Source organism: Nelumbo lutea, chromosome 1 (genome assembly GCF_056320005.1).
Source record: "Nelumbo lutea isolate HS-2025 chromosome 1, American lotus-T2T, whole genome shotgun sequence".
In the NCBI taxonomy this organism is placed as follows: Eukaryota; Viridiplantae; Streptophyta; class Magnoliopsida; order Proteales; family Nelumbonaceae; genus Nelumbo; species Nelumbo lutea.
Genome location: NC_142684.1, coordinates 29,582,593 through 29,726,771, shown reverse-complemented (window position 1 = coordinate 29,726,771; position 144,179 = coordinate 29,582,593). Strand labels below are relative to the sequence as shown.

The following is a 144,179-nucleotide window of genomic DNA, read 5'->3' as shown; positions in this document are numbered from 1 at the left end:
TCAGACCTAATTATCTAAAAAACCGATTGGTTCACTTTTAGGTCTAAAATTACAGACTCCATTGGGTCCGGTTTGATTCCGTGTCCTTAGTATTTCTTATCGAGTTGGTTTTGGTCCTACCTAGACCCAATCCATTGACAGTCCTATATTACATGGATTAATTGCCAAACATTGTCTCTAATAAGGCTTAGTTTGAAAAGAGTTCAAATACAAATATGTAGAATGCAAATACAGGTTTAGAAATACAAAATACAAGGTTTTTTCACTGTACATATATGTATTTGTATTCTTCCCATGCACATGGTACATACAGTGCAAATGCAAATGCTGTTATTTTCATGAACTTTGCATGTTTGTATTTGCACGGAACATATTTGTGTAACACTCTTTCCAAACGGATCTTAAGGCTGTGTTTGGTTGCAGTGCAATTTTATTTGCACTAATATAAATGCATGGGAATGCAAATGTAAAAATTGTAAATTCTTTTTTAATTTTGTTTTATATTTTGCTTTATGTCTTAATTTACTTTATTTGTACTACAATCAAACAAAATAAGCTAAAATTTAAAACAAAAATAGGTCAGAATTTAGACCCAAATCATTTGAACTGCCATGGTTTTGCATCAGTGCAAATTTATTTACATTTCAGTCAAACACAGCTTAATACTTTGAAAAGAGTACAAATACAAAAAATGTAATTAGAAGGTTTTATACTATAAAATTTGTATTTTACTCATCCCAAACTGAGCCTAAAGAACAAGCCTTTAGGTTGTCTTTGGTTTGAAAGAAAAGGTAGGGAAACCCATACAAGGTGTGTACAGATTTCCCTACCTTTTGCTTTCTTTTCCTTACCTTTTTCCTTTTAACCAAACACTGCCTTAAGGTGTCTTCTTCTTCAGACATATGTTTCTTTAACCCCACGTTTCCATCTCTATGTTTTACTTACATAGTGCAGGCTCCATAGAGCAGAGGTTTGGCCCAAAAGAAAAAAGAGAGTTTTATTTCATTTTATTTTATTTTTGAGGGATGGTGAGGGGAGTGGTTTGGGGAATTCCAGTTTGTTACTGAAAGCCATCCATGGGCTCTAATCTGTCTACATTATTATATAGAAAAAGGAAAGGGTGGGAGGAGAGGGGGTCCTTTCACTCATCGCTTGACCCAGTTTCTCTATCATCTTGCTTGTAGTTAGCACATATATGCTTTCTTTAATTAAGGTCCATTTGGTTTATAGTCAAGATCAAAATCCAAATGAGAATGATCCATTCCTCCTATCTGTTTAACTAGAATCAAAATCGGAATCAGTTAGAATAGATTCTCATTTTCAAAAGAGGGGGAAGGAATAGACATTCCATCAGAAATGGGAATTGAGAATTCTGATTCTAGGCCCTAATTCCCGTAAATCAAATTAATCGCATATTATTTCTCATAAATTCATGGGGAGATATTCCCAATGTGCGAATGCCTGTAATGAATAACCCACCACATTCCATTCTAAAGCCAAACAACCGATTGGTATTTGGTAGAATATAATATTGAATGGAATTGCTCTTTTACCCCACTCCCACACGTATATTGTGAATAGCCAAGGATTTTCTTTTTCCCAATTTCCCCCAATTAGTTATTAACTACATTACTTTCTACGTGTATTTCCTAAAACAAAGCAACTGACGTGAGCACCTCAGCGTTTTGAAATAAAAGGTCACTGACGGACGCGTTGTGTTGAATTTATTAATTACAACAAAACCAATAATTAATGCTGCCCGCTGACTTTGTAGCAACGTAAGATCCATAAAAACTATGTTAGGACTTAGGATACGTGCAAGTAAAGATAAGAAATGTACAAGGCACTGAAGGCAGTAATATCTTATCAAATTTAACTGATTTATAATAGAAAAATATGAGAGATTGATTAATTTTATTTATTATTAATTAATTAGATAATAATCAAAATTTTCTATTAATTAACTAATTATTCAAAGTTATTGTTAATATTTTAAATTTTAATAATTATATTTTTCATTTAATATTGATTTACAAAAATAATAATTATTGTTAATTTAATATGAACAAGTATTTTTTTAATAAATTTAATTTTATTAATCATTTGTAGTAATTTTAATAACTGTTATTAATTTAATCATTTCTAAATTAAATTTTGATTGACTTTAAATAAATAAAATAATTACAAAAGCTAATATTTTTATTAATTCCACTAATAATTAGCAATTATATAGGAATGGCAACAGGGCGAGGCACCACATCCCTATCATCGCCCCGTAGTCAAGACACTCTACAACACCCCGTCCCATCCCTAGTGTCAAGTCGGTTCAGGGCAAGGCACCCACTCTTCATTAAGGATGGAGGGTCCTCGAATTTCCCCGCCTCATCCCCAGTGTTAGGCGGGTTTAAGGCAAGGCACCCACTTCCCGTCCCTAGTATTAAGTATCAATCACATGGTAGATTTCTAAAAGTACACTAAATTGTCTTAAATTCTAAAATAAATATAATTTTTGTTTTTGACAATTTTGGAAAACTTGTTATATTTGTGTAATTCTGAAAATTTATTTAAATTTATTTTTAAATCGTTATTAAATAACTTATTATCTTTCTAAATAGTCTACTTACAAAATTACATATATTTATCTTATATTTTCTAATATAAATTAATCAATAATTTCCTTTTTCTAATATTATACTAATTTATCTTATTAAGTTGTGTAATTATTGGATCAAATTACAATTTTCCTTTTACATACTCATTTATCTTTAATAATTTTCCAATGCATATTTACATTGATAATACGATGCAAACGCCGAACCGGCGTATTTATGCACCCTGGTTTACATTTGCGAGCGTTTGTCTGAAACATAAAAAAGTAGTGATTATCAGAGTAAAAATGCATTTTCTAACACTTTTGTACTCTAAAAAGAGAGCATTACTATACCTATTTTTTGGATACAATTTTGTGTTCATTTGATGATTAACTTTTTTACCAAAGTTGAGGCATTGGAGCATAAGATAGTTGAAGCATTTAATGATGAGCCCACACCTTTGCACCGATTTCAAACAAATAGGATGAATGCAAAAATGGTGCAAAATGTGAATCGTGTTTGCATTCATGAACCGAAAAATGCGTAAATATGTAGTGTACATATTTGTATTTGCATTGCAAACAAATGCAGCCAAAAGTACATCAATAAAGAAAAAGTAAATTTGCATTCAAGTAGACTTTTGATTAAAAAAATGCATATGTTTTATTGGAATTCGTGTTTGCATCCATTACAGCTAAATGTCTATTTGGTAAGAAAGTAGGCTTTGCACCGATTTCAAACAAATAGGATGAATGCAAAAACGGTGCAAACTGTGAACCGTGTTTGCATTCATGAATTGAAAAATGCGTAAATATGTAGTGTACATATTTACGTTTGCATTGCAAACAAACGCAGCCAAAAGTATATCAATAAAGAGGAAGTAAATTTGTATTCAATTAGGCTTTTGATTAAAAAAAATGCATATGTTTTATTGGAATTCGTGTTTGCATCCATTACAGCTAAATGTCTATTTGGTAAGAAAGTAAATTTGTCAGTGCAAAACTAACCCAATTTTACAATTTATATGAACCGTTTTACGCTCTGCATATTTGCATTCACACTTATTTGCACCATTTCCAAACACAGCCTTATAAAGACCATTTTACACTCTACATATTTGCACTCACACTTATTTGCATCATTTCTAAATGCAGCCTATATTTTTTCTCAGATATCATCCAAAGTATGAATTACGGTAAATGTGGATCAATCAACCAAAAAGAGAAGTGGTTTCATTTTCATCAGGTTTGATTTTTTTCTTATTTTTTACACCGTACTGCCCTTTCTCTTATGTGAAACCATGGTTCTAAGATATTCATTCTTAGGTTAACGTCTTATTTCGAAATCTTTATTTTTTTCTCAGATTTCTTTCTCGGGTTTTATTATTAGGTTTGATTATTCTAAGATCATTCTCAGGTAAAATTTAACTGGGGTTGTTTTGGTTATTTTCAATTTTTTTGTTTTTCAGTACTTCAATACATCGTAATGTTGATTAGGGTGTATTTTTGGGAATTCAAGATATTCAAGGGTCACATTTAAAAGTTCAGGATACCTATTTCCCAAAGTACTTATCTATATCCTAAACTTTTCATTTTTGAATTCTTTCTTTATTTTAAAGAGATATAAAATGGATTTGAATCAAATCTGATATTCAATATTGATCAGATTCAAATGTTGCTATAGCTAGACTCAACGCCAGCAGATGATCATTATGTGTTAGTATTGACAGAACATTTTGGGCCAGGCCAAGCCTTATGCAAGTCTAGCCTAGTACTAACTAGGCCCATGTCATGTTCAAATAAAGTAGGGTTAGGCGGTTAGCAAACCCTATGCCCAATAAGGCTGTGTTTGGTTCGAAGGAATAAGGAGGGAAAGGTAAGAAAATTTTTATAAAGCTTGTATAGGTTTTCTTGCCTTTCCCTACCTTTTCCTTGGAACCAAGCATAACCTAAGTACAAAACTTGAGGAGGCCAGCAAATCAAGAATAAAGAAAAAAAAGGTACAAAATGTGTGTGAAAACAAACACATAGAGCCAACCATATATAGCAACCTATCTTCTAAGGTAGATAAATCAAAATTATGCAAACTTAGCATATAATGGACATTGACCGAGTTCTCCACCGACCCATTACTGTAAGAGATAGAGAGAGGATTGATAGAAACCACAGCTAAGAAAATGTTCCTTTCTGAAGACATGGAGACACAATAAGTGAGACCTTACGACCTATAATTCAAAGTCTTGACAGGCAGAACTGTCAAGGAAACAAGCTGCATGGGCGCACGGGAACCTCGAATTAATACTTTGTAAAAGGCTTTTCCTTTGGATTTGTATTAAAAATAGTACACATTGTTCCAACTCACTTAAGCGATTGATTTTCCTAGTAATTAAATTAAGCATTGGGATTTAAACCCACTTAATTAATTTTTTTGCTACACCTACTATGCAGATAATTGCTTCATGGGGAGCAGTGCTGCAGCCAAACTCTTGAAATTTGCTTCCACTAACATAAATTAATTAAATAATAGTTACTGTGGGCCTGTGCTTTTTCTTGGGTTATAGCAGGAGTGAATTGTGCCAATTCAAGGAGGAAAAGATTGGACCCCTATAATTCAGAGTTGGTTTGAGTGGATTAGATTGTTGAAAACTACTTCCCATTTGCAATTTGCTTTTTGTTTTGGTAGGCATAGAGACGACCTGTTAGATACACGATATCTAAGCAAAAGATTTGATTAACCCTTGATTCTCTTGGATCCAAAAGAATTAATCATGTAGCCTTGCAAAGCAAGCAAAAACCTATGTTGTCAATGTAATTCATGGGGTAGAGAAAATAATCCGAGTTTGTGGAGTGAATCATTTTTATTATATTGGGTTTTCTCTCAAATAGCTAGTGGTTTTGGAGTATAGGTGATTAATTATTCACAAAAACTTTATGAAGTGTTTTTTGGACTGTCAACAAGTAAAAAATGACCACAAAATTATTAAAGGTCCATTTGATTCACCGTTGGAATCGGAATTAGAATGATCTGTTCTCATAGTCTGTTTGATTTAGACAGGAAGGAGAATGGGATTTCATTTCCAAGGAAGGAACATAGAATGGCTATTTCCTCATGTGAGGGAATGTCATTCTAGCATCAATAGGAATGGGATTCCAATTCCACTCAACCAAACAGTTGGAACAGGAATAGCCCATTCTAATTCCAATTCCATATCCCTGTTCCCACAAACCAAACGGGACTCAATTATTATCAAGAAAATCAGTCATGTCTTCTTAATTTCCTGTAATTTGCAACTGGAAGTAATCATCAACTTATATGGTTCACACTTGGTGGATATTTTGGAAAAGAGCATATGGAGCTTTTATAGCTTTTATTGGGAAAGCCATGTGAGTTGTTGTTATATTGTTTTTTAATGAGATAATGAAGGAGCAAAAAATGTCAATTTATAGTAGTTGTTACCTGCACTAGAATTTACTTGCAGAAGGTTTATTGCTTCTAGCCTATGGAATTTCTATCTTTTTGCTGTCTTTCCCCCTGATCAAGCCTACATTGGATGACCTCCGATGCAAGTCAAGCTACCCTAAAAATGAGAGATTGCGAATTTGCAATCAATCAACATCTGTTGAACAAGGGGATGATAACTACTGCCATGTGGATTTTCAGGTCTTTGCTCCCTTGGGTAGACTTAAAAATATCATTTCATCACTTTTGATTAATCAAAGTATATGCTTCTTTCTTTCTTTCTATTTTGTTTACTCTTGGCCTGACCATTTGTTTGAATGGTGATTTGGCCAAACTTTATTTCATTACCACCGATATACCTGTCTTGTTCATGGGCCTGGCCGGGTCAGGTATGGGTTAGGCTTTGTTTATGTATCAACAGAATATATTCAGGCCAAAGTTCGAGATCGTTTCGATCATCGGGCTTATGTCTTGAGCCCAAACCCTACCCTTATGTAAAGTCCAAAGCCCGAGCCTGAGTCCAAGTTCGGCCAGAAATTTGAAAACAGAAAATTTTTCCTTTTTTTATTCAATAAAAAGTGTTTTATTTATATTAAAAACCTTCAAAACTCAAAAATAATCAACATCTCACTATTACTTGAAAAAAAGAGAATAAGAACAAAAATATATATTGTATATATTTTCTATTAAATAAAGTATATTTTTTATATATAGTATATAGTATCATGTCGGGCTCGGGCTCGGGCTCAGGCCGAGTTTTTTTGAGAAAAATCGAGCCTGGCCCATAAAATATCGAGCCCAATGCTTTAGCCCGAACCTAAGCCTGTGGACCTATAATTATGACCAAACCCGACTTATAACGGATTGGGCCAGACCATCAGGCTACCCGGCCCATGAACAGGTCTAACCACCCATTAGGTATACCCAAAATTGTATTTTCTCACATGTGTTTTTCTTTATTTACAACTCTACCATTAAAATAAAAGTTTGATTTCAATAACTACCGGAGTAGCTTGTAGAGGGTCCCACTCATGTTTGTGTTCATAATAGCTTTTCCCTCCTTAAACCAATAATGCATTGCATTAGTGCACATTAAATAAACTTCAAACTTCATGAATAACCTTTGTCCTTCACTTTAACCAAGCCCTTTATTTAAAATAATTAGATATGTGATCTCAGTATATGGGTTAATTCTTGTTTATTTAGTCATTTTATTCTACATACCAACTACAAAGAATTTCAATTTAATAGTTTTCAGAGGATTTTTACATTGAAGATAAATAAAAAAACTTTATTCAAAAGGAGAATGCATGGAGCCTGAAGTACTGAAAAGATGGGAGAAGTCTATATAGGCTAATTTAGAAAAGCTTCAAATGAAGTTTTTCATGTATTCTATGTTTTATTCTTGTGTGAAAAAACACGGAAAAACGTATTTTTATCAAACTAGCTTCGAACTACTCAGATCTTCAATACAAAAACTCAATGTATCTTTTAACTATTAAAACTACCAGAACATCTTCTCAAAAAAATGCGCTAAACAGGCCCTAAATTATAGTCTTCTGTCTATTCACACTTCAACATACCCTTAACATGCTATACAATTTTGGTTTAAACTATTAAAATTTAACAACTGAAGTCTGAAACTGATTAAAAGATGTAGAAAGATACATACATGGTCATGCATGAAATCACGTAGAAGAGTAACGATATAGCTGTCTATTTCAAAGATCCTGTATCAATTGCCTAGTTTGGATTAATTGGCCACGTGGAATATCTACCTTGTGCATGTGAAAAAAAAAGCACTTATTTTCTGGAATGAAAGGATGTGATTCCTTACCAGCATTCCTTGTGTCATATCATTTTGTTTTTATGTTAATTCAATTATTCTTTTGTTTTATTTGATCTTATATTTATTTAATTTGGGTTGTTGAAGGCTGAGGGCGGCTTAAGTCAATCTAGTAGGTGAAGACCAGATTTTGAGCAAATTAAGACTTCCAAATTACAATCAATAAATCCAAATAAACCCAATGGGAACATAAGTGGAGAAGTGTAGAATTGCTTGTGCAGGAAAGAAATTCAGGCCCATGATGGGAAAGAAGAAAGGCTCCATACCGTCTTGTATTAAGGCCCCGTTTGTTTTCTGGTATTTAACGGATAGTAAATTGGTCAATTAGTAAATTGACTATGATTCTTGTATTCATTTATCGCTATATTGGATCTTAGGGTAATCAAAGATTCCAGAGAGTATCGGTTATTTTGCATGGTTTCTGGTGCCGAACCAGTCAGGAGTCCGGTTACCGGTTCAAACGGTCTGACCGTTCGACCTGAACGACCGGCCCGTTCTGACAAAAAAAATTAAAAAATTAAAAAAATTGAAAAACGGTTAAAACGGTTTGAACGGTTCAAATGATTAACCGGATAGTTCAGTGGTTTTCTGATCAAAATCAACGATTTTGGAGAAAAACTGAACCGGTCAGGTGATTGGTTCCCGGTTTTTCCGGTCCAACCATCTGGTCCGGTCCGGTTTTGAAAACCATGTATTTTGGTAATTAAAACCTTCATGTTAGGTGGATGGGCAATTTACCCGCACGCCAATAATGTTCCTCCCTCTTGCCTCTCTAGATCTTTATCCAAATAACTTGTATCTAGGGGTGCTCACGGTTAAATTAACTGAACCGTGGGAATTTTTCTTGGACCGAATCGGTACTATCAATTTTTGGAAAAGTAGTAACCGAAACCAGTCGGTTAACCGATTGACCGGTTTAGTTAACTGTCGGTTTGGTTCATCAATTTTTTTATTTTTTATTTTTTATAATATATGTTACAAAAATATATAAATAAAAATTATAAATATATATAAAATATTATATTTTAATTAATAAATAATATATCATATATTATAAATATATATATATATATATATTTATACATAATGCATATTTATTAATTTATAATATATAAAAATTTTAAAAATATATATAAAAAATATATACAAATATATGTATACCGATCGGTTCGATTAATCGCCAATTTTCTATATTGGTTAACCAAAATTGAACCAGTACCTTCAATTTTTTTAAAAATACCGAACCGAAACCGAACTGATTGATTTAATTTATCTATTTTTCAACTTCAGTTTTGATAGATTTTTTCAATCCATTCGGTTTTTCGGTTTTTTCGCTCACCCGTACTTATATCGCACAAAAACGCTGGAACTAAATTAGGTAAACATTTGTCTGGATAGACAAGCATACTTACCCGGGTAAATAAAAATAAATACTGGGGCCTAATTAGCATACGTATTATTATCTCAGCTGTGTAAACATAATAATTACTAAGGGATGCGAAAACAAACAGTGCCAATGCTGCAGTACTGTGACAGATGATATTATGCATTGGGTCAAGACCCACTTTATTGTCAACCAGCTTCATCTACTAACTAAACGTCTAAACCTTTATAACCACAAATCTGACCCCTCTCTCCATCCCAACAAGAAAGCAGCTCAAATCTCAATCTCACTAGCTTTTGGTCTTGAAAATATTCCAGACAAAGCCTCATTTGGTGGTACCCCGGTAGGCCCTTTATCCACGAATTCTCGCTTTCTAGGTGCCTCAAGTCTCAAGAGCTAGACACGTCTAGTGGAAACACAATACAAGCATTAATATTGGTGGTGTTGGATTGTCCCACATGGAACAAAGTCTTCATGGTGAAGCAAGCTGAGATAGAACCAGGTGGGATTGTCTTTCTCACCCAAATGTCTTTTCCTTTTCCACTTACGTGGACGTTCATTCAAGTTAATAGTGGAACAGCCTCCATAGGTCGACAGCCGCTGTACTGCATTAATTTCCAATGGTGGTCGATCGAAATGGCCACCACCCAGCTTCCTTGTTATATCCCTCCCTCGCTAGATATCTAATTCAATTTGTTGATTCAAAAAGCAAAAAGGGTTTCCTGGAAATGTAGTAGAAATTTATTTACATAGGGATCGATCGATTTGCTAGATCCGTGTATTTATACAACTCATCCTCCTTTTTTTTTAGCTACGTGATGATCTGAAAGATTAACTAATATGTAGACTAGACACCCCAGATTGACCATGATTTCTCTTCCTAGTTCCTCCTCTAATTTTCACTGTTAAAATTTGAATTTTCTTCTCTAACGACGTCTGATAGGTGACCCTTTGGATTCTTCATGCTTACTTTGTTTGATTACAAGGTTCTTCTCTTCCAGTTCTAACTTTTAACTACTGAATTAAATTTTGAACCTTTTTATTACTTAGTCATAACTTTTTAGTTATTGGAGGATATGACAAGTTAACTTGGACTGTCCATCTGCAACCCAACCCTCTGGGCTTTCCAGATCCCTTCCTGGCTTATTCCATGGTCGCCTGGTCTTACCACTGTCGATTGGAATCTTCTCTTCTTCTTCTTCTTCTCCTAACTTCTTGTACTGTTAAATGTCGAATATTTCTGCTTTTATGCCTTGCCACCTAATGGATTCTCCTCAACTCGTCTTAACTTAGGCCATTTATTCGATAGATGAGCTTCTGGGTTGACGATGTGCATGTTAATTCATAGAATACAACTGATATGGGTTATTACAACTTATTAAGCTCTTTCCTTCCTGCTAGCTAAGTGCCTGTCTGGGGGGTGCAGAAATTTTGGTTAAGTTGCTTTCATTGAGCTGCCTTGGAGAAGCCACAAAAAGTGAAAGCCTTCTTTTTCTCTTTTTGAAGACGAACTATTCTGAGCTTTCTGGTTCTAGGGTCGACGGTTTTAGCCACCGGTTTTCTGTTGAAGGCTTGACCATCCAGTTTGACATTAGGACAGTCTATTCTGATAAAAATTAATAATTAAAATAAAAATATTCAAAAACTGTGGAACAGGTTGACAGACTGATCCAATGGTTTTTTGCCAAAAACTAAATTTGAGGTAAAATGAAACCGGTTGTCTGAATAATTTACAGGCCAAACGGTCCAACCATCCAAATCAACCACAATTCAAAAATATTGCCAAACATTGATCATATGCTATCCGGGTGGGCCCGACTTCATAAAGCAAAGCGAAAGCGAAAGCTCTCCCAAGCTGGTACTTATTAACGTTTGGATAAGCTTTTGCTTTTTTGAGCTTTGGGCTGTATAAAATAAAATTGAGACAAAAAAAGTATTTTTGGGCGTTTATACCAAAGCACAAAACGTCATTTTAATTTGGGCTCTAGCAGAAGCCACAAATACCAGAAGCTTATCCAAATGCACGATGAATTATTGAAGCTTGAACCTTCTTCTAATGGCGTGAAGATATGAAATTATAACATAGGCCGTCTGAGGACATAGAGCTTATAATGCACCATGTCAGCCATGAAGACGTGAGAGAATATAACATAGACCCTCTCCACCTTTTGGGCTCTTCCTCTCCCCAGTCCCGACTCTGAAACTCACATGAAGACGTGGAGAATATAACTTAGAAAATACCTCCTCTATATTGACCATGTGCACGCTTAACTATAAGGTCTCATTCCATGGTGGTCTATGTCCTACCACCTATTAGTCCTCTTCCCATAACTTCTAAATTTTGAAGTTTGAATTTTTGCATAAGCAAACAATTGAGCCGAAAAGAATAAAAGGCTTTGTTGTAACATGAAATTAGGCTTATTAGGCTGAAGTTGCCACGTGGACAAAAGAATAAAGCTGCAAATACAATAGAATCTTACTAGGATATGTATCCACTTGTACAGATGTTCCTTCACTAAACGACATGTAGCAGATATTTTTCCGAGTAAAGCCGGCCGGAGACCGCAGTTGCAACGTGTCAAGCCATAATTGGATTAATAGAGTCTATCCATTGCTTCTTCCTTGTCATGCATGTATTTGAAAGATCATCTCATTCCCACTTGTCCTCACATATGCAACCACTAGCACCCATATGTAGTGGGATTAACATAAGGAAAATAAAATTAATTTTAATATTAGGATCCATTTGCTTTCATAGTCTGAATCAGAATTGGAATCGAAATCAAAGTCTTAAAATCGAAATTGAAATAAACTGGAATGGGATTTCACCTTAAAGGGAAGGGAGGAAACGCATTCCCTCAACCATTCTAGCAGGAATGAAAATGGGTTCCAATTCTATCCAACCAAACAGTTGGAACCAGAATGGTTCATTCCAATTCCCGATTCTAGGCCCCTATTCCCACAAACCAAATGGGCCCTTAGGTTTTGATAATGGGGTACCAAATGGAAAATTACAAGGTGCATTTAGTCAGTCTTCATGATCTCTAACAAAGAGAGGAATGTCTCTAAGTAGCAGACATTGATATCACTGAACACATATGTGCTTGATAAGCTTTAGACCATAACTCATTCACAGTTAGTGAAAAGTAAGACAACAAACAAATACAACTTTATCACTTTCTAATTCATGTCCCCAACAAAATCATAATAAGATCATAATGAAAAGAATGTGAAGCAAAAATGAATTGAAATTTCAATAATTCTAAACAGAATCCATTCCCTTGTGCCTGGAACTATTTGTGCCGCAGATTCACCACCACATTCAAAGTTTCAAACCACACACACAAAAGGGTGCATGTATCATGATCCACTTGGAAACATTTTTGTTTAATTTCCTCCATTATTAGTATTGTCATTTGAATTTAATTTCCACAGATTTGATTCATGGATTCAAGATCAAATGTATCAAAATCATGGAGATACGCGCACAATATGCAGTCATCATATTGGCAATTTCGTTTTTGTTTGTATTGTGGATGAAAATTCAACTGCATGTGACAGAGCAAAGAACACTTTGTTTCTACATCAAGCATTACTTTAAATCAACTATTTTTAATTAGAAAAGGCTATTCTAGTAGAATGAAAAGGATATCATAGAATTGATTTTAGAGTTTGGAGAATTTTAAAGACTGGCCGGTTCAAATTAGTTGCATCATCTACACAGAAATGAAAAGGACATCGATGCAATTATACAAGGAAAAAATGCATCTGATTTAAGCTCTGGAAGGATATGAATGTACCTTCCATGGAATGAATCATTGTCATCTAGATATGCTTACTCATATAGGTTAGGTTTCCCTAATCTTCCTTGTCTTTTCTTGAGAGAGAGAGAGAGAGAATTGAATAAAAATGATCAGAATTAATTTGATATTGGGAGGTTGCAAAAGCAGTCATTACTTGGTGTAATAGTAAATTCTCGGCTGGGTTGTAAAGTGTGAAAACACAGGTTTGAGACTGAGAGCGGCCACTTTGTTCAAAAATAAATGTCAAATGTCAGAAATTGCCGGGACCAATATTGGATACCTAATTTGCCTTATTGGGAGGTTGAAAATCTAGAGAGGAATAAAACAGCAAACAATTCTGCATAAAAAAAGTTGCATTTTAGATTGACTGTAGAAGGATAAGTGTACCCCATTTCATGACCAGACATCAAACTATAGCAAATGACTTTGTGAATAACAACAAAACATCTTCATTGCTCAAGTCCAAGGCCTTAATTAAGATTCCTCACTTACTACTAAAGTTATATAGCCTCAATCAGTTCTTTTTGGTAGGCAAACAGCATCAATCAATTGGGAACTGGTAAAAGAAGCTTTAGTAGAAAACTAGAAATGCAGGGAGAGCACAATCCAGATGCTTTCAACTGTACACATCCATATATACCAAGGAAAATTGCATACATCTAGTCAATTAAACAGTGTGGTAATGTTTAAAGTGCTAAACTTTTATTGAGGTTCAAAGAAGAAAACCTGAGTCACCAAAAGGAAATATTGTATGAACATCCAAGTTTTCAAAATTATATTGATGCAAGACACTAAAGTTTACAACCATCTGCATCATAGAATGCTAGGGCCCGTTTGGTTCACGGGAACGTATAGGGGTCTAGAATTGGAAACAGAATGGATCGTTCAGATTCCAACTGTTTGGTTGGGTGGAATTGGAATCACATTCCTATGGCATTCCCCATTTGAGGAATGGTCATTCCCTCCCCCTCCCTTGAGAATGAAATTCCATTACAACCTATTTCAATTCTGATTCCAATTCCTGTCTGAAACAAACAGACTATATATAGGAATAGATCATTCCAATTCCAATTTCAATTCCAAGAGGTTTTGAGTCTGATTCCAATTCTGGTTCTGAGTGTAAAACCAAACAGATCCTAAAGCCTAACCATATCTGATCATCTATTCCATATGCTTGAAACACAATTGTTCATGTCAGCTTATTCTTTTATATTTACAGGTCAGGGAGGAAAATAGAAAGAGTTCATATTAATTATATACTCAATTCACATGTTTTCTTTTATAGGAACATTTATATATTGACAATGATCTAGCTAGGCTTTATCTTAGCCTTGGTAATGAAAACAAGTACCCCTTCTAATTAGGTAATGTTTGAATTATTAAAATCGATAGAAGCCTTTCTCAAGAGAAGAAAAGGAGAGACAAAAGCTCTTAGGATTCAAATCTGTTTGAGTTGAATTAGAATATGAGCTAAAGTTAGCTTCTTCAAGTCATTTGGTAAATACTCTCTCAAGCTTTGGCTAATATTTGAAGTGATTATTATATTAAATTAAATGGGTTTTTTTTTCTCAAATTCACTGATAATTTTGCTTTCAAATGATTCTCATTAACTATATATTTAGTTTTAACTTATCTTGACATTTGACAAAATAGTGATTGACTATTTACAAAATGGAGACACAAGGGCAAAATGGTCACAAAACTCATAAGCTCCTGTTACACAGTTGAAATCTTAATAATTGTTTTTTAACACTTTTCTAAGATAAATTGTATTTGAATTCATGTATTATCACTATCATCATCATTGCCAGTTCTGCTCCTGTGGTTATTCTTAGAAGATTATGATATCACATAAAGAAACAGGAAAATAACTGTTGCATTATAAAAGCATCATCAATGTGGACAAAAATCAATCATATTGAAAGATGATGGATTATCAGTAATATAATCCACAAAAAAATGTGGTAACATGCAATGTTTGTGAAAATTCTCTGAATTCTTTTAAATGTTTGAAGGAAGAAATATTACCGCAAATTTGTTTTCTGGTTATTATTTTTAAGGACTTTTGTATGGAAAATAGATGTTTTGATATTCAGGAGCAAGGTTCAAGTTATTGACCCGATAATCGGTTTTTCTGACCGTTGATCGGGTTCAAGATATAATATAGTTGTAGGTAGATTTCAAACGGAATAAAAAATAAAAAATAAAAAATAAAATAGATTTGCTAATAAAAATGGCCGGGACAGAGTACGATAAATTTGGACAGCGCAAAAGTATATATATATATATATATATAATGGGTTTTCATATAATAAAATAGATTTGCTAATAAAAATGGCCGGGACAGAGTAGGATAAATTTGGACAGCGCAAAAGTATATATATATATATAATGGGTTTTCATATAATAATGTTTCTAAAAAGCAACTCTTAGCAAATGCTCCCCAATATTTTTGTTTTCCACAGTCGAAAGCTCGAAAAGCAAAAACTTATCCAAATGGAGCCTTAACCTCTCCAAGCAATCAGAAACATGAAAAAAAAAGAGCCCTCTTTGTCAACCGGGTTGATATTATCTACTTCCAGGAATGACTTTTGAGTCGCTTTCACAAATTCTTTATCTGCCCCCCGTAACTGAGCAAGGGAACATGACCGGTTCGGTTCTGTCTGAACCGATGTAATTGATCATATCTACCTATACCTCTACTGTCTGCATTCACATACCTGTGTGATTGCCAATGTTTTCTTGCATCCAAAAACTTAACCATTTCTTCTATTGTGTCATCAATTACATACATTTATTTCAACCACTTGCATCCAGAAACGTAGACCATTTCTGACCTTCCTTTTGCCTTAAGAGTAGATCTGTCCATGGCCGGGTTTTGTGTCCAACTTTATACTGTCTTAGGCTCAGGTTTCGGATTGGGCCTATTAGAGTTTTAACAAAAGTCAAGTTCGATCTCGGCTCTTGAACAGGTTTACTATCCAGTCCAAATATATATAAGTACATGTTTGGATAGAATTATTCCTTTTCCCACTCTTGTCATTGATGGATTCCCTATTCAAACTGATGCTTCTTTTATTTTCTTTCTTTCATTTTACATTTTACAAGCATGAATAATTTTCATCGTTCACTATGGCTGTATTTTGTTTTTTCTTGAAGCTTAAAGGCACATTCATTCAATTTTCAACAAGATAATATCTTGAAATCGAGTATCGACCTTACAAACATGGTTTTCAAAATCGAAAATTTGTCAAAAACTATTGATTTTGGTCAACAAACTGCTGATCTGAATAATTAACCGTTGGAATCATCCGAACGGTTTTAACTGTTTTTTTTATCAGAATGGCCGACCATTCAACCCAGTAACCAGATCCCTGACCGGTTCGGTCTCCGGATCGCTTTTAAAAAACCATGCTTACAAATGAAAGAGGTGATACCCAATCTTTAGAAACATAATACTGATTAACATATGTAGCAAGTTTGTGGGATAATCGATTACAACCTTGAGATACAAAGAGCACTAAAACTTGAAAAAAACAAGATCTGCACTCCACTCCTTAATTATATGGTGTAATCTCCAAGGAGGGTCTACCGTCTATGTGGGAATTGAGCAGATCCACAATAATTTAAACATCACTCTCAAGATGTAAAGCTTGTAAACCCAATCTTCGAGCCATCCAATAATTATTCGATAATGGTTAACAGGAAATAAAAAAGAAATAGAAAGTTGAGAGAAAATTCTTAAAAGATTTTTACTCAAGTTTTAATTTTTTCTTATTTTTCGATAAACCAAACAAGGCATTAGTGGAAAAGTAGAAGAAGATGAAATCATCACTAATCTCTTTTTGTTTTACTTTGCCATAGTCTGCGTTTGGCCCAAAAATGAAGGGAGTAACCGAGTAAGCCACAGTTAGCCACATAGGCCATTATCAAGCATGCAGCCTACACCATTTAAAATTTGTGTTTTTCAGCTAAATTTTTGCTCCCTTCTCTTTCACATAGCAAAGTTAATATATTCTTCCAAACAAACCCTAAAGGACTGATATGTACCACAAGAGTTGAGTTGATGGCATCTCTGTGGCAGGGGGCTGATGAGCCTGGAGGTGCAGAAAAGATGGCAGCAACCCTGGGGTGTTGGCTGGCTCTTCACTGGAATGCAGATTGTCTTTTCAGTGACTCTGCACTTTATACAGTCTCTTAACTAATCATTCCGAGTAAGACCTTCATCTCCTCTTAACCCCCAATAATCACTCTCTATCTCTCTCTCACCATCCACAATTTCCAACGGCTAAATCAATCAATCAATCAATCGATCAAAATAAAGAACTTAACACGTGTCACATGTAGAATGAATCTATATCACTGCACAAGGGCCCCACCCAGTATCTAAATCTAAAGTATCTATTAATCCAATTCGTCACTTTGAGTGGGACCCATAAAATTATCGGTCCCACGCCTTTGCATGCCCAACCCGTACCCATTAGTCAGACCCCAGATTATCTTTGTCCAAACCATTAAAATTTTGAATTCTTGATGCATGGGGTGTGAGAGGGAGAGAGGGAGAGAGAGAGAGAGAGAGAGGATTCAAAGGCAGTACCCAGTAGGCCAGTACAGTAATTTGGTCCAAGACAAGGAGCAGCAACACTCACTGAGCCAAAAGAGAAAAAGAAAGGGCGGGAAACTGTCGGTTGGTCTGAAACATACTAAATAAAATCATTTTCAGAGGACAATCTTTTCCTCCTGATTTAACCTTATTTACCATTAGCCCCATCCCGTTTCGTAACGGCTGAATTTACTGAACTTAAATGCTCATCGCTTTGTCTTTAGTTGAAATATTTCAGAATATGACAATTCTATCCCTTTAAGACAACCCCATAACGCCATAAGCAACTCAGTTCAATTGGATAATCACAGCCGTCGAAACCGGCAGGCTTTGATAAGCCAATTAAATTGATAGTTCAAACTTCAAAGGCTTAGCATTGATCCAATAGAAGAATGGGTTATTGAATAAAAAACCAATTCTATCCCTTCAAGCCTAGCACAGTAACTCTTGAATTGATCTTAATGTTAAATATTTCCGTAGAGCATTGATTTAAATAAAAACCAATCACGTGAAATTACAGTGTGAGCGCAATCAACCTTGGTAGAAATGGAAAACCCAAATCCAAATCCACAGAAAAAAGGAAATGCACCTGCACCCCATGATTTGGGAATCCACCCAAGTGAGGGATTGCAATATGTGATATGTCTGCCTAAGTGCCTAGTGCCTAGGGATTTGAATTTAAAAATTAAAACCAATTTGGGTTCAACCTGTCAGTATGGGAAGCACGCCCCTGATATTCCACAATTTCTAAATTCTCCACCCCAAATCCATGGATTTCGGCATGGTCAGATCTGGTCAACATTTTTTTAATGTGGCCCAAAAAATCTTGCAAATGATGAAGAGCGCCTAACAGCAGCAGTAGTAGGAGGCACATGCACAAAGCTGTAGTCTGTAGGTCACAGAGACTAACAGCTCAGTCCACGCACTCCTTTTCAGTTTTCAGTGTTTATTAAAATCACCCATTTGGATGTCATTTTAAACATTCTTAATTTCTTAATCCTCTGCCTCTCTTTCCCTACTTGGACTGGTTAGCTGGTTGATCGGTTAACTGTTTGGGTTTTTTAGGTTAATCAAAAACTGAACTGATCTTTCAATTTTTCGAAAATATATTTTTTGGTTAAATTTAGTTTTCGGTTTTTCAGTTTTTTATAAGCACCCTAATGACATCTCAGAAAAGTGTTTCGTTTTTTCGCTTTACAATGTGTCATGTCATCATTCAACAAATATTATACATTAGGGTTCGACTGATCAACTGGAATCGTAAACATGATAGCCTATCAAAATTTATGAGTGGATTTTGATTGGTCACAAAATTCTTCCTATATCATATCTTTTCCTTATACACTATTTTGAGGTGTTTTGCTCCATTGCAGCCACATCAGCATTTGAATCTGCTTTTGGCCGTTTTCTCAAAAAAATAGCAGCAAAGGTAATGAAAAAAATGCATCATTAAAAAAATTAGGCCAATAACATTTTTGACATGTTTTGCCTCTCCAAACATTGCAGCTAATGTGGTTCCGACATGTGGCAATGGAACCAAATACATCCCAAACATTGTCGCCTCTTTGTTTGGCACCGGTGCGATTCATAAGCGGTTCGTTTTTCAAAGAATCACCTAACGGTCGAAAAACGTTTTATGACTATTTTATGTTTTAAGCCACATCAGCACGAAAAAACGTTTTTCCCATAAACTCATTTGGCAGCATGGCGTTTCTCTTTAGCGGTTTCTTATCTCTGACATGATCCCTTGCAATGCGTGGGCATATGATGCACAATATTATTTCAATCCAACAGCATAGATTTAAGGCACAGAAAATTAGAAAAAAAAAGGGCATAACATAATACATATAAATAGCAATTTTAAAAGAAAGTTGTATGCAAATAAAACATAGATTTAATTAAATATGATTCAAAGCATAGAAAATTAGAAACAACCTAGATTTAAAATAATGTTCTCTTGGTAATGACAAATGGGTTCATTTATAAGTTGACTCTTTTCCTTGTCACTGACAATAAAAACTAACCCATTAAGAAAAACAAAAGGCAAAGGAACTCTGTCCCGTACACTCCAAGTGGCTTTCCTTCCAACTAAGAATTGATGTTGGACTAATAATTTATAATTAAATTTTTAGGTCAATTAGTAGGACCCCAACTAATGAAGTAGGATTACCATGGTTACAGAAGAACGATGCCAAAACAGAGAATTGGGGCAATTCCAGGAACAGATATTTCATGGAGCCCACAGGGTGCTCAAAATAGGTTTAGTAACATCTATCCTTAGATTTAAGTAGTGGCCACGAGCCGAGCTTTTCATGAGCTATTTGAGCTCGGCTCGTGAAAAGCTTGGCTTGGCTAGGTTTCAACTGAGTTTTGAGCCAAGCTCGAGCCTAATAGAGTTCAGCTTGTAAGGCTCGTGAGCCGAATTGATATATATATATATATATACTACAATTCTTAATTTTTTAATACCAAATAAAAATATTTTTATATATAATTTTTTAGTTTTATAAAACATTTTCTCAAATCGAACTCGAGCTTATGAATTTTTTACTCAAGCCGAGCTCGAGCTCAAGGTTCTAGCTCGAACCAAGCTTGAGCCTTGTACTACCTTAGTGAGCCAAGCTCAAGCCTTATACTATTCGTCTCAACTCAACTCGAATCCACCCCTAGTGATTGTAAAAGAGATTTTTAGAGAACTCCACAAATATTCAACTATCCTCCATATGCGGCTTTACTAGAAACTTAGAACTAAATACTATATCTAGACCATGGTAATAAGACTTGATAGAGAATGCACCAAATTTAGAACATACCCAATATCTAGAATCTTAAGTAAGAATATAAACTAAATGAGATTACAGCAGAACCAATAGTTCTAACACCTAGGATAGTTTCCAATCATTAAAATTTCACTTGAATTCCAAAGAACAACCAATAGAACCTTCTTCCACCACATACACCAAAATACTCCTGTAGGGTCACTTGGCCTAACTTGTTAGCACACGGACACGTGGATCAACTTGATGATTGGACAATGACTCAGCATTCCTTACCACCTTAGTAGACTAGGTCAACTCGGGTACCTCAGCCAAGACCGAGGTCTGAGCAGCTTGTGATGGCTTGACTTGCCAAGGTGACATGTAGGCAATTCCTAGAAGCTAACCAACTATTTCCGACCTCTCTAGGAACACGTTGCACGTTCGCAAGCCTTATCCTTATCCTGCTCGGATTGGACGGACTCAATAAGTCTTATCAGTTCACACAAAATCTACCTCCGAGTATAAAACGGACTCCTGGTAACACAGGTCGGGGATCTCGAAGGTGTTTCATAAGACCTACGGCAACTTGCCTATATAAGGGCTTCAACCCTAGTGCTACAAGGTACGCACAATTATTGCTCACTAGTTCTCTTACTTACAAGTTATCATCTTGCTGGGTAAACCACCCCGAGTCCTTTGAAGCATACTAAGCAACAAGATCGTACACCATTAAAACCCCACATGTACAATTTTGAAAACAAGGGACATATAAAGGCTTCACTTGTTCAAACACCCAAATGAGCGATTGAAATCATGGTGGCTTCCATTTTAATGAAATAGTGGAAAGTAAAAGGGATCTGTTTGTGATAAGCTTGAAATGTTAATTCGAAGGAGTTGGGAGTGGATGTAAAGCAAATGGCCTTAATAGAAATAAAATGGATTATTATTGAGAGAAATATTAGGGAAAACTTTTCCACTTTCTAAGGACAGTAGGTAGAAACGGTGAACCAAGAACAGGGGTTCATTTATCTATTGTAAATGGTAAGTTTAACACAAGTTAGAAAACACTTTAACAGGGGTTCATTTGTTCGTCATTTACCTTGCAACAACCCTGTTCGACGAAGGCAAGAGTAAGAAGAAATCCTGTCCAATGACTATCTGCAATGGGATGCATTAGAGGTTAGGAAAAAATAAACCAGTGTCGATGATGAGAAGAAGAAAATGGTGTTTGAACAGCGGCCTCACCAGAATGAATGCCGATGCAAAGGAGCCCTCAACGGTGGCAAGAAATGTGGAAGAGGAAGCTGAACAACAAAAATAAGGGTTTTTTACTGTGGGTGTGCCTTCCATTATAATGGGTGTTCGAAGCACTGAATCAATTATTTATCTGACGTGGCAAGTTGCCACATTGGATTAAACCTGGAAGCACGTTGGATTGCGTTTCTGAATCGGTGGGCTAATTCAAGAAACGTCAAAAAAGTGTTTCCCCTGCAAAAGTGAAATTGGGAATTGCGAGGCAAAAGTGTTTTTTGACCGTTTCTTAGAAAAACAAGGTGCCAAACACGATTTTCACACCAATTCTGTTTGTTTGCTAATGTGTCATTGCTGCCACCTCAGCAAAAACGAATCGCTAGAAAATCGCATCGGTGCCAAACACCTTGCCATTAGGGTTGCAAAACAGATCAAATCGAATCGGTTGCAAGTATATCTAAATTTCACTTATTTATATTCAAATTTGAATTGAATTATATCATAGGATATCTAGCAATTCAAGTCAAATTTGGATTATAATTGGATAGTAGATAGTCTAAATAAATTAGATTAAAAATGATAAAAACATTATACATTATTAATAAATGAACTAAAAATTACTTCAATATTATTTTTATGAACAAAATTAATTTAAATTTACTTCTTTAAAACTTGAACCTATGACAATTTATTAAAAATACAACACTCAAACTGAATTTAATGGTAGTTAGATATAATATAAGTTTTAAGTATTATATAAACATATATATTTAAATTAAATCGAATCGAATATCGAATAGGGGTGGACTTTAATTGGAACTAGCGGGGACCCATGTGATAAACGAGATTTATCAAGAGAAAGATAAATAATAAAAAGGGTCATACACTAAAATATCCCTTACAGTTTCATAGATTTACTAAAATCTACCTTATAGTTAGCATTTTACTAAAACACCACTTCTAATTTGCAATGGATTTAATCAATCTTCCATTAGATGACACTGTTGACCTAATGTTCATTTAAAAAAAATTAAGCAAAAGAAAATAAAAATACCATTTTACCCTTAATCACACATGAGCAACCACTCTATTGGCTACATTTGTTCAATTTTGTTTTTTATACAAAAAAATTGTTAGGAGTATTTTTGGAATAAAAAATCATGGGAAGGGCAAAACAAAAACTCCTTAATGAAATCGTGATCCTAAGGCCCCAATCTCGATTCTGAAATTAACCCCCATCCCCATTCCCTGACGGGGATGGGTTCCTCGTGGGGACCCGAATCCCCAAAATATTTTTAGATAATAGTATTTTTTTAAATAAATTTATTTAAAATAAATAAAATTTTTAAATTATAAATAATGTTTTAAATATATTTTGATATATATAATATAAATAATATAATAGTATATCTAATATAAATAACATTTAATACACACACATAGATGTATATATATATAAATAACATTAAATACACACACACACACACATATATATATATATATATAATCGAGATCGGGGTGGGGAAAATTGTCATCCCTAAAAGTGTGTTCTAATTGACCCTAATAGAAACACATAAGAGTATACAATTGTTTTATACTTTCAACTTTTTAAATAATTAATAATTATTCATATTTTATATACTACTTTTAATAAAATTTTAATAATACAAAAATAACAATAATTAATTTCAATTAGGTTTATTTATCAAACTGATGAAACCAACCAACCCATTTAACTCGACCCGAGTTGGTCGGTTTTCTAGTATTCTAGCTTCGCTTTGGTTAAAAAATTTGCCTATTTGATCAATTTGGACCAGCTTCACTTTGGCCATTTGTAAACCGACCAAAATCAAATGACTAACCATAGATATATGTTAATATTTTATATTTTAAATATAATTTTTTATGTGAAAAAGTAGGAATTTTCCCATATTTCTTAGTCTAAAATGTTTTATATCATAAATCTAATTTTTAAATTTATTATTTAATAAGCACACAAAAATTTTTAAAATTAAATTAAATTTTTAAGTTTAAATCTTTTGAACAAATTGACCAAACCAAAAAATCAACCCAAACCAATACAACTTGAGTGGGTCAATTTTCACAAAAGTTTAGTCGGTTTCAGCTGACCAACTCCTTGACCTGACTAGGTCAATTTTGTTGGCCAAATAGCCTACGACTGCACCAAACCAACTCATGAACACTCATAATTTCAGCTAAATTAATAGTCTTATATCTAATAAATAACAATAGTTTAATCTCCCATAATTATTGAAAATTTATAGAAAAAATACACAACTATTGAAAATATATTGATAATGAAAACTAAAATAATTACAAAAATTACAAAAATACAATAAGTACTAAAAATATATTAACTTAGTTAATAACAAGTATAATCTCAAATAACAGTTTAATCTATACTAAATATTAATCAATAACTTATAACAAAAACACAATAAGTACAATAAATTAATTTTAAACATTTCAATAATAGTACTATAATCTCCAAAAATTATTGAAAGTTTACTATTAAATAACTTAACAAAATAAATTTATACATACTTACACAATTTATTTATTTTAACTATTTAAAATCTAGTTATGTTAAATATTTTTTATTTAAAATGTTTAGTTATTTAAATACTTAAATAATATGTAAAATATTTAAATATTTAAAATATTAATTAATTATTGAATTTAATTTTCCATAAAATCATAATTTATACTATGATTACATAATTTCATTATTAAATTTGTAATATAATAAATTATTATTAATTTAAATATTATGTTATAATTATTTTTCTACTTTGAAGAATTTTTTTTTAACTTATTACATAATTTCGTTATTTTAACTATTTAAAATCTAGTTATGATAAATATTTATTATTTAAATATTTAAATAATATATTAAATATTTAAAATTTTTTGTTATTTGAATTTTATTTATTTAAAAATATTATATATTACTAAATATTTAAAAAAACATTTAAATTGATAATCCAGAAAAAACATAATTTAAATTGTTAGTACATAATTTTGTGATATATTTTATAAAAATATAAAATTATTTTTTGTGTTTTTGATAAATATTTTAGTTATTTTATAATTTTTTTAGAATATTTAAATAATTCTTAAATTTTTTATTCCATAGTTTCTTTAGATAGATATAGATAAAAAGTATGGGAGAGGATAAATAGGAATTAGAGATAATTTAGGAGATAAACTCTCTACTAAATTAGAGATAAAATTGGAGATAAATAGGAATTAGAGATAATTTAAAAGATAAATAGAAATTAGAGATAATTTAGAAGATAAATAAGAATTAGAGATTGATGAATCAATTTTTTGTGCTAAGTACCTCGTCATTTGGTTTGCTTCCAAGTGGCCGATGACTCAGAGGCCGAAGTGGAGAATTTTGCTGGGTGAGGACCTGGATGCCGAGCTGACCAAGCCGAGCTGGGAGTGGACTAGGTGCCGAGCTGAACAGGCCGAGCTGGGAGGCAAGCTAGGTGCCGAGCTGACTGGTGATGAGCTGGATTGATTGTTGAGCTTCGTAATTCTTTAGAGACCTGCAAGGAATCAATGTCAGAGGACCCGGGGTGGCTAACCCGGCGAGGTCGCTCCGATGCTTAAGTCAATACTCTCATAGTAGACTGCGCGCTAAAAAATCATAAAGTATGAGAGCTAGAATATGCTTACTTGCCCCCCCCATGTCATTGGGGTTGGTGCCTTTATATAGGCATTGTTTGGCGTGGGCTTCACACGCACCGTATCCGAGATTTCCACGAGGTCGTCTAAGTGGTTCGAGATTCCCGGAGGCAACTGCCATGCACGTTGACCACCCTCTGGAACGTTCGATACGTGGGCCAGCTTCCAAGGATCGTGGGAGTGTTGGGATATGTGTGCCAAATTTGTCGACGAGCACATCTCGCAGGTCGCCACCTGGACCTCAGTTAAGCCGACACGCCCTCGAGGGAGGTCGCTCCTTGCGCCGAGGTCACTTCGGCCAGTAACAAGGTGCTTCTAGCCGACCTGAGTTGTGGTCGAGGTCGCTAGTTCGGCATAAAGGCTAGCCGCTAGGTCGACGTCAGTGCCAGGTCACCAGGTCGACGCCTGTGCCAAGTTGCCAGGTCGACTCCTGTGCTAGGTCGCCAGTTCGGCGCCTGTGCTAAGTCGCCAGTTCGGCGCCTGTGCCAGGTCGCTAGGTCGGGACACCATCATCTTGGCTAAGTTGTTACCTAAGTGGTCCTGGGTGTCACTTAGTTGTTCCGAGATGCCACGTGTCACGATGTCATTGGAGGGCTAAATCCGCCCTCATCAATTGCCCCCACTCCCGAGCTGAAAGTAACTTGGCGGAAGGAGGAGATTGCTCCTTTTGGCCTGGAATGACTAATTCAATGAGCTTGTAAGCGTCGATCCAATTTGCTTCTCAAGTCGGAAGAGTCCAAGTATTTGTACTGTAGGTCAACCCTGAACGAGGCCGACACGCCCTCGAGGGAGGTCGCTCCTTGCGCCGAGGTCACTTTGGTCAATGATGAGGTGCTGTAGGTCAACCCTGAACGAGGTGCTTCTAGCCGACCTAAGTTGTGGTCGAGGTCGCTAGTTCGGCATAAAGGTTGGTCGCCAGGTCGGCATTAGTGCCAGATTGCTAGTTCGGCGCCTGTGCCAAGTCGCCAGGTCGAGACACCATTATCTTGGTTAAGTTGTTGCCTAAGTGGTTCTAAGTGTCACCCAGTTGCTCCAAGATGCCATGTGTCACGATGTCATTGGAGGGCCAAATCTGCCCTCATCTGATATAATTTTAGAAATAGGAGATAATGGATGAGGTAGTTTAAGAGTAATTTTATGAGAAGAAATTATTTAGGTTATTGGGAAAGTGCATCTTGGTTGTTTAAAAATGACATAGAATTAAAAAATTAAAAATTAAAAAAAAATAGATAAATAGTTTTTATGAAAGGAGAGACATGGGATACCGTTCGCATGTTCGTAGCCCTAATTACCATTTTTTCAGAAAACGCAATGTAAACAAAAAATGCAAAATGTTGACGTGTTAATTTATCGAAACGCAACGATGTCAGAGAAACGCGCTTTTCAAGCAATCGATGCTACGGCCACCTCCCCCGAAGCCTACAGCATCTACGGCTCTAGACCTCTAGTCCCAGACTCCCAGAAAAGCCCACAAAACCCGAATGACTAGACTGGTCGAGCCGGACGCATCTATGAACTACGTACGGTTCATCCGTGTATAGATGTTTACAGGTGCAAGTATTGGAATAGATCTGGACCGTTAGTTAAAGTAAAGGGAAGGGTCCCACGCGCTGACATGAAGTGATTGGGCTATCTAGGGGATGCCCAGGAGCACGTGCAACGTGTACGTACGGCCTTTGTCTCCACACTCCAACAACTCACTCGTAATCTCTTCGCGATATACTCCCCGTCCCCAGGACTAATCACCACCTTTTAAATTTTCACTTATTATTGTAAAAAAATTTAAATTTTCAATTATTACTGTAAAAAAATTAATTAAAAGAAAAAAAAAAGAAAAAGAAAGAAAGAGAGGTACGGAGGGTATTTGTTAGAGAAAGAGAGAGGTGTGGCAGAGCGGAGATTTTGACCTCTTTTGTGAGCAGCGCGAAGCCCGATGCCTCTCTTCGCACTGTCTGGGGTTAGAGTTCCTTAAATGACCGAACTGCCCTTCTTATCTCTTACGCTGAAGAGTGAAGAGACTGTTCTCAAACATCTGATTTAATAGTGCCACGTGGATGGTAGACGTTGCATCATTGGATCAGATCGTGGTCAACGTTCTCTGTTGACATACCACTTTCTCTCTCTCGTTCTCTCTATCTCCACATCTCTCTCTCAAGTTCCTCTCCATTAAGGCACTAAACCAATTTTGCTTTGCCGTATTGGTTCTCTTTTTTTTTTCTTCTGTTCTTAAAAAGAAGCAAATGACTTTTGTATAAATAGAGCAGGGAAAATTAAATAGAGCAAAGAAAGGTTAACAGAAGCTCACACCAACACATCTTGTGCTTTTCTCTTCTTTTCATGGCTTCTTCCCTCACTGCCCCCCTTCCCCACTGGCCCAGTCCCACTGCAAAAGAAACAAAGACCCCAATGGAGAGAGAGAGAGAGAGGATGGGTGAGTGGGTCTGGTAATCTTTCATCACAAGGTTTCTTCCTTGGGAACTCACGAGAAAAAGAGATACAGAAATCACAAGAGCAAAATAATAGAAAATTTCAAAAATCTTAAAATTGCTTTATCTATCCTTTAGCTGTACTGTACACTTCTTATTCTCCGATCACCATTTTAAATCTCTCACTCGGAAGCGTTTTTTTCTCTATTTTCCCGTATCATCTCCCGAAATCTTCACATTTCCTGGTTACCCCAAAAAAAAAAACGAAAAAAGAGAACCCAATAAAACAAAAATAAGAATCCAATCCTCCCGCCTGTTTCAAACATATACAGATCCTCCCGACCCGAACAGTTCATGTACATGGCTGATCTCCAAAATTCAGCCATGAAGGGAACTCCCCAATTATCCGCATATCATCGCCACCAGCAGCGCCACCAATCAGTCCCAGAAATGCTTTGGGCCAATTACAAGCCACCACCTGGGACCATCTGAACCCTGGTTGAAGCTCCGAGGGATATGACCTGCAATTTGATTGCTGATCGATGGATCATGTTGTTCCCCCCCCCCCCCCCCGTGTTACTCTGTTGTTGCCCTCTTCTTCTCAGCTACCTGTCCTCTATGAATATTCTGCGTATAAAATCTCGGAACCTCTTTGAATAGAGCTTTGGATCAACTGCGGATATGGAGGTTGGGTCGACCTGCAAGGACTTGTATGCATGCTCTAGCTTCTTGCTGATATCGTAATCCTGGAGAATGTCAATGATCCCAAAGTAGAGGACTACTTCATAGATCTCACCAGTACCTCGCAAGGGGGTCAAATTGCCGCCCCCACTTGGGTTAAACTGCTCAAAATCACTCCTTCTAACCACCTGCTCTGCTCTTGCCGGCATATTTGCACCTAACCGAACCAGCAGCTTCCTGCCGGAACAAAACGCCCTCAACATCAAAATAGAAACCCAACTTCGAAACCATTATGCATGATCATCTCCAAGAGAAATTATATAATTCAAAGCAAGGTTTAATCTTTTCCTACATAGCAGTTATTATGCTGATCTCTTGTTTCCTTTTGTTTCCAATTTGGGATGGATGGACAAGCATACAATTGTATATTCAGTAATTTTAAGTTATTTAGAATTATTAGGTTAAAAACCACTCAGTTTGAATCACTATTTGCTAAAACTTGAAAGATACAGACATTAAGGATGAAACCAAATTAATGATTAATTCTTTAGCAAGAGATTGAGATTAAGCCAACTGAAAATCAAACTAAACTTTGTTCTTATCCATGAAGGAAAGATCACCCTGTACATACCCCACCCACAACTGTTGCATGAAAACCAACCCCAGTTTCACCAAGACAATCCAAACCACTTTAAATTATTCCCAACACCATCAAACTCAAATGGGAAAATGATTGAAGAATCTAAACCTAAGGTAGGAAACTCCAACCACAAGATGTGGTAATGGCCGGCAGTCTTTGTGATGAGAAATATTCTTGGATGATAGAAACAGCGAAGTGAAGGACCATTTGTTTTGATAAATAGCAAAAAAACAAGATCAAGTTTAAACAAAAAGGCTTGCTTTCATAATTTCAAAAAGGTGACTTGTAATTTACGCCCAGAATGGACGAACAAAAATTTAGGAAGAACAAAGACAATCAACTGAAAAAAAAAAGCATACCGGCCAGCCAGAATCCGGCTCATATCTTGTGGTGCTGCTTCAAAAAACTGACATCCATTCAAACCCTTTTGGTCTTGACATGAATCCATCTTGCCTGAAATCAGCAGAATCACATCCATTTTAAGCCATGTTTTTAACTCAGGCATATCTACCACCATCAAATATCTAAAAGAATCCAATAAAAAAGGTAAAAAATTGGTTTTATCCTTACAGGAAGTCATAGTTAATGGAGAGAGCAATGTCTTTTCATCAGAGTATTCGTCACAAAAGTGAAGACCAACCAAAAGACTATAATCCATTATCCTCTCAGCTTCCAAGAACTCACAATCTCTATCAATTTGACTGAATAAAACCAGTGAACCAATGTCATCTCAAGCACCATATAATCAGATCAATGAAATAATGAATAAAGAAAAAAAGAACTTGTATTCAATCCACTTACAAATAATAAATGAGACATATTCTTACTAACCTAATGAGCTCATCAAACCAAGACCGTTGTAGGCGAAAGACAAAATTGAGATCAAGATCCTTAAGGGTGGTTGTCTCATCGATTTCCCCCTCAGGCTTGTCAGTAGTTCGGCCATGGGAAGACCCTTTGAGATCAAACCGCCTATGGATGCGATACTCGGAGCAAAATAAATTTCCCATCACAATGAAACGAGTCTGATTTCCAACCAACAAAGTGCAGTATTAGAGAAATGAATTATGAGTTCAAGAAACTGCTTAGCTAAACCAAACCCATTTAATTCTAATCTTCCAAGCATACCTTCTGGCCGCCCACAGGTTTTACACAATGCACACCAAAGAACTTAGTGACCAGGGAGTTCTCATACCGACAAACATGTTGGTAATAGCTGGGAAGCATTCGAAGAAGCACCTGAATATGGATTACCAAATTGCAGTTATAGCCATTGACCCAGTATCGAATACTAGTAGATAGAATATGGAAAGTCAGAAGACAGAAGAAATTACAACCAATCATCTCGCCCTTAATTCTGCAATTGGAAAGATTTTTTTGCTTCTAAGATTTAACGGATTAATAGGTCAGAGAAGGTAGGTAACTGACCTTGACCTCAGATTTCTTCACGGTCTTAATCATGAACCGATCATCCTGTGTAAGATAAAAGAAGCTTCCACTCTTCCCTGGGGAAGAGAGCTCTCTCAGCGCATCATTTCCACAAATGGCTAGCATGTAATCGGCGGGGTCGATCTGGAACAACTCTCTCAGATGTCTGAACACCGAATCAAACACAATCAACACCATGAGAGACGGAAATTTAACAGAGACGAAAGACTCCGATGCTTGAAACCAGAAGACTACATCCTATTAGATTCAAATTCATCATGAATATTCAAACAGAAAGCAAAAGTTCAATTGGGTATCTTCTAAAAAAATAATTGGTACCTGAACACCATGGGGCAGTAATCCTTCCACCTGAACTCCACGGACTGGTGAGGGGGCGTAACCTTTGATCCTTCCGGTGGAAACCTCGTCCAGAACTTCTCCCTGGGATCGAAATCACCAGGCCTAAGGTTCCTGAGTATCGACGCAGGCTTCCCCACGGAATACCTAAAAAGATGACACGACCGTGATTCAAGAATCGTACCAACAGCAATGGGAACAAAATGAGAAACACTGACCAATCCATTCAACAAGCTACCTGATACCCAGTTGGAGATTAAGCATCAAATCATAGTTCTTATGCCCCTTCGATATCGTCTGCCCGGGTTTCTTAACCTCGCCGGTGAAACAACACGGACTCCTCCGCCGCAAGGCAGCCACTCCCTGATCCAAATTCGTTCCGTCTCGATAAAACATCGAGGCTTCCACATTATCGATGATATCACAAGTGATATCACCAGCTTCCCCATCTGATTCCCAAATGCAAATCCGAGGAAAATTCCTCTCGGCCAAGCTCCCCCTTGCACCATCGACCGAAGACCTCTTCCTAGTTGCCAACAGAAAGTTTTCTTCAATCAATGGACTCCTCTGATTACAACTCTGATCCTTAACGCTGCCGGGATAGAACGTACCATTGAGTTGCTGGTTTTTGAGATCCTTACCCCAACTACCCACATAGCAGCTCCCGTCCGGCCACGTGAAAACCCCATTTCCCTTCGGAACGCCGTTATCCCACTGGACATCGTACCGATTCCCATTAGGCCAAATCAAAACCCCTCTTCCGGACATCACACCGTTCTTCCATTCTCCGACGTATTCATTCCCGTTCTTCCACACGTACTTCCCATGCCCCTCCTGTTGATTTTTCCTCCACGAACCCTCGTAGAAATCACCATTCGCGTACCTTTTCTCACCAAACCCATGCTTCCGATCAGCATTCCATGATCCCCGGTACGTATCTCCGTCAGAGCCGATGAAGGTACCAAACCCGTCCATTCTCCCACCCTTAAATTCGCCTTCGTAGGTGGCTCCAGATGGCCATGAGAACTTTCCCTTCCCGGAAGCCTTTCCCCTCCGCCACTCCCCTTCGTACATACACCCATCCGTCCAGAGATACTTCCCGGTGCCGTGAGGCACGTTCCCGGCAAAACTCCCCGTGTAGAGATCTCCATTCGGCAGCACCTTCTCTATGGTGGCGCTTGTGGTGGCGCCAGCGCCACTGGTGGGTACGGCGAAGGCAGCAGATGCGATTGTAGTAGTCGGAGCTACCCTCCTCGTACCCGCCTGAGATCGACTTCGGCCGACGACGAACGGCGCTGGAACCACCACGGCAGAAGCCGTGGCTGCCACCTCGGGCTCCTCTTTACTATATTCCTCAGATTTCTTCTTCTTGTTGCCGCTGTTGGTGTTCTTATTGTTGATTCCTTCATTAACCAATGAAGTCTCTTGCATTTTCGATTTCGCCACTCAAACTCGCCGGAAACTCGCCGGAACCTGCAGCTTCACCAGCATTTTCCCGGCGACTTCTCTCTCTAGATTCTTTATCTATTTTTACTTCGTTCCTCTCTCTCTCTCTACTCAAGTCTTTTGCCTCGAGCAGCAGCTGAGAATCCTACAATCTACATACAGAATCAGAGAAGATAGCCAAAGGAACGAGAGAGATACCCAAGAACCCAAAAAGAAAGAGAGAGAGAGAGAGAGAGAGAGAGATTTATACCAGAATGACTATAATGCTCTTAACTTTCGAAACAATTCCTCAACAGCATATATGATTTCATGATGACGTGACGAAATAGCCTACGGACTGGGAAGCTATAAAAATAATAAAAATGTAATTTAGGAAAAAGAAATTACCCCTGCAAAACCACAAAAATTAAATTACAAAAGTGCCATTGTCAGAGGTAAAGCTGCGTTTGGATAGACGGTGGACCCGTGACATGTTGGAAGGTTTGACGATTCTGTCTCTTTCTCTCTCTCTGGAATCTATATTTCCTTATGTTGGTAAAGTTATGTTTGGGAACTTTATTAGTTTAATCGATTTTTTAGGGCTTAAAATGGAAGTATAAAATGGAATCCTTATTTAATATATGGAATTATTCTCTTGATTTTAGGTTAATTGTGGGTAAGTGTTTCTTATTCTTGTTTGGTGTCTTCATTTTTTGTCAAATAATCCATTATTTTGGCAGATAAGATTTATACCATTATTCTATAGAATTTAATATCATCTATTTAGACCATTTATTTAGACCATTAAGTTCACAATGAGATGCTGACAATATACTAAAATAGAAGCCCTTGTCAATCAATTTTCATAAAAAAAAAAATTAGGTGAAATGTTGAGATCAATCATTCATCCTTAATGAATCATTGTTGTGTTTGGTTTGGTGAAATGTTGAATTTCAAACCGGTTCAACCGCCCTCTAACTATCATAGGTTAAAAGTATCGACGCGTATCATATAATATATATTGATTTTTTAGGATCACTATGCTAAATATAGAGAATTAGAACACTTTGATAAATTTGATCAATAATAAACATGTTAACATATTCATGCATAAATATATTTTAGTAAAAATTAAAAAAAAAAAAAAAAACCAGTCGGTTGACAGGTTTAGTGCTCAATCTTGTATCGAATGTATCAATACTTTTGAACCATCTTTACTGAGGGTTGTGTGATGATAGTTAAGTGGCCAAATCGAATGACTTATTGCTTTGTCTTTTAGTGAATGCCATTAGTAATAAGTCATTCAATTCAGCCACTTCAGTACATGGCATATAAGGGCTTTTTTTTCACAATAGCTGAAGTGGCTAAATTGAATGGCTAATTTCTCCATCTTTAAAGAGCTCGCTTTCAATCATTAAAGAGCTCCTTAAAAATTTATTCACTAAATACAAAATAATAAGTCAATTCAATTCAGCAGCTTCAGTGCATATAATATACTTAAAAAATTTTTTAGGTGGGTATTTACTATTTAGTGGTCCATGGGCTTTCCGTTCAACTATTTTCTTATGAAATCAAGGGCTATTATTTAATTAAATTAATTAACTGGACCAGCTAATTAATTCAAATTATTTATTTATTATTTAAGCCTTTTAAGCGGAACGAGTCGACTTCTTCTGGTTGAATTTGTTTAAGTTTTGAAACATACGGGGGCGATCCAAACCGTCGCTTTTACAGTTGGGCCGGAGGAGACTGAGTTGGCACGTTTAATGGGCCCACGGGCTGGAGTTTTAACTGTCGTGGGGCCCATGTTCGTATGTCCCTATCGAAATGCTGCGCAGTTCTTTCGTTCTCCTTCTGTTTTGTTCCTCCGATGGCCACGTGTCGGTCCGAATCGATGCCGAAGATTCGCGGTAAAGATCGGCTCGTCAAGTCACGCGCTTGCTGGGCCCACCGCCCCATGTGGTATCACTCCAACCCGGTACACTACACTCGTATTTCCAACACGGAATTCGCTCCTTTAATCACGTAAATACCCTCCACAGTGTTGTTAAATATCAGAAGTTGTATAAAGCCTGGCGCTGCTTGGCACGCTCCAAAAGTGTTGGGCTGAGGGGCAGATTTGTCATTTTATGGGTGGTGTCATTTTCGACTTTTCCCGGGTGCAACGAGCCGCGAGGAGTCTCCACGTCACATTTTTATGATCCTAGAGAGACGTTTTTCATAGGGTCTGTTTGGATTATTAAATTACAATGTAATCAAGGAGAATGTTCCTTGACACTTGCAAGTTACAAGCTTGAGTTTGTTCTGGCCTTCTTTCTTGAAGGGACCACTATTATTTGGGATCACAAGATTCCTGACCCGACCCGTTTCTGTATTTTGCTCGGATTCTTCTATAGCTTCTCAATCAAATGTATTGACCCATCACAAACCTGAATTAGATCAAGGGGACCACTGTATTTCGATATTATGAATCCTAACACGACTTGTTTTGGTGGATTGCCGACCCGGATCCATATCAATAATTCTTAACCACATATTGGTTGACCAATTACAAACCTGACCAACCAACCCAGGTAGCTAGCGAGGAATCTGGGTAACATGATCCATTTTTTACGATTTCGGGTTTTTTAGTCAATGGGTAGGGTGTTCGCGGCTTGGTTAACCAAATCGTACGGTTATTTTTTGAACCGAATCGACTTAATCAGTTTTTTAAATATCCGAATCAAAATCGAACTTATGCAATTGGTTAATCGGTGAGCTGGTTAACCGTGGTTCAATTTTTCAATTTTTTTACGCACTGAAAATAAAAAAAAAAGGGGAAAAACCTTCCCTCTTGCAGTCTTGCAAGAGATCGTTGGTCGGTCGGAGGCCATCTGTCAGTCTGAGCTTTTTTACATTGGGGAAGACGAAGAGAGATGAGAGACTAAGAGAGTGAGAACTGAAAGAGAGTGACTGAGAGAGATGAGAGACTGAATGAGAAGAGAAAATGACTGAGAGAGAGTAACTAAGAGACTGTTACCCATCGATCGATCGAAGGTCGTCCATTGCTGTCGGTTTGGGCTTTTTCCCGTTGGGAAGATGAAGAGAGATGAAAGGTTGAGAGAGTGAGAATTGAGAACTAAGAGAGAAAGGGATTAGGTTTAGGTTAATTCGAAGAGAGAAGAAAGAAGGGGTATAAGGGTATTCAATTTTAAAAAAATATAAAAATAAAAGTATAATATATACCAATCGGTTCAATTAACTACGAGTTTTTTTAAAAGATTAATCGAAATCAAACCGATCAATTCGATTAACCGATTTTTCGATTCAATTTTGATCGGTTCAGTTTTTCATTTTTTTTTCTCACCTCTAGGTACAGCCAAATCCTAATCAAATTCCACATTTTATAATTAGGGTTGTTAAATGGATTGGGTCGAACAGAAGCGAATTAACCAAATTGTTTAGGGTTTGGGTCTGCAATATATCTCCCAATTATGATTAGATGATGATGTGCATCAGCACATTACAAATATACCCCAGTTAAATACCTATTATTTTCTTTTATCATTAAAAAACCTATTTTTCTTAAGATATATTTATAATATTGTGATGGCATAATGTGTTAAAAGTAAGTTTATTGTCAAATTATAGGTGTAGTTGTCAATTCTTATCGGGTCAGACCCAATAGTCCCCTTTACATAACTAACCTAGATCAGATCCGACCCGTATAACATGGTGATGGGTGTTAGGGATGTTCAACTCAAATTGGTTGGTTTTTAATTATTTTCTGTCAGCTTTGGTTTATGCTAATCCGAGAGATCAAGTCGGTTTCAGTTTGGTCTGTATAAATCGATCAAAATCCATTCGATCTGATTATATATATACATATATATATTTTTTTAATTTTTTTAATATAAAAAATAGAAAAAATCTCATATTTGATCATTTAAAATATTTTTTTTGTTTTGAAATTTTATTTTTTCAACAATATCATTGCAATCATTAATTTTGTTGTTCTAAATTTTTTATCAGATCAAACCCTGTTTTTTAATTTAACAAATTAGTTCTGAGATATTTTTTGAATTCACTTATCAAATCGATCCGTATTGGTAATTCTTCAACCCGATTAAGTCGGTTCAGTTGGATGAGAGTACCGACTAAAAACTGTGAATCGGTGTATGAATCCATAGATGTATGAGTAGATAAAATTGTAACATGGAACCTGGATCTTGTATCCTAATACCATGACATATGAAATGTCAGAGCTGTAGGGATGGGCAAATGAGCTTCAGAATATAGCTCTCACCTCTCACCATCTTACGGTCCCCCCTCCTTCATTTGGATTCGATGAGTACAAGCTTGTCTTTAGAGATTCTTACAGGAGCCAGTGGGTCCTACAACAACCCGATCATAATTGGTTCTTGATGGTTCAACCCACATGGTTCAAAACACCCAACCCAACCCATTTTGATTAAACCCAATTTAAGCCCAACCAAGAACACTTGGCCCACATGCCATTACAGCCATGCTAACCACAAAACAATAAAGACACCCCAACCATCAAATCAGCATCCCTTGGCTTTTTTGTTTCTTAGCAGGCTGGTTCTTCCCAAATGGCTTGAAGCCGGGCTGGTTCACATGGTTTGATATCCGGTTGGCTCGATATTTTCACCCCTTGCTTAAAACCTAAAAGGAGTTTGTGTTCCATTTAATGGTTTCTTTAACACAAATTACTTATGGCCAAATTCTTTAATACAACTTGAATATGTGGGTTACTTAACCCAGCCCTTAGAAGGAAGGTAGTCGTGTACTTGAGGACAAAGAGAAGTTCTTAATTAAACAAAACATGGTTAATTCTATTATTAATAGCTCTTGCTTTTTTAGGCTCTAGCCAAAGGTAGCTTTTTGGCTCCTTGGCTTAAGGCCCTGTTTGGGAGCGTTTCTGCATTTAAGAGGAGCTGCTACAGAGAAGCCGCTCAGGTTGAGTAGGTGTGGTCCGGATAAGCTACTTAAAGTATATTCACGTTAGAGTTGTTAAAACAGCATTTCAAAAGTTGCTTTTCGGCTTTCTGGATTTTTATCAAACATATCAGAAGCCACTGCCGGAAAAGCCTCCCAAACGGGCACCGAGTACAAGTATGACTCAAACAAGAACTTGGGGCTTTGAACAAAAGCCACTACAAGGACCAAGGTCCAACATTCTGTTACATTATAACAATACCCATTTAGGATTTAAGACCCGGGTCCTATCCGGATCCACTCAAATATAGACAAAACCATTTTTTTTCTATTTCTGCAAATTTGTCTTTGCAGGTAGAGAGTTGTAGCTCCCCATTTGGGCAATTGATTACAAACCACATATATATTGCCCTAACTTAGATGCGACAAGACATGGGCCTGATATTGGGGTCCATAAATGGGCAAACATGGAACCGACCCCCTTGCACTCTCACAGCAAGAAAGATATATTCTAACCCTAAAAAGCTTCAAGCAAGAAGAAAAATTATATTTTCATATGGAATGGGCTTTTGTTGGTTAGATTGATGATCATGCTGCTGCTAACATCAGTTTCTATCAATATCAAAGAAGAAGAAAAAATAATAATAATGGAATTTGGATCTACTTGGTCCTTCACTAAAACATGGTTACTGCTTCTACGAAAAAAAAAAAAACCATGGTTACTGCATCCACAAAGCTTGACAAATCAAGTATTCATTATAATATTTTATACATGAATTAGGCCAATAAACTTACTAAATCCAGCTAGGTATGACTCATGTTTGCACATTATTATTAGATGTGGCAACCCAAGATGGATTCACATTCACTTGATTTCCTGGTACCATCTTTTGTTGATCTTTGTCCAAGTTCTTCTACTATTATGATGAATTAATTAAGCTAGCTTTTAGCTTGTACTTTAATTATCATCAATTATCTTTTGAAACAAGAGTAGAAATCAGCAACTTCGGAACATATCATACACCTCTGTGTCTTCTTCTTCAATTCATCATCTGTATTATCACCTCTTGCCTTAACCACAAAGGTTGAGCCTTGGGATTTTCTTATTTAGCTTGATGTCATTTTGACTTAATTACAAGATAATTTGTCCCAAAATTAATAATGAACCACCCATTTATGATTTTCCTATTAATCTAATCTAGATACCTTATCTTGTTATAATAACCACTTCCTTCCAAAAATAAAACTAATCAATATACCTTTTGGTTAACCCCCACTCATCATTCTTCAAAACAAACAAACAAATAAATAAATAAATAAATAGATTCTAACTCATCTATAATCTATATCAGTGCATGGGCTTTCATTTGGTTTGGATAAGTGGCCAATGTTAATTCTGATTAGACTTTAGCAATCAGAAACTCAGAATGGATGGTAGGTTTCCCTAGCCTATATACAATAGAAATTAAAGCATTGTACTTTATATGCATATGCATTAATTGGACATCCATCCAAAGGTGATTTAATTTCTCTATTGTAGATATATGGGTCCTCCAAAAGGGTTATTTATATGACGCTAGACATGCTTTAACAAAAGAAAACTTGATACTTGCTATAAGTACTATCTCTCACCATTTGAGGGTTTATCTTTCCTCCCAGTTTATATACTTATTGCCCCAAAACTTTTGAGATTTTATTTTCAACTTTGTTCCACCTTCTCCTCACTATCTTTATTCTAAAGATAGAGAAAAGACATGCAACTATGTCAAATGAAGGGGAAAAAAAAAAAGAAAGAAAAAACAAAGGCTAAACAACACTCTTCTCCAAGGTTTTTTAAGTAGTACTATTGTTCGAATCTCATCTTTCACAAGTTGATTTTTATTTCCCAAAGCATGTTCTTTTTATTTCAATTGTATTGTCCATATGGAGCTCACATCTGCGCCCCCACATGCGTAGCGCTTGTGAGGCACGCTCTATAGGGTGCAGATGTGAATTCTGTCCTATGTACAAATCTCGTTTTTTCTCTTGTCTTCAGAAATACTTTTAGACTGTTTTTGAGATCTTAATTTTCGATCGTTTTATTTAGAAATAATTATAAAATTATATGTGTAATCAGTAAGTGCAACAATGAATCGTTTAGAGTGTAAGATTAGTAAGCACAGCTTTAGTAATTTTTTGCATATAGTTCTTGTAAAATTTACCTTGGATTCCTAATAAAAAAAATTCTTAGGTACCAGGTCCATCCTTATTCTATGATATTTAGAAATTTATTTCTATATGTAGAATCACATCTACAAATCCAAGCTATCCATCTTGCTATAGTAACATAATTCCCCTTCCATCCATAAAATCTAATCCTAAGAATACATAAAATTTTAAGAAAAATTAAGGCCCAAAGAAAAATTATAGAATATGTAGCATTAATAAATGGGAAAATTCCCGATAGGTACCCTGTACTTTAAGCCAAGTGCCAATTTAGTACCCGAACTTTAAAATGCGACAATCTAATACCCAAACTTTCATTTTGCAACAATCTAGTACCTATCTTCAATTATGTATATCACGTGACCTCATGTGCAATTTAAGAATTTTGAAAATGTCAAAATTACCCTTAATAGTTCATACGCACCTCCCTCGGTTCCAACAACAGTAAAGACCCATCTTCATTCTCGGCTAGGGAAGAGCGCCTGGAAACACCCGAACCAGATCGGTGACATCTCCGCCTCCGACGTAGACGGGATCTTCCCCTTACTCTTTTATCCACCTGAGGTTTTTCTCTCTCCTCTTGAGCCCCAAGACCAGAACCGTCGCCACCCGCCTTTAGCTGCCCTGAACCTTTCGACTCTTCTTCCACTTCAATCCAATGGAGCCCTAAAGAATGCCTCAAGACTAGCGACTCTAGACCTTCTACCACGAAGCTAATGGCGAATATTTTCTTGAGAACTTCCACTGTTAGAGCCTTAGGTAATTCATGCAGTGCTCCCGCCCAAATCAATAGCTTCATGGCCTCGAGGTCCCTCTAGTAGAGGTTCTCCTCTACTACTCTGACGAAACCCGCAATAGCATTTCCAAACTCCCTGAGCGTTTCCAAGCACCAGGCATGAAGCGGGAGTCCAAATGCTCTTACCCTCCACCTCCGAGTTCCTTTACACCTGCAATTCCTCCCAAGGATTGGCAACCACCAAAACAGAGACAACTTTTTTCCTCGTATTGGGTATGGGCTCTGTTCACAGACGAGTGTTTACCACCCTGGCATGGATGTTACCATGGCTGAGCTGGTAGGGAGAATGAACTGGAGAAAGCAAGAGAGAATGGAGACCGTTGGAGAGTGGAAAGCCAAGGTCTACAAACAATGGTGGTGAACAGTGTTGGTAAATGGGGTCACTGTAACTTTAGAGGAGAATCTCCGAGGCGCGTCTGAAGACATTGTCTTTAGAATGTTATTTGTCCCCACTCAGTTTCACTGAGTTTGCTGTTGGGTTACAGGCAAATCCGTTCCCAGGATATAATAGAGCCTTGGGCGAGAATCTGCAACCAGCAAAGTTGAAGAATCTCCGAAGAAACCTTTTGTGAGACTGTAATAGACCAGACAGAGAGAGAGAGAAAGTGGATTTTGAAAATGTGTGTTTTTGAAGTTTGATTAATGCTCCTTAAATAGTTTATGAAGATGTATGAAGAAAAGGTAGGTGTTGGTTCAAAGAAGTCACATTGAACAGTCACAATTTCAAACATTGTGACTGTTTAAAAAGTAGTTAACAGTATTGTTAACTTTGAATTGTGCCTCTTAATCATACCCGATCGAATCGTGACCATTGATCTCATCGACGATGACCAACGGTCAGCATCACACCAAAACCAATGTCGCCCTTTGCGAGCCACGCGGGTGCGCACAATGTGCATCTCTAAAGAGCCTCATTACGCCGCACACACGCGCGCGCAAGTGTTGCGCAGTATCAAATCCCCATACTCTCCTCTACTATTTCTAAGGAGTGTAAATCAATTCCTATTAAAATACTGAAAACAAAACTTATAATTTTCCAATGTGGGACAAGTTAAAAATTGAGTTTTGTAAGAGAAAAGCTAATTTTTCAATCAAGTGTGTAGGTGCAATTTCTCATATAATTGACCAATCACACCCATTGGATTTAATCTCTTATGAGATTAAAATCCAACAATCCCCCACATTGATCGATCAATTACATAGTTCTCTCTTAATCTAAACTACTATGACTGTTTATCAATTTAAACATTTTGTTAGTATAGATATATCATAGCCTTGTCAAAGTTATTGGTAGTAAGACCTAAAACCAATTACTCTCAAGACAAATCAGACACACCCATACACACAAAAATGTCTACTCTCTGCAAGAGTTTCAAGTTTTGCTCAGCACTGTTATGGCCATGTGCTTCTTTCCTGGTTTCATGAGCAATCTTGAGAGCAAATCCAAACTCTCATGAGAAGCGGCACCACTTCTATGTTCACATAGGTGAACTTCCATTATGTGTTATGTTATTTAACACATTTCAAAACTTCATTAAGAGTTTAATTCAACCTCTCATCATAACAGACAACACTGTTTATGTTGTGATGGGAAATTCCTCAATGTCAGTGCTAACAGTCACATTGTTGTAACTTGTTGTTACCCATTAAACCCAATACTGATGGTTTTTTCAGTTCAAGTCGGGTTACCATTACAGGTGACTAAGTAAAGGGTTTTAATCTCATCTCTTTGGTTGTCATTCTTACCAAATCTCTAGCCAAGCCATTGGTAAAAGGATTAGCTAAGTTTTTACTTGACCTCACATATGTTATAGTGATGACTCCATCTTGAATCAGTTGCCTAACAAATTCATGTCTCAGACTTATATGTTTAGACTTACCATTGTAGGTACCACTGTAGGCTCTTGATAAAGTTGTCTCATTATCACAGTAAATGGAAATTGGATGCATAGGATTAGGCCAAAGTTTTATATCCAATAATAAATTCCTAATCCACTCAGTCTCTTCTCTAGCAGCTACTAAGACTATAAATTTGGATTCCATGGTCAAGTGAAATATACAACTTTGTCTCTTGGATGCCTAAGAGATCACACCCCCACCAAGGATGAAAATTCATCAAGAGGTGGACTTGTTATCTCCATTACCGGTAATCCAACTTGCATCAGTGTACCCTTCTAGTATAGTTGGATAATCATAGTAAAACAAGCCAAGTTCCAAGGTTTTCTTGAGATACCCAAGAACTCTCCAAATTGCCTTCCAGTGCTTTGCACCGGGATTACTTGTAAACCGACTGAGTTTACTTACTGAAAATGCAATATCAAGTCTAGTGCAAAGCATAGCATACATCAAGCTTCTTACTGCACTAGCATATTCAAGTTATGCAATTTCTCTACTAGTATTTTTTACTAGCTTTATACTAAAATCATATGGCGTGCTATATTCTTTAAACCCTAAATGCTTAAATTTCTCAAGTACTTTCTCAATATAATGTGATTGGCTTAATGCATAACCCCTACTATGATTTTTAACTTTTATTCCCAAGATGGTATCTACTTCTCTTAAATCTTTCATATTGAAGACAAAGGATAAGTAGTTTTTAGTTTCATTTATGCCAAACATATTTGTACCCACAATAAGCATATCATCAACATAAAGACATACAATTACTCCATAATTTTCAGTGAATTTGGAGTAGATGCATCTATCAACACTATTATGTTTAAAACCAAAAGATAGAATGCAAGAATCAAATTTCTCATGCCACTGTTTAGGTGTTTGTTTTAATCCATATAGTGATTTAATCAGTTTACAGACTTTCTTCACATTTCTAGGAAGAACAAATCTTTTTGGTTGTTCCATATAAATCTCTTCATTTAAATCATCATTTAAGAAAACAACTTTAACATCCATTTGATAAACAGATAAATGATAAATGGATGCCAATTCTATAAGTGTTCTAATAGAAGTTGTTCTAGTTACTGGTGCATAGGTGTCAAAGTAATCAATCCCTTCCTTTTGACTAAATCATTTGACTACCAATCTAGCCTTAAAAGTTTGTACAGTTCCATCAGTGTTGTATTTTCTTCTAAACACCCATTTACATTTTATTGGTTTTGATCATGGAGGCAGGTATACCAGTACCCATGTGTTATTTGACATTATTAAATCTATTTCATCATTTATAGCTTCCTTCCAAAAGACAACATTTCTAAAGGTCATGGCCTTACTATAGGTTTTTGGATCATTTTCGATGTTCGGGACAATGGGTATCTTATTTAAAATCTTCTCTCTATCAGTCTCAACCAAAAATACAATTGACTGAGTAGAGATAAAATCTGAACCTAAGTGTTTCTTTGTTCTTTGTCTTTGACTTCTTCTAGGTCCTATTGTAGGTGTTACAGTTGTGTCATTTCTTCTTTCAGTCTCATTATTATCAATAAGTATTGAGATTTGAGTTTCTCTTTCAGGTTATTTGTCATTTTCTATAGATTCATAACACAGTTTATTTTCAAAGAATCCAGTATCTCTAATTTCAATTATTATGTTAGACTCTAAGTCTAGAAGCTTATAGGCCTTGCTATGTTCTGCATATCCAACAAACATACTTCTCTTATTTCTGAATCCAAACTTTGTTCTTTTAGGATCTAGAACTCTATAATATGCTAAACACTCCCACACTTTTAGATATGCTAAATTAGGCTTTCTTATTGTCCATAATTCATATGGGCATTTGTTATTAACTCTAGAAACAATTCTATTATGTAAATGGTAGGTTGTTAGGTGTGCTTCTCCCCACAGGTTTAAGGGTGCATTAATTTTTAACAACATGCAGTTTATCATTTCTGTAAATGTTCTATTTTTCCTTTCAGCCAAGCCATTCTATTGAGGGGTATAGGGAGCAGACCATTGATGTATTATTCCAAATTCTTTACAGAAAGAATTAAACTCATTTTTAAAGTATTCAGCACCCCTATCACTTCTAAGAATTTTAATTTTCTTTTCTAGTTGATTTTCAACTTCAGTCTTGTACAGTTTAAACATGTTAAAGGTTTCATCTTTAGTTCTCATAAGGTAAACATAGGTGTACCTAGAAAAGTTATCTATAAATGTTATGAAGTATATCTTACCTCCTCTAGTTAATACACCATTGAATTCACAGATGTCAGAATGAATTAGTTATAGAAGTTGAGAATTTCTCTCAACACTAAGGAAATGTTTCTTAGCCATTTTAGATTTTACACATATCTCACATTTTTCAGTTGATTCATTACTGTAAGCAATTATGCCAAGTTTTCTCATGTTCTTTATGGATTTAAAATTCAAGTGTACTAATCTATTATGCCATAAAGAGAAAGAATCAACAATATAAGCAGAAATTTTTCCTTCATTAATACTTAATTTGAACATACCATTACAACCATATCCCTTTCTAACAAACATCCCAATCTTGGATATGATTAGTTTTTCGGATTCAAAAACAACTTTGAATCCCCTCTTACAGACAAGATTTACTGAGACCAAGTTCTTTCTAATGTTAGGAACATGGAAAACATTCAGGAGAATCAGTGTATTTCCGGAGGTGAAGTTCAACTCTATGTTGCCTCTTCTAGCAACTTTGGCACATGTTTGGTTTCCCATCTGTACCTCTTGGCCATCAGTCACTTCTTCATATGTCTTGAACAAGGACTTGTCCTTGCAAACATGCACTGTGGCGCATGAATCAAACCACCATCCAGAAGATGATTTTGCCATGTTGACTTCCGTAATCATGGCCACTAGATTGTCTTCTACCATGTTTGCAGACTTGGTTCTACCTTTCCGATGTCGGCAGACTGAGGCATAATGCCCCTTCTTTCCACAAACATAGCAAAATCCTTTCTTATTGTTGCTCTACTTGAAATTCCCATCCTTCTTCTTTACTTGTAATGCAGGGTTAGTCTTCTTCAATCCATTTTCCACAAAATTGACCTTAGAGTTCAGCATACCAGCTAGGGTCTTATCCCTACTATCTCTAATCTGAGACTCTTATTCAATATGAAGGTATTGCTGAATTTTCTCCAAGGTAAGTTCTTCAGCCTTGTGCAAAAGCTTCTTCCTGTAATCCTTCCAAGAGGGTGGAAGTTTGGCAATGATTGCTCCCACTTGGAAAGATTCAGGAAGGATGATGTTAAGGGATCGAATTTTGTTGACTATCACCTGTAGTTCATGAACTTGCTCCAGTATGGGTTTATGGTCGTTCATGGTGAAGTCAAAGTATTCTGCAATAAGATACTTATTCGTACCTACTCTTTGCACTTTGTATTTGAATTCTAGGGCCTTATAGATTTCTTTTGAAGATGTAAGTTCCTTGTAGAAGTTGTAAAGTCGGTCTGATAAGGCATTCAGTATGTGTCCTCACCGCAAAAGTGAGTCCTCTTCTCATTTTGCTTTTTCCTTCTTTAGTTTTTCTAAGTCTTTGTTAGTGGGTTCAGGAAGTGATTGCAGATTTGGGTCCAACAGATAGTATAATTTTAGTGTGGTCAGAAAGAAGATCATCTTGTCTTGCCATTGGCTGAAGTTTGTTCCATCAAACTAGTCTAGTCGAACAAGATCTTGGTTCATCATCTTGATCGAAGTCATGCTTGCTTCCGCCTCCATTGCAGAATAACGTTTTAAAATTGTTGGAAAATGGGGTCACTGTAACTTTGGAGGAGAAGCTCTGAGGCGCGTCTGAAGACACTGTCTTTAGAACGTTATTTGCCCCCACTCAGTTTCATTGAGTTTGCTGTTGGGTTATAGGAAAATCCGTTCCCAGGATACAACAGAGCCTTGGGCGAGTATTTGCAACCTGAAAGTTGAAGAACCTCCGAAGAAATCTCCTATGAGACTATAGCAGACCGGATTGAGAGAAAGAGTGAGAGAGAGAGAGAGAGAGAGAGAGAGAGAGAGAGAGAGAGAGAGAGAGAGAGAAAGTGGATTTCAAAAATGTGTGTTTTTGAAGTCTGATTCATGTTCCTTAAATAGTTTATGAAGAGGTATGAAGAAAAGGTAGGTGTTGGTTCAGAGAAGTCACCTTGAACAGTCACAATTTCAAACATTGTGACTGTTTAAAAAGTAGTTAACAGTTAATGACTGTTAACTTTGAATTGTACCTCTTGATCACACTCAATCGAATCGTGACCATCGATCTCATCGATGGTGATCAATGGTCAGCATCGCACCAAAACCAAAACCGCCATTTGTGAGCCATGTGGGTGCATGCATTGTGTAGATTGTTCCTTATCAAGAGCAATGCCTTTTTGTCAAGTCAAAATGTGGTCTAATAAGGCTAATAAAAATGTGTAGTTAAACCCAAAGAGTTAAAATTAATAAGGCCAAGTTGAGCTTAGAAACCATGCCTTTCAGTGAGATATTTAGATGGGCTCAAAATTTGATGAAAATTTAAAGTTATGTTATAAAATAATATTAAAATTTGATTTTTATCACTTTAGTACTTTTTTCATGATCTCTTCTTAGTTGACCTTGACTTTTTCTTTCATTTTTCAAGAAATCTTCCAAAACTTGAAGAAAAAGTTAGAAATTCTTTTTTTTCATGAATTCTTCCAAGATTTGACACTGTGTTTTATTTTATTTTATATATATTTCTATGAAAAACTGGAATAATCCTAGATATTGTTCTAACGAAGTTTAACCCTTTGAATGAATCCATCGAGAAGTACAACTACTTTGAATTTATCAAATGGTAAAGTTGTTGAAAACTGATCTAATTTTCTTTTTTGAATCCTGTCAAGTCAAACCCTTTGAATGAATCCATTGAGAAGTACAACTACTTTGAATAGAGTTGTTGAAAGCTGATCTAATTTTCTTTTTTGAAGCCTGTCAAGGCAAAATTGATTAATTTCTTAATGAAATATCGTTCTGGATATTTACAATCAGGAAGAAATTCTGGAGACCTAGCTAGACCATGTATAACGATGATAATCTATGAACAAAAGTAATTGAGCATTGAGAGAATCAAGTCAATAGTGTTGAAGATAATGTGCTCACGTCCAATTTAGATCAATCCAAGCTACTCAGGTAACTAGTTGGATTAGTTCTATTGTACAGCCTAACTAGATAACTTGTATATCCACTGATCAACCAGAGTAAAACTCTGAGTTCAGTTTTGTTGTAACTTATCTTCTTATTTATCATTTTAAATGCAGCAACCAAATCACCCAATATCTGTGATCGGTTTTTTTCTTAACTCCTCTTGTCTTTCAAGGTATCAGAGCCTCGTCAGTCTGAAACCATGTCCACTCAATTCGGTGCAGTTGTGTCAACCAATGCTCATCCATCTTTGTCGCCCTTTACACTTGCTGTTTTTGGAAACAACAATTTACCAAACACCATCTTGGTAAAGATGGATGGTCGTAACTATCTACTCTGGAAATTTCAAATACTTCTAGCATTGGTCGGAGTAGAACAAATGGGGCATGTAGATGGTTCTCTCACATGTCCCTCTCGGTACCTTTCGGATAACACTACACCCAATCCAGCTCATTCGTCGTGGGTCAAACAAGACCAAATCTTGCTTAGCTGGCTCCTTGCTACTCTTACCGAACCAGTGATCGCACAGCTGGTTGGATGCTCTACAAGTCGAGATGCTCGATACGTGTTGGAGAACTTATATACATCCAAATCAAAGGCTCGAATTACCCAACTTCGGAACCAACTTCTACTTGTCAAAAAGGATGGTGATTCCATGCACGCTTACCTTCAAAAAATCAAAAACGTCACTGACAGTTTGGCAGCTACTAGATCACCTCTTTCAGACTCGGATATTACTCACCATGTTTTAAATGAGCTTGGGGCTAAATACGATGCCTTTGTCACATCCATTCAAACTAGATCTGATGATCTCGGCTTTGATGAACTCCAGGCTCTTCTGATCAATTAGGAGATTCGAATTGAATCTCGTATGTAGTCTCTATCTTTCATTTCCCTCTACTAATTACTCATCCAAGAATTCCAGCCCAAAGCCTCGATAGTTTGAGAAAGATTCAAAGGATTCCAACAACACTGGTGATGAAGGAAGATTTGGCCCGACCTCACAGTTATGCGACATGTGGCAAAAGCAACAGCTCGACACAAAAGCAAGCCTAAGGCGCAAGCACCAAGGGGAGAAACCAGTGGTCCGAACTCCCTACTAGGGGCCCAAACTCACCTTTGCCCCAAACCAGAAAGTAATCCGAACTGGCCTGCCTTGTAATAGCTCATGATGCACCTCACCGAACTGGCCTGCCTTGTAATAGTTCGGGATGCACCTCGCCAAACTGACCTGCTCTATACATACCTTCGAACTCAAGACTTCGCCTCGCTCACCACTCCACCACATCACCTTCAGGGCACCAAAACCAAACAAACCGTACTATGCCTAACACTGAGGAAGTCTTTACCCGAGGGCGCCGCACCTGACTGACTTGGGATCTGACGCCTGACGACCGCACTCTAAATGGCCACCTGCCACCGCCTCCTGACACTGCCATCTCCAATTGGAGAGACGGTTAGGCAGTGACAGTTCCGTCCCAACAGAAAGGATGACGGCCGAATTGACAGACGCAAGGGTAATCATACCCGACCTGACAAGGGCCTCGGAGCAAGTGCGCGAAGTGATTATAAAAGCCCCTTGCCCCCAACAAACAAGGTATGTGAATTTTGCGCTATTTGGTCTACACTTTGCCTTTGAGAGATTACTGACTTGAGCTTCGGAGCTATCCCACCGGGTTCCCCCCAGAGTTCTCCCATCTTTCCCGTTTCAGGCTCCCCGACGCTCCAGCCCAGAGGCGAGTTCGTTGACAGCTAAGACCGGCCGGATTGTGCTCCATCAATTGGCGCCGTCAATGGGAAAGCTTCCAAAAGCCTCCCTCTAAATCTCTTTTACCTACCCTTCTTTCAAAAACTCCAACACCGAAATGGCCTCCTCCAGCAGTGTCGGACGTGGAACCGAAACAGCCACTACCGGAGAACAACTTCATGTTCCGGTGGTGTGCATTGGGCAGTTCACCATCCCCCTTTCAGTGGATGGGATCCCAAGTCTGAATGTGCCACAGGCGGTGGCACCTCTGGACACTCCCTCACTAAACATTCCCCTTCCACCCCCCATCGAAACAAACTTCGCAGAACCAACTGCTGTCCCACTAGAAGCCCGCCAAAACCAGCTAGATGACCTTATGCAATGCATGCGGGCAATGCATGCCCAAATGCAGCAATTCCAACAGCACCAACTCCAGCAACACCAGGTGTTGCACCACCTCTCCCAACACCATTATCAACAATAGTTCCCTCAGCTACCCTTGAACCAACCACTGCTTCCACCCAAGCACCCCGTTTCAAAGCCGGTCAAGGCCTCCCCTCAAAGTGGACGACCTCGCCAAGGAGAGGCTTCCCGACCACAGAACCCCCCTAATAGTTAGGCCTCATCCCCGGGCCGAAAGCAAAGAAATATCACCCTTGCCTCGCAGCCCGCAGGTGGGCCAAGAACCTCGCCAACAAAGTCACCTCGGCCCTCCAAGCCCGAGTTCCCACTCACGGAGAACCGCTTCAGCGCCTTACCAGCAGGCCAGCATTCCGGGCCCATCGAGTTCGACAACACAGAGGCAAGCAGCGCCAGCACCAGGCCAACTCAAAGAAGGCGTCGGCGAAATCGCTGAACTGCTACCCGCGTGCTACCCGAGCTCAGAGGCAATGAAGAAACGAGCTCAGGCGAGGTAAAAACCGTCCCCATTCTCTCAATTCCTTCCCCCCTTTCAGCAGAACTTTTGGTAGTCCCCTTGCCTAAAGATTTCAAACTCCCTTCTCTGGACAAGTATGATGGGTCCTTTGACCCCAACGACCACGTCGACGCGTTTCAGTTGCAAATGCATCTCATTAGGGCAAGCGAGTCGTGCATGTGTGTGGCCTTCACCACCACCTTCAGAGGGGTGGTCCGCACCTGGTACCGGAACCTAGCTTCCGGGTCAATAAGAAGCTGGCCCTAGTTCGTGCAGATCTTCACTGCGCACTTTGTTACTAGCAAAAGGTGTCCCAAAACCGAGGAAAGTATCTTTGGGGTAATCCAAAGAGAGGGAGAACCCATCCGGAGCTACATCAAACGGTTCAATGAGGCATGTTTGTAGATCCCTCGGTTAGACCCCACAGTACAGCTCGCTGCGGCAAAAAGAGGGGTGACGCACAAAGAGTTCAAGTGGCACATGGTGGCCAGCCAGCCAGCAACCGTGGCTGACTTCCTCAAGCTCGTGGACAAGTTTATGAGAACAAAGGAAGAGATAAACCAGAGAAACGAAGGCGGGGTTGAAAAAAGAAAAAGAGAAGGCGAGCCCTCCAACCCTAGTGACAGAAGAGGCCAGAACCAAGAGGCGAAGCCAAGCCATCCGTCCCGAGCTCCCTTAGCAGTTCAGACGGATTACACGCCATTAAACGGAAGGCAGACCGAGATCCTGATGACGATCAAGGATGCTCCTTACGTAAAGTGGCCACCTCGCCTGAAGAGCATCCCCAACGAGAGGAACAAAAATTTATATTGTAGTTTTCATAAAGATCATGGTCATAGCACCGAGCAATATAATAATCTCCACGACGAGATAGAAGGACTCATCCGTCGCAGGTACTTAAGAATTTTTGTACATTATGACAATAGTAATAAAGCAGGTTGGCAAGGGGAACATGGGAAGGATGTCCCCAAGCCGAGCAACAGACTGACCGAAGCCTTGCAGTGACCTCCCCCAAAAGAAAGGCCAGTCCGGGGTACCATCCACGTGATAGTGGGCGGTTTGGTGGTGGTAGGATGCACTTCGGCGGCAGCAAGGATGTCAGTTCGCGAAGTAGCCTGAGAGGAGCAAAACCCTCCCAAGAGTCCGAAGAAGGAAGAACCGATCTTTTTTACAGAAGACGACGCGCGAGGTGTCCACTACCCCCACGACGACGCGCTCGTCATAAAGCTAAGGATCAGTGACTTTGAAGTCTGGCGTGTACTGGTGGACTCAGGCAGTTCAGCGGACATCCTATTCAAATTGGCATTCGACCAATTGTAGTTGCATAAAAGCGATTTGAAACCCACTCACACTCCTCTGGTAGGCTTCAGCGGAGAGGAAGTCAGGCCCATGGGAAAAATAACAGTACTTGTGGAAGTCGGCACATGGCTTTGCACGGTAAGACTCAACCACGATTTCCTGGTGGTCGCGACCCCCTCCCCATACAACGCCATAATAGGGCGACCAATTACGCATATTCTGCGTGTGGTGGTCTCCACCTATTACCTGGCAATGAAGTTCCCCACGGACTTCGGTGTGGGGGTAGCACGGGGTGACCAACTTGAGTCCCGCAAGTGCTATGTTGCTGCCCTAAAGGGAAAAACCAAGGCAGCCGACGATCTCGAACTAGATCGACCTGCGGAGTAGGGTGAGGAACGAGCTTCGCCCACTGAGGAAACAGTCACAGTCCCGGCCTCGGCTATAGATTCGACGCGAACACTACAGATCGGTGCCTCCGTCAACGAGCCTTTGCGAACTGAACTGGTGAGTTTCTTACTCCAAAATTTAGATATTTTTGCATGGTCCGCGACAGATATGCCCGGTATTGACCTTGGCCTTATAACTCACAAGCTTAACACTGACCCTGTAGTCAGACCCATTAGACAGAAGAAACGCAACTTAGCCCCGGAGCGCTAGAGGGCGGTCGACGAAGAAGTCGAAAAGCTCCTCACAGCGGACTTCATAAGGGAAGTTCATTACCCGAGCTGGGTAGCCAACCCAGTGTTGGTGAAAAAAGCGCATGTGCGCTGACTACACCGACCTGAACCGAGCTTGCCCAAAGGACTGCATCCCCCTGCCCCGAATTGACCGCCTGGTGGACGCGACCTTGAGGCACGAGCTGCTAAGCTTCCTGGATGCCTACTCAGGCTACAACCAGATCAAGATGGACCAGTCCGACCAAGAAAAAACCAGCTTCATTACCGAGTTCGGCCTGTACTGTTACAAGGTCATGCCCTTCGGGCTAAAGAATGCTGGTGCGACCTTTCAAAGACTTGTAAATAAACTTTTTCGCCTTTGATTGGCATGAAAATTGAATGTTATGTAGACGACATGGTCATCAAAACACAGTTTTTACGAGAATTAATAAAAGACTTGGATTATGTCTTCCAAATCCTGCGTCAATATAACATGAGACTAAACCCAAACAAGTGTGTCTTCGATGTCACCTTGTGTAAGTTTCTAGGATACATTGTCAACCGGCGCGGTATTGAGGCCAACCCGGACAACATAAAGGCCATCCTTGATATGAGACCACCTCAGAAAGTAAAAGAAGTTCAAAGGCTAAACGGCCGCATAGCCGCTCTGAGTCGCTTCATGTCCAAGTCGATAGACCATTGCCTACCTTTCTTCAAGGCAATCAAAGGCAAAGGGTTCGAATGGACCCGAGATTGCCAGCTCGCGTTCAACGAGCTAAAAGCTTACCTCGCCACCGTACCAACCTTAGCCAGACCCGAGGAGGGCGAGGTCTTAGAACTGTACCTCTCGACGAGCGACAAAGTGGTCAATTCGGTATTAGTAAAACAAGTAGATCGGGTCCAGCGGCCCGTCTATTATGTTAGTAAAATTCTGTAGGGAGCAGAAACAAGGTACCCGCAGATAGAAAAAATTGCCTACGCACTGGTGATATCAGCTCGGAAACTCCGCCCATACTTCCAAGCTCACACCGTCGTCGTCTTAACCGACAAATCCCTAAGACAAGTCTTGCTGAAGCTCGAGGTCTCCGACAGGCTGACGAAGTGGGCCATCGAACTCAGCGAGTATGATCTCCAGTACAAACCACAGACTGCAATTAAGGCCCAAGCTTTGGCAGATTTTATCGCCAAGTGAACTTTCAGCCACGAAGCCCTATAGGTTGAACCTGAGGTCCCCAGTTTGGGTGAACCCAGAGCTCCCGAGCCAATAGAGTCTGAACCCCGTGAAGTAGCAGCCACTGTAGCATCTCTCCTGGTTAGGCGAAAAACACGAACTGGGATGAGGAGCCCTGGATCCTTCACGTGGATGGTTCCTCGAACAAGCAAGGCAGCGGGGCTGGAATAGTCTTATGTGGCCCGGGCGGCACAAAATTAGAATACGCACTACGCTTCGAGTTCGCGGCATCCAACAACAAGGCAGAGTACGAAGCACTGATAGTCGGGCTGAACCTAGCGCAAAAGGTAAAGGCAAAGCACTTAGTCATCTGCAACGATTCTCAGCTCATGGTCAACCAAGTTATGGGCGAGTATGAAGCATGCGAGCTCTCCATGATCGCATATTTGGCGAAAGTAAAAGAGGCCTTGTTCAACTTTCAGTCACACTTCATCAGGCAAATCCCGAGGTCGGAGAACATTGAGGCCGACGCTCTGTCCCGGTTAGCCAGCACAAGTCACAACAACATGAGAACCGTGTACATAGAGGATTTACCTCGGCCTAGTATTCTCGGGGGGGGGGGGGGGGTAGAGGAGGTCGCTCCCATCCTTGAAGCAGAGCCGAGCTGGATCGACCCACTCGTGAGCTTCTTGATAGACGGAACCCTCCCTGTAGAACGCAATGCGGCAAAGAGGGTGCAACGCCAGGCAACCAAATACGTCATAATAGACGAACGGTTATACTGACGGTCCTACACACTCCCCTACTTGCGTTGCCTGTGACCTGTCGAAGCCGAGTTCGTACTCCGCGACACTCATGAAGGTCTGTGCGGCGGACACTTGGGGGGCAAAGCACTCGCCCAAAAAGCACTTCGACAAGGATATTACTGACCAACGATGAGGGCAGAAGCTGTCGAGCTCGTCAGAAAATGCGACAAGTGTCAGAAGCACGCCAATATCCACCATCAGTCTGCTTCTGACCTCAAATACCTCGCCAGCCCGTGGCCCTTTGCACAATGGGGCATCGACCTCCTGGGGCCATTCCCGCCAGCAACAAGTGGAAGAAAATTCATAGTTGTTGTAGTAGATTACTTCACGAAGTGGATAGAAGCCAAACCTCTAGCAACTGTTATGGCCCGAAACATACATAACTTATTTTGGAAGAGTATAGTATGTCATTTCGGGTTACCTCGGGTACTAATTTCCGACAACGGCAAGCTGTTCGAGGATATCAAGTTCCAAGCATGGTGCCAGGACATGGGGATTCGGCAAAACTTCACATCAGTCGTGCACCCGCAGGCAAATGGTCAGACGGAAGTAATGAATAGAGCTATCCTGCACAGACTAAAAGCACGTCTAGATCGAGCTAAGGGATTGTGGGCTGAAGAGCTACCAAGTGTCTTATGGACTCACCGAACTACAGAAAAAACCGCCACGGGAGAAACCCCCTTCAACCTCACCTATGGCATTGAAGCAGTGATCCCGGTGGAAATCAAAGTACCAACATTGCGACTAGAAACATATGATGATCGAACAAACGGAGAGGAGTTACGTACCAACCTTGACCTACTTGACGAGGTAAGGGACCTCGCGCACATCCGGACAACGGCCTACCAGCAGTAGGTAGCTTGCTACTACAATGCTAGAGTAAAGCAACGAAGCTTCCGAGTCGGCGACCTGGTCCTTCGTAAGATTATGGTGCCCGAACCCGGCGTGGGCAAACTTGGACCAAACTGGGAAGGGCCCTACAAAGTAAAGAGAGTGCTCAGGGGGGCATACGAGCTCGAAACCTTAGAAGGCAAACAAGTACCTCGAGCATGGAACATCGTGAATTTAAGGTGATACTACCTATAAACCGCCAAGCGAAGTGGACGAAATTGCTATAAGGTCCTATGGGCCACAATGCAGAGCCAAGAGGAACCTCGTCATAAACAAGCAAAGAAAAGTCGGGCATATTATCAGCTCGACAAAAAATCAGTTCGCTTCAAAAGCCTTAGCGGCAAAACAGGTCGCAGAAGTATAATAACCCGGACGAGAAACAGTGGCATATTTTCAGTTCGACAAAGAATCAGTTCGAGAAAAGGAACACTTGGGCAAAAAGATTATCTATTCCGTTGCAAGAAACATGAGTACGTTGGCCATCAGAAGGCACTTCAAAAAAAAATCTCTTTACATGCCCGGAGCTACTTCTTTGCCATCAAAAGGCACTTCAACAGCACCCGAAGGCCCTGTCTCTCCTTTAGAATCTGGCTCACCATCGGCAGCATTGGCCATCTCCTGAGTTATACGCGAAGTGGATATGGCACTAACATCGAGGTCAAGGTACGTGTTCCAGATCATCCACCGACTCAGCTTGAACCCCCTTCTGTAAGAATCCACCATCAAATTGTTAAAACGCGGAGAGGCAATATAGTCTTCAACAGCCTTCTTCTTGGCGTCTTCAATGCCTTGGGAAAAAATCTACGTTTTCTCCCTGATGTCCTCCTGAAGATATTCGACTTGATGCTGCAAGTTCAACTTCAAATCCGCCATGTGTTTGACGACTACCCCCATGGCCTCGGCATCACGCTGAGACATCGCCTGCCTGGCCATGGCGACGCGAGCAGCTTCTTCGGCAGCATAAGCGGTCGCCTCAGCGGCTCGGGTATTCGCCTTGGCGGCACGAAAAGCCTCTTCAGCAGCATGGGCGGTAGCCTCAGCAGCTCACGCCTGTCAAGAGCTCCTCTCCACTTGGGCTACTAAGGCGTGAATTGAATAATTCACCTACCAAAAGAAACAAGTGAGCAACAACAGCAAAAGTGATAGAAAATGAAGGCAGACGAAATCTGACTTACCACCATAGCGTGTGTTACGGCGCGGCAGGCGACCTGATTCAAAGGAAGATCGGTCCACGTCGTGATCTCCTCGGGGAAAGTAGCCTCCCTACTCTTCTGAAGAGCATAGTTCGGCGTCAACACGCTCCTGAACTCCCCTTGAGCTCCCAAGCCCGAGGGCCCAGCTCGCGTATAAGCGGACCCTGAGTGAGCAGGAGCATTGGAGTATGCAGGAGCACCCGTATGAGTGGTCTCAGCGTAAGGCGCCCTGGTAGTTTCATACATCGGCGGAGTCACCTTGGGCTCCCTCGGCAGATCCTCCGGCGTGTGGCCTGGAACTTGAGGCTCCTCATCCGGGGGCAGCTCGGTACGAGTTCGCTTGGCGTCCCGCTTCCTCCTCTTCATGCCCTGGAACAGGCGCCCCCCACGAGTTCTCTCTGCATCCATTACAACTGTAGAAACGAGTTTGACATCAGAAAAAATGAAGGAAAAAAGCAAGCAAGAAATCGCAGAACTAGAAACCTACCCGAACTCAGGCCGACCGTAATAAGCTTGGCCTCCGTCAAGTACTCATGACACATTAAACCTTGTCGTGCCCATTACCGGAGGCCCTTCACCGTCTCTTTGTCGAGAGTGACACCAGAATCAGGAGCGGCCTCACCCCACTGGGTCTGAAAGGGCCATCCTTGTGCACTTCGCATGCCAAAGTAGTCCCGCTTCCATGCCGGGACCTTATTAGGAAGATCGTGCAGAAGCTTAAAGCCCGGGCGAGGATAAAGGTAATACGCCCGTCTTCCCCTAGGAAGAGAACCCGCTTGTCTCTTAAGCATCAAGATGGAGGAGAATATCTCCAAGTCTAAAGGGAAATTCTGTTGCAGAAAAGGGAGACTGTCCACACTAGGTTTCGAATAGAGTTCGGGTGAAGCTGGCCAATGGTAACGCCAAAGTGGTTTATGACTTCGACTAAAAGGGGGTGGAAAGACAGTCGCAGCCCCGCGGCGAGCTGCTCTCGAAAAATCACGATCTCGTCAGGATCGTGTTCCCAAGGAAAACTACCCGAGGGAATGAAATATGTATACCCCCAAGCAAATTGTAAGACATGAGTATAGATTGAAGCCCCTTGAGCATCATGGTTGAGGGACCAAACCTATCTAGCATCCGACCTCGGCGAGAGGTAGACGCCAAACTTCCCGAAGCAGCTCGGCCTACGGGTTCATAGTCATCATCAAGTTCCACCTCGGGATCACTAAGGCAGTCGGGGGATACGGCTCGGTTTGTAGAACCTACATCAGTCCTACTTGAAGAGTCGTCTAAGCTATCAAAGCCAGACATCGAGGAAAATAGGTGGATTCAGGAAGGTACTCACCGGAAGAAAGTTTTGAAGTCTCCGGAGATAGGAACAAGCCAAAAACCTTGGAGGCTAAGTAACCAGCCTAGACACGATCTGAAAAAACTTGGACGCGAGCTCAATAGGCAAACCGCAGAAGTGACAAATCGACGGGGGTCCCCCACTATTTATAGCTACAGTAACCAAGAACCGACCGTGCAGATCAAAGACGACCTGATGGCCCACATTCGCGTTGACCGCACATCCCCTGAGGTTGAGACGTGATTGGCACACGTCTTTCCGAAAAGAGCGAAACGTCAGCGCACGTCTTTTAAAACCAACGTCGTGTCGGTGCACGTCTTTCTGAAACTGACCGCGCCGCACGTCTCCCTGCAACTGACAAAAACTACCAGCGCACATCCCTTCAGAAAGGCAGTGGCGCGCTTTTTTCAAATTTAAATGACCCGTTGTCATGTCCCAGCGGCACGAATTTTTGAAATTTAAATGCACGCTGTCACGACCGTCAACATTTATGAGCGGTAGGCACGTTTCCCGCCTTCTTAGAACCAAAGAACCATGGCAAAAGCAACTCGTGCAGTCAAGATTCGAAGAACGGGACAAATCCACCTACCACCTCGCAAAACTCCCTGCACCAGGGCAAGACCCTTGGCGCGAGGAGTGGGGGGCAATTGATGAAAGAAGATTTGGCTCGACCTCATAGTTATGCGACACGTGGCAAAAGCAACAGCTCATCACAAAAGCAAGCCTAAGGCGCAAGCACCAAGGGGAGAAACCAGTAGTCCGAACTCCCTACTAGGGGCCCGAACTCACCTTTGCCCCAAACCAGAAAGTAATCCGAACTGGCCTGCCTTGTAACAGCTCGGGATGCACCTCACCGAATTGGCCTGCCTTGTAACAGTTCGGGATGCACCTCGCCGAACTGACCTGCCCTATACATACCTCCGAACTCAAGACTTTGCCTCGCTCACCACTCCACCACATCACATTCAAGGCACCAAAACCAAACAAACCATACTATGCCTGACACTGAGGAAGTCTTTACCTGAGGGCGCCGCACCTGACTGACTTAGGATCTGACGCCTGACGGCCGCACTCTAAATGGCCACCTGCCACCGCCTCCTAACACCGTCATCTCCAGTTGGAGAGACGGTTAGGCAGTGATGGTTTCGTCCCAACAGAAAGGATGACGGCCGAATTGACAGACGCAAGGGTAATCATACCCGACCTGACAAGGGCCTCGGAGCAAGTGCGCGAAGTGATTATAAAAGCCCCCTGCCCCCAACAAACAAGGTATGTGAACTTTGCGCTATCTGGTCTACACTTCACCTTTGAGAGATTACTGACTTGAGCTTCGGAGCTATCCCACCGGGTTCCCCCCGGAGTTCTCCCATCTTTCCCGTTTCAGGCTCCCCGACGCTCCAGCCCAGAGGCGAGTTTGTTGACAGCTAAGACCGGTCGGATTGCGCTCCATCAATTGGCGCCGTCTATGGGAAAGCTTCCAAAAGCCTCCCTCTAAATCTCTTTTACCTACCCTTCTTTCAAAAACTCCAACACCGAAATGGCCTCCTCCAGCAGTGTCAGACATGGAATCGAAACAGCCACTACCGGAGAACAACTTCATGTTCCGACGGTGTGCATTGGGCAGTTCACCATCCCCCTTTCAGTGGATGGGATCCCAAGTCTGAATGTGCCACAGGCGGTGGCACCTCTGGACCTCCCTCACTAAACATTCCCCTTCCACCCCCCATCGAAACAAACTTCGCAGAACAAACTCCTAATTAGGTCACTGTTGGCAATGGTGAAGGTTTGGCAATATCTCATACTGGTTCTGGTACTATATCATCTGCCTCTTATTCTTTACTTTTGAAAAGCATCTTACATGTGCCTAATATACAAAAGAACCTACTCTCTGTGGCTCAGTTTGCTTTTGATAATGATGTTTATTCTAAATTTCACCCTCACACTTGTGTTGTTAAGGATCGACGATCAGGAACACCTCTACTTCAAGGGACAACTAAACATGGTCTTTACAGTCTACCTTTGTAGATGAATAAAGCTAATGAATCAAATAAAACTGTATTTCTCAGTGTTTGGACTTCAATAGATACTTGGCACTCTCGTCTCAGGCATCCATCATCAGCAGTAGTTAAGCATGTTGTGAGTCATTTTAAGCTTCCAGTATCTAGCATGTCTTCTTCCTTCTACCCAGCATGTTCACAAGGGAAAAGTCATCGATTGCATCTTCCACAAACCAATTCAGTGTACTCAAGGCCTTTAGAATTAATTGTTTCCGATCTATGGGGACCTTCTCCCATCACCTCCATATGGGGCTTCAAATATTATATATCATTTATGGACTTCTATAGTCGATATTCATGGATTTTCCCTCTTTTTCAAAAATCAGATGCTCTTAGTGTATTTATTAAATTCAAACAACATGTTGAATGCTTGCTTGGCCATCCCATCTGGCTGTTTCAGTTTGATGGGGGAGGTGAATTTTGTAGCTTTCATTCCTATTTGGAAAAGGAAGGCATATCCCATCACTTCTCCTGTCCCCATGTGCAATCACAAAATGGCAAAATTGAACACAAGCACAGACAAATTCTTGAAACAGGCCTTACCTTGTTGAATCATGCTTCTGCTTCGTGCACTCATTGGGTTGATGTTTTTGAGATTGCGGTGTATCTACTCAATCGACTGCCCACTCTTGCTCTTCCTAGCAAAACTCCCTATGAAACTCTTTTTGGTAAGACTTCATATTACAAATTTCTAAAAACCTTTGGCTGTTTATGTTTTCCATATATTCGCCCTTATATGACTCCCAAGCTGGACTATCAATCAAAGCCATGTGTTTTTATGGGCTAGAGCCCTTTTCATCGTGGCTATGGATGTTTGGATCTTGCAATTGGGTGCTACTTCATCACTGTGCATGCCCAATTTAATGAAACTTCCTTTCCTTTCAACAACTCAAGTTCTTTGTCAAGCCCATCCACTTCAAATTCTGAGAGGCCCACAACACCCTTAGTGTCGCTGGTTTTACTGCCTTCATCATCAAATGGGCCTATTGCTTCTAATAATGTGCCCATGCTTCTCCCAAATTTGTCATCTAGTGAACAACCCACTAATTCCGACAATGGGCCTATACTCAACTTGGATTCGCCCTCCTCCATGGGCCCATGCATATCACCTGCTATGTCTCTACAACCTTTGCAAGTACAAAATATTCATCCTATGACTACACGAGCCAAGGCTGGCATTTTTCGCCCCTCCAAGAAATACTCGTTGGTCTCTACTCGGTATCCTTTATCTGAGGTGGAATCCACATGCTTCTCATTTGCTAATCGCCATGCCCATTGGAGAGTTGCTATGCAGGATGAGCTCGATGCACTACTACAGAATGGTACATGGGATTTGGTCCAACCCAAGCCCAATGCTAATGTTGTGGGTTGTAAGTGGTTTATCGTATCAAACGAAAATCTAATGGCACTATGCACCGCTACAAGGCACAACTGGTTGCCAAGGGGTACAATCAGCATGAAGGCCTAGACTATAGTGAAACGTTCAGCCTAGTTATTAAGCCCACAACCCTTAGGGTTATTCTTAGTCTTGCTATTTCTCAGTACTGCCCCTACACCCGCTAGACATACAAAATGCCTTTTTACATGGAGAATTATCTAAAGAGGTTTTTATGCAACAACCACCCGACTTTATTGATCATGATCATCCAAATTATGTGTGTTGCTTATGCCAGTCCCTCTATGGGCTCAAATAGGCCCCTCGAGCCTGGTATTCGAAGCTCAGTTCATTTCTCACTGATGAGAGATTTGTCATGTCTAAATCTGATGCATCACTATTCATCTCTGCTCAACATTGAAAATTAAATTCTACTAAGTGACAAGTTGATTTACCAATTCTTGGCTTCGTAGGCTGTATTTGTTTTACAAAGTAATGAAGAAACAAAAAAGTTGAGAGAAAGTTTATATAATTATAGGAAAATTCTATGATGCCCGAGTGACATGAAACTAGTAAGGCTTTGGCTAATCAAAATCCTCTATGAATTTTGATGAAAACCCACTTGATTGTCTACTATTTTTATGATATGATGCGAGTTGATTGGTTATGGTGGTTTTTGATATATTCCAATACCTTTCCCTTGTTAACGATTTCTGAGAAAATATGTCCATGCATTTGCAGATCCTTAATTTTCTTAGAAAATGGCGATGTATCTTGTTTGGCAGTGTTGCTATTAAGTACCAAATAGATACAGCAATACTAAATAGCATTTTTCTTTTTGTTTGGTAAGACGTTTCTTGCTCCAAAGTTTTTCCAAAAAAATGGTTGCCTTGCCACATCATCACACCGCGTTGCATCAAATAGGATGTTTTTATCGGAAGCAGGTTCCACAATTTTACAAGTAGTAACTAGTAAGGCATTTTCCCATTGTTTTCTCAAAAAATGCCGAACCGAATAACAGTTTCCATTGTTAAAAATCAATACGCTCATTTGGTGCCAACATGGCACTGTTTTTTCTTTTTTCTTTTTTGAAACATCCCCTAAAAGTTTTTTATTTTTATTTTTATTTTTATTTTTTGGCACCGTGTCTTTTCGTCATCACATAGAACCCTTATTTATATGACATTTCTATATATACATATGCATATGCAACTGATTAATATCCAAATCCAAAATAATGATATTTGGTAGGGCTTCCGTTTATTCATAAATAGTATTAGTTCATCACCATCTAGTCATTTGTCCCAAAATGTTATTTGGTAAGTCTATTGTTTTATCATTTCTCCTCCCGATATCAAGGTGTTTATTTACTATTTCGCTTATGTGGTGTTTAATGGCATCTAACCGTCAATCAATAATAGAAAAACGTTTATCAACCACTAGGGTGTTTACGGGTCGGGTTGGGTCGGTTTTTTGGGATTTTTCCAACCGACCCGAGCTGGTCGGGTTAGCTAAGGTGGGAATCAAAACCAACCCACTGATAGGCCAAACCGATCTAGCCGGTTTGAGTCAGGTTGGGTCGGTTTGAGTCGGTTTCGGTTTTGCTCTTGTACAATGCCAAATAAAATCTGAATTAGTTGATAATTTGATATTCAAGAGTCCAAGATAAATCTAAATTTAATTCAAACAAAGAATAAAATCAATAAATTCTTCATGTAAAAACAAGTGTCAATAATAGGCCTTTTAGAGTAAAAAACTAGGTAAATCTAGGTAGTTAAATCAATAAAATAAAAATTTAGAAACTTTCTAAATTCTAATCTAGGTAAAAAACTAAAAAAAGACACTTAATTGAATTCTAATTGTAATTGCCTAATGTGCCTTTTAGAGTTCTAGTTCTAGGAAAAGTCTAAAAGTAGAAGACTATTAATAATTAGGAAACTACTCAAACTAGGAAGTAGGAACTACCAATACTAGTTTGGGTCGGGTCGGGTTGGTTTCGGTTTTCATGCAAGAAAATCAAAACTGACCCAAGATTTCGGTTTATGTATGTACCCAACCCAAAGCCGACCAGTACAGATGAAAACCCAACCGACTCAGGCTGGATCAATCTAGATTGGTCGGGTTGGACATTCTTATGAACACCCCTATACCAAACATCCCCACATCCAATGGGAGGCTGATTGCAGGCTGATGGCAAAATTAAGTCTCATTTCCTATTTCATGTGATGACTCATACATGATTTTTTGGATCATTTACTACAACACACCCCTATAGTTTTATAGATTTATTTAAACGTTCAGTATAGTTTTCATTTTACTAATAAAATACTCCCAATGGTTTGCAATCTATTTACTTATTACTTTTCACTAAGAATTTGCCATCTAAAAATGATAACATGATCATCTGATTGATTGTGGCCATCCTCCTGCACTTGCACTGACTTGTGTATCAGTATCAGCAGGAGTGCTGTCTACACTACAGTTGTATGTTTCCACCCCATACTTGATGATATCTCCAAGCTCCAAACGAACGCTCGACGCTCTTTAAAACCAAAAATCCTTATGATTTATCCCGATTCCCGAAAGGCAGCACAGCAGGCGCCATGAGAGCTGGCTATCATAGCCCCTCAGCTCGCTCTCTCTCTCTCTCTTTCTCTCCCACACACATACAAACATGAACCAAAAAACAAGACAACCAGAGAAGTTGATCGGGACGAGTGTGGGTGTAAGTGAAGTTACACTTCAGGCTTCACATGCGAAACAATGAATGGATTATGGATGAATGAATTCCCTGACCCTCACACACTCTCAGTCTCTCTCAATCTCAATCTCAGTCTTAGTCTCTCAATCTCATTCTCGTTGTTGCAGTTGACGACCCAATTAGAAACAAAAACGCAGGGAACAAGATCCACTCCTTGTCCTTGACAAATCTAAGTGGTCAGGTCACGGTTTCGTCACAAAACCGTTTCTGCAGGGGAGAAAGAAAGATGCCTTGGCCCTGTGGGTTTGTGGTTTGTTGCAGACGACCTTCTAATGCTTTGTCCTTGGGCGTGATTGAACGGTCAAGATCGATTCGATTGGAGGGTGTGTCAAACTGTACATCAAATGTCAATCCATCCATCCACACGCCGGCCAGACCCTTGAAACAAATTAAAAACTAACCATCTAGAGGTAGAGCTAGAGCTGGAGCTAGAGCTAGATAGATCTTCCATCTTTTTGGAGTACTGTCAGAACTCAAATCCCCTTCTTTCGTCATCTTCCAGCAACCAGCAGCATCTCAAGAGTCAAGTCTACTCTTTCTTTCTTTCTTTCTGCTCCAGAACCAGAAGAACATAAACAATTGCATATATTGGTGCGACTGTTAGATTACTGTTGTGTACAGCTTCTGTCAAACTTCCAAGGATGCTTTTTTGACTGTACTGCTTATAGCACGCTTATCAGAGCCAGAGAGACTGTTTTGAGTATCGGTTGAGCAGTCACAAATCTCATGCCTTGGACTCTGAGGCACAGCTACACGACCACTGGGAGGTTCGGGGCTCACAGAAGATCACGGAGATGGAGGAGGTCCATCACATCACATGATGATGTTACGTTTCTTAATTAATTGTTTTTTTTCTTTTATCTTCTCTCTCTCTGTGCTGGTTCTGGAATCTGGTTGAGAATTGAAGTGAGATCATCCAACTGTCCAAGGTTGGTTTCTGGACTTTCCAAGTTCCAAAATTGGATGATACAAATGGGACGTTTTAGGTTGCCAAGGAGAAACTGCAGCTCCTTTTGGCATAGGCCTGTGTTAATCTATCTTTTCGGTTAATCCGTGTTTGGCCCATTTGAAAAGCAAATTTCGAGGTTACCCAAATTTAATTTTTATTTAATTTTCTACGATTTCTCTTAGTTTGCTTGTTCTATTGTTCTTGTTTTAGTTAGCTGGTGCTCTGTTGTATGCTTTCTTCTCTGGTGAAATGAAATCTTTGGTTTACAAATATATATCTAGCGTTATATTGGTTCTTGCATTAATTTGAACTCGAAATTGGTAACCCCTCTGGATTGCATTCTCACCTATGATCGATCTACCCCAGTTTAATCCGGTTGAGATTCAATATAATAATTAATTAGCTACTGAGCTGTGTTATGTTTTCTTACTATAAAAGTATTGATTCCAAGACATTTTAATACACACTTCTGTTGCACATGTTAATTTTAAATAACAAAAATAATTTCATTATTTATCGAATCATGGTGTCCTTTTGAATTTAATTAGTAAAATTTCTTGTTTAGAAATAAGAATACTTCAAATAAAGTGTCTAAGGAGAGAATGAAAGTTAACACCTTAAAGAGGAAATTAAATGAAGTGTAAAGTATGCGGGCATTTTCCCGTTTTTTGGTTTATTCTCAAAGTCATTTTTTTTCTTGTTTTTTCTCAAAGGCATCTATTTTTTTCTAGTTATTTTAAAATTGAACAAAATAACTCAAGTGACCAAGACTTTTAACACTCCTTGTTAATACACCATTAATCCTTCAATAATCTTTCCTCATTATTTATGCCATTAACTCTCTCATTCAATAACTCATAGCCACTAATTCTCTCTCTCTCTCTCTCTCTCTCTCCATTATTCCATTAGATTGCATAAAATTCGTTAACTTTATATATATTATTTGCATTAATATGTAATTATCATAATAAATGATATATTATTATACTAAATAATATACTTCCATTTAAAATTATAATCCATTTATGTTCCTTTTGAAAATAATAAAAATAATTTAGTAACTAAGTTACTTAAATAAAAATAAAAGAGAAGCTAAATTAAGTTTTGATAAATTGGCAGTTAAAGATGAAACAAGATGGAGGCAAAGAGCTAAAATTGCTTGGCTTCGGTCAAGAGATAAAAATGCTCATTTCTTTCACAAAATTGCAAATGCTCGGAAGAGGTCTTCTATAATGGTAAGCTGGAGTGAGTGGGATGGAAACTTGGGAGAGTCGGATTGCTGAAATTAAACAAATTGTTACAGGTTTTTATAAGAAGTTATACAAAGAAAACTAGTTTGGAAACCATTTCCCTCGAACTTGCCGTTAAAGATTTTGAGTGGTGCGCAAAAACAGTGGTTTGAGAGACCTTTCATAGAGGAGGAAATTAAGAGCGCAATTAAAATGAGGGAATTGAGAAGTCTCTTGGGCCTGATGGTCTTACAAACATCTTTTGTACTAAATGTAGGGATTTTGTTAATCAAGATTTAATTTGGTTAATGTTTTTGAGGCTATCCACGATAATGCCTCTCTGCAAAAGAGCCTAAATGCTACCTTTATTACTTTATTTCTCGAGATAGAAGGGGCTAAAAACATAGAAAAAAAAAAAAAAAAAACAAACTTGACCTATAAGCTTCTTGAATAGTTTCTACAAAACCAAGGTTTAAGGCATCTAGAAGCTGATATAATCAGAATGCAGGTGACAATTATATATGTATTGGCTCAGATATAAACATATATTCACTTATTGATGATTGTACAAGGTTAGTTTGATATGCCAATTAAGGAAAAGGATTAAGTTTTATACCAACTATATATATACTCTGAGATTTTCAATATAGTGATTGAAGACAATTTTACTAAACCAAGACCCTTCCAATTCATCAAGGTGCGGAGAAATTTTCCAAGTTTTTTTTTTCTCATACTTTCGAAAGATAGTTCACGATATGATTATTTTTGTTTGGCAATGTTGTTTCATGGTGCAATATTAACCAAATAATTAATCCCGTTTGAGTTGATGCATTTTCATCAACTGCTTGCTTAATGAAACAATAAGTCATATTCTCATGTTATCATATCATGAAATTTTACTCTTGATATACATCTTCTCTATCTTAGTAAAAATGTTTTGAACAAAGAATCGCATGTTAATTTGAACTCCTAGCTAGTGAGATTTTTCATTCTCTTAAGGGGGCGTTCTTTTTTCGGATTTTGAGAAGAGGAAAATTGGTCAATTGGATTTTGATTCTTATTGAACAAAAATTCCATGTTCTTTTTCAGATTTATGTGGAGACCACTTATCCGGGTAAGTGATACCTATCTCCTAGGTGGGGAAATAACTTTACCACTTAGGGGGAAAGTTGCCAACACTAGAATGGGAAAAAAATATTCTTTTTAATAATAGATTTTTATGGCTAAAATGATCATTGCTTTATTTACATAAGAAATAAAAGAACATGGATAAATGTGTTTATCTGGGTAAGTGTTTCTTAAAAAAATTTACCCAGATAATTACATTTACCTGAATAAATAATTTATCAAAAAGCGAATACAACCTAAATGATATTCAATAATTGTATTAGTCAAGAGAAAAAGTTTAATGATTGATCTGCAAGTCATATTTTTTAGTTCATCACATGGAATGAGAGTCCATGATATAGAAGTCGATCATTCTAACAAATTAAGACAGTAATATTGTAATATAAGAAAGTTAATTGCTTCATCCTGTTAATTGGTTTTGATTGATTATGTATGTTGTTCCTGTGAATAGAACTTTTGAAGTTCCTCGATGAGATCACTTGGTTTAGAATCATGCGAAGTAAATTATTACCAAAAACAAGATGTTGTAATAATTCTGAGCCATGTGGTTGGTGCAGAGAGAGATCTGAATGAAGCAACCGCATATGAAGATTTGTTCTTGTGACTTTCCTACACATTGTTCAATTTTAAAATAGTACTCTAAATAGGCTTAAACAAAAACCATGTGTTTAAGACATAACATAGATTAATATATCGCAGGTAGGGGTGTAAACTGTATCCAAAAATCTGATTTTAATATAATTGAATCAAATTTTGATAATTGGAATATGGCCAGAGTCAATTAGATGAATATATATAGGATGACCTAAATACCCTTTATTTTTCCCTAACAAAATTTTATTACAAATTATTTCTTTATTTTATAAGGAGTATGATAGTAAAAACAAATTAGATCCGATTCAGATTCAGATAGTCAAATTAATTGATGGGATTCAAATATTAGTAAAATTTTGATTTGATTGGTCATAATATAATCGGAATCGAATTTAAATAATTGATTTTCTAACCGAATTTGAATTGTACCTGACCTGAAATCACTTTGTACTTGCTCCATCACACCCATCACAGGTGTTCAAATTTAAATAGAGGAGTCATTGAAGCACAACCCATTTTTAATAAGGGTTACACTTAGACCTAAGGGTGATCACTGATCAATTCAAGTATGAGAGTTGTCCTTTTAGGTAAAGCCTTCATTTTTATTCCCACCAAGTTGTCCTCCTTGTCTTCGTTTATAAGAGGATAGACACGCCAATTTTAGGAATTAAATGAGGTCATAACTTATTTCTTGTGCCATAGGCCCAAAGCCTAACCAAGCCTGGCCTAACTTGGATTTGTACAGTGTTATTTTTTTAATGTTAATTTAATATTTTTAAAAATTAAACTTTTGTTGTTAGATTATGTAGGCTCAAAAAACGGCACAGATACAGACCCAGGCCTGGGTCTGGAGGGCCTAGGTTATAACCCATATCATAGGTGCTAAGCTCAGTCCGAACCATGATCACCTCACATTAATTAAGCATTGGTTCCTTTGTCTTTTCACCATGGATGTGCCCAAATCATGTTGGTAAAATTCTAAAATTGGGTACGTTTAGCCATCCCAAACATATACCATAAGAATTGTAACCCAATTCCAACACAAAGTCAAAACGAACAATGTCATAAGGTGATTGACTTTGAACCAATTTATAAATTAAGGATGTGTTTGGTTGCAATGCAAATAAATTTGTATTAATGCAAAACCATGGCAGTGCAAATGATTTGAGTGTAAATTCTGACCTATTTTTGTTTCAAATTTTAGCTTATTTTGTTTGATTGCACTACAAATGATGTAAATTAAGACACTAAACAGAATAAAGTAAAATCCAAAACAAAATTAAACAAGAATTTGCATTTTTTTCATTTGCATTCCTATGCATTTTTACTAGTGCAAATAAATTTGCACTGCAATCAGACACAGCCTAAAGAAGAAAGTAATAATTTGACGTTCACTAATTGAAATCATGAATAAAAATGTAGAGTAATTTCTTTTATCAGCATAGATAATTTGTTTACAACATCAGGGATTTTTTTTGAAAGAGTTAGAAAAGGCAAGTTATTATTGGTTAGTGATTAAGGAATCTTTTCTTTTAGGGTCATTTACTAGAACACCCACTGGATTTACTTAAACCTACCCTATACTTTCCATTTTACTAAAACATCCCTTCTAGTTTGCAACCTATTTACTTAATTGGCCTTACAAAGAATTGTTTGTTTTGCCATTTGAAAATGGTAACATGATCGCCTAAACTGAACGAAAAATGTTCAAGGGCATCGACCCATTATTATTTATTCCAAAATTATCCCCCAGCACTGCTTTATACTACAGAAAACAAAATTGATCAAATAAATCCAAATAAAGTGGTTGCTCATGTCTTATTATGGGAGAAAATGGTATTTTCATTTTTATTTTCTTTTTATTAAATTTATTAAATTGATGCTAAGGCCAAAACTGTTATTTTTCATTGTCATCTAATGAAAAGTCGATTAGATTGCAAACCACAGGGCATGTTTCAGTAAAACACACACAATGAAATAGGTCCTAGTAAATCCATGAGATTATAGAGGTTTTAGTAAATGACCATTTCTTTTCATAAAAAAATATGATGCTGTTATATATTGCAATTCCCCTTCTTATTGGGAACATTATTTAAATAGCCATTGACTAAAATCACCCTTCTATCTCAGCTGTTTTGCTGGGTTTTAAATTGGATACTTAGGTATTACAATAAAATCAGGAATCTTGGTCTTTGGGGTTATTTCACTCCGAAGACACCTAATTATGAAGGGTGTGAAGTAATAAGCAAAAGCATCTTTCATATATAAACTTCTTCATTTAATCTAGAATATACTTCTAGTGTAGTGCTTCCAAAGTAATTTCAAGGTAAAATTAGCATATGTTAATTAATTTGGTTTTCAGAGCAGGACTCTGGACAATTATGAGAAAACCATTTTGAGACTTTACTTGCTTTTAAAGGATTAACATGCTTTATTTGGAAAACAGGGAGAAATTTTGAAGTTGCATCTTTCATAACTTTTGAATAAAACCTTCCACCCTTTTCAGATATTTTTTCAGGCCTTTTGACCATAAAATATTGATTGCTCGTGGAATCTTGTGAATCACTTTAATGTGTGATTACTCCAAATGCATGGTGGGGCAAGATTATGAAAAAAAATGTTATTGATGGAAGAAAATAATGTGTGAAATGACACGCCTTGGTTCAAATTTGCATTGCATATTGACATAGCAAACGTTCCAAAGATGCTCCAAATGGAGTGCAACTTGATCGACTTGTCTTAATTCAATTAATTCTGTCGGTGACTTATCCAACTATCTATATATACTGATGTGATCAGAGGTTAGAAGATTATATGTGAAGATGCTATATTATACTGATCAGAGTACAACCATACGATTTCAACCATTTGACATTATCGATATTCTTCGTCTGTTGGGAAGCCCACAAATAGGGTTGGAGAAACTTCTGAGTTGTGATCATGTTAGCCAGTTGTTGGTCCAGCAAACCCTGGATACCGGCCAATTATGTGGGGAACCCTAACTAGTTGTACACATGCAGCTGCATACGTTTGTGCTTGTACGGTGAGCACTTGGGACACAAGGTATCTCATTTCAGTGGTTGAGGCTATCCTGAATTCCTGATTGCTGAAGAGAATGATGGATTACTTGAATAAATCCAAACCCCCATTAGTTCACCCAGTCCAAATGGTCCATCTAAATAGGTGGTCCTCTCACCCTAGTTTTTTTTTTTAATTTCTATTCAGCTATTATTTAATGAGATGTGATTAGGGCATATCCCATTTTTTGATTAACCGGGAATATCCTCTGTGAAAAGAGAAAACAGTTGCCATGTAAAAAGTTGGTATGGGTCTAACAATCAAAACAGGGGAATAGAAAAAGAAGATAGCAAGTAGAACAAGGGAATTTAGCAAGTTACTATTAAGGAGGACAAAAATTGGCAATTGAAGTTCCCTCATTGAGAGAGAGAGAGAGAGAAAGAGAAAGCAAAGGTACCATTATTAAAGCTGCAATTGGGATGATTCCGGGGAGTCCCTTTTGCGGCTTTTTGAAATGGGAACTTCCTTCACGCTTGATGATTTTTGATAATGAAATTCACAAGCCATTTTTTTGTCCAAAAGAAGAAAGCAGTGAAACCGCCGCTTTCAAAGTTCTGGCTCCAACTGGTTGAAATGGTAGAAATGCTTATCTAATAACTTTTACTGCACCTGAATTTTGTATGTGCATAAGTTAACACGAAAGAAATGCCTGACGCTCTCCCAACTATGGCGTTTCTCCTTCCAACACTACAACTCTTTTATTACTATTTCACAGCTTTTGTTAATTTCGAAGTAAAAGAAAAAAAAAATTGATAGGTATGTCGCTTGTCATTTGGAATGCATGTGGGGCTGATATTTGTAGGGAGAGACCATCTATACGATTCCTCATATGCCACTGCCATCTCTATTTCAGCTTATGTGGCTGATTTCTTCATTCATGCATGCTTCATATTTTCACATGAACTTGCATTACTTTCTCCTGTCAATTTGCTCCCTTGGCTTTACGAAGTAGAAAAGAGATTAAAACTCAGTTTCGACATGACAAAATGAAGGTGGTGACAACGAAAGCCACATACTTCTCAGAAAAACAATGACAACGATTGGTGACATGGAGAGCTGTACAGAAACACTTACGAAAGAAAAGAAACAATGGTAAGATGGTTACTTGGAGGACACAAATTCATTCAGTTGGATGCCAACATCTCAACTTCTATATGCACAAAGTGCAGGATAATGATCTATTTAACAGCTCAAGTGGGGATTCGGATGGGTTCCCTATTGAGTGTGGTCCACAAGGGTCTCAACACATCCCAGCCATGCATTGGGAATATCTCATTATGACAAATACGAAAGATGTTTCCTGAGATGTGTATATGGGGCACATGCGGGGTGTGCTCTGAGAGGAGACTATCTGAACTCCTCCAGTGTAAAATTGAGAAGGGCCCTTCTTACCTGGTGGTGCGTAGTGGAGCACTAGTGGTGAACGAGGATAAATATTAGTATACAAACACAAGACGTAGTTTCAATGTACTTGGAGCATTTGCCAAGATTGGAGAGTCCAGTCTTGAACTAATTAATTGCTGAGCCCACATTCTTTGTATCATTACCCAGAGTACCCACTTAGATCCCATCTTGTGAAGGTACGAAACAATAGTTGTATTTAGTTGTTTGGAGTTTGGACAACTCCATATCAATTGTCTGGATGACCAGAAACCAACTGTCCATATGGATGATGAATCCTTTTGCTACATGACTGATGTGGCAAATTCGTCCACATTGACAGAGATTAGAAAGAACGCTTCAAGAAAAGAACATTCTGAAGTTATACAAGGGGCTGATTCACTTTGCAGCAAATGGATCCACATGGTAGTCATGCACGACGGCTCAAATTGGAACCTCCACATGAGCAATAACATCATCCAGGCGTGAAAAGCTTGCTTGGCTCCAAAAGGCAGAAGCTTCTTTTGGTTTTTTAAGTCTGGAAGCTTCAATGCTGGAATGATTAGGCAATAGTCCAATAAAGTGGACTTTAATGCTGAAAGGGATACCAGCATGATGGCAACCTGGAAAAAATGCATTCATCGCCTTGGATATGACAGTGAAAATGAACTGGATGCCCTACATGGCAATTCTGGGAGAAATATGGAATTCTGTAGAAACAGATATTGGCTTGAGTATGTTAAATTCATGGGTATCATATCCCATACATCCATGTTAAATTCATGGATGGATAGATATTCCCAATGTATTGTTGGATGCCTGTGCTTTCAGACTATATTTTTTGCTTTCAAGACATTCCGTCTCATCTCAGTTACCTGTCCAATCTCAAATCTCAATCAGAAGGGTTAACCTTTTGGTCCTTTCCATGAGTTGTGCGTGCGCGTGTATGTGTGCGTGCATGTGTGTATGTGAGAGAGAGAGAATTCTTTTTATTAAATTCCAACACCTTCATCTATTCTACTTGCATGCATGCAATGTGGCATTTAAATTGCTCGAAAATGGCAAGCATTGGCAGCCAATCGAGTATTAGAAAAAATGGAGGGGAAAGAGAGGAAGGGGGTCTTGATTCTATTAGTCTAATGTTTGATCTATTGGGACATGGCCAAAGATATCAGGACAGGATTCCCACCTTCCCTGTTTTCTAGCCTCCCAATACCCACCGATGTAGCGGTATGTTTCACTTCCTTTTTCCTTTGCAAACCAACGTGGCTTCCAACCCCTCTCTTGCATCTTCCTTGCCTGCAGTTTGATTAATAAATGCCCCCATTAAATAATATCTCTAATTCATTCCTTTTCAATGAAAAACCAATATCCTGAGGGGTGGGGAAGAAAAAGGCCGAAAAACAGTAAGGCAACATATATAATTCACCTGCCGTTGCCTCTGTTCTAGCCGCAACTTCTCTGAGTTAGCTAACTCATATTCCCCATTCTCAAGGCACCTTTGATCTGGTCTAAGCCTTGAATCCGTGGGAGGTAACTTCTCCTGCGTATATAGATCAATGTTGGATTATTAACTGAAAAACATTATTAGTGATGAAACAAAGATGATCCTGGAAATTGACATAAACTCCAAATAGGTCCATTCAAATAACCTTGAGCCCAGGGGTAAGCTCATTTAGTGTTATGGCAAAGCGTGTCAAGTTATATCTGGTGGGGAAATTGGAAGGCTTGCTCCTCTTCCAGAGAATGCGGGCTTCTGACAATGGTTGTGATCCTTTTCCCTTCCCAGAGTAGTCTCCAATAACATAATGCATGCTTTCATCCCATTTTCCAAATAGTGTGGCCACTATTTTACCATTCCTATCCTGCACAATGCCATGTACCTGCACCACAACTTAATCTGTCACAATGGTCCAACTGTCTACAGCCACTACCTCCTCCCACCATAGCAAAAACAAGATATGACTAATGGTAATTTCATCATCTTGATTCGTTTTTTATCAATAACCAGAAATTTTATTAATTATATCAAAATGTGTGTCATCTTGGTTGTTTTCAACATTTTAAAGTAAAAAATACTGTCCTTTGCTAGTTAAAAATTCTAACATGCTAAGTGACCAACGCATGGAGCAAAAACGGGATTTTGATGAGAGCTGGAGTATAAACTTATTACATGCTGAAAGACAACCAGAGTATATGCTGATAGATAAGCAAACAGATCAGAGCCACGGTTCTAGAACATTGAAATTATAATTAGTTCTGTCCATTACATAATTTATGTTGGAAATTGACATGACTATGTATTACACATTGTATTAATAGCATTCATGATATATCTTTGACAAACAAAGGGTAATAGGCTACTATGGTCCCATGATGCAACTCTGCACCGTATGTTTATAAGCAGTCTTTGGGAATGGAATTGGTTGCTCCCAATTCTTTAGGGTTCCCAAGTCCATCTGATTCAAAAGATGGTGCAACATGGAATCTTGAAACGTGACAAAGTAGAAGAATAAATTCTGCAAAAATTAGCATATATTTGGATTCCTTGTGTGTGTCATTCAGATAATGCATAACTCCAGAAAACTGGATTTTGCAGCCAATGGATAATTGGTTTACATCCCCAATCCACATGAAGCCAAGAATACACCCAGGGTTTAAATCCACAAAATCAGCCAGTAGGTAATCTGGGTTTTTGCAGGCTCAATGTAAATTTTCTGTGGATCAGTTCCATCTTAGTACCACATCAAAAAATTTTCAAGCGACTGTCAAACTAGAAAAGAGAACAAATAAATAGCTTGAGATATTTCACATGTAAACCTTGCATCTTCCACATGTGAAAAGTCCAGATGTATTGTAATACAATAGTCCTTGTTGTACTATTAAATATATTCTTTTATTTCTTTTTCTCATCTTTCAAGTTTCAGCCCTGTAAGGGCTTTATTGTAATTATACATATCATTAATAAATATAAAACTGAAAAACCAAACCGAAAATTTCGGTTTTAGTTTGTTCGGTTTTTGGTTAATTCAGTTCAGTTAATTTGGTTTTTAGAATTACAAATTCAGTTAACCGAATAAACTACACTTTAGTATATAATATGTAATATATAATATAATATGCAACATATAATATATTATATATTTATATATTTATATATTAATGTATTAATATAATGAAATTTGATTTTATAATATAATATATATATGTTATAATATATAGTATAGAATATATTATTAAAATTCGGTTTTAACCTAAAACTGAACCGAAATTTTTGGTTTAGGTTATTTCAGTTTTTCTAAAATTTTTCGGTTCGGTTTTTATTTTTTCAGTTCGGTTTTAAAATTTTGTTAAAAACCGAACCTAATAAACCGAATGCTCACCCCTTTTTCCATTGACACCCCTGAATTCTTATGCTCTCTTGTTCGAACCAGTAGAATAACATGGTATCAGAGCAGGTCAATTATACCAGCTATTGATCCTATTTGAAAGATTGAATGTTGAAGGGTTGTTCAAGGAGTTTTTGGACTGTCATCAACTTTTGTTTGAGGCTTTTTCTGAAGGTTGTTTTGATCAGCCAAAGCAGGTACAATTTTCTCGGAAAAGATGCCTAACAGGTTAGTGTTTCATTGATTTCTTAGATGATCCGATCAACCTAAGATTCTGGAGTTAGTGTCACCTTAGCCTTCACTTATTACCAGTTTGGTCTGATCAAAGTTTTGATATGTTCATAGAAGGGTTTTGACAGTCCTGTAACATTCTTTTTCTGGATTGTCATCCTTCTAGATTTGCTGTTAAGGGTTTTCTTTTGAGAAATCCAGTTTCTTTTAGTGGTGTGATACCCCCTTCAGTGTTGGACTGATTCTTGATCAAGTTTGGCTGGTTGATCACGTGTCTTCTCTCATTTTAGCATCAGTTTCAGTGCTGTTATTTTGTTTTGGACTGTGATTATTATCTGGAAAGGTTGGGAAGGTTGACATTATTCCGGTGAAATTTGATGGAACTAATTATAGCATGAGGAAGTTCCATTTTGTAGGGATGCAAATGGATTGGATCACATTCGAATCCGATCCGATACTGTTCATGTTGGATCCGATCCGATCGGATCTGATAGGATTCAATTTGAATTCGAATCCTATCAGCAAGTCGGATCTTCGGATCTGATCCGATCCAACTTATATGTTCATGTCGGATCCGATCCGATCGGATCTGATAGGACTCAATTTGAATTCGAATCCTATCAGCAAGTCGGATCTTCGGATCTGATCCGATCCAACTTATATATATATATATATATATATATACTTGTTTTTTATAAAAAATAAATAATATAACAAAATTATAAAAATATAATGTAAAATATATATTTATAAATAAATAAATAACAAATATATGTGTATTATATACATATTTATATTTATAAATACATAATATATATTAGATCGGATCTTCTCAGATCGGATAGGGGGTGATCCGAATTCAACCATGATCCGATACAGTTGCACCCCTACCATTTTGATTTCTTTGTTGAAGGAAAAGGTTTGTAAGGTTATTTGCATGGGAAGGTTACTAAACCTGATGAAACCAATGCCAAGGCCTTTTTCGCAATAGAAGCTAGATAATGGAAAAATACTCCTGGATTCTTAGTTTGATAGTGTCCCATATTGTTGTACCCATGAGAAGAATGCAAACAACTTATGAGATGTATGCCTATTTGAAGAAGGTTTACCATCAATTCAATAGGGACTATAGTATTAAAATACATCAAGACACTCCACATACCTTTGATACGTCATGTGTTTCTTGTTGTTTAATCTCATCTATTGCTTCTCAGCTTGGATACAAGTATTTTGTTTTGTCAATTGATACTGCACCAGGTATACATGGATTTGTTTTCTTCAGCACAAGTCAAAAGTTTTTCCAACATTTCATCTATTTCACGCTATGGTATGAGTTCAACTTCAATCTCGTGTGCATATGTGGTATGAGTCACATACCTTTGATACATCATGTGTTTCTTGTTTCAATCTCATATGTTGCTTCTCAGCTTGGATACAAGTATTTTGTTTTGTTCATTGATACTGTACCAGGTACACATGAATTTGTTTTCTTTAGCACAAGTCAAAAGTTTTTCCAACATTTCATCTATTTCATGCTATGGTATGAGTTCGATTTCAATCTCATGTGCGTATTTTCCACTCAGATTCAAGGGGAGAATACACTAATGGAGATTTTCTGTCCTATTTGAAGAGCCGTGGAATATAAGTTTAATGAAGCTATTCAGATACACCTCAACAAAATGGAGTGGCCAAGCATAAGAATGGACACGTGCTTAGTGTTGTGAGAACCTTACTACAAGAGTCTCATGCTTGATTTTCATTTTGGGTAGAGGCAGCTACTACAATTGTGTTTTGATCAATTATATCCCCTCTTCTGTTCTTGCTAATATGTCTCTCTTTAAAAAAAAATGTTTAGTCATCCTCCGGACTTATCTAATCTTCATGTTTTTGGATGTCTTTGTTTTATAAATCTTCCTTCTCGAAAATGTTCTAAGCTATCTGCACAGTCTGTATTCGTGCTTTTCGCAATGTTATTTTCCTTGAGCATATATCCTTATTTATTAGAGTAACTAGATTGTTTGCACCATCTATTTCTACTTTTTGCAAAACTTTGATTCACATGATGTCTTTCCTCCAACTGGTGTAAAGGATTTCCTCTTCTCTCAAAAATGGATAAATGCCCTAGATCCTATGCCTATGATCCCCCTTCTTCCTATTTTAGACCATCACTCTACCATTGCTCTTGTAAGTGATATTCCTTCTTCAGACACCCCCCTTCAGATTCTATTTTTGTTTCTATTACTTCTCTTTGTCACTCTACTCGTATTTCTAAACCACTTGACTGTTATGGATTTCCTTCAAACCATAATTCCTTGTTTGTTGTCTTATCCTCCACAAAAACTCCTCAATCATATTAGCAAGCCATTAATAGCCCACACTAGAAAGAAGCAATGGATGCAGAAATTCCTACTTTACATGAGAATACCACTGGGTACATTGTGCTTATACCCTCAAATGCTTCTATTATTGGGAGTCGTTGGGTTTATACTATCAAATTGAAGGTTGATGGTTCCCTAGATCAATACAAAGCTCGTATTGAAACCTCCCATGGAGATTTTAACTGTTGCTGAAACAATTGTAAGTAGACCACCTCTGTTAGAATCTTCTAAAAGGAGGCACAAAAATATCCAAAACACTTGTTATAATTCGGCCTGCCTTTGAGTTCTGTTAGTCTGATAACAGTCAAGAAGAAAGAGGAAGAAAGAGGGAGAGAAAGGAGGAGAAAAAGAGAGAAGAAAAGTCTGGTTCGAATTAGGGAAAAAGTCACTCCCTCATTCGGCTAGACATGTTTTTATATTATTAATAGAATGGAAAAGACACATGTGCCCTTATTTAAGTGAGGGACACTAGTTCTAATATAATATTACAGATCAACAACATCAACATAAGTATAAAGACAGAAATACCCCTACACTAACACTCCCCCTCAAGCTGGTGAGTATATATCATATAATCCCAACTGGTTCCCTGTATTAACGTATGCAGTGTCTATCACTCCATTCAACACCTTCTTTCTCACAAAGTGACAATCAACCTCTATGTTCTTGGTTCTTTCATGAAACACCGGGTTAGAAGAAATATGAACTGTAGCCTGATTGTCACAATAGAGCTTCATTGGAGTATTAATATTGTATCCTATCTCCTGTAGAAGGTTCCTTAGCCACACTAATTCACAAGCAGTATGTGCCATAGCTCTATATTCTGCCTTTGCACTGCTTCTTGCCACGACTGTCTGCTTCTTACTTTTCTATGTCACCAGATTACCCCCTAGAAAAGTGCAATAACCTGTAGTAGACCACCTATCAGACATAGAATCAGCCCAGTCAGCATTAGTATACCCTTCTATTTCAAGTGTTCCACCACTTTTGTATATCAAACCACGACTAGGGGCCCTTTCAAATAATTCACAATTCTTAGAACCGCATTCCAATGAGGAACCATAGGTTTTTGCATGAACTGGCTTACCACACTAACCGCAAATGAAATATCTGGCTGAGTAATGGTTAGGTAGTTTAGTTTACCTACAAGTCGTCAGTATCTGCCAGGGTCTTCAAACACTTCACCCATATCATTGCTCATCTTAGTATTTGTTTCCATAAGTGTTTCAGCTAGTTTAGCACCTAACAAACCTGTTTCCTCCAGCAAATCAAGCACATATTTCCTCTGACACAAATTAATACCGTGCTTAGACCTTGCTACTTCTATCCCCAAGAAATATTTCAATTTACCAAGGTCCTTTGTTTGAAAATGTTCCTATAGAAAAGTCTTCAACCTGTCAATGCCCATTTTATCATTCCTGGTAATAACAATATCATCTATATACACCACCAATAGTATTTTTCCTACCGGAGAGTCATGACTGAAGACAAAATGATCAACTTGGCATTGTTTCATACCAAATTTCTTTACCACCTCACTGAACCTACCAAACCATGCTCGAGAAGACTGTTTAAGCCCATATATAGCCTTCTTTAGTCTGCATACCTTACCATCCCCCCCCCTGAGCAACAAACCCTGGTGGTTGCTCCATGTAGACCTCCTCGAGCAAATCACCATGCAAAAAGGCATTCTTGATATCAAGCTGATATAGGGGCCAATCATACATAGTAGCAAGAGAGATCACAACACGAACTGACCCTATCTTAGCAACTGGGGAGAAGGTCTTTGTGTAGTCAATACCATAGGTTTGGGAGTACCATTTTGCAACCAATCGAGCTTTTAAGCATTCAACACTACCATCAGGAAAATACTTAACAGTATAAACCCACTTACAACCGATAGCCTGCTTCCTAGGAGGAAGAGTGGTGAGGTCCCAAGTATGATTATGAAGTAGAGCTGAGAGCTCTTCTTCCATTGCACGGCACCACCCTGGAGGGGCAAGGGCTTCCTGGACATCCTTAGGAACAACTGAGGACAACAAAGAAATAAACTAGCAATGAGAAGTGGAAAGGTGAGTGAGTGAAACATGATTAGAAATAGGATGAAGGGTGCAAGTGCGTTTACCTTTCCGCAAGGCAATGGGAAGATCAAGATCAGATACTGGGTTCGGGGCTGGTGTGGAGACAATTGCCGGATCTGTCGACGGTGATGGAGCCGGAGGAGTAGCAGCCAGTACACGTGGGCGATGTGTATACACTTGACGGATAGGTGGGCGTTCAACAGGTGGTGGCACTGGAGGCAAGGACTTGGTCACGGCTGGAACAAGGGGAAGGTGATGAGGAAGAAGCATCACCGGACCCCAAGAAAAACAGAGTAGACTCAAAGAAGGTAACATCAGCACACACAAAGGAACGTCGAGAACTAGGATGGTAACACTTATACCTTTTCTGGGTCCGAGAATAGCCAAAGAAGATGCACTTAAGGGATCGTGCATCTAACTTGTCATTCCCGGGGCCCAGATTATGGACGAAGCAGACACCCAAATACCTGAAGAGAAAGAGGAAACGGAGACAAGGTGGGAAACAAGGTAGTAAATGGGGAATGACAATCAAGGATAGATGTGGGCATCCGATTAATCAAGAAGCAAGAAGTAAGCACCGCATCACTCCAAAAGGGTTTGGGAACATTCATGTGATGCATGATGGTTTGTGTTGTTTCCAAGAGATGACGATTCTTTCTCTCAGCCACTCCATTTTGTTGTGGGGTGTAGGTACATGAGGTCTCATGTATAATGCCATGTTGGTCCAAGTATTCTTGAAATAATGAAGATAAATATTCACGGCCATTATCAGAACGAAAAATTTTAATGTGAACATCAAATTGATTGCGAATCTCAGCATAAAATTTCTGGAAGATGGTAAACAATTCACTTCTTTCATTCATTAAATAGAGTCACATCATCCTTGAAAAATCATCAACAAAAATGACAAAATATCTATATCCATTGTATGACATCACTTTATAAGGACCCCAAACATCCGAGTGAATTAAAGAAAAATGACTCGATACACGGTTATCAACCCTAGAACTAAAGGAAACATGATTGTGTTTCCCAAACTGACATGACTCACAATCTAAAACAAAAAGTTGACTCAACGAAGGAACCAAAGATTTTAGAACTTTCAACAAAGGTTGACAAATCGACAGTGCCATTAGAGAGGAGAGAGAGATGACTGGAGAACTGTTGATGTTCTTCCACCACCGTCAAGATAATACAATCCACCAGCTTCATGCCCTCCATCAATCTTCATCCCCGTCTTGAGATCCTGAAAAACACACATAGAAGGGTAAAAGGTAATGGAATAATTAAGTGACTTGGTCAACTTACTAACAGACATAAGGTTAAACGGAAATTTAGGGACATACAAAACTGAGGATAGGGATACAGGGTCCAGGTCAACATTACCAACACCACAAATGGAGGATGTGGAACCATTAGCAAGGGTAACAGATTGTGATGTTGAGCAATGAGAGAGGGAAGAAAACACACCTGGAGTTCCAGTCATGTGATCGGAGGCTCCGGAGTCAATAATCTAGGGATTGGGTGTGGATGCCAAGCAAGCCATACCTGAGTTTGCGAAGGTAGCCGTGTTCTGCTGATGTGGATTGGACAAACCTCTCATACTCATCACGTGGAACACTCACTATCTCCTTCCCGGAACCATCTGTGGATGTAAGAGGCATCTGATCAGTTGAACGATTCTCCTGTCTAGAACTAGAACTGGTGTCACTAGTCATGGCATGATTGGCCCAGGTTGAGGGTGGACCATGCAAGTCATAGCAATAATTAATGGTATGTCCATCCATACCACAATGAGTACACCTCCTCGGACCTGAGCCACGTCCTCTACCACGGGCTCCCCCTGAATCTCTACCTCCAGTACGACCACCACCACAGTTATATGTAGGTCCACCACCACCACTTTGGCCATATATCGGACGACTGCTACCACCACGGTCAAATTGAGCTCCTTGAGCTCCACCTCTAACACCACGACCCCTTAACACTGCAAAGGCTGATCTATCTGAGACATTAGAGTTCTCAGTAGATCCAATAGAAGTCCTCCGAAATCGAGCAAACACCTCTTCTAAAGAAGGGAGAGTTGACCCTCCTAGTATCTGAGCACGTACTGGTTCATACTCAGATTTCAACCCCACCAAAAATCGAGTCACGTCAAGTTGTTCTCTCTGTTGTTGCTGAATCTTGACATCAGAAGTGAGAGGGTGCTGAACATTCAACTCATTACGGATGTTTCTCACGCTAGCATAGTACTCCTCAAGACTCCGATTGCCTTGTTGCAGATTAAATTATTCCTGATACAACTGATATACTCTGGTTGTATTGTCTTGACCAGAATACAACTTCTTAGCATGGTCCCACACATCTTTGGCAGTGTCAAGAAACATGAAATTTACACTAATCTTGGGTTCCATACTATTCTATAACCATGTGATAATCTGTGCATCCTCTTGTTCCCAGTCTTCATACTCATGAGAATCAGTGGAGGGTTTCTCCTCCATTATGTGTTTCACCTTCTTTGCCTTCAGAAAAACTTCTACAAATTTAGCCCAAGGTACATAATTCTCTCCATTCAGTTTAATGGAGGTCATTTGAACATTCAGGTAGTCAGTAGGTATCATCACATTAGAATTGCTATCACTGTTATCTCCCATTGCTGAATTTTGTTATCACTGAATCATTGAATTTGGCACACTACACATTGTTGGATCACACTGGTTTCAGCACATGTTATTGCTGAAGACTGCAATCTTTACACCACAAACCCTACCCTACAACTACCTGAAATCTCACCACTATATGAGCACCACTCCTTCGAATCACACAAAAAACAACATAAACCCTAGCACACTACAGTCTGAAATTCCATCATACGATCTCAAACATAATTCCTATTTGATTCATAACAGAAAATATGCACAGAAATCTCTTACCTCATCACTTGAAGGACAAACCACACGAGAAAAAAATCATTCCACACAAGACACCTACTGCACCAAATGAATCAGCCCTCTTCTCTTCATCGATTAGGGGAGGGCTTCTTAGAAACCACAGCAACCGACCACACAAGACACATCTGGAGGCATTGAAACCTCTAAGGAAAGAGGGCGACCACTCCTTTTCAGCCCTTTCCCTTATCTCCAATCGATGGCGGAAAAATCAAGGGAAAACCCTAGATTGAGTGCGTAGAGAACAGAAATCTGGGCAGATCCGAGTTGCTTAGTTGAGCTCTGATACCATGTTATAATTTGGCCTGCCTTTGAGTTATGTTAGTCTGATAACAATCAAGAAGAAAGAGGAAGAAAGAGGGAAGAAAGAGAGAGAGAAAGGAGGAGAAAAAGAGAGAAGAAAAGTCTGGTTCGAATTAGGGTAAAAGTCACTCCCCCATTCGGCTAGACATGTTTTTATATTATTAATAGAATGCAAAAGACACATGTGCCCTTATTTAAGTGAGGGACACTAGTTCTAATATAATATTACAGATCAGCAACCTCAACGTAAGTATAAAGACAGAAATACCCCTACACTAATAACACTCATGCAATTATTATTGAGGATGGTTTCTACCAAAAAATAATACAAATTTTATAAACAACAAAAAATGGAGATTTTAAAGTTGTAGCTTTGCCTTTCAACGATTGATATGAAGGACAAATTTGGAAAATGAGGTAATTTCACAAAAAAGATTGGAGGGTTTGGGCTAGCGATTCATATGAGGAGAAAATTTGGAAAAATAAACAATTTGGTTAAAAGTAACTACATGGGTATTTTGGACATTTTCATGCCACTTTTTAGAAGATTCTAACAAAGGGGAATTAAATGCAACTATGTCAAAAAGTTCAGGGGAGGTGATTGCAATTGCCAAACTTTAGAGGAGGTTTCAACAACTAGAAACTTCAGGGGAGGTTTTAGCAATTTACCAACAGTAATATTGTATTGACTATGAAAAGATATTTGCCCTAGTTTCCAAGATCACTATAGTCTGTATTCTCTTGGGCTCTATTTGATGTTTACTCTTGGCCCATTTACTAGCTAGATGTGAAGAATGTTTTCCTTCATAGTCAGCTAAAGGAGACAATGCATATGAAGCCTCCCATGCCTAACTTTTACCCATACATCAAAACAGCCCCTTTATCTCCTTTGTGCTTGATGATCTAGAGGAAACCCCAACAGGTTTCTCACAACTATCTTCATAGCCCCTTTATCTCCTCAAAATTTCTCTCAACCATGACATAGGAATCTGATTCTCCATTTTTGGGTTCCAGAGTCATTTTCATAATTTCTGCCTATTTTGACCATTGGATCAATCTCCTAGAATTTCAGCTATTTGTATTTTCATTTTAGTTGTCAACTTATTAGTTTTAATTCATTGGAAAAAAAGGTTTTTGTCTTGATCAGATTTAGTGAGTAGGGTCCTCCTAAAATGACATTGTTTTATTGCTGTAGTAGGTTTATGTATGGCAACTCAATGTACATGGAGGATACCTCATTTTTTTGTGATCAATACAATACCATCACCTTCAAAAATATATATAAAAGGAAAAAAAAAAAACATGACATTCTATTGAATTGTAGTTTTGTCATTTCTCTTTCAGACTATTCCTCATAGACCAAAATACTGCCCCAATGAATCAATTCTTAGAATGAGTTTTGAGCCCAAAAAAATGGTCCCAGCAATTTTTGTACATCTTAACTTTAAAATGATTTTAAAATCACAAGATTCATCAAAATTAAGTCCCTGAAAGAATGCCAAATGCAGCCTTCGTTATGAGAGTTAAATGGTTTTTGGTAGAGTTGTAATAAAAATAGAGAAGTGTTTTTGTAGTCTGCTCAACCCTCTTTTCTACAAATAAGTCTTAGATCATTAAAAGTTGCACTGACCAATTTATTTTTATTTTTTGGAAAAATAAAGTAAAAATCCATTATGAAGGAAAAAGAAAGTACATGAGAAAGGTGATAATAAGACATCACCTGAAAGAAGAAAGAAAACCCCACGAAACAACACCGGCTGAACCACAGCCTCACAACAAGACCCTAAAACAAAAATCACCTCAACTTATGATCTCCTATTCCCCCTTGAAAAGGAGACTTAAAAAATCCCCTTCCCCAACAACTCTGCTTTAAATCTTACTCCTCCACGTTCTCAAGTTTGTCATCACAGCAACTTTTAAGGTCAGCTGAATCATTTTCCTTCCTTCTACTGTTCTCCTATTCCAGCAAAGCTCTACTAGCAAACCCCTCACCTCCTAAAAAGAAACAACCTAACAATTTACCAAATAGAACCTCCTTATCAACTAATAAATCCAGTTCCACTCACTTCCTCCAAAATCTCCGAAATCTCCCTAACAGCTTCTATTCCTTCCTCACCAACCAAACCAACCAAACCAAACTTATTTTCTCCTGAATCTACACTCTTACCAACAACTTAATTATTTTTAGCCACACCTTTTACCCCTTTTCTTTTGCAAACCCTCTTATATTTGTTACTAGGGCCTGTCCCTACAAGACCATCGTTAAGTCGAGGAAAGACCTTTGTTCCATGAATAATATGTGATTTATTCAAGCTATTTGTCTTCTTCACAGTCACAGCATCAACACCAGAAACACCTGTCGATGTCTCATGCTTTCTTCGACCAAAATCAATACCAACCATTCCCACAACTTTAGTAATTGGTTCAGAGTCAAAATTTTCCCCCTGTATCAAAACTACCCTCTCCATTGAGCACTGCTACATCATCACCTCAACCTGGAGTATTCAAAGCCACCTCCGGAACAGAAATCTCAGCTATGCCTGAGGTTATCTCCCCACAGATTTCCACCCCACTAAAATTGTTTACAATGTTAATCTAAGCAAAGTGATCAACAGTCGAGCATGAAATAAAAGTAGATATACATGGTTCCTGTACCTTTTCAAGGCCAGTAGTCATAGGTGACACAACTTCTCACTTTTTTTTTGAGAACAGGTAAATAATATCATTAAAAGAAAGAAGGAAAACAAACATGTACAACAACATTGAACCCTGAGAGTACTTGGAAGGCCACAAGTGCCCCACAACTTGATCTAAACCCTCAGTCTCCTCCTAAACACCACCTTTCCCCCTTGAAAAATCGTGTTCACCCTTCATCTTCACCCCCCTCCTTACTACTAGCGTCTTCTTTCCGTTGTCAAACCTCAAAGGACCCAAACCCAATTGATCTTCAAGCAATTCCCCTTAACTTCCCCACTCCCATCATTTGCAATCACCACCCTCCCTCTTAAAATCCAATCCTCTTCCTCCAATTACCCCTTTTTACCTCTTTAGATTCTCATTTATTGAAGCGATCCCCACTCAAACTCCTCACCTCCCTAAACCTAATAACTTGATCCCCTTCTCTCATCAAAGCCTCGCTAGTCGTTAATAGACTCTTGGGCTTCTCTACTCTCTAGGTCACCCGTCTCCACGTGACTTTCTCCTAACTTTTCTACCCTCAATTCTCCTTCCAAGTTTACCTCTCTGCCCTTCAAAATTTTTAGACCTTTGTCTTCCACCTCCAGACAATTGATCATCTTCCAAACCTCCTCTGCACATCTTTCAAACACTCCCCACCATTCTCAGGCCACAAATTATCCGCCCCTCCTTAACCACTTGCAGCATTTAATCTGACCTTGCGAAATGTCCCATTCTCTCCTTCCAAAATTACTCTAATATTCCCTTGAAAACCAAAGTCTCAAAAAACCTAGAATACAAGAAACATCTTCCACCTCCACGAGGATTCTCATCATATCCAATTTATCCCACATTACATTTCTATTGTCAAAGGCAAAGAATCTCCCACAGCAATCCCCAATCTCCTAAAAGGTCAGAATACTCAAAGTGTGTAAAGGAATGCCAACCACCCCTAACCAAATTGCACTTCATTTCGCCATTTCACAGATCACCCCTTCCACTGGGAACCAATGCCCTAGACGAAGATGGAGTTCTCTTTGCTTCAACTTCTCAGCTTCCAGGACCCAATCCACCCCTCCCTTACGTGAAATATGAACAGGAATAGACCACGATTAAGTCTTCTTACTCTAATCACCCTTTCCTTTCCCCATTCCATAGTTGCCCAAGGTTCAACCCTTATCTGCGTCCAAATCACTTCCAATGAATCTTCTAACTAATCTCGCTTGAAGAACCTTCGTCTTCCCCTCCATCTTCCCCACCTTCCTAACTTCAACATGAACAACACTGGCAAACTTATAGAATATAGAACTGACATATCAGATTCAAAAACTGGTTTTCTTGAAGGATTTTCTTTTTTTTTTTTATTCTTGTCTCTCTTAATCAGGTAAGATCTAACCTTGTTCTTTTAATTCTTGCATTCGAATCTAGCCTCTACATTCTTTGTTAATTATTGGATTAATCTTTGAATAATTCTTTCCTTCAATGTTGATTCTTTTCATTCTTGCATGATTTCTTGCAACTTGCTATTCCTCTTGCATATTTCATGTTTACCTAAAGAATCTTGTCTGGAGATTCTTCTTTCTCAAATTTTTTCCTTGCCCAGACCTATTTTCCTACAGTATCCCTTCATTCTTCCTTCCCTTTGATCCATAAGACTTGTCCTAAAGGAAGACAAAGGGGTTATTGCATCCCTATTCACCCAGTCCTAAATAATTCTTAAAACCACCATAGACCTTTGTGAAATCTACCATATTTTCATAAGCAACAGAAACAGAAATTCTATTAATATTACAAGAAAGCAGTCAAACACAACAAAGATACTGGTAACAGGAGGAGACAAAAACCTCCAACTGAGACCTGGTTGCAGTCATTCATTATATACAAAAGGTCAAAACAACTACAAGGAACCCCATGGCATGGTATATCCCAAAGTAAAAGCCATTTCTCTAGTTAGAGCATCAGCCTTGCTAGGTATATAGGCCCCATATGGTTCACCTCTATTATTTAGTGATGCTTGTGTAAGCAGAAAATCATCTCCAGTGACAATTGACCTACCCTAGGCCCCATGTGATTCTTTCAAGTTGTGATAGTTATGAACACTTGTCTTAAGCTTTTGTTCCTTTTCAAATGGACATATACCAATGCTTCAATTGCATATGTGGTGATTATATTTTTTTGATGCATATATTTTTAAATGCATGTGTTTATGTTATATGTACATGTTGAAATAAATCTTCTTCCTTATAACTATTCAATAAAATTCAAGCATACAAGGCAATTGGTGAAGAACTCCAGCTTAGGTAAGTGGCATTTCAGTTCAGTTGTAACCACAAGACACCAAAACATTGTCCAACGAAAAACTGAACCTTTTCTAATTCTAGAAACATTACACATCATTGAAAGAAACATTCAATACATAAAGTAGAATGTGTAAGGCACCTCTAGATGGCACATGGTTGACCAGCCTACTCTCTATCTTATTTATGAGCGACATGATTTACCATTTACAGTATGAAGAAAATGACAGTAGGACATAATACATATAATGAAAACATCAATTCTTCAGATGAAGCTAGACATGATGTTACACCTTAATCCATTATTCAGGATCAAATGAAATTTACCAAGAAAACCCAAGATCATATATACTTATCACTTTGTCAACTTGCAAACAGCTCAGGTTAAGCTGGAGAACATAGAAAGACAATTTAAATCTCTCACATAAATCTTGACCCAAGCAACCAAGGAGATGATAAAATTGACAATGTACAGTATTCTATTAGCATTATTACAATAATAACATTAAGTAGGAAGAGGTAAATACACTTCCTAGATGAATATTGGAAGTAAAATGTTTAATATCTATGTTCAAATAAGGGTTGCAAAGAGATGAGATATGTCACCTGATGAGGATTTCTATCTATGATTGACTGCTCTTTGAATTTTAGCTTGCATGAATATTCACGATTCCCTTGTATGCGCATTGTACCATAGTGATCACAATAAATTTTTCCCAATATAAGGTTGTAAATGGATGTTGTTACCTGATGGGACAGGATTCCCCTTTTCACATGGTACCTTATTAGGAATGAAATTCAATGATTTCAAATGGACTAGTATTTATACCTTGCTCCACTGAAAAACTTCTCCATCATCAAACTCAAGAGTTATAATGCCAACAGGATCAAGCTGAATAGAACGACCCCAAAATTTGCTCTTGAGATTGCTGTCTCCCCAAAATTTCCAACCATTGCCCTCGCAATGGCATGCGATAATCATGGGATGATGACTTACCTGTGATAAAGGAAAATCAATTGTAACTATTTGATTTGAAGTAACATGAAACTTTATAAGGAAAACAAGTGTGGAAGAAAAGATTCTATCCTGAATGCATTAAATTACAGAAGAGACACTACTAAATCCTAGTGTTTTAAAAGTGCAAGGTGAAAAAAAAAATCAAGGGGTTTTTGCACCCAAGGCACACACCTTTTTGAAGGCACAAAATTAAAAAAAAAATCAAAAGAATCAAAATAAAATTGAAAATAATACTAAATAAAAAAAAATACAAACTTAAGTTTTAAAAGAAACTAAATATTTTAGAACGCCTATTAGTTCAAATTAAAATACATAAATATAATATAAAAAACATATTCAAATTGAAATGCGGAAATGAAATCAAACATGCAAAAATATTCAAGCAATCAACAATTCAAGAATGTGAAACTTCCAATCACTATATTTCTCTCCTAATTGCATTACTCCATGTGGTTAATGTGACGTTAAGCATCTTGAATTCCTATTTCAATGAGATCAGCCATCCACTCTATACCAATCTCCTTGAGGCAAGCCCAGGAAAATTCATGTCAAGGTCCCAAAATATATATAAAGAATGGTTTTGTGATTTTAGTTGCATTTAATTATACTTTAGGATTAGGAATCAAAGGTTTGATGAACTATATCTTGTATCAAGAATGGCGAGAGAAGAGTACTAGAAAAAGGGGTGGTGTTCTGTTGGAGCATTCAACGAGCGAAGTGAGTGAGTTGTGATCGAAACCATATGGCTTGAACCACACCACACTCCATGAGGTTTTGTGCAACATGATGTGGTTGTGTTATCAGAAAAAAGGCTTTAACGAGTGTACATTATACTTTAAACCCCAAGTTACTAACTACCCACTAGCATGACCACACTCTTGCAACTTGTCTCGAGTCAAGAGTTTTTCCTAGATTATTGTCTGTATAGGGGCTGGGCTGAATGGGCCCTAATCTTTCTTTAATTGCTTATATTTATTTGTAGTTGTCTCCTTTTGTTAATGGGCCTTAGGCCATGTTTGGGAGTGCTTAAGTTAAGAATAAGTGCTTAAAAACAAGTGCTTATTCGAACCAGCACTTATTTGCATTTGGCACCCAACTTTTTCAAGTGCTTATCTTTTAAAATAAACACTTATTTTATATTGGGCGTTTGGTAGTCTTTTTTTCTAACAAGAACTTAAATAAGCATTTGTGACTATTTTGTCCTTCATTTTCTTTTAAATTTTCAAAATATACCCTTTGAAAGCACTTTTATTAAATTACTTTTATAAAACCTTTTTTTATAGGGATTAAGAATTTAAGTCCCTGGTTTATAGGGATAAGCAAACTTGAGGTGAGATGAAACACCCACAAATTCCGGGTTTGGTCCAAGAGGGTCTATGGAGAACTGTTGGGTGCAGCAACCTCAGTGGAGTTGCACGGAACCAATTTTTTGGCATGGTCCCAGTCCATAAAGATCCATATGGGGGTACATCATTGGGACTAAGTACCTTGCGGAGGATGACCCTACCTATGAGAGGTGGATGTAGAAGAACTACACTGTAGTAATTCGGCAATAAGAAAACTCATGGCGAGATGTCTGATAGCATTAGGATCTAAGTCATTCGAGTTTGATCCTTATCCCAACAAAAACTTCGATGAGTTAGCGATAACAGAAAGAGGATGAGCCTAGTCGAGATTAACTGTGTCCTGGTTAGCAGATTCCCTATTTAAGATAATAGATGAATGAGGAAAAAAGATAGATTCTTGGAAACAGGTGGAAAAAGGTGCTACCGGCCCAAGTTAATGAACACAGATGGGGAAGGTTCATCAAGGTAAGCCGATGGGAGGTTACAGATAAAATGTGCAACATCTGCCTTCCTGAAGAAGCAAACAAAAGCAGTTGGAAGTCTTTTCTTCAGGTTTTAACAAGTGCTTCACCCAGGAAGTTAAGCCAAAACTTTTCTGTCCTTTCACCAAAATCTTTTCCACAACTGGAGAAAAAAAGCAGAGTAATGGCGACGGGAGGTTCAGTTCATATTTCCGTTGTTCACCAAACCGGCCCCTTTGGCAGTTGGAAAACAGCCTTCGTGTGCACTAAACAAGAGGACTTGAGCTGGAAGGAAGTAGAGCTAGGGTTCACTGCACACTTCCATGTCCTTGAGTTAGCCTAAAACCTGTTGATGCGAACAAAGCCATAGGCTTCGCCCCTTCAGAAGAAGCAGTAAAGGCCTGGACGAAGCTGGAAGAAGTCTGCGTCTTTGGTAAATGGGTTTCAATTTCTCGTTTGTGGCCAATGGTGAATGCAGCTCCCTCTTATCTGAAGTTCAACAGTTGGATTATTGTTCGTGGTCTCCCTTTCCATTTGTGAACAGAGGAGATGTTTGAGCTTATCGGAAGCTTGGGAGGTGTGCTTGTAGAAATTAATGCCAGAACGAAAAATTTATAGGAATTGAGTTTCGCTCGACTAAAAGTTAGGAATAGGGGGACTCACTTCATTCCTCGGTCCGTTCCTATCCTCAAAAGGAATGACTGGTTTTTCTTGTCGACGGAGGTGGAGAAAACAACTGAGTCAGAGAAGATTTCCGAGTTACTCACTCGAACAGATCTAAGACACAGAAAGGCATGAGAATCTGATGGGCCACAAGTCGACTAGGTCAGGTTGCGTAAGGCCCAAGCTTCGAAAGAAATTCTTACCAAGAAGAGAAACTCTTCGAAGCCTAGAACATGCAAGCAAGTTGTAAGGCGCAAAGGGCATATTCATAGCAGAAAGGACACAAGGTTAAAATTTAAATCCCCTGAGGATGGGATTGACCCGGCAAGCAATTCGAATGCAATAACCTTATGAAACCCGAACCCGACCCCACAAGGCAACCTGACTAAGAGTTGGGCTTCATCAAAAGCAAAGCCTAGGAACTCCCTTCACAGTTTACCCAGAAACTCCCCTAAGCTTGGCAGGAAAAGCAAGAGAGGTGAATCGGCCACCAACCACTGACTCAAGCACTCGACCGGACTCTACAGAGGGAGAGGAGGAGGAGGAGGAGGATTCAGACCTAAGCTCGTATGTCTCAGAGGAAGTTTCCGATGCACGGGAGGTAACCTTCAGAAGATCAAGATTGCTCTTTGAAGGGAGAGAAAACTGGGGAAGCATAGAAATACTTCAAGAAATGCAATTGGTGAATCCAAATTACGGAGCTGCCTCTGATCCGGGGCACATGAAAAAAAGAAGTGGTCCTTCCCCGGCCTCAGCTTTTCGTCCCAATCCAGGCTCTTCTCACTACCCTATTCCCAGTCTTGTTAATACTTCCTTTTCTCCTTCAAATGCCACTTCTCTTGTATGCCCTGAAGCACCTTCTTTTTGCTGTATAGCTTCAAGTGATCGGCTATCCCAACCGAAAGCAAGTGTCCCAGGGTTCTCAAACAACCAAGGAGGAGATGACCCACATGGACCTACCTTCGAAAAAGAATTAGGATGACACCAAAGAGGCGAGGCATAATGATTTAGCTAGAAGTTTGGGAATAGAGCACTCCAATAGAAACATGGAAGCCAGAGGGGAAGAGGAAGACCCAAAAAGAAATGGAATTATGGGAACTGGGATTAAGGCAGAGGTGGGAAAAAAGAAGGAAACAAACAGAGAACTAAGAAACACTGGGGAAAAAAGAAGGGAACTGGGTTACAATGGGGACTGGTTGATCAAGTGGTGGAGACACACAAAGGCACATGGGGTAGAGCAAGTAAGGGAAAATGCTTGTCAGATTCCTAATGAAGATCCTAAGCTGGAATGCCAGGGGTTTGGGAGGGGATTTAAAAGGAAATCTGGTCAAAGAAACACTCAAGAGGGAAAATACAGACATCATTACTCAGGAAACAAAAAGAAGAATCAGTGGATAGGAAGTTAGTTAAAGCCATCTAGGGAATTAAGGGAAGGAAGTGGGCAACTCTGCCAGCTACAGGGTCAGCGGGAGGGATCCTTGTAGCCTGGAGAGAAGAGGTGATGTCAGGTATAGAAGTGGACATTGGAGAATTTTCTATTTCAGTGTTGTTTAAAATCATTTCAGATGGTTTCACTTGGATTTTGGCAGGGGCATATGGGCCCAACTCCCCTTCTGATAGATCAAGGTTTTGAGATGAACTAGTCTCTATGCATGAGGCTGATGATATAGCTTGGTGTGTAGGAGGTGAGTTCAATGTACCAGGTTCAGTCACGAGAGTTCCAATGGGAGGGATTTTTCTGGGTTTATTGCAAGACACAATCCACATGATTTTACTTTACATAATGGGAGATTCACTTGGAATAATTTACAGGAAAACTCAATCAGATGTAGACTGGACAGGTTTCTATTATCTGCAGATTGGGAGGAACATTTCCCAAATTTATTCCAGGAAATCAGAACCAGATGCACCTCAGATCACTGGCCAATTGCTCTACAAACTTAAGTGTTAAGAAAAGGAAAACGCCCTTTCAGGCTGGAGAAAGTGTGGAATTTTCATAAGGACTTCAAGGCGAATATAGCCAAATGGTGAGAGGAGTGCAAGGTAGAAGGATGGGTTGGCTTTTGCTTTCTGCAAAAACTGAAATACTTAAAAAGGAAATTAAAGGTGTGGGGCAAAGAGGAATTTAAAGCTTTCTTTGAAGAAAAAGCTTCTTTAATTCAGGATTTGGAGGCACTAGACGCAAATGAGCAGAATGGAATTCTAGACAATGAAGGTAGAAGTCGGAGGGAGACCTTGAGGAATGATTGGGAAAAGATAATTAGGAGAGAGGAAGTCTATTGGAGGCAAAGGTCTAGAGTAAAATGGTTAAAAGAAGGAGATAGTAACAAAAGGTTCTTCCACAGTTTTGCTTCAGGAAGAATAAGGAAAAACTATATCTCTAAGTTAAAGGTGAATCAGAGAGAAGTGGAGGATCCAGTAGAAACTGCAGATAATTTGAGAAATTTCTTTAATGAGCTCTACACCAAATGACCAAAAGCACTAACAAGTTGTGTTTCTTGAATAGCTGGGACAGTTCTGTTCTAACTGAGGAGAAGCAGATGTGGACATGTGGTTGGAGAGAGAGTTTGATTAATATGAAGTCAAGGAAGCTGTCTTTAACACGGATGGTGATAGGGCCCCTGGACCAAAAGGATTCCCCCTTCTTTTTTACCAAATTTGTTAGGAAACAATCAAATCTGATTTGCCGGAAGTAATTACAAATTTCTTCAACTCAGCCACAGTAAACAAAGGTAGCAACTCTACTTTCATTACCTTAATCCCAAAGAAGAAAGGGTCCTTGGAAGTCTTTACAAAATACTAGCCAAGGTTCTAGCAAGAAGGTTAAGGGAGGTGTTGGGGGACCTAATTTCCAGAAATCAGTATGCTTTTGTGAGAGGAAGGCAAATTATAGACAGCATTCTGGTGGCTAACGAATGTGTGGAAGAAAGAAGACATTCTGGTAAATCTGGAGTGATAGTCAAGCTGGACTTGGAGAAGGCATATGACAAAACTGACTGGGAGTGCCTTCTAAACATTATGGGACTAAGGAGATTTGGAGAAAGATGGGTGAGTTGAATGAAAGGGTGTATCAGTTCCACCTGGTTCTCGGTTTTGGTAAACGGAGAACCTAAAGGTTATTTTCAGGCCAGCCGGGGACTCAGACAAGGCTGCTCCCTATCCTCGCTCCTCCTTACACTGGTAGCAGATGTCCCAAGTTATTTTATTGAGAAGGCATCTAGTTACAACCTGTTGAGAGGATTTGAGGTTGGTAGAGAAGCTTTTCCTGTAAATCATTTGCAAACTTTTTGCAAATGATTTAATCTTATTCCTTGAAGCTGATTTGGAAAACATCAACACCTTAAAAGGAATAATTAATTGCTCCGAGATGGTGTTAGGGTTGCAAGTTAACTTTTCCTATAGTAGCATTGTGGGAATAAACACAAGTGACAGCCTGATGATTAGCCTTAAAGAAGCTTTAGGTTGCAAAGTAGAAGAGTTTCCTATATCTTATTTGGGAATGCTTCTAGGAGGAAATCCAAGAGCTTTATATTTTTGGGACCCAATAGTAGAAATGAATGTAGCTCTTCTGGAGAATGGTTATGGAGTTTTCCATTGGAATGTAGCCAGCAACCCTTGGAAAGGTATCTCCTCTGTCTACAACGCTTTTATTTCCTCTATTAGATATAAAGTAGGTAATGGGTAAAAAATTAAATTCTGGACTGACTTGTGGTGGGGGGACAACTCCTTAGCCAATTCCTATCCTCGATTATTTAACCTTTCACAAGCCCAAAATGCCACTGTTGCAACCTGTATCCAAGTATCCTCACTCACCCAACTGGAACCTAAGCTTTAGAAGGCCCTTAAGGGAGGTCTACTTATCCTCCTCAAAATTGGACCAAAGAATCTAAAAACCTCACCCAGCTGGGAAGTTCTCAACCAAATCTTTTTTCAGGATTCTAACTTCAAAAGTCAGCAACTATAAGTTCCCTGCCAAACGGATTTGGATTTCCAACATTCCTTCTAGAGTTTCCTCCTTGGTGTGGAAGGTTTGTCTGAAAAAAAAAAAAAATTAACACTTGTGACTTGTTACAGTGGAAAAACAAAGGCGGATGGTACATCTCCCCCCACACTTGTATAATGTGCCTCAAGAATGGTGAGATGGCTGAACATCTTCTACATTGCACAGAAACAAGGAAAATTTGGTGCTTCTTCCTAAACCTAGTATGATACAGCTGGGTCTTTCCTGAACATATTGAAGACCTCTTTTGGCAATGGCAAGGAAGAGGTCTTGGAAAAAGGGGAATAGTGTATTAGCGCACTGTGGTTCAAGCAGTTTTGTGGGGGATTTGGGAGGAGAGAAATAACCAAATCTTCAACAATAAAGCAAAAACTTTGGGTGATTTATTATCTCACATCTTTCATTTGTGTAATATTTGGGCGCTGAACTCAGAGGAGTTCAAAGGTGTTTCCTTGAGTGACCTTCAAAGAAGCACAACAGAGATCTTGCATTCTACTCCATCTTCTTTAAAAGCAACAAGCATCCCCCAGCCAAGAGTAGAAGAGGAGGTGACTCTGAACTTTGATGGAAGTGCTCTTGGGAGCCCTGGTTTAGCTAGGATTGGGGGCGTGTTTAAGGGAAGGGATGGGAATTTACTGTGGGTTTACAGTAAGCCAATCGGGATGGCAGACTCTACAAAGGCTGAAGTGTTAGCAGTGCTAACTGGTCTCTGGATTGCAAGAAACCTTGGATTGTATTCCCTTGTCATCAAAGGAGATTCGAGAAACACCATTGGATGGATTGGAGAGAACGGAAGACCATGGAGGCTCACTCATTACTTGGACGAGGCTAGGGATCTTCGAGAAACCTTAAATGCTAATCTGGTCTGGATTCCCAGAGAGCTAAACTCAGTAGCAGACTGGTTGGCTAAATCAGGTGCCAATAGGGACTTTTTACATAGTGAGAGAAATGCCTTTGTAATCTGTGTATGCTTCCTGTTGTACATCCTCCCATGTACCATTTTCTAGTTTAATGAAATTTTTTTATCCTTCATCTCAAAAAAAACTACACTGTAGTAGAGCTGGTTAGTGAATTCCACACAACCTCATATCAGTCAGCATTACTTGCAGATGGGAATTGCAAAAGAGGTATGGGGCAGTGCTATAGAGACCTATTCCTAGAAGTTGAAGGTTGCCAGGGCCTACAAACTGATGAGTGATGTGAACAATTTAAGACAAGGGGAGAAACCTTTGGTTGTTTATTTCTCTATGCTGAAATTTCTTTGGCAGGAGATTGACTCGATGTCGAGACTCATATGTAATGGATGTGAACATAATCAACCTTTGGTTGTTTATTTCTCTACAAACTGTTGTGTGGAGGTGTACTAAAGATGTCGAGACTCATATGTGGTGGAGCGAAATCGGGTCTTCGAGTTCCTCACTGAACTCAATCCCGAGTATGATATTGTCTATGCAAATATAACTGCCACATAGGTCTCCAATTTTTCTTATTATCACCTCCTTCCACAAGTGCAATGGCAGCCCAAACACTAAATTTCATTTTCCAGACCATGGTTAATAATATGATCCCAGCATCAAGTTTTTTTTTCATTACTTGTTCTCTAAGACAGAATTTCTTCCCATGTTTAATCATTATATTCTGATCTAACAAACTCCATCATAAGAAAAAATAATAAAATAAATAAATAATATGCCCCTAGAATTATCTTAGTTGTATGTGTGGATTATGTTGTTACTATTAGTTTAGAATGTTAGAAAATTAATAGGTTTTTAGCAAATTAGGAATAACTAAGAATATAAAGCAAGTTGAGACCTACATAATGCATTGTGGAAATATTTTTAAGAGGTTTCTAGCCGTGAAGATGCAACCTTCTCTGAAAAAAAACGGAGACCTTTATCTGGAAAGTCAGCCTCATATGTCTCTCCCAATAGTGGATTGAAGGGTTTGCAATTTCTTCCTTCTGTAGATGCATATCCTGACACAGCAAATGCCGCTACATTTAGAATCCTCATCAGGCTATTACCCTACAAGTTTCACCAATAAAGAAAGTGAATTAGAAATGGGGGAAATGATTAAAAGGATCTGAAAAGAAAAAAAAAAAAAAAAAACTGCAATTATATTGTATTCTTGAATAAATATTGAACAGTATGCCATATCAAAGCTAGAAATTGAGCCGCCATATTGTATTATCAATTTTGGACCACTTTAGAGATCTGGCATGTTGATAGTTGATATGTAATTTGTTTTAAAGTTTTGTTCTATTTATCTATTTCTTGTTGGGTGCCTTTTAATTACCCTTCACTGATATTGTACTTGTTTTCTGTATCTTAATCTTAATAAATTGAGTTCAACTATGACACCGGAAAAACATGTAACCAATGAACCTGTAAAATAAAGGTAGTAACCAATTAGGCAGTATTTATCGAATTCACAGGGTGGTTTGATTGGTCAAAGCTCTTCTGGTATCATGTCTTTCCACAAGAATAGTTCCTAATAAATTTGTCTTTTATTTTACTAACAAAAAACTTGAGTGCAAAGTATAAATGTTTAAGGAGTTGAATCATTCAGATTCAAACATCTAAAAGATAAAAATATAAAATGTTTCTAACAAAATTGACTCTCTCGGTACATAGATCCCTCCATTCAAATGGATAAATGGAATGAAGGATTGTCTTTTTACACTCTAGTCAAGATCCTTGTCTTAATATTGCTTTTTAATATGTCATTTTGATAATTCCACACAGCTGGTAAATTATCTAGTCATTTTTTGGTAGGTTAAGGAATAAAAACATCCAGAAAAAGCAGTCAAGTTAGAAAAAAAAATAATATAGAAAAGTCAATGCAAGAAACAAGACACACACACACATGCACACAAACAAAAAACAAAAAACAAAAACAAAAACAAAACTGAGTCCTTTCACTTATCAACTCCCATCAAACCATCATTCCCTGTCAGCATCTCCCCATGGAATCTTTTTTTTTTAACTTTTTCTGTTAAGGTACAAAGAAATTTCATTAAAAGAGTGAGATTCCTTCAAACCACAGAAATACAAAGATAGAGGGGCTGATTCACAACAGTCATCATAAAGCAGGCTCCCCCATTGATTACAAAATGATCAAACTTGAATCATTACCATGGAATCATTAGCGCATAACAACACAAAGTTGGCATCTCTTCCCAATCTCTTGCCATCCAGGGAATAAAGAATGACAACCTAATCTTTGGAATCAAATACAAAAAAAAAAAAAAAAACACAATGTTAATATGAAGTTGTCATAAACAAGGGGGCAACATCAGATAGTCAAGGTCATATACTCCTCTGAGAGACAGACTGTCACTCCCTCTGATTATCTTTCATTGCATATTTGAAACCTTAATTATATTAAATATGACATTGCATAATTATTTTAAATTTAAAACATAACTTTTCATGGTCAACTAGTCAGCACAAAGGCACCAACTAGCTGCCACATTGCCTAGGGGCCAAAACAATTAATCATTATGATTCAGGTGGCACGGAACACAAGGTGATAGCTGCTTTAAGTTACAAAACTAGTAAAGCAAAGTCTCACTGCTAGATTCCAGTCCTCTGATTAATGTGTCACTAACCAAAAGAGGTGGACTAGTGCCCTCTCAGCTATAACAAAGTAACAGATGTCAAACTTCAAAGATTATATGAGGTTAGATTGTTGTATAAAGCAAGAAAGAAAATTACAAATACACCAATTTTATCTTTTTGGTGTTTTTTGCATTGTGCCTATTGGAGTGTGCTTCTTACAGGGTTGGTTATGGGCCAATTGTAAATGAACTTCCATAGAGAGAAGCTACTATAGTCATGTAGCATGCAGGCACTAATGTAGCCTATTTGATATGGACTTTAGGCCCCAAGAGTGAGGCCCCCTATTGCAACATCACATTGACAATAGTGATAAAAATAAAATTATTAGTATAATTTATCATTTACACATAAAGAGAAAACAAGTCAGAATAAGGATAAAACAAATAGATGCTATCACAAACTTGATACACCCAATTCCAAAACAAGGACAACTATAATTGATAATAGAAACAAGTACAAAAACAGGTACAGGATGTTTCCTAATGATGTGAAAAACGATTACAAATATAGGCTAAAATTACATTGGAATCAATCCATAGTCAGAATTGAATGTGGTTACACCTCTTTGTCCTTGAATAACTATGATTGCATTGTTAATCTGTTTGTTATTAGCTTCAAAATATATGTTGGTGTTGATGGAAATATTGGTTTTCCAAATATAGGAAACATGTCTAAAATGTTGAAAATTCCATATGGAAATGTGAAAATTATTGACATGGTAGAAACATTGTGAAATATGTGGAAATATACAATAAATCATAGTTGTCAAGGCAATTGCCTAGATGAAAAGGTGCCCATAGAAGGTGGCTAATCACCTATGAATTTTGTTCATGGCCCTATGAAATACTTGTATGTTCTTTATTTTTTGAGATTATAATAATAAAACCATTATTAAACTAAATTATTCATGTTGTGGGTTTATATACTAGTTTCTTTTAATTTTTTCCTATTTGTTAGGATTCAATTAACACGCATGTTGGTGTATACTGTATTAAAACTCAAAGACTTCAAAACCTGAACCAATAAGCAAGGCAGAACTTAAAGTTCTGTCCAATCAACAGATTCTTCTTCTTTTCTTCTTTTCCTAGGACAAAAATAGGGAATGGGGACTGGTAGTTGACTCATCATCTGCAGTTCATTCACCTATCCTTGATTAGCATGCCCCTATAGTAGATTGGGTGAAATTAAACTTAGATGGCTGTAGCCTTGGAAACCCAGGTGGAGAGTGGATATTTATAAACCATGAAGACATTATGAGCATCTATTGAGGACCTACAAGTCAAGGGAAGTCAGTGAAAGCAGAGCTGATAGCTTTAATGCATGGCTTAAGATACAGCAGGTCCCTCGGCATCACAAACCTCCATTTGGAAGGTGATTCAAAGACTGTCTAAAGTTGGCTGTAAACTAATAGGCTCAGCTCATGGTGGTTCAGACAAATGGTGAGGGGAATCAGGCAGCTTTCTAGAGATTTAAACACAAGATTTACATGGATTCAAAGATCAGCAAATGGACTGGCTGATGCTCTAGCCAGACAAGGGGTAAATAGGGAGAACATGTTTTAGGGAACAATGTAAAAGCATTTTCATAGTCTAGCTAGTGCTGGTAGCTGGGTTACTCATCTGTTGTACCTATCAAAAATATAGGGGTCAGACCCTATAAATTTATGAATTTTCTTTTCTTTCTTTTACCTCTCATGAATATGTTGATTGTCTATGTTTTAATATTAAGTTCATATTATTAGATAAATATTGATGAAAAATGGTTGTTGGTTGCTATGGAACCTAGAGAATAACAATAGTATTCATGGTTTTTACTCTAATAAATTCTTTGCTTTACCTTCTCTCAAAAAGATGAAAAAAAAAAAAAGATTCATGATTTTTATTGAAAAAAAAAATCCATCACCTAGGCAACACCTAAGTGCCTGCCTAGGCAACTATGTGACAAGGCGCACCCTGTCACCCAGCCTCACCTTGGCACCCTGCGAAACTATGAATAGTATTTTATGAAATGATAGAAGCATAAGTACACCCTTTTAGATTATTATCCTGTTAAAAATCATAAAACAAAGCCAAGAAAGACTAACAGACAAATTAACATGCTATAAAATTCTCTTATAAACTTTAAGAGTTAAAACTACATAATAAAGATCAAGCAAAATAAACTCATAGAAAATGCAAACAATTCTCTAATAGCTAAACCAAATAACCTATTATACAAACAAAAACGAAGATTTAACATTGATCTCAAAGAGAATTTTGGGCTGGTTCGAAAAGGTCATCATCTCCATTAAATGGTCACTAATACTGCTAATCCACATATCTGCAATAATACTGGATCAAAACAGTCATCATGTCAATCTAATGTACTCAAGGAGAATATGTCAATTCCAGTAATATTTTGTGTCGGCACACATGGAAATGGAAATGTCATAGAAATATTAGGAAATATTTTGACATTTTAAATCATAATATAAAACAATAGCTGGTTACTGGTTATTGGTGTTGCTGACTAGAATTTTATTTGGAAACAAGGCAAAGCATTCATTTATTACAATCAAAAAGTATAAAATTCCATGTACTATGAGACTGTACAAATGGTATACAACCAAACTCTTAAAACTTTACAACCAAGAAAATATTGTAATTTCTTTAAAAGATGTATGATTTACCAAACAAGAAAATACCATGCTCATCACGTTCTTTGTAATCTCCTCAATTGAGCTCTGTTTTCCTTCAAACATCCAAGAACTTCTCTTCCCCCATACTGCCTAGAATATAGCTTTCGGAATAATGCTCCAAGCCACTTTCCTACCTCTGCTAACTTAACCAGTTTCTATGACATCTAGGTTGCACATAACCAAAGTTCTAATCTTTCATCAAAATTCCACAAGAAATAAATACACTTGAACATGCATACTCTAAAATTTCAGACAATGTAAGACAGTAGATCTCAAGGAAATGTCCATAAATTTCCAAATATTTCCATTTCTATGGGTACCGATACGAAATTTTACTGGAATCCCCAGTGAACACTTTTGGCAATATGTGGACTATAAGAGAGCATTATAACATAAGTTGGTGACAATATTATAGATATTTGGAGTAACAATGTTATTGCCCACCTCACAACATGATTACCACTTTGAGCCAGCTTTATAGGACAACTTCACAATGTATTATTTTGCCTATACCCTTAGTTTCTTCGTTTTGTTTAATGATTTAGAACAAGATAATAATTTAAAAAGGTGCCCTATGCTTCTTCTATCATTTCATAAAATGCCATTCGATATTTGTGTATATTTCACAATGTTTCCACCATGCCCATAATTTTTACAATGTTTCCGATTGATATTTCTGACATTTCCAACATGTTTCCTATATTTGGATGACCAACATTTCCACCAACACTGACATTTTAAACGCTGATCAAGGCCCCCACCATGGAATGGAAAAGGAGTATTCGGTGGAATCAAGATGTTTGAGTAACAAGCATGCAGGCTCGAACCTTTGGAACAATGAGAGAGAGAGAGAAGAGCGAAGGATGTATAAACAAGGGAGTAAAAACAATCGTTAGAGCAAGCCACTTCAAATGGTTTTTCCTACAATGCATAACAACAAAGAAAAGCAAAACAAAATCCCTTATTAAAGAGAAAAACCAAAACACAAACAGAAAAGTACATAAATCAGCAAAGTGCCTGATTATGATACTTAAAGGTATCATACCTGAAAAACTGATGACCAAATCAACTAGTATCATCCAATCGGTAACCATTCAACTGATATTCATTCAAATTCATCATGGAACTTTGATTAATTACACATCAACAAAGCATGAGCAATGGTCTCAAAGCATAACTAACAGTGATAATTTTACACATCAACGAAGCCCATCTCAGAACAGTCAAGTTTCTCCAAATCACATCAACAACTGAAACAGATTCAAGAAAAGCTATCATATGGTCTCAAAGCATGAGCAATGGGCTTCAGAGGCTATCACATTTCCTTGACGGAACTAGAGTAACTATTAGTTGAATACCCAGATTAGATATGAAAGATTAGCTAAAGCAGGGGGTTAAGAAGTCTCGATTGTAAAGTGACAACATTATGCCCAAGTAGCTTTTTTATTGGCTGTGCTTCACCTGCATATATTTGTGTTCTTTGTACATCCTCTTATGTACAATCATCTTTTGTCCTTTTGAATATAATTAACTCTTTCTAAAAAACACTTGGTTTAACAAGAATGCAATGAGTACATACTTCCGATAATTTAAGGATACATAAAGATGATTATGGAGCAAACAACCTTGCAGTTTGCATATAGCATAAAATTAATCAAAATCGATACTTACCTTATAAGATAGAATAAATGCAATAGGCAATATGCATGCATGGCATTTATATTACGTATGCATATGCATATATAAATATATGCATGTCCACTTCTTGGAAATAAAATGAGATGTCATTAAATTCCTATTGATAACTTACCCTTTTACCCCATTCATTTGCCTGGTCTATTAGGTAAGAATACTCCAAATCTTCGAAACATTTTTGCAATGAAGAGAGTGGCTCATTAAAGTAGACAGGAAGACAAACTTTTGTCAGATCCTTCCCAATGTTATCTTTAATCAATGACCATAGACTAACTCCCTTCTCTTTTTCAACTGGGTCAGGCAATTTCTTGCGCCTCCTCATACGAGGATAGTTAGTTCCAGCAAACTTAACTGAACTATCAATACTGCCCTCAGAATCACAAGCATAAGGTTCTTCATCATCAGAATCAACTGATGATCTCTGGAAATCAGACCCACTGCTGCTGTTATAGGAGCTTGATGAGAGAAAATCCCGTGTGTCAAAGAAAGTATTATCATCATCGTCTGTTTCCTCCTCTGCAGCATCATGTCTTTCATTGTAATCATCAGATTCGCTAGCACTTCCTTCTGAAAAAAACATTCCATGAGAGAAATAAGGTTTTCTGAAACATATCACCAAGGAAACTGGATAAGATAATGCACACTAGCAGTTGTGAACCTTCAACTTCAAAACATGATGATCTCCATTCTCCAGATATGGTAAATTGTCTTGCTAAAAGGGCATCCTGAAGGACCATCATGTGTGAAAGAAAATTTAATTTAATTTTTTATTTCTTATTTGTGTTAGGGGAATGGGGTATTTTCCTTTACAACAGGTGGGCTTCATTATTGCTGTATTATAGTACTTACCATGTTCATAGACTAACCCCCCAAGTGCTGACTTTCTTACAGACTAACCAAGAAACTAGAAAGGAGTAAATCAGTTAACATAAGAATCAAAATAAAACTAGCTCATAAAAGATGCAAAGAAAAAGGCTAAACCCAAAACATTAATGTGTTGATTCTGTATGGTAGAACATTCAGTCATACAATTAATTGCAACTCATCAAAGACAATAAGATTTCACAGGAAAACATAAACTTCACTCTCTTGGTATATGCTGGTATTCTGGTAATTAGTACCTCTGACCTTTCAGTATCCGTGGTAAAATCATATGAAGAACCATGTCATATAAAGTTCTATGGAGAATAGAGAAATATTAGGATTGTTCAGAAATTGAGCACATTCATTTCAAGAAGTGGTTGACTTAGCCACCATAAGAGTGATCATCTGGGTGTAGACATTGAAGATCCTTTGGCAAGCAGCAAGTCAGTTGGCCACCATAAGAGTTATCTACTGGGTGAGTTGATGCGGGCACTGAAGATCCTAACAAGGGTGTTGACTATTCAGTGATCAGAGAGGAATTTCCAGTTGCTAGTTCTTTCCCACTCAGACCTTGTTGTTTTATATTTGGACTACTTGAACTGAACAATAAATTAAACAGAAGTTTAATGGATGTCCATCCAAAGTGCAGAATTCAAACATAGGAGGGATCCGGGGATAGAATTAATAATTTTCATTTCTGGATCAATTAGCGATCAGTAATTAATCAGAGCTCATATCTCCTTTTTGAAGACTTCAACCATCCTTTTCAAAGGGATTTAAAAGTTTACCATCCACAGAGACTGGCCAAATGCGTGGATGAGAAACACTCCAAGCGTCTCTGGAGGCCAAGTTACCAAATTATCAAGGAAAGACCCCTGGTCACTCCATTGGTTCTTAAATCAGCTAATTCCATTGCATGTCATCATGCCATAAAGTTATCAGAGATTATCCTTTTTGTGGATCTAACTAGCCAGGTTGAGGGTGCCTTATGAGCATTTTCTCATACAGAAACCTTACTTTGGGCCTATAAATCTCTATTCTCTAGGCCACTTTATTTTTAATTTTTAACTTGGGCATTGTATTGAAGGTGCCAACAGGCTCAGTAGGTAAGGTCTCTGACCAGTTGTAGTGGAGACTTGAGATCGAATCCCACCTTCACCAGGGTTGGGGGATTATAGGTTTGGGGGATGGGCTACCACCTGTTTTCTAGTTTCATGAATAAAAAATAAAAAAAAATAAAAAAACTTGGAAATTGTACTTACCACTATATTCATTTTTCACATTTTTACAATTTCACTTTCAGTAATCAGAAAAGATTGAAATTCAGATGTATGGCTATGGAAGCATGTATAGGGATCCTCTCATATTGATATGAATGACTCTCAAACTTCCATTTTCCAACGCAGGTTTCTTTTGAATTCTTTTTAAGAGAAATGTAGTGCATTTATTGAAGCCACTTTAAATACAATTGAATGATGAAAGACAAAAAAGAGATTTGTCTAGTAGGTGAAAAGCAAGCCTAGGAAACAGACAACTATAATTTCAGAAGAAATAGAAAAGGCATGAGAGGTTGCACCTCAGTCCCTTGTAATGGCTTCTGAATAATTTTAATAAAATTTTAAGTTCATTTATCAAAAAAAAAAAAAAAAGAATATTCGTAGACTTAAAAGCAGCACGGCACATCAGGTATGCATTTAGGTGAATCAGGCTCTTCTAGCCAACCCATGAGCAAGAGGAATTTGGACCAATCAATGAAAGCCAATGGGATTACTGACCAAACAATTTTACCATGTTACCCAGAACATGATACAAATTAAAAGGCCGTTTGATTGGGTTTTCAACTTGAACTTTGATAGATGGTATAAATGGTGTATCGTAGTCTACTTTGGGATGTCTTGGGGGAGGCTTGATGAAATACATGTCAGCAGCTTGAAGCAAACCCTAGAATTGAGAGGTTTAGATCTGGTGTAGGACATGTTGAACTTAGTCTTTTCAGTTTTGTTCAATTGGGACCATCAAAATGGAATCTTGGCAGTTTCTATGGTTGATTGCCTGAATTTTGGGATGGGATTTGGTGGTTGATCATATGTCAACCACCAAATCAGCTAAATCCTACATACAATGCAGAGCCATAAGAAGGAAGAGAAAGAAATATAGATGAAAATTGTGTTAGCACCCAATTTTTGCTCGGTCCCTTCATCCTACATCTCTGAACCCACTTTCAAGACCCCAAAACATGAAAACAAATCCATTATCCTCATTTTGACACCATCCAAACATCAAACACTCAATCAGACCACATCAATAAACATCCAAGATACGCAAAATTCACATTCCATTTCCACAAAACCACTATCCCTTTCAATGGTTTCAATCAATGAGAATGGTGTAATCTCTAGACTTGAGGAAACAAAACTTAGTTGCACATCAAATGTCATGACCAAAATCCAAAAAAATCATTATTCATCATGCTACATTCCCTTTTGATGGCTCCGATGCAATATTCAAAACTTGACTTAACTAAAATGAAATCCAATAACATCCGACACCCTTAAAAATTCAGGCAATCAACCATAGAAACTGCCAAGATTCCATTTTGATGGTCCCAATTGAACAGAACTGAAAAGACTAAGTTCAACATGCCCTACACTAGATCTAAACCCTTCACATGATTCAACACCTTACACCCATGCGCCAAATTTCAACTCAATCTCTTCATTTGACCATCCCATTGGCAAATATTCCAATTTGATGTTTACGATTAAACCACGCCAAAAGTTACAATCCAAGTGACCAAGGCTCTCTCATTAAGTTCAAACCTCAAAATAATCTACCCAACCAATCTCGATCACAAATATTTCCCTCTAAAACAAACAAGCTTACATTTCGAGCCCACCCACCGGTTGAGAAGCTTAAGCTAAACTCTAATTTGAACCAAACCTCTTGATCCTTACCTCTAATAAAAAAAAAAAATCCATCTCTTCCATCAGATTCTAAACATACAAAACTACCTACCCATCAAATTTCAACCACAAATTCTCTCATTTGACTTATCATCAAACTAAGATTCTGTTTCTTTTAATCCCATCGATTAAAGCTTGTCAGTCATAGATTTCCATCATAAAGACTCCATTTGACCAATCAAATCTCACTACCATGTTCAGAGACCCAAAAACCCCTAGCATGTCAAATTTCATGACCTAAGTTCATTGTTTGAAAATTGAACCAAAAAGAGTTAGTTTGTGTGCATCAAATTAAATAATCCACAATCTACACTAATCTAGGACTAAAAGATGGTGGGGGTGATGTCAGCCCTTCACTTAAGCCCCACTAGCCCTTAGACCAATTAAGATAAGCCAAATAGACTAAAAGAACCCAAAAACACGAAGTAACTCTTCTTAAAAATAGGAAATGACATAAGAGCCATTTTGGCCATTTCAAATTTACATTTTTTGCCACTAAGAGGTCAAATTCAAGCCTGACATAGACAGGTTCAAGAATAACCCCATTGGGCACAAGAAACCCTAGAAAAATTCATATAAATCTTGGATTGATTGATTGATTGACAAAAACTCAAAAGCTAGAGTTAGAACATGCCAAAACTGCCCATTTCTCTTAATATTCATGTTCTAACTTTAAAAAGCAAAAACCCTCTAAAAAATCATTCTTTTGCATCAAGAAACAATTGCAAATCATTTTCATGGCCCAAAACATCAAAAAAGTGACATTCCTAGACTCTGCAAGAGTTTCTTTCAAGTTCTACCAAGGCTAAATCAAAGAGGTAAGTCTCTCAACTTGTATTGTTAGTTTTTTAATTAGTTCTTTATTTGTTGGTACTATTTTTCATCATATATCTTGATAGTTTAAGTCTGAGTTGATTGAGATTCCAAGTAGTTCCCTAGGTTCCATAACCATCTTTCCTTAATAACTATCCATAATTTTCATAAGAAGATTATAAACTTCATGTTTAAGTCTAGAAAATCAACATATTTATGAGAAGAAAAAGAAGAAAAAGAAGAAAGAAAAGAAAATTCAAAAAATATAGTGGTTGAACCCCCATTTTGTTATAGGAAAAGAAGAACAAAAAATATAGGGGCTGAACCCCCATTTTTGTTATAGGAAAAGAAGAACAAAAAATATAGGGACTGAACCCCTATTTTTGTTATAGGAAATGTGGAAGAAGAAAGATGTTTCTTGACAGTGTAGCCGGCCAGAGATAAGTGGAAGACGAGAGAAGAGAAGAGAAGAGAGGAGAGAAAGAGAGAAGGTCTGCAATGTAACAGTACTGGCAGCGCCAGTGTTTATTTTACTATATATAGGGCGACAAAAATAACAAGGGAAAAGACCCTTGTGCCCCTGAGTACAATAACAGACATAACAGAAATAAAAAACGGAAAAAAAACACTTTAATTAGCTAAACAGGCCCTAACAACTGCAACCAAGTTATTTTAACATTATTCCAACACTCCCCCTCAAGTTGGAGCATAGATGTCAATCATGCCCAACTTGTCACACAAATCTTTGTGCCGCACATGATATAGACCTTTGGTGAAGATATCTGCAAGTTGCTCTTCTGAGCTAACATATGCTTGTCCACTTCAATGTGTTTCGTCCTATCATGCAGAAGTGGATTAGCAGCAATATTGATGGCAGCTTTATTGTCACAGTAGAGTGATGTAGGATTGCTTACTGCGAAACCCAGTTCACCTAACAGATTTCTTATCCACATGATTTTCGCAACCCCATGAGCCATCGCTCTATACTTTGCTTCAGCACTGGATCTAGCCACCACACTTTGTTTTTTGCTTCTCCATGTGACAAGGTTTCCTCCTACAAAAGTACAATAACCACTGGTAGACTTTCAGTCATTGACCGCTCTTACCCAATCTGCATCAGTATATACTTCCACTTTTAAGTGTATGTTTCTGGAACAACAAACCAGCTCCAGAAAACTTATTGAGATATCTCAAGATCCTCTCTGCAGCCTCAAAGTGAGTTGTCATCGGGCTGTGCATGAATTGACTAAGGACACCCACTGCATAGGCAATATCAGGCCTGGTCATAGACAAATACAGAAGTCTCCCCACGAGTCTCTGGAACATCTTTACATCTTTCAAAAACTCTCCCTAACTGTCTCCCAGATGGTGATTAGGTTCAATAGGTGAATCAGATGATTTTACCCCCAACTTGCCTGTATCTTCTAGTAGATCTAGTACATACTTCCGTTGGGAAATAAAGATGCCCTTGTGAGAGCGGGCAACTTCAATTCCAAGAAAGTATCGTAAGGAGCCTAGATCCTTCACCTCAAATTTAGTGGCTAAGAATTTTTTTAGTCTCTGGATTTCAGCCTCCCAATCTCCTGTGATCACTATGTCATCCACATACACAATAACAGCTGTAATTTTACCTTCACCTCTTTTTACAAACAGGGTATATGATCTGACTGGCATTGTTTGAATCCCATCTATTGGACTGCTAAATGGAACTTACTAAACCAAGCCCGAGGTGATTGTTTCAACCCATATAGGGACTTTTTCAACCTGCACACCTTTTGTTCACTACCTTTGGCACAGAACCCTGGGGGTTGGGTCATGTACACCTCCTCTTCCAAGTCACCATTCAAGAAGGCATTCTTGATGTCCAATTGGTGAAGATCCCAATCAAGATTTGCTGCCAAGGAAAGGAGAATCCGGATGGAGTTCATCTTTGCTACTAGAGCAAAAGTCTCTGCATAGTCCACTCCATATACCTGTGTGAAGCCTCTTGCTACTAGTCTAGCCTTGTACCTTTCAACAGTTCCATCAACTTTGTGTTTCACTGTGAACGCCCACTTGCACCCCACTGGTTCCTTGCCCTCAGGAAGATCTACCAACTCCCACGTACCATTTTTGTGTAAGGCATCAATTTCTTCCTGCATTGCATCTGTCCATTCAGGTTTTGACAAAGCCTCTGCCACGGTCTTAGGGATGGGAAAACTATTCACAGAGGAGAGAAAGGCACGGTACGAAGGTGAAACATGCTCATAGGACACAAAGTTAGAGATAGGATGATTAATGGTACAAGATCTAACACCCTTTCTCTTAGCAATAGGAATATTAAGATCATTAGGGACAGGTGAATCAACATTTAAAGGAGCAATGGGAGCAAGTGTACCTGGCTGATGAGACGAATCTGCCTCAGGTGAATCCGATGATGTTGGTTGCATAGTGTACGGCTCCATGGCTCTTGAACTCTGCTGGCTCTTATGGCGACGATGAAAAACCCGAAACGAAGGAGGATCAGGTAAAAGAGGTAGTTGAATCTGAGTCGTCGCCTGTTTCTCCTCAACCCTAATCTCCCCCTGAGGAGAAACCGAGAAGAACGGTTGACTCTCAAAGAATGAGACATCAATGGAAACATAGTACTTGCAGGCAATGGGATCATAGCAACGATACCCCTTTTGAGATGAAGGGTAACCAAGAAAAACACAAGGTATAGCCCGAGGGTCAAGTTTACCACGAGTAAGTGACAGGTTGTGGACAAAACAACGACACCCAAAAACACGCATCGGAATGACAAGAGCTGATGTGGGGCCTTATACTCTAGTAGCCGAGAGGGCATGCGATTGATGATATATGTCGCATACAATACTACATCCATCCAGAACTGTTTTGGCACATTCATATGAATCAGCAAGCCACGAGCAACTTCGAGAAGGTGACGATTTTTTCGTCCAGCCACACCATTTTGTTGGGGTGTCCTGGCACAAGAGCTTCGTTGAAGTGACCCACTTGAAGCAAAGAACTTCGTGAGATCACTATGGAAATATTCCTTTGCATTGTCTGACTGGAAATTATGAATTTCCGTTTGGAACTGAGTGAACACCATGCGTTGAAAATCTTTCACAATTTGTGGCACTTCATCTCGAGATCGCATAGGGTAAACCCAAGTGTATCGAGAATAGTCATCAATCAAAGTAACAAAATACTTATAGCCAGCCGCAGTAGGTAGAGTAACAGGGCCCCAAACATCAGAATAAACAATATGAAATGGAAATTCAGATCTTTTATTTCTTAAGGGTAAAGAACTTCTACAATGCTTACTCAAATGACAAGTTTGACACTGTAACTGACTCACTGACAAGGACTCAAACAACTTTGGGAACATAACTTTTAATGACTCAAAAGAAAGATGACCTAAACGACTATGCCATAAATGGCCTGACTCTCACTCGACGAACTTGTGGACTCAGTTGCCACTAGACCAGCATTATTCTCCAGCACGTAGAGACCATCCACCATGCTTCCTCTACCAATCGTCTTCCCCGAGGTCAGATCCTAAAACACACATGAAGATGGAAAAAAGGTGACTGAGCAGTTCAAAGAGTGAGTAATACTACTAATGGACAACAAACTAATAGGTAATTTCGGAACATGCAAGACATTAGGAAGAGTAAGGCCAAGTGGGAGAGATATGGTGCCTCGGCCAGCTATGGTAGAAAAAGAACCATCAGCCAGTCTTACCTTATCTCTCCTAGAGAGAAGGTTATATGTTTGGAACAAATTTGACTTACCGGTCATGTGATTTGAGGCTCCGGAGTCAATAATCCAAGGTGAATCAGTAGTATGAGATGACACATGGATGGCTGTGGCATTACCTAACGTAGACGCAAATGAGGGTAGGCCCAGAATCCACCTGGCGGAGAGTCCTACCATACAATTCCAAATGTTCACGGAAGGAGTTGATAATATCTTCCTTAGGGTCAGAACCGGGATGTCTCTCCTGAGTTACGAAAGGACTAGTCTCTGTCGATGCCATATTAGCTGAGTTATACCTTTTTTCATTATGCTGGCCTGGTTTCTTGCCCTAATCCGGTGCTTACTTCTTACCCAAATCCTGTGCCCATTTAGGTTTCCCATGGAGATCCCAGCATGTATCTTTAGTGTGTCGTGTCTTCTGGCAGTGAGTGCACCAAAGCTTGCTTTTATCTTATGATTTTTTCTGAGTGCCACCCCTTTTAAAGCCACCTCCGACATTTGTATCTGAATTTCCCCGGACCGCTAGGGCAATTGACTCCCCTTCTACACCATTCATCACACTTCTTCTGCTTTCTTCTGACTGCACCAAGGCATACACCTCCTGGACTGATGGCAAGTCTTTACTACCCAAGATCTATACCCTGATGGACTCATATGACGGATTCAGCCCTAGGAGGAAGGCAAACACGCGTTGCTGTGATACAAGTGACTTATAGGCCTTTGCATCTTCATCACACTTCCAATTCACATTCTGATAGTGATCAAGTTCTTTCCATATTGATGTCAAATCAAAATAGTACATCAAGAGACTCCTCTCCACCTGCTTGCAAGTAGAAGATTCAGCTTGTAGTTGATATATCTTAGCATAGTGTCTCTGTTCTGAATAAGTGGACTTCGCTTGTTCCCATATCTCACAAGCAGTTTCAGCCCACATAAAAGTCTTCCTTACTTGTGGAAGCATTGAAACCAAGAGCCAAGACATCACCATACTGTTCTCTTGGTTCCACCTATCATGCTCAACACTTCCATACTTCGGTTCCTTTACTCTCCCATTGATGTATCCTATTCACCCCCTAGCAGTGATGTAGAGTTTTATCCCCCTAGACCACTCAAGGTAATTCAGACCATCAAAGGGAATGACAGCCATGGGAAAGCTCATATCCATTCCCCCACTCACTCCATTGTGACTCCCTGAGATCTCCAAAGTAGCAGAATTTTCAGTCGACATGGTCAAGCAGTTAATCAGTCCCACACACCGGACTTAGGACCCCTCCTTACTCCACAAAACAATGCTCCACTCAGTTCACACCCACACACTCGAGTTTACCAACCAGATTGAGCACAAACAGTACCAAATTCTGGCCAAAATTGAGGTAATATTCGGCAGTTTCAGACCTGTATAGTTTTATCAATCCCCACCTACCAGAATTCCAGAATGTCTAACAGCCACTAATCAGCAGGAGAGATCCTTCTTACTTATAGTCAACTCAAACCATTGAGAAGACAGGTCAGCATTGACCTACAGTTGTCTTAACACATGAATAGGATCACACGATCCAAGAAAACTAGGGTTACACAGGTTCGACAGCATTCAACCGCCCCAGATTCATAGGGTTTTCACTCGACACATGACCAAGGAGAGTAAAGAAGAGAAAAAATAGGGAGAATTGTACCAATCGTAGCTATTCTGTAGTCCAGAATCAGATTTCCTTTCTGCTAGTCTGTTCGATCTATTCTTTGGGTTGATCGATCTTCTCTTGATAGTAGGGTTGATCGATCTGCTCTCTTTTAATCAGCATTCCCGCTCTGATACCATCTTGACAGTGTAGCCGGCCAGAGATAAGTGGAAGAGGAGAGAAGAGAAGAGAAGAGGAGAGAAGAGAAGAGAAGAGAGGAGAGAAAGAGAGAAGGTTTGCAATGTAACAGTACTGGCGGCGCCAGTGTTTATTTTACTATATATAGGGCGATAGAAATAACAAGGGAAAAGACCCTTGTGCCCCTGAGTACAATAACAGACATAACAGAAAAAAAACGAAAAAAGAAACACTTTAATTAGCCAAACAGGCCCTAACAACTGCAACTAAGTTATTTTAACATTATTCCAACAATATTGATTAGACAAAATTTAAGTTCTTCCCTTACTTATTGGTTCAGATTTTGAAGTCTTTGAGGGTTCAATAAGCAGTTAGCAATGTTTGTGTTGATTAAACCCTAACAAATAAAAAGATAATAAAAATAAATTAGTTTATAAACACAAAAAAATGAATATTTTTGTTTAATAATGTCTCTTTTGTAATTATAATCTAAAAAAAAAACAATACAAAAGTACTTTATAAGACAGTATACAAAACTGCTTGACGACTGGGCGAGCCGAGCCTCCAAGGGCACCTTGTTGCCTAGGTGTCGCCTTGACAACTATGGTGGTTAGATGGGTATTTGAGCAGTTTAATAAGATCGGAAGAGAAGAAAATTTTGGGGAGGGGGAAGAAACTTGGAAGGAAGAAGAAGAGAGGGAAGAACTTGTTGAAGAAAAGTGAAGGGTTTTTTGGAAGAAATAGACAGGAAAGTAGTGGAGAGTGAATCGAATCATGGCTTCTCCATTGGAATTTTCCTCCTGGCCAAGATACAAAGAGGGGCTAGCAAAGGAAGAAAGGTTTTCTTGAAGTCAAGGATTGAAAGTATGCAATCTAGTGGCGGCCATTGGTATTTTGTTGCAGTTTGGATTTTTTTTTCTGAGTTTTCTCAGGTCAAGTGAGTCGACTTTGGAGAAGTTTATGGGAGGGGTGGGCTTACAAAATTGTAATTTGGATATTTGAAGATAGGTAGTTTTTGTATGGTGATATCTTATCACCCTCCCAGACTGTATCCTTTTTCCTTTTAATGATTTTTTTTTCTTTTACTTTTCATAAAAATAATCCTTTGTCACTTTTACCACCTCTGCCTCCACAAAGGATTAAAATTTTGCAACATATCGTCCAATAAGTATCATATTGGTGGGTCACCAATATGTGAAATAATGAGTGTTCTAGGGTTTAACCTGTTTCAAGGAGTAGACAGGCCTTATACCAACCCACCTAAAAGGTTTGAAAAAAAAAACTAAAAAATGTGAAGTGTGTTGTTAGAAAGTTTGATATACCCATCCAACATATCAAACTGTATTGGTACTTTGAACCCACTATTACTCTTTTGTCCCCTTTCTCCCCCACTTGGCTATTCAGCTTCAATCTATTGTGAAACAACCAAAGTTGAAACTACTAGATTACCCCAACTACAATCCATCTCATCATCTTCTTCCCCAAGCCAACCTTCCTCCCCTCCTACCATTGTTCCTTGTAACTTAACATCATCTTTAACTCCGTCCAAAACACTACTCAAATCCACTAAATCCCCTGCATCAACCGTGTGGAGTGAAGTTGAATCTTCCCCTTCAATCGAAGTTCACAAGTCACAAACCTCACCTACAAACTCAAACTCAAGAACAGTTGGAATACTACTCAAACCAAAAACCTCAATCAGCACCCTTGCAATGTCAATCATCTCCGAGGTCCTATTCCTATTGTCAAGCTTTAGAAGCTTCCAACAGCAATTTCCAATTGCCCTAAAAGTATGCAAGCACCAAGCGTAAAGTAGAATTCCAAGAAGCTTCAAGCACCAAGCTGTAGAAGCTTCTTTGGGAGCACTATCAGAACTTGGTGGGAGGCGAATTGTAATTATAGATGGAAGAGATTCAAATTTTGGGAACCTAAAAACAAAACTAAAAGTTTAGAAAGACAAAGTTCTTGGCTTCAATGGATGAAAAAAAATCAAATTAAATCCCAAATTGAGGTGCTAGACAGGGTAAGAGTGGAGACTGTTTGAATAGGGAAGGAAAAAGTTATTGAACCATAGAGCTCTCCTCCTATTTCTCAGTGGATGACATAGTTAGGAATTGGATACAAATGGCAAGTTCATATTCATGGAATTCCAAACCAATAGATGAGTGAAATTTTGAGGGAAAAAAGTTGAGACAAAAATCTAGATGTAAAAGGATAATAGGAGATGGAAATCAAAATTTTTTCTTTTCTGTGGCTAATGGAAGATGAAAGGAAATTTGGATCTGAAGAGTGGTGATCAATGGTATGGAAATAACTCATCCTAATGAAATAGAAAAGTTTTTTTTTTAATCAGCATAAGAGATTAATTTATTAGATTTAAAGAAATCTGTAGCAGTACAAATGATGACAGGGATGTCATCACCAAGATCTTATCAAATTACAATTACAAAGAATTCCTAAAAAGGCTGATAAGTTACCAGCATCCCAAAGAACATCAGATTACAATTTAGCCCAAAACAAGCCATCTCTATCAGCTCCTTGCTTTGCCAATAGATCTGCCATTCCATTTGCAGACCTTCTTATCCACCCAAAAGTGGAATTGAATCTCTTTGCCAAGGTACCGATCACCTTAAAAGCATGTCCTTATATCCATGGAGCCGATCCGATATTCTTCGACCAAGATATGACTAACTGAGAATCTCCTTCCACTTCTTATTACCATACTCCAACTTGTACAGCAAGTCTTAATCCATGTAAGAGAGCCATCACTTCAGCTTGTACTGAATCTCCAAACCAATTGGTCCTGAAAATAATGCCACTACCACTCCATGGTTTCTGAAAACACCTCCTATTCCTGCCCGTCCTGGATTACCCGGTGAGCTACCATCAAAGTTAAGCTTCAGTTTATTGAAAGATGGAGGTTTCCAAATCATTCTTATGCTTTCTGCAGGCCTAACTGTTTGTGCCACTTCCAGGATTGCATTATGTCATTTGTTGAGAATTCTCAAAATAGATCCAAAGTTTTTAAACAATGTGCTGTTCTTACTGTTATGGCTTCAAACAGTTCCTCCTTTGATTAGCCCTTCTCATTAAAAATTCTCTGATTTCTTTCTTCCCATACAGTCCAGATCAGCGCTGCTCTCACAGTCCTCCACATAGCTCTTCCTCTCTTCTTTTGTTGACTTAAGAAACTGGAATTGAATAGGCCTACCACATCCTATGGAGGATCCCATCTGCAACTAAAGAGAGAACAGACGTATTTCCATATACAAACACAGAAGGGCAGGTAACAAGTAAATGAGGGTGGGTCTCACTGCTTTACTTGCAAAGGATACACACATGAGGAGAAAGGCATTTGTTTGGCCTTATTTTTTGTAGCAAGTCACAGGTATTGATCTTCCCAAGGAACACTTCCCAACACAAAACTTGTACTTTAGGAGGGATAGGTTTACACCAGATTTCTTTAACTAGGAAAGTTTCCCCCAAAGGCTCTGACAAGACAAGATGGTTAAAAAAGGAAGCATAAGAGAAAAGGCCATCAGTTGAAGGGAACCAAATTCTTCCATCTAGAGAGTTAGGGTCCAGAAAAACATTTTCCAGCTTTGATAGTAAGAGAGCAAGGGAATCAAGCTCAAAATCGCTTAGACCTCTCTTAAATCCAAAATCCCAATTTATAGCAAGTTTTGTTGAACAACCAAATTTTGAGATGGGTTCAGCCTTGTAATTGGATAAAGAAAAAGAGTAAGGAAAATCGTTGTTTCAATGGTAGATCCCTAACCCAAAGATCTTCCCAGAATAGGACCCTCTCCCCATTACCCACATCAAACCAAGTGAAACTGAGAAATGTTGGTAATACCTCTATTATTGCTTTCTAGGGGGATCTTGAAGAAGTATGAGTTGCCAAAGTTGCATTCCAGCTATTTTCTGCCTTACCGTGAATGCTTCCAATGACCTTGTGTTGTGCCACAATCTATCTCTTTCTAAAGGAAACCTCCAGAGCCATTTTCCTAGTAGAGCTGTATTTCTCTTTATTAGATTCTCAATAATAAGTCCTCCCAATTCTGTAGGTTTGTATACCTGTTCCCATTTTATAAGATGGATCTCTTCTTCCATCCCTCATTCCCACAAGAAATCTCTCATAATTTTCTCCAAGTTCTTTGCAATCCTGACCGGTAGTCTAAAGGAGGAAAGGAAGTAGGTAGGCAAGTTAGCTAAGGTGGATCTAATCATTGTAATTCTTCCTCCCATAGAAATATAACTCCTCTTCCAAAAAGCTAACTTTTTTGTGAACCTTACTATTACCGGTTTCCAAAAGCTTTCTGACCTAGGGATACCCCCTAATGGCATTACCAAGATGCTCTAGGGGCCAACTCCTAATTTCGCAACCTAGTATTTCTGCCACCACCTAAATATCTTGTTCTCCCATATTAACTCCTCCCACACAACTCTTCCCCCAATTCAGTTACAACATTGATACCCTTTGGAAACCATCGACTAGAAGTTTTAAGTTCACATTGGATTCACTACATTCATCACAACAGATGATTAAGTCATCTGCAAATTGCAAGTGAGTGACAACAATCTCCTCCCTACCAACTCTCCATCCTCTAAGCTAATTATTTAGATCAGCCTCAACAATCATTTTGCTTAGCACTTCGGCCACAAAGGTAAAAAGGAGAGAAATGGGATCTCCCTGCCTTAAACCTCTTTTTGTTGGGAAGAAATCCTGAGCTACTCCATTTACTAGAACCGAGAAATGTACTGAGCTAATACATCCTTTAAACCAATTACTCCATCTCTCGCCCAAAATCCAAACTTTTCCAAAAGAACTAGAAGGACCAATCCACCATATCCTAGGTTTTTTCTAGATCTAGCTTACAAATTAGTCCTCTCACTCCTTGTTTCTTTGCCACACACTCATTTGCCACAAGGATTAGGTCTATTATTTGTCTCCCCTCTACAAAGGCTCCTTGGTTTTGGGAGATTACCAATGGTAACATGGATTTCAATCTTCCTACCAAAACTTTAGCAATGATTTTATAGAGGCTCCCAATTAGACTTATAGGCCTAAAATTCTTTGTGGTTTTCGCCTCTCTTTTTGGGCACTAGAGCAAGGAAGGTAGCTTCCATGCCTGGTGAGATTTTCCCTTTGCAATGGAATTCAAAAAATACCTCCATCAAGTCAGATTATAGGATCTGCCAACAATCTTGATAAAAAGCTATAGAAAATCCATCAGGACCCGAAGCTTTAGCTCTCTCCATTGAGAAAACTGCTTCACGAACCTCCTCTACAGTGAAATTCCTTTCAAGAAAGGCAGCTTGGGTTTCATGCAGTCTAATCCAATCCAAATCTTCCAAGTTTAGGTAGCTGTCTCCTACAATGGAAAAGATTGATTTGAAGTGATCCACAAGACACTTAGCAATTTCCTCCTCCCTGTCTATCACCCAACCTTCAATCTCAATGCTGGTAAATTAGATTTTTTCTTCTTCTTCCATTTGCGAGAGAGTGAAAAAAAAATTGTACTACCATCTCCTTCCAAGAGCCATTTACATCTTGATTTTTGTCTCAAAGAGAATTCTTCCTTCCTTGGGATCCCTTCTAGCTCTACTTTTAGGTTCACCTCTCTATTCTATCCTCCTGACTACATTCTTTTCTGGCCTCCTTTTGATCTAGCTCCTTTATCCTTTCCAAGATTCTTTCTTTCAACTCCTCCAAACTTCTAAACTCTTCTTTATTCCACTCTTTAATCCTTTCTTCAACCTCTTCAGCTTTTTCATGAAGTAAACCCCTTTATTCTTCAAATTGATTCCCCCTTCCTCCCACCACACCTTTATTTGCTCAACAAATTTTGGGATTTCTAGCCACATGTTTTCAAATCTGAACGGGGTAGGGCCTCCTAGTCGGAACTCTTGATCTAGGCATAAGGGATGGTGGTCAAAGGTTACCCTAGGTGATACCTTAAGTGCTAAGCTGCCCCACAATTCTTCCTAATCTACTGAAAAAAGGAATCTATCGAGTTTGGAACAAGTAAAGGAAGCATTTAAAAGGGTTCTTTCAGCTCTAGAGAGTCCACTAGTGTATTGAAATTCCTCATGCATTTGGTTATGATCTGTCTTGGGTTATTTGTCTCATTTGTGAATTTAATAACATTGAAATCTCCCCCCAAGCACCACAGTCCCTCCCACAAACCTCTGATTGAGCTATTTCTTCCCCAACATAGCCCTATCTCTGTATAAGTTGGCGCCATAAGCATTTCTTAGGATCCATTCCTTTCCATCACTCATTCTTTTTCTTTTATTGGGACTGAGTATTGTCCAATCAGTTCCTCCATGCACTCCATTTTCTCATTTCTCCAAACAATAAGTATTCCCCCTGAAGCCCCCAAGGAGGGGGCAAAAGACCAGCTCAAACCTCTACTGTTCCAAATACTCCTTATCCATTTGCTATTCAGTTCTTAAAGCTTTGTTTCTTACAACATTAGAATATCTGGTTTCTCTTTTCTTACCACATTTCTAATCAATCTTCTCTTTTTTGAACTCCCTAAACCTCTTACATTCCATCATAGTATTTTCATTTTCACTCGTTAACAAGGCCCTTTCCTTTTTCTCCCTCTTTTAGCTTTCCCCCTATCATAGTCCACTCCACTAACTAACCTCTCTAGTTCAATCATTTTCCTTTTTCTTTTTCTCTTTTCTCCTCCTTCCTTCCTCATGTAAACTTTTAATTTATTGGAGTTTTTATTAGAATTCCTCTATTTTTCCCTTCTTTTTATTGTGATTCTCGGTTGCTCCATCTACCTTTATATCTGAATCGCCACTTATTGATCTCTCTACCACCTTTAGGAGGGGGTGGGTTCCCTGTGTTTGCAACTTTTCTTCAGCCTTCTCCTCACCTCAACTAGCTTTGTCAAGTGTTCTAAAACTAGGTCTAGGTCCATGATTTTTTTCTCTTCCATTTCCAGCCCAACACCTCCTTCTTTTACTAAAGCACTTTGGTCATTGGTTACAACAGGTATGGTTCCAATGGTTGGATCTGCAAGAGCAGTAGAGATTGGGAAAACATCAGTATCATTACCAGTCAAAAACAAAGGAACACAATCAGCAATGAATGGAGAGGGAAGAAGGGGGGGAAGAAACTCCCTGAACCGACGAAACTCTATCCTTCCCAGAGACAGGCTCAGATTGGTCATTTTCCTTCTCTGTAACACTTTGTATTGCTAACTGGATTTGTTCCTCAAGTGCTCCTTGGCTTGGTTCATTTTGGCCCTGTTGTCCCCTAGTACAGGCACCTTGTTCTTGCGTCTGATATGTATCTACTATCTCTTCTCCCCGTGATTCTTTCAGGGAACTCCTACAGTTTGTGGTAACTTCTTCTCTTAAATCTTGTGGACTTAGGATTTCCATTCTAGAGAACTCTTCAAAGAGGAGCTCTATTCCGAAGTGTTCTAGCTCCACAAATCTGCAATCCTTTGTTGAGTCCACATTTCCAATGCTTGATGGTTGATTCGCTTCCTCTTCTTCTAAGTCCCTTATTTCTTCCCAGTCTGTCTCGTCCTCAGAGTCGGATTTTTCCTCTCTATTGTACTTTGGGTTAGGTTTATCAAGGGTGGTAGAGTTATCCGCCATGAGTTTTTTCCACCGCAGATTCTTCCCCAAGGATATAGGGAAAGAGGGAGAACTTTTAACCTAAGTTGTCTTTGCGGCAAGGACCAAGGGAGAACTTTGTTGTGTAGAGGGGGACGATGATAGATTATAGTTATCGTCCCCTATCGATTTAAAGAAAGTAGGCACATGATTCTTTTAAGGGGTCACAGTTTTGTCAACAGTTCAACCATGGTCTTAAGTTCAGACTGAACCGATTGTAGAACTGGCCCACCCTTGTTTGAAGTCAATTATAAGGCCTCTGCATACGATGCTTTATGGGCCGTTGGATTAAGTTCAAGGAAATTTATAAATATAGCCTTTAAGGGAAACTTGGTCATTCTTAATTCCTTGACCAAATTTTCGGTTCCCCAACTTTTTTCTTTTTGATAGATAATGATAATGATAATTTTATTAAATAAAGAACTAAGTATTCATCATACAATTCCCCACAAAGAGGTGTGAGGTGCAGCCTCCAAACTACATCATAAAGCTTACAATTGAGCCCAAAAGAGCTGATTCCTATGTACTCCTTGTTTAGCTAGAAGGTCTGCCAGCCCATTTGCCGATCTTCTTTCCCATTGAACTGTGACTGAAATATTTGAAGTCAGCCACTTAAATCTTCTCAAAGCCCCCCTGTACGGCCAGGCTGCCGTCTTTGGTTCTTTTAGCCATCCAATAACCAATTGGGAATCACCTTCAATCATTAAATGCTCCACTGCCAACTCTCTTGCATATTCTGCTCCTTGTAGCACAGCTTGGAGTTCTGCATTTACAGAGTCTCCCCACCCTATAGGACCAGAAAATAGAGCTACAATCTGACCCTCATCATTTCTGAAGACTCCCCCTATTCCAGATGGCCCCAGGTTGCCCAAACTACTGCCATCAAAATTTAGTTTAATGACACCTGCACTAGGAAGCTTCCAATCCGCCACCGGCTTGCTTCTGATTGCAGAACTTTTAGCTAGTTGTTCCCAATTTCTCCTTATGTCATCGAAAGTGTAGGTGGAAAACAGATCCAAGGATTTTACCCAACTTATGGCCCTACATAAGATACTTTCTAACACACATGTTTGATCCCTCTCCTTGTCATTAAAGATTCTAGCATTTCGTTCCTCCCACACAGTCCACACCAAAGCAGCTCTAACACACCTCCACAAAACTCTTCCTCTTCTCTTTGGCCACCTGAAAGTTGTAGGATCAAAAAGATTGCAAATCTGCACCAGTTCTGTCCACCTGCACCCAAAAAGATCAAAAAGCTTTTCCCAAAGGCCTACAACAAAAGGGCGAGTGATTAGTATATGGTAGCAACTTTCCTCGTTAGCTTTGCATAGGGTGCACCAGTTAGGAGATATACAAAGACTAGGTCTTCTTTTTTGCCAAACATCCAAAGTGTTGATTTTCCTGAGGGAGACTTCCCAACAAAGGGCTCCAATTTTAGGAGGGACAAGCTTGGACCAAACTTCCTTGTTATGAAAAGGTTGAGGCAATGGAGAGGAGCACAAGGAAGCAAAGAAAGAGGCACAAGAAAAGGAACCCGAAGGTAATGGCTTCCAAATACGGGAGTCTACAGAAGGAGGGTCCAAGCAAACATAATCAATAGTTTTGAGGAGCAAAGCATCCTGGTCAAGCTCAGAATCTCTCAAACCTCTTCTAAAACCCAGATTCCAGTTTATGCCAGAAGAAAAGGATGACGATACAAAACTTTGAATTGGCTCATTTTTAAAACACGAGTGGAATACAAGGAGGGAAAGAGGTCCTTGAGGGCACAGTCACCAATCCAAACATCCTCCCAAAACAAAACCATATCTCCAGTACTAACATCATACCTGATCAGGTTCAAGAAAACGGGAAGAATAGTATGAATAGCCTTCCATGGGGATTTCAGCGTAGCACGCCGAGATACACCAGCATCCCATCCATTGTCTGCAACACCATGCACACTCCTTACCACTTTATGCCAAAGTCTATCCCTTTCTAGAGGCCACCTCCATAGCCATTTACCTAATAATGTTGTATTTTTCTTCCTTAGATCGCCTAATCCCAATCCCCCCTACTCCTTCCTCCTACACACTATCTTCCCTTTGCACTATCTCTTCCAATTTCTTCTTCAGATCCGAACTTTTAACTTCGTTGCTACACTTCTAACGATCCACCCAGCTCTTGCCACATGACTACTAGTCATCCATTTCACCTTCATCTTCTACCTCCTTTCCTAAGCTCCAAAGCACCACTTCAACTTCTGATGCAAGCCAAACTGTTCTCCATTAGGGGTGAGCAAGAAAAACCAAAAATCCGATTAATCAAACCGGTCTGTTCGATTTCAGTTAACCAATATAGAAAACTGGTGGATAACTGAATCGACTAGTATACATATATTTCTATATATTTTATATATATTTATATTATATATATATATATATTTTTATATATTATTAATTAATAAATATGCATTATAAATAAATATTTATTTATAATATAATATATATTATTTATTATTTAAAATATAATATTTTATATATATTTCTATTTTTTATTATATATTTATATGCTTTTTATAATATATATTATAAATATAAACAAAAAACTGATGAATTGAACCAATGGTAACTGAACTAGTCAACCAGTTAACTAATCGGCTTCGGTTCGGTTTCGGTTTCGGTTACTAGTTTTCCAAAAACCAGTAGGATCGTTTTGGTTTCAAAAATAGGCCCACGGTTTGGTTAACCGAACCAGAACACCCCTATTCTCCATCAGTCATCTGCAAACAACTCCAGGTTACGGGGATTGTTTCTTGATTTCACCCCCACGACCTTAATCTTTGTCACTTGCAAGTCTTGAGTGTTGTACTCTACTAGGACTCCCCCACAAACAGCTGCAATTTTGTGGAAGATATGCTCTTGCCAGAGATTAAATGGAAGACCAAGAATTTTTAGCACAATCTCTCCCTCCAAACAGGTTTTCTCTGCAGTTCAGCAACCAGTTTTCTAGGGTTATTATCCCTGCTTTTGTTTCAAGAGTCAGCAAACCTGTTTGAATTTCCCCAAGGTCTACGTTTGCCTTTTTCTCTTCAAATGAAATCAGAAAAGTCTTTACTTTTGGATGAGTTTTTTCCTTCACTGTAATTACCTTTCTTCTTTCCCAATCTGTTTTTTCCCTTCCCATAGTATTTTTGGGACTGAGAACAAAGAGAGGATTCTAGCACCTGTTTTCTTCTCCTCTTCAACTGGTTTTTTCCTTGTCCTGCGCTTGAAGTAGTTTCCTTTAAGCCAGTCTTGGTATTTTCATTTCCCATCCCTTCTTCACTTTTCACCAAGAATTCCTCTAAGGCCCCAGCCAACAGTAGCCATCCCTGTTTTTGTTTACCTTCTGGTAAACAGATTAATTGTTTTCTCCCTTTTCCGAACAGTTCTGTTAATGTAATGAACTATCCAAAGTAGTTTCTTTTGCTTTCTGCTATAAATTTTTTCTCCCCTCTGCTTATCTCGTTCCTCCAACCTTGTTTCCTCACTGAGAATATAAGACCATCAACAAAGCCTTTGAACCATTTCAGCACCACCAGGTCCAGGATTATCGTTCCCCATTTGCCTTCTCTAAGCTTCAGACTTAAGCCTCCTTTAGTTTCGAGTTCCTCCATTAGCAGACTTTTCTTTTCCACTTTGATCTCTTTTCTCCTTTTTGTCGCTGGTGTGAAGTTCTCCATTTCAAAGTTCGACTTGGGCACCACTATCTTGCTTTTCTGACCTTGAAGGATCTATTTTCATCTTCTCATGAATCTGAATGTCATTTTCATTTGTGACACTCACTATGATTTTTGTAGACCATTTCAAGTATTCAATTGGTTTCCCCCCACCCCCTAAGATAGATTTTGTGGGACTAAACCAGCCTTCTCTAGATGTGCGGATGGCATCAAGTTTGAAAAAACCTTTTGAGTTAGATGATCTAAAAAGAGCCATTTGTGTTATGGATAAGATATAGCCCTTGATCCAAATTATTTTTCAATGGGCTTCTACCAGGATAATTCCATGATAGTGGAATCACTGTAGTTAATGTAATTTGTACTGCCTTGGTTCCCAAGAGATCAATACAAGTCACCCCAAGGACTTCAAATCCATCAGTCTAGTTGGTCACCTTTACAAAATAATAAAAAAGGTCCTTGCTTTTCAACTAAAAGACCTCTTGCCAACTATTATTATCTCCAAATTTCAAGGGGCTTTCCTTCAAGGGAAGCAAATCAAAAACAAATTCTAATTGCCAATGAGTGTGTTCAAGACATCACAAGGTCAAGTAAGAAATGATGGGCATATAAGCTAGATCTAAAGAAAAGCATATGATTTTGCTGACTAGTCTTCTTTAGATCTAGTAGTGGCAAAAAAAAAAATTGTGGATTCAGGGCAAAATGTAAATATTGGATAAGAGGATTTTGAAATCCTTCCATTGCATGATCTTGGTGAATGGTATCGCTAAGGACTTTTCCTGCCCTGGGGAACTTAGACATGGGGATCCATCGTCTCCCTTTCCTTTACTTTAGTAGTAGACATTCAGAGTAGACTGATATCTAGAGCTGATAGATTGGGTTCAATGGGTTGGAGTGGGAAGAAGCATGATCAAGGTGACTCATTTGCAGTTTGTGGATGATATTATAATTTTGTGAGAAGATGAGAGAGAGTAAGGAGCTAGGAACTTTAGCTCTTAATTAAGTAGTTTAAGTGTATATTGAATCTGAAGGAACTTGGGTAAGGGTTGTATTGCGAGGATCTAGATTGATAGGGAGATGGTTGGGATATATGCAGAAATCTTAGATTGTTTTGTAATGGAATGGCCCCTCACTATCTAGGGCTCCCTTTAGGAGGCAATCCTCGAGTCTTAAGCTTCTAAAATCCTATTATAAAGTTGATCCAAGTTGTCATATTTATCATCTTATTTCACTTACAAGTCATTTGCTTTTAGAATACTTAGTTTTCCTTGCTTTCAAATGCAAACATCTCTCAAAAATCATCCATACGTAGCTAAGCTGAAAGGCTAAAAAACAATGGTCAATTCAGCTATAGCAATAAGATTTTCACTTTGGGTAGCAATTCTACATTGTTACAACTCCTTACCAGTGGTTTAGTCTAGTTACTAGTAAATGTCCAATGAAAATTTAAACAAAATGTAGAGTTGCCTAGATTCAAATGCTGTAACTTCAATCAGTGCATGAGATTTGGATTAAGGGCATAGAATCCAGAAATACATCCATGACATAAATTTTCTGTTTGTGTACAAATAAAGGTAAAATGAAGAAATGCCCACCTTTCAAAAAATAGAAAATACAAGTCAGTTCTTATTGGACAAACAAAGGAAGAAACCTGAAGTAATTGCCTTGCTTACAGGTTCAAGGCTTGGCAAATGTAGCTACTATATATTTAGTTCTGAAAAACCTGGAAGCTGCTATATATTTAGTTCTGAGAACCTGGAAAATACCATATTGTGTGCCAAGAAAGATGGGTGAGGCCATGATAGCTCATGCACTACCTGAATGAGGTTAGAGATAATCTAAATACCTCACCAACAACCTTGTTTTGGTTTCCTAAAGTGATGAATGCTGCTGTTGATAGCTTCGATAAGGCAGGCATTGGAAGGACATTTTTGTAAAGTGACAGATCTATCTGTCTAGTTCTTGTTTCAGAGAATGGGCTTACTATTATATATCTCATATAATGCTCATTCTATTATGTGCTCCTTTCTTATGATTAAGATAATCTTCAAGTTACTCTCCTCAAGAAAAAAAAAATAACAAATAAAGAAGGAAGTTTCACAGAAACCTATTTCAAGGGTTCCTTTTAACATAAATCAAGTGAAACATTTTGTATCATTGGAAGATCTAATTAGATAACAAAATTAGCACATCTACAAATGAATAAGAAATCAAGCATTAACTAAGAGCATACCACTATATTTTTCTTGTCTTGATATATTGGAAGACTCATACTCCTTTGATTGCTTTTGGCTCTCATCAACAAGTGTGTTCTCCAAATCAACTTTTTCTGTCTACATAATATAGCATACAAGAGTAGCTTTTCAGAAGACCGCTAAGAAAAATACTGGACTAACATTTAAATCTGCATTGCAAACAAGATAAACTATTGATGCAATAAACATGGACACATAATAAATCCAAACTATGGATTTCATAATAAACATGGACATATATATATATATATATATATATATATATATATATATATATGTATGTATGTATGTATATATATATATCAGAACAACAAAACAGAGGTAACATTGCCAATGGTGAAACTAATGCATTGACTTTCTACAAATAGGAGATTAATTAATATAAGAGATTGATCTTTAGTTTTTCATGAATCTAAAAGAAAAGGATTAGCTTGAAACTATGAGTAGGAAATTAGAAATATTCGTGTGTAGAGAAAATCATAGCATTGTTCAAGCATTACACTGTGCAAGCAACACTACACGGTTGCAGATAAAGTTCTGAAAGTAGAACTTTAAGGGTTCATCTGATGCAGCTACCAGCCTACCACCACTATGTGAAGTTGATTCTCCAAAATTCCACAAAAAAACATTGTCAAAGCAAGAATTCCGGAGAAGGAAAATGGTAGTTTTTATCATAAAATTAATCATTTTATTGATTTTAGAAAAAGAATTCTATACAAGTAAGAAGTGCCAATGCCCCCCCCCCAAAACAATTCTGGGTCAGCTAATGCTACCCACGTTTTTCTTTTTTATTACAAGTTCCTCCCTAGGGGAATCATTTTCAATTGACTTCTCTCTGCCCCTGATCTTGCCAACACATCAGCCATGTGAGTTGTGAGACTATTTTCCTAAAGTCAACAACTGCTAAGGCTCAGTTTGGAAGGAGTACAAATAGAAATATGTAGAGTGCAAAACCTTGTATTTTGTATTTTCTTTTTTTAAGAATCAAGAAGAAATTTCATTAAAAGAAAAAAGATTACATCCTAACACCCTTGATTGTCTAGATGACACACCAAATACATTCTTAAAGCTTCAAATTGAAAAGGAGTCTACTTTACAAGGCTGTAAGTCAAGGGTATTCCAGAAATTTTCCAACAAATCAGCTTTGGAGACTTGATCAAAATCTGGGAGTATGAGAACCCAATCTGAGATCAGATTGGACACTGCAGCTACCATGTATTCTATATTGTTTGACCTGTTCTTGAAAACTCTTCTGTTTCTCTTCCTCCAGATAGACCAACATACTGCAAAAGGATACAACTCCAAATAATCCTGGCTTTCCTACTGCCTCTGAGCTTTGGCCACAAAGAGAATATTTCTGCTGAAGTTGATGGGTAGAAGCCACTCATCCCAAATAGGAAGGAGAAGAACTTCCATATGAAGCTTGCTATGCTGCATGAGAAGAACAAATGGAAGATTGTTTCTTCCTCCTGTTTGCATAAACAACACCAGCTGGCAAGATGTAATCCCTTAGGTTTCAGATGATCAGAGGTGAGGATGTCGTCATGTGCCACCAACCAGGCAAAGGCTTCTACCCTTGGGGGAACTGGGTTACCCCATACTCCTTTTATCTGATCTGTACCCCTTTCTTCCCTTACTAATGCTTTGTAGAATGACTTAACTGTGAATCTGCCTCCCTTACATTCTTTCCACCAGATACCATCTTCTATGTCTCTAGAAATGCTGGTCCCTTCTAATTTTTCTAGAAGCAAAATACACTCTTCCACTTCTTGGTCTAAGAGAGGCCTTCTGAATTTCAGATTCCATATCAATTGCTCCCCTCTCCACTCATAACATTAGGCTATTGAGACTTGTTATTCTGTTAACTTGTATAATCTTGGGCACACCTCACTTAACTTCCCTATCTCAAGCCACTCATCTTCCCAAAACCTCACTCTAGAACCTTCCCCCACTTTAAACTTGACCAAGTTTCTGAATTCTTGATTGAAACTCATGATTCCTTTCCAAACACTCACCCCATAGGAGCTTCTCACTTCTCTTGGTTCCCACCTGAATCTTATCACACCATAATTCCCAACCACCACCCTCTTCCACAAAGCCTCCCTCTCTCTCCCTTGCCCAAACCTCCACAGCCATTTCCCTAGAAGTGTTTTGTTTATTAACTTTACCCTCCTCAGCCTCAAACCTCCCCCCTCCTCTGGCTTGCACACCTTTTCCCACTTGACCAAGTGATATTTTTTGGCTCCCCCCACCCCTTCCCATAAAAAGTCTCTTTGAATTTTCTCAATCTTCATAGCCACTTCATTAGGAACTCTTAGCAAGGAAAGGTAATAAGTTGGTAAACTAGCCAATACACTCTTTAGAAGTGTGATTCTTCCACCCAAACATAGGTACTTAGCCTTCCATCTGTACATATTTTTTATGTATTTGTACTGTACATATTTGTATTTGTACTCTTTCCAAACTGAGCCTAAGCTCCAAATTATTTTGCAAATGCTCCACTTTCATACTTCTTAGATATGCCATTGGTGTAACTGATAAAGCTCTAAATCATACTGCATAGAAGCATGCAGCTTCAGGGCAGGGTATCTGAGCGTGCATATTTCCGAAACAATCACCTTCTTCTATTAACTAATATCCATTCTACTTGATGATTTTATTGAGAGAAATATCTGTCAACATTACTTACTCAAAATAGCCATTTTTAGAAGACAAGCCTAACCCCCATTCCCCCAAGGTAAAAAAATAAAATAAAATAAAATAAATATTGTCATTAGAACACAATGTTATGAAAACTTTTCCAGGAAAATCTCTATAAATAAAAGAGAACCGACAATCTTAGACACCTTAACATAAAGGCTATTTCAGTTCCATGGAGCAAATATTTAACTCCAAAAAGCAAAAGGTTGCCCTCAAAGATATTGAAATGGACCTGCAATTAGTAGATTTGAGAAGCATGACTTATGGTATGGCTATCAAATAAGTATAGAGGATGAGAGGAGAATCTAAAGGAAACTTAAATGTGTCTTCCAGAGTTCATTCAATCCACAATTTAAGAGAACAAATAATCACAAATCTGAAACTAGTAGGGTATTTCTATCATCGTTACTTCCTGGTTGCCAAGATTTTGTTGAAGAAAACGGAGAAAATGGTATGCTCCAAAAGGATTATGTGGAATTCGTGAATTCCCACAGATCAAAATAATTAACTTAGTTTCCAATATCCCCCATATAAAAAAAATTAGGAAATAAACTTTCTTATTAAAATTTCTCATAATTATCATTATAAAATAACAAGATAAATAAACAGATTAGAAATCTATGAATGAGATAACTACCATAGAGATTAGAGAAGGCAACTCAATCACAGAGCCAAACCTTGGCTTGTGACGTCGTAATTGATTTGCTACCGAAGAACAAGCACAACAAACCGAAGAAGAATTCTGAATTCCATTTGCATGATGTTTCCTACGAATTGTTAGGTATACCTCTAACTGCCGTAGTGTGTCAAGGAGTAGTACTTGTTTCTGCTTGAGGAGCAAAAGCTGGTTCTGCAGTGCCGAGAATTCGCTCCTCATTATCTGCTCGCTATCTTGAATAGCCGCTTCATTGACACCTTCTTCCAATAGTCGTTGCCTCAACTTTTCCGTTGAAACAGTAATATTCTCTAGAGGAGCCATAAGTTCGCTATTCGACATCCGCGGGAACATGTCCTTCACCGCCTGTAATGCTTCCATCCATGCCAGTCGATCTTCCCTTGTCTCCGCCCTCAAATGCAGCCTCTTTGTACCGGTAAAAATCGAAAACCGCTTGTCGTCCGATTTGCTCTCTCGAATCGACGAAACCTATTAAAGAGTCGACCTAATTACGACTAAAATTCAATTAATTAACCAAAGTGGCAAACGAAAAATATGTTATTGAGAGACTGGACGGACCTTCAGGTGAATTTCACCGAATGGCTTGCGCTGAAGTTGGGCTTTACCGTGCCTGGGGCGACAAACACGACGCATGGACTCCTCGCCGATGATTCTTATTCCCTTCTCTGTTTCTTGATTGACATTGATTTTATCGGGGCCATGGATCTTGTAGTACGACAGAACGCCATCCTGGAGCACGAACCAGCGGGGGCGCCAGCCTTTGCCGTAATTCACCCACTTGTACAGAATACCGGAGATTCCATTTCCGACGATGTCATTTATTTTAACGTCCCGGTGATCCCCCAACAACAGTTGGGCCTCATTCATCGACGGCAGCCTGGACGACAGGTCACTCATCGAAGGCTCAACTCGCTGCGTCATCCGGCAATGGTCGAAATCGTTAGTTCCGCAGTTGTGGTTCATACCGTTGCCGTGAACGCCATTGCCGTGGTTGCAGTTGTTATTGCCATTGAGGTCGACGGAGGATGTCCGAGGATACGCATCACGGCTGCCAGCAGCCAAGTCGGATCTCGCAGTCGCGGGAGGTGGATGCCGAGATATGTCAAGCATATCCTTTAACTGAGAGGAAGTCGCTGCTTGGCTCCGCTCGGAGACGGTAGAGACGCAGCAGAAGGGATGCATGAAGCTGGATCAAACAATATATCATTCCAAAGAACGAAATCACCGTGAGCCAGAGGCAGTTAACGAAAGAGAGAGGGAGGCCGTCTTGATGCTCACAGGTGGCGGTAGTGATGATGGACGAGTGGTGGTGGTTCGCCGGAAAAGTCGGCTGTGACGCTTGAACTTATTTGACGAATAACTCTGTTGAGCAGAAATGCCGATATGGCGTCCTACGGACGGTTATTTATTTATGATTATCCATTTAGTTATTTTTTCTTCTTTTAGAGAGAGAGAGAGAGAGATAAAAGGACGGCGATTCCGAGAACTCCGCCTCCTCACGAAACAGACAGTTTCACGAGGGAGTTAAGGAATCCGGCGGAGTTTGACCGGAATCCGACGAATCCACGGCGGCAAAGTCAATTCGCGAGAACTCCAGTCTCGCTTAAATACGCGACTTTTCTCTGTTTTATTAATTTTTTAATCCTGTTATACAGATTTTGTTGCTATGTAGCTTCGCAGCCTTACAGCCGACGGCGCGCTGTATGGTTGACAGCTGGCAAGCTGACAGAGCAGGTGTGACGTGGCGTTATGGTAATATAGATGGAACGTGGGGACCACGTGAGAAGTTCGGTTCCCCTCTGAGGGAATTAGGGAGAGAGGTTGAGGTGGCGGTGAGCGACCGATGCGTAGGTTAGAAAGTACTGGGTAAAAGGAGGGACGACTGCAGAGGGAGAAGGATAAGTCATTGCGAAAGTGGTGTGGAGGATAGCACGCGCTAGGTGCGTAGTACGCCTGAACTGTTCCGAAATCGTGCAAATAGTGCATTAATGACTGCATGGGTTTCCCGAGATCACGCACACATGTGGACGGCCTTTTTGCACAAATAACTGGTCCGACCGCGAGAGCAGCTTATGACACGCGTGAGGTAGGAGAAGAATATTCTCCGGGCAGCCGGAAGACCGGGCCCGAAATGGTTTTGACCGGCTCAGGTGGTCCACGGGTGTATTGAAGGAATAACGGAATCGGTTATCGGTATATACTTTTTGAAACTTACTTAATCACTAGAATTAGCAGGTGTTTGGCATCGATGCTGAAAACATCGCACCGTTTTCTCGTGGAATTGTTTATTTTTTGTTTCGAACCGTGTTGTTACATAAATATTTTTTGAGAAACAGCACTTATTTTTTTATTAGTAGAAACATTTTCAACATTGATCTATATTATTCAATGCACTGTTTTTTCAAAAAATATTAAATTTAGTATTGTTCTAAACCACGCTTTTTCAATTTCCAAGATGTGGTTTAGAATAATATTTTTCTAAAAAATGACACCATACAAGAGGGCATTGTTTGAAACGTCACTTTCTCTGATATGGCATGTACGTGGCGCTATTTTTTTAGAAAACAACATCGAAATAATAGAATCATAGTAAGCCACTATAATAAAAATAATAATAAAGAATTTACAACTTGGTAGCTCGGGGAACTACTGAATTTTATGATCTAGACCTTATGTCGCTGTAGATCTAGTCTAGTTGATCGATCAAAATGAAAGGCACTTAAAAATTACGGGGAAGTATGGCTAAAGGCCTAAAACTCCGATTCTGATACTAGAGGTGATCATGGGTCGGGGCGGGCTTTACACTTATGATAAGGATTGTAACTTAGGCCCAGGGTTTCAAGCCTAAAATATAAGCCCTAGCCCAAGTCTACACGGGCCCAGGCCAGGCTGTGCCTGATTCTGGGTCAATGTCTTTCATATATAAAACATTACATATCTATAATATTTTATATTAAATGACATAACGTGCATATAAACTTATTTTATACATTATATAATATAAAATATTATATATAATATAAATTATACATGTCATATTATAATATTTATATATAATTAAAATAGCATGTATACATATGTATACATTATACACAAAATGTATAAGTTTAAATATATGCGAGCCGGACCGAGCTTGAAGTATTAAGCCCAAGCCCGACCCTAAAATTTATGGACCTGAATTGGGCCCGAGCCCAGGCCAGGCCTGAACACAAAACCCAGCCCAAGCCTGGAACTTTTGAGCCAAGGCGGGCTGAAATGATCACCCCTATCTGACACCCGGTTAAACCAGATTTAGAATATCCATTTCCATGTCCGATTGGATTCGGATTCAATAAACTTGCTTTTCGGTTAATAATATGTGGGTTTAACCACCTTGGATATTGCATAACATACCTATATACATATTACATAACTATATAATTATGTATATATATACCTGAATTATAAGAAATTATATGAAATTTATAATTAATAAATTCAACATCCCATATTTATTTAAATTTATTTTGTAAGTGAGTCAAGTGACTAACTTTTTTAAACTTCTTATCTCTTAATTCTAAAAATAATAAAATGGACTTGAGTTAAATTAAAATCCAATCATAAGTTTCAGATTTAATTAACCTAAATTTGATTAGATTTGGAATTTAAGTTTTGATTGGATTTTGGCGTAGCTAATACAATCCGTATCCAACTTGATTACAGCCCTAATGGCCTACTACTAGGGGTGCAAATTGGGTCAGGTTGGATTGAGGTTTTGCTAAATTTTCAAAGGGCAAAACCTTTAATTATAGTCTGATGTAATTGAAATTCTTCAAATCTAGCAATTCAACTTGTAATCCTACTTACAAACAAGGTTCAAAGTATTGATATTGGTCGATACATCGGTAGGTAGGAGTGTGCACTCGGTTTATTGGGTTAAAAATCAAACTGAATAAACTGAAATTTTGAAAACCGAAACTGAAATTTAGAAAAATCAAAAATTTTAGTTATTTCGGTTAAAACTGAATTTTAATAATATATACTTTATTATATACATTATAATATATATTATAAAATATATATTATGAAATCAAATTTCAGTATATTATATATTAATATATAAATATATAATATATTATATATTATATATTATATATTACATATTATATATTATATTATATATAATAATAAAAAGTTTGGGTAATTCGATTAACCGAAATTCTAATTCCAAAAACCGAAATAACCGAACCAATTTAACCAAAAACCTTAAAAACCAAAACCAAAATTTTCAGTTCAGTTATTCGGCTTTAACCGAATTATGCTCACCCCTATCGGTAGGGCATATCGACCCTTTTTTTTAAAGTATACTTATTTTTTGTCGATTTTAATTCAAAGGGGTCAGATTAAGTACCAGCTACCCTCTGAACCAAGCCCTAACCCAATACAAGCGCTGTAGAGGCACATCAGAAAGGGCCTGATATGATACATATTGGTCGATACATAATGATTTTTTGAACCTTACTTACAACAACACTTTGATTTCGATCCAATCCAAATGGAGAATGGTTAAAATGGGTTGGTTCTAGAAGCATTTAGTGATGAACATATAAATGGTGTTTGGTATTGTGCTAGTAGAAGTATCACATTAGTAATAGATTTAAGCATTGGAAGTTGGGAAGAATTTGAATTGAGCATAAAATAAAGTACAATGTTACAATTGTTTATTGTTGTTAAATGTAGATAAGTGTCATTAAATGCCATTAGCTACACATAAGTCAAAAAGTCTCTAAATAAGAAGTGTCAAATGTTTTTTTTTTTTTCTCCAAAAGTGAATTTCACATAACTCAAGGTAAATAATACCGCAAATGGCATTATTTGAATCAGTGGATGCCAAACAAGATTTTGGTTTGGCAAAGTCAAAATGCTTGACAAAACCGCTCCACAACACCAATATTATTAAATTCAAATCCGATGGAAATCAATAAGACCCATATCCAATCGATCTACATTCCTACAATTTTGATGAATCTTTTGAGTTAGAACTATTGGTCCAAATGAAGAAGGGTCAAGTAACAACTGACTCGTTATAGTTGCCACTAGGGTGGGTGAGAGTACGGGTGCAATCGAGGGGCCCATGGCTCAAAAGCTTGAAAATGAGTATATGTAGCGAGGGGGCCATGCTGTAGGGGCTAATGACAAACCACTTGGTATATATAACTTAGAATTAGATTTGTGTGCAAAGGGAAAAATGGAAAATTAAACAAAATAAGATTTTCTTTTCAATTTTTTTGCATATCTTTATAAATAAAAGAAAACTTGTGCAAAATTGCATTTGGTTTCAAAATTAATCCAAAAAAATAAAATTTGTTTCCTATAAAAATCAAAATTAAAACTTAAAAATCAAGAAATATTTTACTTATATTAACCCAAAATGCAAAAATTTTCCCTCCAAGAAAGTTATTAAATCTCAGAGTCATAAACTTAAAGGTCATTAAATTACAAAATTATAGTTACTTAATTTTTTTAGATAATTTTATTAATTTATATAAGGGTAAAAGCTCAAATCTCTCTCTCTCACTCTCTCTCTTAATTTATTTTTATTTATCAATTTATATAAACTTTATTAATTTATATAAGGGTAATTTGATTAAGGTGTTTTGTCCACAATGTAGGAGTGGCCACGAGCCAAGCCTTTCACGAGCCATATACATATATGCATACATACGTACATGCGTACATGCATACATACATACATATATAATATATATATAATAAATAATTTTATTATATATAATAATTTTTTTATTTTTATGTATAATAGTAAATAATTTTTAAAAATCTTATTTTTTTTCTAAAAAATAAAAATAAAATAATTTTATACATATAACTTAAAAAAAAAAACTTGGCTAATAGTCGAGCTTGAGCCCAATCAAGCCTGAACTTTCAGCCTATGAACCGAGCCAAGATCGAGCTCAAGTCTCTAGATCAAATCGAGCTTGAGCTCAAGCTTGATACTATTCATGCAAGTCGAGCTCGAATAGCCAAAATATTCGGTTTGGCTCAACTCGAATCCACCCCTAGAGAAAGTAAGACACAAGAGATCTCACATCTAACTAAACCTTTAACAAAGGCTTAATTAAAGTTATGGTTTAATTAAGGTCTTAATATTAGGCTTAATTAAGGGTTATCTCAGGAAGAGAGGAATTGAGAAGAACTAAGAATCTATATATATACTAAAGTAGTGAAGGCCACGTCAAATGGCCTTTTCGAGGTGCAAGATTTCCTTCTAAGAGCACTAGGAGTTGCCACCTCAGCATGACAATCTCACTTTCCCACCCTAATAGAAACATGTATTCTCATATTTGTTTACTTCTTAATTCTCACTTTCCAACTACTTAGAAATCTTCCTAATCTCTCTCTCTCTCTCTCTCTCTCTCTCTCTCTCTACACACACCCCTAAAACCTCTCCAATACATTAGAAAACTTCTCCAATTTTCATGCTACCTTTAGTGCACCCTCCTTATCATTTTTATCAACCTCCTATCGTATTTATCATTTTTCCATTTTCTTCTTCATACTCTCAATGTATACCTCTTACTCACTCTTTTCATCACAACCACCACATTTTAAAACAATGTTACATAAACATGACCCATTAAATATAATTATTGTCTTTAATCATGTATAATTACATAGATAATTAATAAATATTGGGTAATTGTCCAAAACCCACCATCACTTTTTATAAATTCTCTTAAACTCACCATAAATTTTCAAAACGTCCAAAACTCACCATGTCACTAACTCCTGCTTTGCTTTTTTCTTCCTCTTCGACGGCTTCTCCCTTCGCTCTGCCGCCTTCCGCCCTATTCTTATTTCCTTATCTCCTCCCATCTATTCCTTCACTCTTTGTCTCCTCCCATCTATCGTCTTTCATCCTCTTCGATGGGCTTGTCCCGTCAACCGGTCATGCGAGGTTTCTTCTAACTTCAGCGGTGCAACTCAACTCTTTTGTCGTTCTGGAATGAAGCGGTGGGTCCGATCACGTCTTCGCTGCTTCAAACGATTACGGAGTTTGTTTTCATGCCATGGTGAGTCAGAGGTTCTTTATTTTTTCATAAGGACATAGCAATCTTGAACAAGATTTCTGCATTCTTGAAGCAATCAATTATATTGCAGACTTCTAGTGTTAGTTCCCGCCATTTGTGTCAAGACGTCGAAAATGTGTTGATACCACTTTATACCTTGTCGGAAAGCAGATTGACACCGGAAACAGCGAGGGGACATATGAGAATTTTTCAAAGGCAAGATGGAAGCTCATCCCAAGAACATCATAGGACGATTTTACAACAAGTAATTATTTAATTCATCTTTCTTTAATCCAAAAACATAAAACTGATAGTCAAATACCCAGGGGAATTTCAGTCGATTTTCGATCTCAGATTGCTTGTTCCTCAAACAGCGATGGTTTTCGTGGATTGCGACTATAAGATTAGTGGAAGCTCAAACAACAAAAGCTAGTATGAGTTTCGTAGGTTGGTTGAGGACGGAAGTCGAATGACGACTGCTACAATAGATTTTGCTCCAGGGAAGTTGATGGATGATTGGAGAAGCCTGGAGAGTTTAAGGAGTGAAGAGAGAGAGTGAGGGAAGAAAATGGTTGGATTTATGTTGGAGATGAGTGGGAATAGTAGAGAAGTTTTACTGCTGCAACTTGTTCGAGTTCAAGTTGAAGACGAAGAATAGTGCTTTCATTGACATTTCAGCTCGATGGAGGTGAGGAAGAGAGAGAAACTGAGAGAAAAAATGAGGAATGATGGTGGGGAGAGGAGAAGAGAAAGGGGAAGATCGCTGATCACCGATTCACCGCCACTGTTCAGGATGATGAACAGTAGGTTACCCATAAAATTATGTTTAATAAGGCTTATTCGCCATTTAGGGGTATTTTGAACATAAAAATTGCATTTGTGCTGTGGACAATTTCTGCCGATGAACATTAACGGACGGATGGTGAGTTCTGAAAAATAAAAGCTTACTAACATGGTGAGTTTTAATCACTTTGAAAAGTTAGGGTGAGTTCAAGAAAATTAATAAAAAGTGATGGTGAGTGCTGGACAATTTCTCATAAATATTTTATTTGGTTAGTTAATTAAAGTATTGCCTAATTAAATTGAGTAACATAAGTATCCTAATTAGTTCATGTAATTAAGTTAAATGAACTTAACTTAAGTAACTTAATTAATCAACTTTAAATTAAATTACCTTAATTAACCTATATAAGCTAATTAATGAAGTTAACCTTAACCCAATGTTTTAAGTCAAACTGAAAATGGAACCATTTTTTGTCTATGGGTTTTGGGTTAGTGGTTTAATCATCGGGTTTGAAATGGATCCAATTATGATATTCATCAATGTTTTAAAAATTGACTCAAAACCAAAACCGCTTTGGCCATCAATTTTTTGGTTAGCAGTTCAACCATTTGATTCGAATGGACGTCTCGTTCTAATTAAAATAAAAAATGATCAAAAACCATTGTTTGGGTTGAACGGGTCGATGGTTTGATTGTCCAAGTTAGTGGGTCATTGACCAAGTCAACAGTTTTTGGCCAAGATATGGGTTAAGGGTGAAATGGAACTAGTTGCCTCGATGGTTTTTAGTCCGACTATTTGGTTCAAATAGATGACCCACTCTACTTTAAAAAATTAAAAATAATTAAAATAAAAAATGGCCAAAAGCCATTGTTTTGGTCAAACAAGTCAATGATTTGACCGTTCAGGTCACCCACTGACCAAGTCAATAGTTTTTTGGCCAAGATATGAATTAAGGATGAAATGGAATTGGTTGCCTCGACTGTTTTCGGGCTAAATGGTCCAACCATACAGTTCAAATGGACAGCCTATTCTAAAAAAAAAAATAGTTAGAATAAAAAAGGCTGAAAACCTTTGTTTGGGTTGAATGGGTCGATGATTTAACCATCAATGGGTCACTAACCAAGTCAACAGTCTTTTGGCCAAGATACAAGTTAGTGAAATGGAACCGGTTGCCTCGATGGTTTTTGGGCCGAAAGGTCTGGGCATCTAGGTCAACGAAGGTTTGAAAACCATGATATTCATCATAAAATAGAACAAAATATTTAAATTATAAAAAATAGTTATAAGTTTGTGAATGATTATCCACTTCAAATAGTTCAATGATTATACATTTTGGATCAAAGGTCCATTGACCAAAATCAACTATACTTTACAAAATAATGGGCTAAGTGGTAATTAAACAAAAAAGATGACCAATTTTCATCGAAAGAGCTAATATCAATGATCTTTGGTAGGGGAGGAGTCAATTTTTTTTTCTAGAGGGGTCAAAACCTAATTAAATGGATGGGAACATGAGAATAAACGTGGATGGGGCTTTGGGGGGGCTAATCATTGAGTGGGGGTGGGGGAGAGGGGAAATTTACATGGTGAGGGGTAGTATAAGTGGGGATTAAGGTTCCCCCAGGTTGCCCTAGTGTCACGGGGATAATCGTTGGGGCCCGTGCGGCACTCGAAAGGGGCGAGTAAGCCTACGCAACAAAGCAAACATACACAAAAAGGCAACAAGATGGAACACGAATTAGCAAAAGGCTATTTGTATTGCAATAATCAATGGCAAGCACAAGCACACAGTACAGTGTCGAGGGGATCTCGTGCTTAACCTTTACACGCTTATGAGCTCACTCGACTACCTACCTCCTCTCAAAGAGTACATTAAGCTTTTGGGGGAGTGACAAAATGATACATCAAAATAATGTACATGCATACTACTATTTACATAATTGCCATTGGCATACCCCCCTTACAAAAAGAGTACAAGGACCCAACCCAAAACACTTAGATGGCGTGCTGATGGCACTGATGGTGGCTGAACCGTCACAATCTCCCCCACTCAATTCAATCTTCATCCTCGAAGATTCTTCCTTAGGTACTCGTCCAGCTTCATTGCGAACGGAAGGAGGTCTTCTGCAAGCTCCCAAGTGTCTTCTTCTGCAGGTCCCTTCCACTTCACCAGGTACTCCCATTCTGATGTTTGGGAGGATTGGGACAACCTATGGTTGAGGATGGAGTCGAGGGATCGGTTCTTGGGTGGTTGGTAGGATGGGTGTGGGTGTTGACCTTGGTTTCAGAAGGTATCTTGGCTGTCAGCATGGTAGGGTTTAAGTTGGCTTGCATGAAAGATAGGGTGTACTTTTAGCCAGAGGGGTAGTTTGAGTCTGTAGGCTAAAGCTCCTACTTTGGCTAGGATTTCACAAGGTCCCTCATATTTTCTCACAAGCCCGGGGTGTACTCTTCGAAAGAACCTAAGGCAATGGGTATAGAGTTTTACTAAAGCCAGGTCACCTACTTGGAAGTTCTTGGGTCGTCTACCCAAATTGGCCCACTTCTTCATTCTTCTAGAGGCTTTCTCTAGGGAGGCTCAAGTGATGTCAAGGCATTTTTTCCATTCCTTGGTGAAAGTGAAGGCTCGAGGGCTTTTTCCTTGATGGCCGTTGACGATGCTGTGCGGACATCTTGGTAGTTGGCCGATGATGACTTCAAAAGGACTTTGATTGGTGGAGGAGCTCTTCTGTGTGTTGACGAAGAACTGTGCAATGTCCAGGAATCGAACCCAATTCTTCTGTGTAGCTAATACAAAATGGCGGAGGTACTCTTCAAGGAGGGAGTTCATTCTCTCTGTCTGCCCATCTGACTCTGGATGGCTGCTGCTAGAAAAGTTCAAGTTCGAGCCAAGAAGCTTGAATAGCTCTGTCCAGAAAGCTCTTGTGAATCAGGGATTTCAATCACTAACAATGTTCTGTGGGACTCCCCAGTATTTCACCACGTGCTTGAAGAAAATGTATGCCGTGTTTTCAGCTGAAAGGTGCTTTGGTGCTGGGGTGAAAGTGGCATACTTGGAAAATCTATCAACAACAACAATGATGGATGCATAGTCTCCCACTTTAGGAAGACTGCTGATGAAGTCCATGGAAACACTCTCCCAAGGTTGTGAGGGAGTTGGAAGAGGTTGTAGGAGTCCAAGAGGCTTGGCACGTTCAGGCTTGTCTTGCTAGCAAATCAGGCATGTCCTTATGTATTCTCGAACATCTTGCTCCATATGAGGCCAATAGTAGGCATGTTGTAGAAGTGCCAAGGTACGCTGCCACCCAGGGTGTCCTGCCCATAAGCTGTCATGACATTCACGTAGGAGAGTCTTTCTCAAGTCTTCAACTCTCGGTACAAATATTCGCCTTCCCTTTGTCAAAAGAATGCCTTCTTCAACCCAAAACCGCCTAGTCTTCCCTTCATGGGCCGCTGTCAATAGGCTCTAAGCAATGGGGTCCTTCTGGAGTCCTTCCTTGATGCGCTTAATGAGGTCCAGTCTGATCTGGCTTTGAGAGGGACCTTCACCTGTGGATAGTGCTGCAAGCTCGGCCTTCCTACTAAGTGCATCAGCAACCCTGTTCATCGGCCCTGGCTTGTACTCTAGAGTCATGTCAAACTCCGCTAAGAAATCTTTCCATCGAGCTTGCTTAGGGCTCAGCTTCTTCTGTGACTGAAAGTAACTAGTAGCTATGTTGTCAGTCTTGATCACGAACTTGGAGCCAAGCAAGTAGTGTTGCCATGTGCGGAGGCAATGGACGATGGCTGTCATCTCCTTCTCTTGCATAGTGTACCTCCTCTATGTATCATTCAATTTACGGCTTTCAAAGGCGATGGGATGTCCTTCTTGCATCAAGACCCACCAATGGCAAAATCAGAAGCATCTATGTGTAGCTCATACGGCTTGCTTGGATCAGGCAAGTCGAAGACAGGTTCTGTTGAGACAGCTCTCTTCAAATCATCAAAAGTTGTTTGGCAACATTCACTCTAGGTCCACGTACTAGTCTTCTTCTAAGTTGGTGAGGGCAGTGGCTCGTGCTGAGAACCTAGAGATGAATCTTCGATAGTAGTTCACGAGGCCAAGGAAGGAGCGAAGTTCGGTGACCCTAGTGGGCGGTGCCCAATCTTGAATGGCCTTGACTTTAGCTGGATCCATACTAATTGTGCCTACTCGGATTATATGTCAGAGGAAGGCCACCTCTTCTGTGGCGAAAGAACATTTCTCCTTTTTAACAAACAAGTTGTTGTCTCGCAAGACCTGGAAAATAGTACGGAGGTGGTCAACATGTTCCTCCAAGGTTCTACTATAAATTACAATATCATCAATATACACAACAACAAATTGGTCTAGGTAGGGATGAAATATTCTGTTCATCAATGTACAAAAGGTGGCTGGAGCATTGGTGAGCCTAAAGGGCATGACCCGAAATTCAAAGGACCCATATCGGGTAACACAAGCTGTTTTGTGTTCATAACCTTCGGCTATACGCACTTGATAGTACCCCGACCTCAGGTCTAGCTTGGTAAAGTACTTGGCCCTGCCGAGCTGGTCAAAGAGGTCGGCCACCAAAGGTATGGGATATTTATTCTTGATGGTGAGCTTGTTGATAGCTCGGTAGTCAATGCAGAGCCGAAGAGATCCATCATGCTTCTTTTGAAATAGGACTGGTGCTCCAAAAGTGGCCTTAGAAGGCCGAATCAATCTAGCATCCAACAACTCATTCAATTGCTTTCGTAGCTCGGCCAGCCCAGGAGGAGACATTCTGTATGGCGGGCGTGCCAGTGGTTTGGTTCCAAGCTCCAACTCAATCTTGTGATCAACTTCTCTCCTTGGGGGAAGCTTCTTCAGCAATGTGGGAGGCATGACATCCTGGAATTCTTCTAGTGCCATTGTAATCGCTAGCGGGATATGCCCGGTTGGTGGGTCAGGCAGGTCGGAGCCCACCAATGTGGCTAGGTAAGTGATCTCTCCTTTCCGCAATCCATCATTGAGTTGCAATGCTGAGAGCATCTTGGGGGTGCACGTGGTCTCTGGCACAACTGGAACCATGCAAGGAGCCTGATCTTCGAATATGCACACTTTGTTGAGGAAGGGCATGGGCACCACCTTTACTTGAGTTAAGAAGTCCATGCCGAGAACAACCTGAAAATCATCCATGGGCACGACTGAGAGGTCTATCATCCCTTCCCAGTCACCAAGTTGCAAGACCACCCCGTGAGTTACACCTTGTATGGGTTTGGCATTAGAGTTCACAGCCTTCAACCATCCGACTTCCTTGGTAGGTGCAAGTTCTACTCAGGATGCCTCCTCCATTAAGATAAAGTTGTGGGTGGCACCTGTATCCACCATGGCTCTTGTGGGCTTACCATTCAAGCGAATGTCTACATACATCAGTCCCTTCGGCTTGAACTTCGATGCTCCTTAT

General features: G+C 38.5%; 2 protein-coding genes across 6 annotated transcripts; both read right to left on the bottom strand.

The window, feature by feature from the left end:
- Positions 1-27,927: 27,927 nt before the first annotated feature.
- Positions 27,928-32,606, bottom strand: LOC148874124 (phosphatidylinositol 4-phosphate 5-kinase 2-like). Its single transcript, XM_088970574.1, has 8 exons — positions 31,181-32,606; positions 30,925-31,089; positions 30,586-30,751; positions 30,286-30,396; positions 29,989-30,182; positions 29,728-29,858; positions 29,517-29,610; positions 27,928-28,754 (listed from the first exon to the last, which is right to left on the bottom strand). Exons 1-8 carry the CDS (start codon positions 32,371-32,373, stop codon positions 28,442-28,444), a joined length of 2,367 nt encoding a protein of 788 aa, XP_088826700.1. The 5' UTR covers positions 32,374-32,606; the 3' UTR covers positions 27,928-28,441.
- Positions 32,607-72,920: 40,314 nt separating this feature from the next.
- Positions 72,921-132,513, bottom strand: LOC148874123 (oxysterol-binding protein-related protein 1C-like). Of its 5 annotated transcripts, none has more exons than XM_088963838.1 (10): positions 131,440-132,513; positions 130,993-131,349; positions 127,484-127,583; positions 103,833-104,284; positions 97,594-97,749; positions 89,067-89,234; positions 88,844-88,984; positions 73,587-73,817; positions 73,364-73,477; positions 72,921-73,233 (listed from the first exon to the last, which is right to left on the bottom strand). In XM_088963838.1, the coding sequence occupies exons 1-10, from the start codon at positions 132,061-132,063 to the stop codon at positions 73,066-73,068; spliced, it is 2,511 nt and encodes an 836-aa protein (XP_088819964.1). In that variant the 5' UTR covers positions 132,064-132,513; the 3' UTR covers positions 72,921-73,065. The 5 variants fall into 5 exon arrangements, with proteins under 5 accessions (XP_088819964.1, XP_088819962.1, XP_088819965.1 ...); XM_088963836.1 differs by having other exon boundaries at positions 130,843-131,349; positions 131,440-132,482; XM_088963839.1 differs by having other exon boundaries at positions 131,026-131,349; positions 131,440-132,460.
- Between the last annotated feature and the right edge of the window lie 11,666 nt (positions 132,514-144,179).

Bases quoted from the DNA above. Each gene is read 5' to 3' on its own strand.
- LOC148874123 (XM_088963836.1), bottom strand. From the start codon at position 132,063: ATGCATCCCTTCTGCTGCGTCTCTACCGTCTCCGAGCGGAGCCAAGCA. The intron at 104,285-127,483 runs GTATGCTCTTAG...TGTTTTTTTCAG, and splicing joins AAGACAAGAAAAATATAGTG to AAGGAAGTGCTAGCGAATCT. The intron at 89,235-97,593 runs GTTGCATCTTCA...CCTTTATCACAG, and splicing joins TCCGTTTTTTTTCAGAGAAG to GTAAGTCATCATCCCATGAT.
- LOC148874124 (XM_088970574.1), bottom strand. From the start codon at position 32,373: ATGCAAGAGACTTCATTGGTTAATGAAGGAATCAACAATAAGAACACC. The intron at 30,752-30,924 runs GTACCAATTATT...TTCGGTGTTCAG, and splicing joins TACTGCCCCATGGTGTTCAG to ACATCTGAGAGAGTTGTTCC. The intron at 30,397-30,585 runs GTCAGTTACCTA...ATCCATATTCAG, and splicing joins TGAAGAAATCTGAGGTCAAG to GTGCTTCTTCGAATGCTTCC.